General features: G+C 40.1%; 4 protein-coding genes, 2 long non-coding RNA genes and 4 pseudogenes across 6 annotated transcripts; all 10 read left to right on the forward strand.

The window, feature by feature from the left end:
• Positions 1–5926: 5926 nt before the first annotated feature.
• Positions 5927–26384, forward strand: dtx4b (deltex 4, E3 ubiquitin ligase b). Its single transcript, XM_056735699.1, has 9 exons — positions 5927–6211; positions 6415–6632; positions 16039–17074; positions 19784–19845; positions 19958–20119; positions 22241–22302; positions 22801–23121; positions 23702–23791; positions 24194–26384. The coding sequence occupies exons 2-9, from the start codon at positions 6422–6424 to the stop codon at positions 24419–24421; spliced, it is 2172 nt and encodes a 723-aa protein (XP_056591677.1). The 5' UTR covers positions 5927–6211; positions 6415–6421; the 3' UTR covers positions 24422–26384.
• Positions 26385–35532: 9148 nt separating this feature from the next.
• LOC130434864 (uncharacterized) lies at positions 35533–38809 on the forward strand. Its single transcript, XR_008908729.1, has 3 exons — positions 35533–35595; positions 38569–38621; positions 38736–38809. It is a non-coding gene; the product is annotated as an uncharacterized LOC130434864 (long non-coding RNA).
• Positions 38810–39340: 531 nt separating this feature from the next.
• LOC130436535 (mucin-2-like) lies at positions 39341–45757 on the forward strand (the record flags this gene model as incomplete). The annotated part of the gene is made up of 3 exons (XM_056767257.1): positions 39341–41200; positions 42833–43654; positions 44366–45757. Coding segments are annotated over 3 exons (4074 nt in total), but the record flags the coding sequence as incomplete, so codon positions are not given.
• Positions 45758–46739: 982 nt separating this feature from the next.
• Positions 46740–52413, forward strand: LOC130436578 (probable serine/threonine-protein kinase clkA; annotated as a pseudogene).
• Positions 52414–52719: 306 nt separating this feature from the next.
• On the forward strand, positions 52720–53286 carry LOC130436584 (GATA zinc finger domain-containing protein 15-like; annotated as a pseudogene).
• Positions 53287–56113: 2827 nt separating this feature from the next.
• Positions 56114–57790, forward strand: LOC130436591 (mucin-5AC-like; the record flags this gene model as incomplete). The annotated part of the gene is made up of 1 exon (XM_056767383.1): positions 56114–57790. A coding segment is annotated over one exon (1677 nt), but the record flags the coding sequence as incomplete, so codon positions are not given.
• A 278-nt stretch (positions 57791–58068) lies between these two features.
• On the forward strand, positions 58069–59478 carry LOC130434799 (probable serine/threonine-protein kinase clkA; annotated as a pseudogene).
• A 2628-nt stretch (positions 59479–62106) lies between these two features.
• LOC130436599 (GATA zinc finger domain-containing protein 15-like) lies at positions 62107–62673 on the forward strand (annotated as a pseudogene).
• A 286-nt stretch (positions 62674–62959) lies between these two features.
• LOC130436606 (mucin-2-like) lies at positions 62960–115326 on the forward strand (the record flags this gene model as incomplete). Its single annotated transcript, XM_056767406.1, has 62 exons — positions 62960–63744; positions 63856–68432; positions 98602–98862; positions 98975–99038; positions 99317–99471; positions 99587–99684; positions 99773–99834; positions 100012–100112; positions 100274–100337; positions 100616–100770; positions 100886–100983; positions 101072–101133; positions 101311–101411; positions 101573–101636; positions 101914–102068; positions 102184–102281; positions 102370–102431; positions 102609–102709; positions 102871–102934; positions 103212–103366; positions 103482–103579; positions 103668–103729; positions 103907–104007; positions 104169–104232; positions 104511–104665; positions 104781–104878; positions 104967–105028; positions 105206–105306; positions 105468–105531; positions 105809–105963; positions 106079–106176; positions 106265–106326; positions 106504–106604; positions 106766–106829; positions 107108–107262; positions 107378–107475; positions 107564–107625; positions 107803–107903; positions 108065–108128; positions 108233–108384; positions 108485–108585; positions 108661–108719; positions 108876–108998; positions 109092–109267; positions 109416–109537; positions 109656–109720; positions 109855–109965; positions 110081–110253; positions 110341–110462; positions 110630–110697; positions 110991–111094; positions 111287–111350; positions 111428–111603; positions 111752–111873; positions 111992–112056; positions 112191–112301; positions 112416–112588; positions 112679–112800; positions 112962–113023; positions 114358–114461; positions 114554–114678; positions 114819–115326. Coding segments are annotated over 62 exons (11643 nt in total), but the record flags the coding sequence as incomplete, so codon positions are not given.
• Positions 115327–133344: 18018 nt separating this feature from the next.
• Positions 133345–135272, forward strand: LOC130434811 (uncharacterized). Its single transcript, XR_008908721.1, has 3 exons — positions 133345–133486; positions 133578–133672; positions 134225–135272. It is a non-coding gene; the product is annotated as an uncharacterized LOC130434811 (long non-coding RNA).
• The last annotated feature ends 8907 nt before the right edge of the window (positions 135273–144179 follow it).

Genomic DNA, 144179 nt, shown 5'->3' on the forward strand with positions numbered 1-144179 from the left:
TAAAATTCATATTTACAATCCACAATCCTTCTGAGAGCATGTCATTTGGACTGATGAGTAAAAACTGGAGCTTTTTGGCAAGTCACATCAGCTCTATGTTCACAGACGAAAAAAAATCAAGCTTTCAAAGAAGGACTTCTTAAAGAACCATATGCAACTAAAATGACATCAATTAGTTTTGTAATACTGTAGAAAATGTTTCTTTTGTGAATTCTTCATTGACATAATTATTCAACCCCTTAAAGACTACCACTCTGAAGAACAGAGGTTCAATGAAGTGTTTTCAATCAGGTATTGAAAACACCTGTGGATATCAGGGAGCAGCAATAAAGCCTAATAAGCACCAATTAGGCAGCTTTAAAATGACTGTGATACTCAGCTCCTTCTAGACATTTACTGGTGTGGTTACAAACATGGTGAGGTCAAGAGAATGGTCCAGGAAGACAAGAGAACAGGTGATTACTCTTCACAGGAAGGGCAATGGCTATAAGAAGATTGCAAAGATGTTAAACATACCAAGAGACACCATAGGAAGCATCATTCGCAAATTCAAGGCAAAGGGCACTGTTGAAACGCTACCTGGTCGTGGCAGAAAGAAGATCCTGACTTCGAATGCTGTGCGCTACCTGAAGCGTAGAGTCCATGCCAGAACTCCCAGGCGCACCCCCTTGCTGCCCCCAAAGAATAAGAAGAGTCGACTGCAGTATGCCAAAAGTCATGTGGACAAACCACAGAAGTTTTGGGATAGTGTTCTGTGGACTGATGAAACAAAATTAGAACTGTTTGGGCCCATGGATCAACGCTATGTTTGGAGGAGGAAGAACTATGAAGAAAAGAACACCTTGCCTACTGTGAAGCATGGCGGGGGGTCAATCATGCTTTGGGGCTGTTTTGCTTCTGCAGGTACTGGGAAGCTTCAGCGTGTGCAAGGTACCATGAATTCTCTTCAGTACCAGGAGATATTGGATGACAATGTGATGCAGTCCGTCACAAACCTGAGGCTTGGAAGACGTTGGACCTTTCAACAGGACAATGATACCAAGCATACCTCCAAGTCCACTAGAGCATGGTTGCAGATTAAAGGCTGGAACATTTTGAAGTGGCCATCGCAGTCACCAGACTTAGATCCGATTGAGAACCTCTGGTGGGACTTAAAGAAAGCAGTTACAGTGCGCAAGCCTAAGAATGTGACTGAACTGGAGGCTTTTGCCCATGATGAATGGGCGAAGATACCCGTAGATCGCTGCAAGACACTTGTGTCAAACTATGCTTCACGTTTAAAAGCTGTTATAACTGTAAAAGGATGTTGTACTAAGTACTAAGATTGAATGTCACTTGGGGGTTGAATAAAACTGATAATGATGTGAGCTCAGAAAAGACATTTGTGGTTATTTCATTATAAATGTTATGTTATATTTGTCTGACCTACACGTGCCTCTTTGATTTAATTGTAAGCAGGATGACTGAATGATCATAATCAATGTCAAACCGACCAAAACAATCAATTTCAGTGGGGGTTGAATAATTTTGAACACAACTGTATATATATATATATATATATATATATATATATATACACACACACATATATACATATAGCTCAAATTGAGTAAAGCGCGTTTTGGCCAATTGTACGACATCCTCACTCACTTTCTTACAAGCAAGATCCTTTTTATTCCCGTTTCAATAAAAGTAAGATGTATTGTACAGCTCCAGGTATCCACATATTGCAACAATGATTTTGTCCTCCATTGTTGTTTAGGATTTCTACCTCCACTTGCTACGTCATAATCACGTCACTACTAGAGCAAGCTCGTGATTGGTTAACGCTGCGCAAACATCCTCCGGGAACATGCAAGTTGAAACATCTGAACTTTCGTGAAAATTTGGGCCGCATTAACCAATCAGGAGCTTGCTATAGTAGTGAAGTGATTATGACATAGCGTCTAAAGAGCACGACATAGTATAAACAAAAATAGGCTTTTAATAATAAATCCAAGATGGAACAGAGACACACGTAGCATAAACAATACAGGACATAGAACAACGGAACGGGATGAATATAAATACTCCATGGATGATGAGGCTGATGGCTGTCAGGTGCATGAGCATGAGGGATCGTGGGGAGGGAAATCCAAGTAAAAAACACGGGGAGAAACAGAGGAAACCGTGACACAATTTATGCCACAGGTCTTCTTTTTTTTCTTTTACTTGTAGTTGCTGTGATTTTTTTCAAAATGTTCTGTCTATTCTGACACCAGCGACAGTAACAACTCGACATCCATTTACTCCCAACAGCTTTATAAGCCTTTAGGGCATCCATGAGCCCTCAGTGGCTATAGAAATGCTTGATTTTAATTGGACGGTCCATTTCTTCGCTTTGCCAATAGGGAAAGATTTGCCACACTAGACAAAAAAGAAACCGTATGCATATTCGCGGTCTATATGAAAGACTTCATAAGAATCTTTTGTTTTCGTTCTAGAACGTTATCGCGACGAGTATTCGCACCGAATATTCGCGGGCAATCTGAACGGGCCTTCATTCACGCGAATCTCGCCTGCAGGATGTCCTATCACTTCTTTGCATTGACTTAACATGTAAATCATGTTTAATTATGCTTAATGCTTCATTCGTGGTTGGTCGGAACACAACATTAAGGTTGTGCAACAAAATATTAGGTTAGGGGTCCCATCATTTTTGTCCATAACATTATAATTTGTTTTATTATTAACAATATTATGTTGAATAAAAAATCAAAAGCAAGTCTGATTAATATTAAAAATGGAATAACCAATAGTGGATGCCGATTACTTTCTTCAGTATCAAGTTATTTCAGCGAAAATTGTGCATTCTTAGTTTTTTTGTGGAGGTTTACCAACAAATTTGAGCACGTCTTTAGCTTTCTTGATCTGTGTCTCTTCCAGCCAATGTAAAGCTACGACTATAGCAATCAACTCTGTTGTAAGTCAAGTCAAGTCAAAGTTTATTTCTAAAGCACTTTTTAAAAAAACACATGTGTTTAACAAAGTGCTGTACATGCATATGGGAATATAAATATCAATAAGAAACCGGTCAATAGAAAAAACAAATACATCAAGACATACATACAATAAAAAGTTTTAAGACTAGATTTAAAAACATCAAGTGTCTGTGCCTGTCTAATGTAGAGGGGCAAGCTATTCCTGAGCTTCAGGGCCGCCACTGCAAATGCCTGGCCCCCCCTACTCTTTAGCTTAGCCCGAGGGGCAGTCAAAAGTAAATGGTCAGCAGACCCTTAAATGCAAATAATTAATCCTGTGTTCTTTTTGTGATAACTACTTCTTGTTGTGGTATGACTATTGCTATCCCTGTCTTACTAGATTCTGGATCTTTTGAAACATCTGTATAAATTTGAACATTGTAATATCCGTTCAATATCATTATTTACTTCATTTACTGACCCACTTTAGGCTTTTAAATAACCACGGTGGGAGAGCAGACATTGTCACGGTATAACCTATGCTTCCAATTTACTGAATCCATTGTTTGTGCCATTTCTTCAGCTAACCAATGCTTGTTCTCAGCCAATGCTCTGGACCAAAAGTTGGACTAATGGATTCGCTAATCAGAACGATTCAACTTTTAGAACTTTGGCCAACAATATGCATAACAATGTTAGAATGTGAAGTGCATCCAGGTTCATCACAGCAAAATAAGATATATTCAAATATTTGTTCTGTGCAGCCAGCAATGTCTGAACTTCTGTATAAAAATACATCTTTTGACATTTATTAACATTATTTTTCCCTGAAACGATTTTTAACGTGATGATAAAATGCCAATGTTATACAAATACTATATAACCGAGAAAATTGTACCACTATAATTGTGACTACACAAATGATGGGGGCCAGATTTTCATTTGTCATCCATCCATCCATTTTCTACCGCTTATCCGAACTACCTCGGGTCACGGGGAGCCTGCGCCTATCGCAGGAGTCATCGGGCATCAAGGCAGGATACACCCTGGATGGAGTGCCAACCCATCGCAGGGCACACACACTCACTCATTCACTCACGCACTCACACCCTACGGACAATTTTTCCAGAGATGCCAATCAACCTACCATGCATGTCTTTGGACCAGGGGAGGAAACCGGAGTACCCGGAGAAAACCCCCGAGGCACGGGGAGAACATGCAAACTCCACACACACAAGTCGGAAGCGGGAATCGAACCCCCAACCCTGGAGGTGTGAGGCGAACGTGCTAACCACTAAGCCACCGTGCCCTTCATTTGTCATTTTAAATGTAAATTTTTTTAACAACCTCGTCTGTCAAGTAATTTAGCAGAGCTTTTAGAAGCTCAACATATTTTTTAAATCACCATGCAATCAAACAGGAAGTTCTAAGTGTTTTACGCAGTGTTGCAGTGATTATTAAAATTGATTTATACCTTTTTTTTTTAATTTGCACTTGTAATCTTTAATGCTTCTCTCCCCCTTTCAACAACAACTCTTCACCACATGACGCCGGTAACAAAAAAGAGTTAGGACTATACTGACTCTCCAATACAATCCGAAGACTGTGGTGTTTCTATTAAGAAATTCTAGTTCAAGGGAAATCAATATTTAGGATTATTGTAAAATTATTAATATTGGTAATGTTCATATTTTAAATAAAAAGAGCAGGACTAATTATATAAGAAATACCTTATGTACAGCTTTTGTTCCTGCCGCAAAGTTTTTTTGGTCTTCTTTATTGGGTGATATAAACTGGAAGAAAGCTTGGAAAATACAGAATAAGTTCTGTGTTGGTAACAAAATTAAGGAGGTATCCTATAAAATTTTGCATAGAATTTATCTTGTTAAGCACGTTTGAGAATTATTTAAACTGGACATATTTTATATATGTTAAATTTTGTGGGATGGAAAAAGGAATAATTTTACTTTTGTTTTACGATTGAATCTATTCAAGATTATTTTTGAAAGACTTGGAAAATTATATAAAGAGGAAATTGGGAAGTATGGTGGAAATAAGTGTTTTTGATGTTTGTTGTTATTTTTTAAATTATAATATACAAAGCAAAGAACAATATATTATACAGTTATTCATTCTATTGGGGAAATATCATATACATAAAACGAAATGGGCCTCATGTAAACCAAACATTTCACACTTTGTTAATGATTTATAATATATGTTATGACACTGAAACAATTGGATAACAAAAAAGCTCTGAAAACATGTAATAGTTTAAAAGCACTGAACTTTATATAATGACTCATGTGTTGTGGGAATGTTACTTAGGGTATATGTAGACATGTTTTGTTTTATGATCAGTCCAAACAAATGTGCTAAAATTCAACAGATTAATGTGCAAAAGCAAGCTATTATGCAGGTGTTCAATAAGAGCTCAGCTGTGTTCATTTCAGGTTTGTGTGTAACTGTCTTCCCAGCAAACACAGAACGTTCCCCTAACGTTCCCCTATGGTTTCCATTTGTTTGTTTTTGTTGGGAACCATTCGCTAACGTTCCCAGAACGTTCTGGGAACAAAAGATTGTTTGCTGGGATTATTGTATATTGACTGTTTTATGAATAAATTGCCTTATTTTATATAAACGCAAACTCTCGTTTTCTAGAATAAAAATGACACATATTTAAACCCAAACTGTATTAATAATGTGATACAAAGAAAAAAATGAATGTTAAAGGCTTAATGTTGCCACGTTTTATAATTTGTATAAATCCCGTTAAGAATAAAACTTGTTGATTAAACGATATTTCCCTAATTTGGCAAAGGGACATCAAAAGGTATTTTATTCCTAAATGCAGTTTTTGACTAATCCTCCAACTGCTTTTAAATACATAGACTTTCTGTTCATCATTCAAACGACATGAAGACACATGACCAACCCAACAGGTTTTGAGTCTGTTGTGGGGGGGTTGTTGCGTGTTTTCAGTTCGGAGCGATGCGCGAGCGCTTCACTACCAACTCGTTCACATGATGTATTCATGACTTTCGATAAATCATACATCGTTTCGCACCAAACAGTTCAGCAGAAAGGGAAGAAGGACACGTCGAATCTGCAAACGCCGATGTTTATAATAAGGAAGAACAATTTCCGACAGTTTCAACCGTCGAGACAACGGAGTTGTCTGGAGTAATGGGAGTGATACAAAGATTGCCCTGATGCTGGGATTTCTCGCGTTAAATCTCCTTTAAAAACACGTGAGTACACGCATGTGATTTAACGTTATATACTTTGGTCCGGTTTATAAGTATATACACGAGTTAATATCGTGTAACGTTAGTAGTTTGAACGCTTGTAATAATAGTTTATCGCAGCTAGCAGCACAATGGTAACGTTAGTAGTGTTCACTGAAGTCCGATGGCGGTTGTGAAGAGAAGTAACTAATCTTATTTACTTTTAGGGAAGCGATGTTACCGGCCTCTGCCGTGGTCGTTTGGGAATGGCTCAACGAGCACGGTCGTTGGCGGCCCTACAGACCGGCTGTTTCTCACCACATAGAGGAGGTGATAAGAAGCGATCCCCGCGGCGGCGGCGGCGTCGTTTTAGGCCGAGCCGACAACCGCCTGTCCCCGTACATCATCGATCGACAGTCCATGCATCAGTTCAGACAAGATACGGGTAAGATTATATTAAATCAGCTCCTTTAAACACGATAAACCATAAAGTCCATAGTATGTGTGAGGTCCTCTCATAACAGCCTAATAGAAGTATAAAAAACAAATGTTTATTAATTCTGCCGTTCAAGCATGATGACAAACACGTGCAGGTGTGGTGCAGAAGTTTACCAGTGAATGGCAAATGTGTTTTTTCAAGTGCAATAGCAAATGTTTTGTCAATATATTTTAAAAGTGTTTGTTAAAGGGGGGATTCGCAAGAAATACGTGTTTTTCTTTGGTGAGTTATTAGTTGCCCATGCATGTATAAGACATCTAAAATTGCAAAAATTCAAGTGTCGGAACGAAATATGTATTTTATCTAGAAGCGAATGCTCACCCAGACCTGCCTGAAACGCATCGTAACCACACCCAGGCGAATCTACGTCAGTTCGTAACACGATTTGACTAAAACCGCCCAAATCTAAACGCAAGTAAGGTGGGCGGTCTTGTAAATCTTATTGTACCGTCGCCCGCGCAGCCTAATGTTCCGAATATGGTAAGAGGCATTACATTTCCGTGCATTATTCGACTAATCATTGCACACTAGTGAACTGGCCAATCATAGCACACCTCGCTATTCAGAGCGATGAGCTTTGTATATTATCAGCAATTTTCAGAGAGGCGGAGCAAAGAGGAGATACAAACATGCCACCTATGTGGAAAATACAGCGTTTTTTTTACTCTAAATCATGTATACACATTGTATTACATCCAAAGCAAACAATAATATTCATTTTAGCCCCGTCAAATCACCCATTAGCATTTGTGTACCAAAATTCAGTGAGACCCACCGAGGGGGGTGGGGGAGTGGTATTTGGAGTTGGGAGGCTGGTTGGTTTTGTAGGGCAAATAAGTTATCATAAAGTCACAGAGCCACCCTGTGAACACGTTCCTGTTCCCGTCGGTCCAGGATTTTCAAAGGAGAAACAAACTCACTTTTGCACAAACTCATACATTTAACATGATATATACTGGTCAGAATGCGACATTGAATTTCTTTAAACCATCTAGCTGCTGTTTTAATGTATACGACTGGATAACAAAAACATTTAAGATTTCTCTTAATATAGTAAACACAATCCAAGAGTTAAATAGTTTTACATTCAACACCTTGTGCTTTTTTGTAATGTACAAGATATAGTGATTTCCTAAAACAGCGTTTCTCAACGGGGGCGGTACCGCCCCCCCAGTGGACATTCAGAAAGGGGGAGTTGATAGAAGCAAGATTTACACCAAATAGTTTACACCAAATATCCAGGCAAGAAAAGATTAAAATGGCAGTCTGTAGGATTTAGTGATCGACCGATATTGTTTTTTTAAAACAGATACAGATTATTTGCATGTTCATGAGCCCGATACCTGATATGCAGAACATATATTTATTTACTGTTATACTTCTGTTTTTGACACACTGATTACTACACAACTGAACAAACTATTTTATTTAGAACAATCACTCCCTCCTTGCATACAAAGCAAAACATTTGCATCAGTACACCAATAAATAGAGGGGTCTGAAAGACCGAAAATAAAGTGCACTGTTACTAAAGTGTCTTTGTTCAAAAATAAATCATTCTAACCAATAAAAAAAATTAAAAGAGGGGTCTGAATCACAAACGCAAACACTGCACCAAACTCATTGGCCGGGACCGAGGAATCACACACACACGGAGCTCATTGAGTAAGAGATCACACGCGAACATGGGAGAGCAGACGCGCATACGGCCACGCCTCAACTCGCATCAAACAGGTCAGGAAAGAGAGAAGATACTGAAGCGCTGTTTATCTTCTAGTTAATCGATCACAGATACAGTCACTATCACGGATGGATAAAAACATTGCAAAATGTGTTGCCGAATAAGTAAATGCATTGTATGACGGAATAATACATTGTCATGAAAGTAACAAACAAAACGGGATATAAATCATTGCATATCTCGTATGTTACGTTAATAATATTTTTGTCAGTCAATAATATTAATTAAGCAAGTGAGTATACATAACCTGTGCACGCTTTCGTTTCTGTTGCCTCTCCCTTGTCTCGTCCTGCATGTAATTCTCTAAACGGCCACAAGGCTGCGGATCTTATCGGTGTATCCGATATTAGAAAACAGATACCCGAGGATGGAAAATTGATTAAATATCGGCAATATTATCGGTAAAATGATCTATCGGTCGATATCTGTAAGATTGGCCTCTTTTTCGCCATCTCAGTTTGTAAGTGCTACTGCAGGTGATGTGCGGAGGTATTTATATAAGTGAGTTGTTATTTGGCGCTTCTCAACTTTGGATGAGTAGACATCTGCCCAGGTAACCGAAAATTTATGTCACGGGATTAATGCACAATTTGTGAGTGAAGTACAGTAAAATGCTGCTGCATCTGAAAGCCAGAGGGCGCTCTCGTGCAGGAACTCCAAATACGCACTGCAGAAGAAGACCATAATGCAAGTAGTTCTAGGAAATGCCTAAGGACCTGTTTTTATCACTGTTCTTCAAGCCTCCTCAGGTATTTTCATAATAATAAAGTTTATTTATAACGATCATGTTTGACAGGTCTTGCTTTTTTAAATGCACGTCATAAGCGACTCAAACTTGCACTGCTTTTAGATCAAGCAGCATTTCCTTCTAATCCCAGAGTTGTGCTTCACAGACAAGCTATGCATCAATAAAATAATCGAAACTTTGCATTATCACAGCCACCTCGGTTTCAGCAGGATTTAGTGGTAACCCCGGTTAACCGGGCACATGTTTATGGGTGAGTCAGATTTTTTGAGTCGTGTCCTGTGACAGTCCAATGGTGAGAATCTTCACTGTACATCAGTAGCGCATAATAAACACAGATAACATGGGAGATGACATAACACAAAATAAATAAGAACTTAAACAGACTCAAATAGCGCAAGTTGAGGCTGTGTGGAATTGTTTCGATATAATTTCGGGTGCTGGGTCGTTTTGTTAATTGTCATGGAAACTCCCATAACGAGAACAGGACAGAAGGTCCCTGAACGCGGGTCTCAAATGCTGACAGGCACGGTACATAAAACTATATATACTATATGCAAAGCCTTGCCATCATGTCCGGGAAATAAGTCTGTAAAATCACAGGCTTCACTTGTCTGTGCTAATTCACACCACATGAAATACAGATGTGGGAAGGTTATTTCTATATCACATGAGGTCCCCAGGTAATACTAATCCCGTGCGAATAGGTCTTAAATTACATTTATCATAATGAGATAACAAATAGAGAAATGAAACTGTACCAGTCTTTATTAACACAACAAGTGCTCTACGGTTCTGTATTATCTATTGAAATATTGAAATAAAGCGATGTCTGCCTCCGTTTACAACCTTTCTGATCACAGAGTTCACGCCACCTTTGAAATGCCTTGCCAATATTAATTCTTGTTTTCGCACGAGTCGATCACATTCCTTGTTTCTTTGTAAACTGTCACCAGTTCGTTCTTCCTTGTTTTTTACAAATGATGAATCCTCAGATGTCAACTCTGCTTGGCGTTTAAAAGTAAAAGTACTAAACGCCGCCATAAATAATACTAAACGTCGTATGAAATCCTACCCAACATTTGTGAGTACACGCTATGAACTGGCTGTCACTTGCATCCACACGCGGGCTAGCAGCCGGATCCTCCTTATTCTGTGTAATAATAAAATAATCGATGCCTTGCATAAAAGCTGCAAGCTCGATTTCAGTGGGATTTAGTGGTAACCGGCATTAATCGTGCACATGTCTAAATCGACATCACACTTGACTACAAGATACATTAATCTGTTGTGGAAGAACGGGAGAAACGGGCCAATACTAAAAAATTGATTATTGTGCTCAATCCAACAATGCAAACACAACTGTTAAATATAGGTTGCAAAGAAATAATATATCGCCCGGTATGTATAAATTGTGGCTTTGAAATGCACATAATTAAGATTAAACTGACACATTTTTCATTAGGAGTTTACTTGGGCATGCGGATAATGTGCTTCCAGTGTGTGATACTTGTGTTTGTTGACCTGTTGTTTTCTATGGAAAAAGTTATTGGTTGGAAAGGACATTCTGGTAATAATAGAAGTTTTCTGTTTGGGTGAACAAATTCTTTAAGGGAAATTTTTTATTACTAGAACGTTGTGTGTGACTGTGAGGTTAAAGGAATGTTTGTGACCCTAATAGAAAACTCTGTCAAGACTTGCCTTAAGAACCTGCAGAGTAACTTTAACAGAAACATAGAGACTGACGTGCCAATAAGTACTACCCAGGGAATCCAGCACGCTTCCAAGTAAAAGAACGAAAGGGGTAAGGGGAGTGGTTGTGATTGTGATTGTGCAACAGGCTGTATGAAGTTTCATCCATTCTTGCCCCTGGGAGGCTGTCGGTTGCTCTGCTTTCTTTAACACACACAAACAGGTACAGTGCTGGATTGTGTTTCTCCTTATCCAGCGACTCTCACATGGTTAGGGGGAAAAGTATAGGGAATGTTCAGATTTGGTGAACTGCTTCAGGCTGACTGTTCTGTGAATTGTTTCTGTTGGTATCACCCCTCAAGCGTACATACAAACCACTATCTGCTCTGATTTCTGCTCTCATAATTTTCACTTCTGCAATGCACTGTATTAATTGTCTTAAGTCTTATTGTATGCTTCTTTAGACACTTTAATGCTATAAAGATACTTTGTATGTTTTTCTATGGAGTGACGTTTATCAGAATTAACCTTTACAATAGGGATGTGTGTGAGAAATCCAATCAATAATTTAACTTTGCGATGAGACAAATTTCCGCTCAAATCAAATATATTGACCAGTCAATAATAGGGGTGGGAATCGCAGGGTACCTCCCGACACGCGACACAGGGCTCACAATTACGATAATTTCAAAATGCGCAGATTCTACGATAATCGATATATCGCTTGGCAATTCTATAACAATACATCACGACATCTGTAAATGAAGAAGAAAATATTATCTATTAGATGAGCATTGAGTATTAGTGTTGAGACTCTCTGTCTTTTGGTTTGTTTACTTTTGCGCTTGTCTTTGGACCGTGAGTCTCTGGTGACTCCACACTAATCTCTAAAAATGGGGGTTTGCGGCGCGTCACCTCAAAGCGCTCACACTATAAGCATCATCGCACATTTCAACACAAGTTTCGACTCTGCTCACCAAAAGTTGAACTTTATAAATATATATTTTTGTATATTACATAACATTAACGATATAACTGTTCATCATAAATTTCTACCATCATCAAGACATTTCGCTATAACATAATATCCAAATAAGAGATATATAAAGTGAAAAATAATAAACAGAAAAAAAGAAAGAAACGAGGATTATAACCAAACCAACATTGCATTTAAACAGATGTTGTGTTCCTGACAGAGTCAATTATGCAAAGAACTACTTTTCCTGGAAGAGTGCATTCAATATTTTGAGAGTACTCCGCTGTGAATTACAATTTCCGTTCATCTGTCCATCTGTAATCTAGGAGCATCATCACAAGAAATATGTGGGTATTGGCGTTCTGGTAGGCATAGTGTAGGTATGAATTTACATCTTTTGTATTTGAAAAAAAATCAATACTTTGTTCCAGAGTATCGATAACGTCTCGCGGGCTGAAATTTCGCGTCAATTCGCTATATCGATTTTTTCCCACCTCTAGTCAATAACTAGTTTTTGTTTGCACAATATATGTCTGTGTACTGTGCATTAAATAATACAATAAATTTGGTTTTTATAAACACAAACACATACATGGATATATTTAAGAAAAATATGAAATATGAAAGAATTAATGTTTATATATAATATAAATTATATATAAATATTTATTGCTTGTTACAAATAATTTAAATTATTGGTAAATATGCACATGCATGTATTTATTTTTATAATTTGCGATTAATCACCTAAATAAAATATCGGGAGATCTTGGTGTCTATTTTATGATTTTAATAAATTGAAATGATTAAAAAAAATGTTGTTAGTTTAAAATAGAAAAGGATATACGAATATGGGAAGTCAAAATAGGCAAAGAGTCAGCGACAATAGGACAGATGGACAGTCCCTTTACACCTGCTGTTGGGCTTTGTCCTGCTGCAGAGGTCCTGGGAACCTTAACCCTGTGTCAGAGTTTATGATCTTCTGGGGCCGGTTGCACAAGCTGTGCGTAAGTGACAACTTTGCCTAGTTTTGATCTAAACGGGCACTAAGTTACAATTTACGCGCTGCTAAATATTTTTGAGCTGCACCATTCAACTTATATACTAAATATTAACGAAAGCCTTCCATCAGGAGTAAATGTAGGTATAAAATAGCAGACTCACTGAACTACCTGAATAAGCTCTCTTTCCACTTGACATTCTTCATTGATTTACACACATGATAATGCTGACATCAACAGTCACTTACCTTTGAAAATAGAGAACATTTAAGTGATGCCATTTCATTTTTGACGGCTCTAACAAAAACCTTCCTAGCGCGCCTCCGTGTGTGTAACGTTATGTCTGCCTGTCTTTTATTTAATTGGTGGTTGGCAGTAAAATGAAATCAGACATATTGCATGTCATTTATAATTGCGTTAATTAGGCTGTATTGTTTTTTAACCGCAGTTGTTTATAAATCTAATTCTAAACATGTTATTCATGAAAGGAAGTATGCTATTTAATAGAATAATTAGTTGTGAGGCTGAGGTTAAATAAGTTTAAATCAAGAATGTTTTTAGATTCACAAAATTTCAACACAACTTTTTCTCACGAAATTGAAGGCTGCTATTGGACTGTTGAAGGTAAACGTCATTTTACATTTACATTTAGTCATTTGGCAGACGCTTTTATCCAAAGCGACTTACAGTTCACTTATTATAGGGACAATCCCCCTGGAGCAACATGGAGTAAAGTGCCTTGCTCAAGGACACACTGGTGGTGGCTGCTGGGATCGAACCAGCAACCTTTGATTTACCAGTTCAGTGGTTTAACCCACTAGACCACCATCTCACCATCACCATGCTTCTATAAATTACCTTACAGAGAGCTTACAGCTACGTTCTGCCTCAAGACCAAATGGTGCAACCGAATAACATACAGATTTACTCACAAACTACCTAGTAGTTATGAAGCCTCTAGCGTCGACTTTGCGTTCACTTTAAGAAAGAACTTACGAATGGCTGGTGCAACCCTACCCTGAGGCATAAGCTTTTATACCCAAACATACTTGCACAAGTGTGCAAACTGAAATGCAGCCAATAAGACTGGCATGTGAACATGGACATGACAATCTGTTGTAGTGGCTGCAGTGTGGAGAGTAGACACAATTTGGTTATACCTGTAACTCTAGTAGCCACTAAATGAGTACGGAAATTAATATGGTTATAGTAAAGTGACCCATTTTATTTCAAAAGATTTAGGCAATTTTGATTTCCCACTCCATGAGTCTTAACCACATGTTATTGAAGATCTCGAGAATTAACTTCTCTCAAAAGAATGAAAACATGGTGCGTTGTTATCTGTTCTTCATTTACAAAAGAACACAGCCCTGATCGTTATTTAATTCTGATACAAAAGATGGGATTGTGTTTTTTGGCATGGAGCTGGTAAAGTGAGTTCAGAAACAATTGAAGATTGATTTTTGCGTTACTCCACCTTCCTTTTGGAACACCTATGATGAAATAAAGGCTATGAAAGTTTTAGATGTGTGTATTCCATTTACCGCTGCTGTGGCTTTAACTGAGTGAGTGTTGCTTATGTTTCACCCATTTAGTGCTGAAAAATGCTTCCCCAAATCAGATCCTGACCTGGACGCAACCTATTCAGTCCCATGGGAAAAGTTTAAGCTCCATTTCTAGTCTACTGAATAAGTTTCAGTTCAAAGTATAACAATAGGCATTCAGTGACTATAACCGCAAACATTGTGAGTTGAATCTTTTGAGCAAAGGGTGTTATTATTAAACCTGAAATACCAGTAGTCGCTTTGATATCTAGTGTTGTACTGATACTTTCATTTTAAAATTAGAAAGTCGGATTAGGGCTACTCTTTGTCACATAAATGTTTGCTCATACTACAGTATTTTCTGGGGGAGAGAGATACTGAGTCTAAATAATACATTGACAATAGAGTGCATGACTTCTATTCTTATAAGAATTTGTTTGAAATGTCTCTAATAAATCTTATTAACTGATGTATTTCATGTTGGAGCTGTGTTTAGTCTCAAAGCAGCCATTCCATGTGATGCCAATTTCAACCTTTAGTTAGTGTGTAATGTTGCTTTTAGAGCATAAACAATATCTGCAAAATGATAAAGCTCAAAGTTCAATGCCAAGCAAGATATTCTATATAACAGAATTCACTTTTCAAGGACTACAGCCCTTTACTTCCCAGGTAAATGATGTCACTATTCCGAATTGTTTAAAAGCCTACGCCCAAAGGAATACGCCAAGGCCTTCCTTAGAGAAGAGGAAGAGCCGCTGGAGTAGTGTTTGGTTATCAGAGATTGTAACATTTGTCTGATCTGTCTTACAGCTGGTAATAAGAATTAAGCTACACTCATTCTAAGATAACCAATGGTCAAATAACACCTTCCATTACTTTAACATCGGCTTTTAAAGCTGTTCTGTGTAACACACTGATATTGTGTGTGTTTGTGCACATACCTCTAAAACACTTCTATGAAACGTCCTTTGAAGTCCTGCTTTCAAATTTGTCCTAGTCAATCTGCTTGTTTTATTATCTAACTTAGGTCCAATATCAAATGCAAAACTAACGCTTCTGTTGTTAGTGTTTAATAATATAACTGGTCTGACCCAATCTGTCCGTTGTCATTTCTCTCGCCATAGTAGGGGAACAATTGTGATCTCTAACAAAGATTGACGACAAGCAGACATCCGTAACACGTCGATCGATCCGCATGTTTTCAACTGATAAAGTAAAGTTGATGCCATTGTTACTGTTTATTGCTAAAAGCCAAAGCTTATAAATACTCGTGCACTGAGAGGGGGACCGACCAATCACAACAGCCTGAGAAGCGGAAGCTCGCTGATATGGTGTGGGTGGGACATCTTCAGACACACGCTCTATGCAGGGAACCAATCATGACAGATTGGGTCAGCTCTACCAATCAGAGGGTTTCGGAAGGAGGGACTTTATATAAACCCGAAAAAAATCCAGTCGTTATGTGAGAAGAGGGACAGCGGTGAACAATAGAAATATTTGAAATATAAAGCGTTTTTTGAAACCACTTTTAAACATCCCAAAAACATAATCAAAGCTTCAAAAACAGCAAAAGAATGGCTCCTTTTATACTCTTAAATGTATTCATTGTGTGTCCCCATTGCAGTGCAATAATCCTTTTGTTTAACCCCTCAGGTACAATAAGACCAGTCCGGCGGAGTTTCTATGACCCCACCTCAGCACCAGGCAAAGGTTGGATATGGGAGTGGGAAAATGATGCAGGTTCCTGGATAGTGTATGACACAGAGGTGAGCATCGCCTTGCAAGCGGCACATGACCGGCAGCAACCCTCTTTGGACCTGACGTCGTTGGGCTTTTGCTACCTCGTGGACTTCCAGGCCATGACCCAGTTTAACATGCAAACGCAACGGAAGCGCCGCATTCAGAGACGCTCTGACATGGTTTATCCATTTGTCTATGGGCCATTGCCCAAATCTTCAGAGGCTCGTAGTCTAACTGGAAGGACAATGAGAGGAGCTTCATCAGGTGGGGGGTCAACTGGGGCCCTTCTTGGGATAGGTGTTTCTGGTTCAACCCTGATCAGAAAAGGAAGTGTGGTTTACCCTAGCGGGACGCTTTCAGTCTCGTCTCTCACTCCTCTTGGACAACCGTGTGCCTGCAAGCAGTGCATGCTGGTAATGAGGATAAAGACGCATGCCACGGCGTCGCAGACACTAGGACGCAAAACTCACGCAACAAAAGCAAACCATCCTAAATCCAGCTTTGGGACACTTCCAAAAAACTCAAAATCTTTGTCTGTTTTAAACTCTCTCTCCCATACCATACCAGATGGCTTGTCCTTCAGTTGTACGCCTTCTGAAAAACCCAAGAACTCAAGTGATTTTGCTCGTTCGCTATCCCATCTCACTTCGGACACTGGAGCTCTCACAATGTCATCTAGCTGCTCATCGCCTCCACCTTTATACCCTTCAAACAAACCGCATCTTTCATCTGCCCAAAACACATCTTCAGCAACAGTGGTGCAAACCGCAATGCTCGTCAATGTGCTATCAAGTACTACACCGTCCACAACTTTTTCAACTACATTACCCCAACAACGGTCAGCTACCTATGCTGCCCCTCTGCCACCTCGTGCCAGTCTGGCAGGGCTTAGTCGGCCTGCTTTGCAGAGAATCGCAATGGCACAGTCACAAGCACTTGTCGCCTCTGGGTGAGAAGATCTATTTCTTTATACTCTTACTATACTTCAGTCCGCCGCCGTATAGAGTGTCAAAAATCGCTCTGGCTGCCCGGCCAACAACGCTGTATAAAGAGTCTTGGGCGCACTGACATAGATCTAAATCTTATCTTGCACTTAAAGGGGCCACAAAGCAAACAAGCTTATTGATCCTGTGCAGACGGACCACAATAAATTGATCCAATGGAGATATGGTCAATGTAAAGATTTTGCTAGGTCATACATTGATTATTGGATATTATTATTCTTATTGTGAAAAAAATGGCATAACATGAATATTGAATAAAAAAAATAAGATTAATGCCCCAAAGAAAAGTAATGTGGAAATAGTTTGTTAAAAAATCAGATACTTGTCAAAAATACCATCATTTACAGAGACAACCGCTACGTAGTAGTGGAGCAACACTACTTATTATTACAGTTTTATTATTATAATATGAACAGTTTAGAGAATTTAATAAAGAAGAAGTTGAGAAAATACCCTGAAGATATCAACAGATTACATTATAGATTATTAAACATTATTAAAAAGCTATGTTGTACAGTATGCATGGATCAAGTCTATTTAAAAAATGTCAATATGTATAACAAATAAATACGATATAAACATGCAATCAGAGTAAATAGCTGACAACTATTATAAATGTGACAAGTGTTAAGATGGCGATCATGGAGTAAGCATTTCGACTGTCTTTCTATTATTTTATCGAATGCGTCATTTGCACTTTGACTCAACACAACATTACTTTCACCTTACAGACAACTTTTACGCAGAGGCTTAAGTTAAGTTATATGCGAAGATGTGCTTTCATATTGTACTTGCCATGTCATTGTTATTGACATACTGGCGAGAGGGAGAAGCGCATGCACATAACTATGTTTTAACCTATGATGAATAACCTTTCAGTAAATCTGCGGGTCACATGTATTCCGAAACATAGAGCACGATCCGTACGGATCACGGATCAACCACGATCCGTTTCACCACTACTATGTGGTGTGGTAGCTCAAGCAATATCTTAAATGATTTTAACATCTTGACTTTGTGATGACTTGAATGTTTTTGCACTAAACATTTTGAGTCTTCTATTCAAACAATACTTTTTTATAAAAAAAACATAGCAAGAGAAAATGTTGAGAGGTATTTTGAGTATTACCAAAGTTCGGACCTCTCTATAGGATGTGAGAATGTTATTAGCCACACTCATTCCCCTTTTCTCTTTTGCGTGGGAGTGTGTTTCTCACGTTTCTTACACGGCTAAATCACGCCAGACTGCTCTGTTTGACCATCTGGGGCTAGAACGCCCCCCTCTCCCCTCATGTCTATAGACGTTTCTGTGTTTTTCCCTAGGCTCTCAGTGGTAGTTTTGCGTTCACACAGAGTTTCTGCAGCAACCTTTGTTAACTTGACAAGGGGCCGTCTGCATTAGCAACACAATGGTGCCCCTCTGAAGCGATTGCCCTAGTCGAGTATGTGTCTGGTCTGGATGTCTTTTAGAGAGGGGTTGAGATAATGAACAAGTTTTTTTTCAATTTCTGTTGTAATGATTTTGTCCCTGTCTTTCCTAACAGACAAAAGACAATTTTTGTGTAGTTGTGTGTAGTAGTGGTTTGGAGCAGTCTTATATACTGCTTATATACTTTTTAAAAGTGGTTGGTTACCCCTCTTTAAGACTCATGAAACTATGTAAGCTATATAGTATGTATATGCATAACAACATCATGCTACGACCATCATTCTTTTAAAGATAAAGTATCAAGTTGGAGTTTTTATTCACATTTTATATTAAAAATGAAGAAAAATCCATTTTAAATAAGAACCTCTTTTGTGAAGAACCGTTTACAATTTTTATTGCTGTGATGACATATTAAAACCACGTGTTAGTAAATTGATAAATACAATTTTACCTCTCCTAGATTCTGAAACCATTAGCAAATCCGACATTCCAAAACAGTCGAAGTCTATAAAGTGTTGTGACATGCATGTGTGCTTTCAAGTACACAATAGCATATTAAATGGTTTGTCTGGAGCTTTATAATAGAACGTTGGGTCTTTGACTTGAAGCCATCTGGGGACAGAGAGCAACAGTTGCTGGGCATGTGTGTGATAGAAAGCATAAAGGCAAGTGTGTTGTATTTGTGAGCTCAGGGGTCAGTGGAGGTCAAAAGCTTCACCAGCCATCTACCCACCCATATGAAATACCTTTATACACTCTTGACATTTAAATGAAAAGCAGAATAAAACAAGCAGAGGAATAGAAACATGTATAATGATATATGTGATTGCCCAAAATGGATTAGGAACTGCTGTGCTTTCTTTTTAAGCACATCCTTTTTTATTTAAACCTCTCAACCATTTCTGCATATTTTGTTAAGTTTTTAATTTCGTGTAAGAAACATCATCTGAGATAGTTAAGCAAAAAAAGAGAATTCTTTCATCATCTTCAGATTATTCCAGACCTGCAACATGTTTTTCGTTCTGCTGAACACAAGGAAAGATACTTGGAAGAATGTCAGTAACCAAACAGATCTCATCCCCCGTTGTATTTATTTCCCCTATTATGGCAGTAAATGGGGAATGAGATCTGTTTCATGTAAAAATCATGAGAAAATGTCTCTTATTGAACATGATCTCCTGGTAATGTTGAATTATTATATTGTTGTTGATTTTGTTTATTTTAGGATACCGACAGTGCCAGTGAAAAACCTTAATGACTCCAGTACTGTTCTTCCTGCTTTAGCTGGTAGGAAAAAAAGAAGACATTCTATCTGCATTAGTATCTGTCAAATGAATTAGTGATTTATAAAAAAGAAGACAAACTGGAAATTAATTTTGAGCATTTTGATATGTTACAGGTATAACTGGCATTCTGATGAGTGCAGCTGGACTACCTGTGTGCTTGACTCGCCCACCTAAAGTAGTTCTACATCCCCCATCTGTCAGCAAGAGCGACATTAAACCAATTCCTGGCGTTGGACACGGTTGCCGCAAGACCACCAAGAAGCAAGCCCACAAAGGTGAGAATCCTTGAGGACATACATTTGAATGGTTTAGGGGAAGCACATTAAGGCCTGTAGCCTCAAGAATTGAAGATCAGGAGATACAAGAAATGAAAGATAATTTAACGAAAAATTTGCCACAACCAATTCTCTTCCGTGGTTACAATTGCAACATTTTCAAGCCCCAGTCTGGACTCTTTAACCAAGGACAGAGAAAGTCTCATTCCAGAAAAAGCTTCTCCAGAGAGGTAATGTTATTTCCCTCGTTCCCAAAACAGTAGAGATACATGTGAACCTTCATCTTGTTCCGAGGGGGCAAACTGTAAATATTAGCGGTGTAGCGATAAACTCAGCTCACGATTCGATTCATATCTCGATGCTGTGTTCACGATATGATACGCATCTCGATATTTTGAACAAAATTAAAAAATAAAACTGAAATACAAATAACATTTATTTTCAAAATATTAACAATTTAGTAAATGTTGTTGTACATACAATTAAATGAAGAATTTAAACGTTTTAAGGCTGAACTGAAGTTAGAATTAAGATCAGTGTCAATTTTGACAGCTAATTTTGATTTAAGCCATCCCATTTTATCATAGTCTAGTTTGTAGTCATATCTTAGTCTACTTTTAGTCAAATCTACATTACATTGGTCTACTAAAATCTATCTGGATTAACAATTGGTGCAATTAAATGTTCTATACTAAAATGTAACTTTTTCGACATAATTTACTTTACCTTAGAATTAAATAAAACAAGGTCATTACCTTTATTTTCCAGAAATGTTCAGTAACTGCTGTATTTGCATTGTCTCAACACAGAGAATATTAGACCATGAACGACATGTACATTCATTCTCAATTTGACTCAATTGTCTCGTTCGTGATGGGCGTATTAATTCAGCACGTTTAACCAATGAAACGCTCTGATAGAGGTGACATTACAACGCCATTGGCTAATGTCTTTGCACGGTCTTTGCTTGAGACGGTAATGAATGAGAAATATCTAATCTTTCAAAAAGTTTCGGGGTGACTCGCCTGCAGGTACGCTTCAAGTTCGCTGTGTTTGATGGAAAGTAAGACGCTCTTTAAAGCACCTGAAGAGACAGATTGTGTCTTGTGCTTCCACTTCTCGCAGAGGCTTCTCTCTATCTTATATGCGATGTAAGCACACATACGCGCTTGCGCAGAGTAGGTAGCGTCTTGACCACTCAACGAATAGAATTAAAAATCGTTAAATATCGTACAATATCCCCACCTATCCATGATGTGGTTCGTATAATTTTTGTATCGCGAAATATCGAAATACGAAATATCGTTACACCCCTAGTAAATATAGGATTTTGATTCAAAAGGACTAAGTTGGTGCAATACCAACAGAATCCAGTAGACGGCGCTTCCCGCAGAAATAGGAAAGTGACTCAGAATATGGTTTGTTCAATGAGTATGTGAAATACTTCGTGGTACAGTAGCAGACAGAAGTCTGTATGTCTGATTTGCCAAAAAAAAGTCCTGCTGTTTGTAAAGACTACAACTAAGTTTCCTCTTTTATTTTCACACATGTACTTTCAGGGTAACGGTTATCTAATATACAGTTGAGATGATTTGATAAAAATTGTAAAACATGTAAAAATGCATATGAAATGAGAATTGTTTTTTTTCAAAGGTTTTACTCAGACTGTTATAAAATGTTTTTTAATAACTGCATACATCTGTTTTCCCGTTTGTTTGTAAATCTATTTAGATGCTCTAGGGTAGAGATACAGATATCCAGAACACAGTTTTAAGGTCTTTGTGTTTGAAAAATATTGAAGTGTTTATACCAACAGTATACTAGTAAATAAAAGGGATTCATTTGTCTTGTATATACTGAGTAAAAGTGAAACAACCATCGCGGGGCCACCATTGGCGATATTGTGGTTGAATATTTTGCTGATTAAATATATAACTGATCTCTTCTTTGTAAATCAGTGGTTCTCAAGGAGGGGGCCAGCCGATTTGCTTAGGGGCCTTAAGATGACAAATCTTTTAAAATGAGACAAAGTAGAACCAAAAAAATACATGAAACATTTAATAAGAAATATGTTGTTGTTTTTAAGTCTTTGCATAAATAACATAGCTGATGTGTTTTTAGGAAGAACGCCAGAGGAGGTGGTAAAGAAATACTTGCAGAAGGTCAGGAATCCACCCGAAGAAGTAAGACATCCCTAGTATTTTTACATGACGTAGGTAATTGGTTGAACTCTCGCCCTAAAAACTTGCTCGACTGGAACCATAAAACTGATGACGTACTCTAGGGTGCGGGGGCGGGAAAATGTAGTATTGTTGCCTTGAGCGTAGATGTTGTCGATGGCAGGGGTGTTGTGGAAAGTAATTTTGATCTTTAGCATGGGAAATGCGAACCGCGTCAATGAAAGAGATATGTTACACCACGTTTTTCTTAAAAAGAACAAAAACAACACAAATGGTTAGGATTAAGAAAAACTGTGCACATTTGCAGAAAAAACAATATTCATATAATATGGATCAGTAGCGGACGTATTGCATTAAATCATCAAAAACATAGTCATAGTTTCATCAGTACGCCCGTAGGCATGTATAATTTCACATGTTTGCACACCCGTGCATGCCGCATGTGGTTTGCATACCGTGACATTCCATTATTACAATGTAAGCATCTGTATCTCCTTTCAGGATTGCACTATATGCATGGAAGCTCTGGGGGGACCATCGGGATATAAGGGTCCGGACATGACGAGCGTTTCACGTACAGAGTCAATAGGAAGACTGACACAGTGTGGGCATCTGTATCATCTGCAGTGCCTGGTTGCCATGTATAACAATGGCATCAAAGATGGCAGCCTGCAGTGTCCCACGTGCAAGACAATATACGGAGTAAAAACGGGCAACCAGCCACCTGGTAAAATGGAATACCATGTCATCCCTCACTCGCTGCCAGGACACCCAGACTGCAAAACCATTCGCATCATCTACAACATACCGTCCAGCATACAGGTATGACTAATGTAGAGTACTCGGTAATCTAAACCCTTAAATGTAAATCTCAACTGAACTGAAGTATGTGTTGATGTGAGCAGCTTTTTAAATGCATCATAATGCTGTTCTTGCCTTTATGGGTCTCAAGATGATTTTTTTTTTTAAATTAGAAATAGTGTATTTAATCAATAAGTGTTGCAAAAATATAGTAATATTAGAAAAATATTAGAAATATTAGTTAAGTTAAAAATTAAATCTTGCAAATAAAAAGGCACCAGCCTTAGGAATTTCCTCCCCATCAATCATGACATCCATGACATTAGCAACTGCATTAGGTTAGGTGCAGCAAGTCCATTTAGAGCACCACGTTAAACAGTCCCATGTGCACGCAGATTATTTTTCAGGCCTTAAATTTAGGATAATCTTATTTGTTGAAACAAAACGTTGATTAATATCGACCAAGCGCCGCAGTCAGAGAGGCCATCGTCCTAAGGTACGAAAAGAGGCACATCCATCAGCACTTGAATCAGTTTGATGAAATTCGACCATCTTTAGCAATAGTTCATAGTTTATGTATAACTTTTGTCTTCTTTTTTAGGGTCCAGGGCATCCAGAACCAGGGAAGCCTTTCACCGCAAGAGGATTTCCCCGTCATTGCTATCTTCCAGATAATGAAAAAGGGCGCAAGGCAAGTCCAACAAAACTATGCCTATACAATTTATTCATTCACTCCGTTTTTTTAAGCAACTGGACAAAAGTAGAACAGATGTCTTTGAAGTTATCTTAAGTAATTCTGAAAATCCCCTTTATTTATTTAATTATCCTCATCTAAAATGTACACAGTTGCCTTCGGGTCGAATTTGAATTATGAAGAAACGTGACCTCTCAAATTAACTCTCAAAGTCACTTTGTGATAAATTTGTGGAAATGTACAAGGTTTGAAATGGAAACAACTAGGTAGAAGTTATTGTATTAAATCATCTGCAAGTCAGTCATTCTGAAATGAAAACGGATCTAAATTCATGTAAGCCAAAAAAGTATCTGTGGGAAATTGGTTTCTAATAATGTCTACTTCTTTCAATGTGCTCAGGTGTTAAGGATGTTGTTGGTGGCGTGGGATCGAAGACTAATTTTCTCAGTTGGCACCTCTAGCACAACAGGAGAATCAGACACTGTCATCTGGAATGAGATCCATCACAAAACAGAATTTGGCTCCAATCTAACTGGACATGGCTATCCAGACCCTGGGTATCTTGACAACATACTGCAGGAGTTGAAGGCCCAGGGCATCACTGAAGAGGAGGGAAAACAACAGTGAACAAAAAATAAAGACAATGCGATGCTGGATCTTGTGGATGGTAGATGTTGAAATGGGGGTGTTTTCTGCATAGAATTTGTAAATAAGCTAGAAGAAAACTTTGCTTGTGTTTGAGTAACAACTAAGATAATACTGTTTGGTTAAGGATGAACAGGAAATTTTTAAGTGTGAGAGGAAAAAGAAAGGAACTTGTGGGAGAAGCCAGAACGGGAGTTGGAAGAGACTTGAGAGGTGGAAAATGAGGACATGAAGTAATCAAGAAAGTGGTTTGCAAGGGACAGGTTTTATTTGTTCAGTTATGTGGTAGTATGAGATTGTTTGAGTTGAGTGAAACAAATGCAAGCATGGGTATATACACAGTAACCAATAGGAAATCTTTACCTAAAGCATTCCCAAGCTGTCCACTAGAACTGAGAGCTTTGCATACTGAATGTTGTGTTATTGTTAGTAGTATTATGCAACATTTGCCTGTGTATCAAATCTTTGGTATTCAGAACTTATATTTTTGTACGTTTATGGATAAAATTTAGAGTTCTCTGGCAGTAGACGTAGAATAATGATTATCTTGATTTAGTCATTTATGCTTGTTTACACGAAGCATGAGATTGTTTATCTGTTTATTAGGTTTTTGAGCTCTTTACAAGAACCCACAGAGGAAATAATACAAGTAGAAGAATTAGTGATGCTGTTTAAAGTCTAGCATATAATGGTCCAAATATTATTTAGTGCTTTAAGGAATGATGTGCTTCTACGCATAAAGGTTAAGGTACATTTTTAACAATGAAGATGCATTAACGGTGCTTTTGGACGGTCTGTCAATGAAATAGATTGCACAGTTCTTAGTAATACCTCAGCCTTTTTTTTACTTATAGCAAGTCCAGAATGAGTCTAGAAATGGCAAGGCTTTAAAGTTAGAATATTGTTGGAGGTTGCAAAACTTTGTACATTGTACATATTCTCAGCTTTTTGAAAGTAGAAAGTCCTCATGCTAAAGAATTAAAGTGATCGTTAACCCAAGAAAAACAAATTCTGTCATAATTTACTTACCTTCTTGTCATTTCAAAGCTGTATGACTTTCTTTCTCCCGCAGCAAACAAAATATGTTTTGAAGAATGTAACTGGCCCCCATTCACTTGCATTGGTTTTGTGTCTATACAATCGAAATGAATGGGGGCCAATGCTGTTTGGTTACCAGCTTTCTTCAAAATATATTTTTGGGTCATTGAATTTGAGTATATTTGAGTAAATGATGATAGAATTTTGGGGTGAACTATCAATGACAAAAATGGTGGGAAAGCAAGCATTTCATAGATAAATACTAGTTTAATAATCCCCCAAGGGACAGTGTAGCAATATTTTGCCAAAATGAATTCACTGCCAATTCATAAACTTTCAGAAAAGATTTTGCGTACAAAACAAATGGTATGAACAGCTCTCAACTGCAATTATCAACTGTTTGTTTTGTACAGTTTCTGTAAGGTACAATTTACCTGTTTTACAATGATCCACTTCTAGTGAATTCTAGAACATGCCGTTGTTTGTCATGCGTGTATGTTTGTGTACATCTGGGTGCTTTCGTTTGTGAGATGTACGTTTCCATTGGTGCATTGTTGTATTCATTTCTATTCAAGTCGAGAGCCATGGTGTCAGAAGTGTCCTTGTCCACCCTTAAACTACGTCATTGGGTGCTTTCTCCTGCTTCAGTGGAAACGTACAGTCATGCATATGCATGCAGTTGTGCTTTATATAAATATGAGTGTATGCTATGCATCCACCAGCTGTAATTGTGGTACATTTTTTTACTGATCTGCATAATTTTCCTCATTTTTTGTATTTCTTTTATATTGATTTAAAAAAAATATTTTCCTAACTATTTTAGAATGTTTATTATTTAGTATGTCTTAACTGTTTTTAGTTTATTTTTGTTTACCAATATAATAAATGCTATTTTTGTTTACCAATATACTAATTGCTATTTTTGTTTTTATGAATTTTTTTAAATTGCTCAAAGAAGGGCTTTAAGGTTTCTTTTAAAACAGCATACATAAAATGTCCTATAATCTTCTGATACCCAGCAACCTCAAAACTGATCAGGCCATGCTGAGGATATACCAGTTAAAAAAAACCGATAGTGGAAAATATAAATGCCTACATAAATGGTAAAAAAATGAAAAAAAGCATAGTTGTCTTTGTGTCTACTGTCTTTATTTAAAATAGTTTTCATGTTCAATTAATTCATCAAGCATTGCCACCCTGTTAATACAATTTCTTTAACAGGATTCTAATTGAGATAATGTCGCTCTTCATTGACAAGTTAGTGCACACGTAACGTTACCACACGAGCGCGATTTGTGAGCAGTAGTATGATGCACTGTTTGCTGTTGCGAAAGGAAAGGAAGAAAGCACGAACGATCAGATATATGAGATGTCTTAAGAAAACTAACCGGAGGAGCAAGAAACGTAATTTAATACCTAAAATTGCGCATGATTATTTTAAATGAATTCACAAGAACTAATGTGAACTATCTAGCCTACATGAACAGAACCAAATCTGCTGTAATCTGCAGTTAAAGTTTTTCTGTCCACTGTTAAAACTCTATATTCTAATTAAAATAAACTAACTAAAATATATCTTTATATAGAATATATTTTAGTTAGTTTACTCGTTTCATACTGTACACACAAACGAAAAGTGATGTTTTACAATTTATTTATTCGGCTTCCATGCTGCCGGTCCTGCTTAACACATTTAACACATTTAACACATTCCCCCACTGCCGATAATTCACAGCAAGGTTTCATTTGAGCAGCACTTAATTTTTTTATTAATCAACGAATTATCACCGCAGTTATAGGCTGTAATGAAACAAACGGGAATGGTGCGCTGCTTCATATCAGACGTCTTCTTTTTCCTTATTTCGTTATTGCATTTGCATGCAAGTAGTTTCGTAAGGCTTTTTCTTTGTTCTTACTGTAATTTTGCATTTCTTTTATAACTATTATTGCTCTTTAACATTTTTTAACAATCATTTTAGGCCATAAGAATGTCATAGAATAGAATGTGGCCGCGGGAACGCGCATTTTCCAAGTTGAGTTTAAGTGCGCCTGGTCGTAGTTTTAGATGGTGCAACACAGGTGTAAATATTAATCACAAGTCTAAACGTAGTTAAATCCAAGGTTGGGGTTACACCCACTTTCTTATGTCCAGCTGGTGCAACCGGCCCCAAGTCTCTTATTGTCCACCTGCAGGCGCTGTTAACACCGTTCTGAACATGAGGAAGGTTGGTCAAGAACCCAGTCGCCTTGCTTCGACTCTGATCTTTATACCTGTTGGAAGTTCTGATGTTTATTTTGGGCTATTATCAAATTTTGTCTTTGAATGTAATCCTATAAATAATTGCTATAAGACCAGGTTTTCATTCAACAAACTACTTTGTACAATTGTTCAATTCACTTTGATGGTCACATCACAGGATTACAGGGAGAGAAAAATTGTGTGCCTAGGTCCTGGCAGCTATACACAATAATACATATATAGAAAGTAGTACAATATACAGATGTACACAGGGATTAAAAAAGAAAGGACAAAAAGACAAGATGTTTCATAGTGAAGGTGAGTCTATGCGAGTCAGAGGTTATAATATGATGTCAAATTGGATAAAATGCTAAATGTATTGTACTTTAAGCTTTATGTTATCATTCAGTGCTACGATTCTCATCTATGTCATATTTTAATTCACAACAGAACTTTAAAGTTTGCTCGGTGAGAAGTGTAGTTGTGCAGGGCATACATGTATTTATTTTGCATTTTTGCCCAGTGACTCAATTAAGAGCTGTAGATATGTAATTTGGGGTGAGGTGTATGAGTGGATGATGACCTGTTTATTAGAAAGGGCCAAAGGAGAGGAAATGTAGGCTACAACCTACATCACGTTTTCCAGGATTTTGCAGCAACTGAAAGCCATTGTAGGCATCTGCATTTTTTTATTTAGTTTTAAATTGTATTCATTTTATTATTAACAACACATTTAAGGACGATTAAACAATCATTAAAAAATGACCTAATCTAATTCTTTGTTTCAGATTATTATTAAGCAACACCCAACATATCCAAACAGCTGCTCAGACAAATGCAGGAACTATCTAGACAGGTGCACCTTGTAAATGAAATGATATCAAAGTTAACATTCAAGAAATAGGATCACAATGAGATCAGAAATTCTGATATGATTCATGGTTTATGTCAGTAATTCTGCATTTGTTGCTTTATAATAACATTAGATGGTTCCACGAAAGGCCTCAAAACTGTGAGTCAGAGTCTATGGAATGGAAATGGCATATCCACCTTGATAAAAATATATCTGTGAAAATAAATCTGAAAATATGTGAAGCTTTGGAGTAATTCAGGTTTTTTAGGTGTGAAGATTAAAATAAGGATGACACTGTTTATTAAACACTGAACTTTTGCTCTCCTGATTTTAAGTTGTCCAACATCCACTGACCATTATACCAGTGCTCTGTTCAGGTAAATAATTTACAGTTATCCTCACATGTGGTGTCTAAATTATTTTAAAGTCTTTTTAAAGTCTCCTAAAAGCAACACAAAACAAGTTTACCAAAATTGAGTATTAGTGTTGCGAAGGGTAATATTATGAAACGATGAGCTCCATGAGAAGAAACTAGGCAATTCCAGTCAGCCAAATAACTGCAATCTCATGAAAACGAGACAAAGTATGTAGAACAATGATATATGATCCTGTGTGAGTCATGAAAGTGAGTGAAAACAGGTTGAATGAGAAACATTTCTAAGTTGTGTTTAAGAATAACCAATGAGCTCAAGCTTAGATGTAGGTCTTTAGGGATCAGTAGACATTATACAAGTAAAGCGTGAAACACATTTCTAAGACACAATTATACTTGGCTACACTATAGTACACAAGGTACTTTATGCGGTAATAGTCAATGATGACTTCAGAGTGATACAGCAGACAGAAGTTCCAGGCAGCCACATCTTAGTTTTATTTGTACCAGTTTTTGTTATGCCGATTAGTCATGGCAAAATAAGATTGTTGGAAGCAGAATGACAGGCCAAGCAGCTGAAGCTACTTTATAGTTTCAGGAGGTGTGGGAGAAATAAAACAATAATTTAACGAAAATAACAAATTCATTTCAAGAACAAAAGATTGGATTTGAAGTCAATTTTCTATTTGCATTTTAATGTTTACCATTTTATTTCTGTGTGACTGTGCCATCTTAATGCAAAATAAAAATATCAGTAAACCTGCCCCAAACTTTTGTCAGGGGCTTGTCAGCTTCCACCCACCATCTCTCCTGAAGGAAGATTCATGGCACTGGCTGTCCGAATACTGGCCACCAAATTGCAAATTTAAAGGTTGTGGTCTGTATAATATCTCTAGACGACGTGTATCTGTCATAAGCCGTCGTTGTGACTGAAATAAACCGAGCCATTTCAATAGGCTATGAATTATTCAGAAGCAAATCACCGAGGGCTCTTCCGGTTTATTTTATAATAGTCATTGTCCTTTTTAATGGTTTAATCTGAGGGTGCTTTTACATTTGTTTAGGGGTGTAGAACCGGTCAGGCATTAATCTCTGTCCTATTGCATTTCAGATCAAGTTCAGATGAGCAGAAATGGTTCCCACGCAACTATTGGCAAACAAAGTTCACAGTTATGGATAAGCATGTTTTAAGCAAATATGGATAAGCCATCTTTTTAAGCAGATAATTACTGTTTATATACACACTGCTCCTCCAAAAAAAAGTCACACACTCTAATATTTCGTTGGCCCGCCTTTAGCTTTGATTACAGCACGCATTCGCCCTGGCACCGTTTTGATCAATTTCTGCAATGTCACAACATTTAATCCCGTCCAGAGTTCCAATCATTTTTCCCCAAGATCTTGTACGATGGGAGAGTCGGATCGCTGCGCAAAGTCTTATCCAGCATATAAAGATTCTGAAGTGGGTTACGATCTTAACTTTCTTTCTCATGCTCCCTGACCCACTCTTTCACATTTTCAGTCCGATGAATTCTTGCATTGTCATCTTGGAATATGCCCGTTCCATCAGGGAAGAAAGAATCCTATGATGGAATAACCTGGTCATTCATTATATTCGGGTAGTCAGCTGACCTAGTTATTTTGGAACATACCGTTGTTGAATCTAGACCTCACCAACTGCAGCAACCCTAATCATAGCACTGCCCGGGTGGTGACTTTTTTTGGGAGGGGCTGTACCATAAAAGTACGGGTAAACTTAAGCAAATATATGGCAAAGTTTTAGTGAGGCTCCTATGGTTTTACTCATATTTGTGAGAAAACAAGTATATGTTTAGAAGACTGTAATAAAAAAAATGGTATAGGCACGTATGAAAAGTAAACTGAATTTATGATAAGCTACAATTCAATGCAGCCAGATACAATTATTCTTATTTATATTTCGGTGAATTGTTTAACTCACGAAAACTCAAAAGCGGGATTTAACTTCACAAGCAAAAACTGAACTAAGCATTTGAAATAGAAATAAAATAAAATGGTATATTGAAATAGCAGTGGGAAAGGGTAAAATTGTTCATGACGGAATGTCAAGCAGAAGTAATTTTTTTCACGAAACTATCCCTATATGCTTTGTATTCCAAAAAACGGAAGTAGGCCTACAACTTCTTTGCACAGAACCAACGGCAGCACTTGAAGGTCCGTATAAGGTCCCATAAGATGTTGCAATTCAGAAATAACAATCGAAGCTGCTAGATCTCTTTGTGTGAGCCAAGACAATGTTATCACGCCTGTCTATAATTATACACTACGCAGAAGAATATGAATTTACGAGCATTTATTTTTGAGCAATCTCAGCATTGTTACAACAATTTAGGAATGTCCAAACTATGGCCTATAAGCATGATTAATTTTTTTTATAGGTAACCTATAAAATATTACACGATTTAACGTTTAACATCTTAATTAGGCCTATGTGAAAACTATATCCAAAAAACTTTCCCTTAACATTAATGCACTTGGCAGACGCTTATATTCAAAGCGACTTACAGTTGATGTAACTATAGGCTACATTTGATTCAATGTATGTGAAATCCCGGTGCGTAGTCCCATGACTTTGGCGTTGCTAGCGCCGCTCTGACCACTAAGCCACAAGAAAGCCATAACTTTATCCATTTTGTATTTAATTGTTTTAATCTATTGATCAGTTTTATAAGTAGAGGTGGTTGAACTTTAGTAACAACCGTAACTCCTTTGCCTGAAACTTCTGTAACCTTGAAAACTTTCAGTAAGATTGACGTCCGTTGCTACGTCAGGTTTCTGTATGATAGGCCTATGTATAAGGTGCAGCATCCCTCCACCCCACTCCACCCAAAAACATCAGCAACATTTTTGTATGCATTCAAAATCCTCAAGAATGGAATACTATTTTAACATTTTAAAACGTTATGCTGGACCGGTTTCCACGCCTTTCGAAGTTTCAAAACATAATACCAATGGCATTTCAGCCCTTCAATTAACTGAAATTCAACAACGTCAACAATTCACACAGAAGAATCCGATACGTCCTAAGATAACCCTATGTCTCTCAACGTTGGTTGCAGATATTAATTCGTACAAAAATAATAAAAGCACATTTTTCCAATTATAGCGGGTTGTTTCAGAGCAACTGCGTAATTTTAATTCCCATGTCTTGAATTTTTATTTTCAAGCGTACTTCTAGTTAAAAAATACATACTTCAGTTAAGGGCTATGTGTCATGATTGAAAATATTTTACACTTTCGACTATTTTATCTTGCCTTATAATTTATGCATTTGGCATTCGCTTTTATCCATTGCATTTTACTATACATTTGTATCCGAGTATGTGCAATCCCCTAGGATCGAGCCCATGACCTTGGCGTTGCTAGCGCCATGTTCTAACCACTGATCTAGAGGACAGATTGGTATTTTGTTTCTTTCAACGAAAATTATTATCTCATAAAGATTATGAAGAAAAGCGACAATTCCAGTCAAACAAGATAAAAGTGCATTGTTATTGTTGGCCAATCCTCGCTCCTGACTCATCACATATGGCAGCACAAAAAATCGGTTTGTTCAGTCACTTTGAACTGTGATACATGAGTCTGTTCTATCAACAAATCTGTGCAAACGTGTGCTCAAGAAAATGGCTGAAAATTGAGTTATCTTCTTGATTTATAGAAAATTGGCTGTTATTCATTTATTGTATATCTTAAGAATATTTTAAACTTTTTCACTCGGATAAAATGTATATAATTAGATGTAAAATATATCTTCATTGTCAAATGAGTATATAATTAAATAATATACATATTTTTTGTACATTATGCATAATGGTATACCAGCTAGATCAAAAAGTACGCAATTCTGTATACAGGCTTTGTTACTTAACAACTCAATATCATTCCTGCTGTCATTTTCTTTTTATATGCTTCCACCCACTAAGAAATGTTCTTTTGAAGTAACTGACCTCATCTTCTGTACTTACCTTTATAACCATACACTCCCTCCTCTTTCTCACCTGCTCTTTTGGTTGCTCTTTCTCAATTTTGGATCTAACCAATTACGCAAAAAGTTAAAAGTTGAGTTAAAGGCCTAATGTTTTTCCTATGAAGCCCTGAAATCCTTGACAAGTTTGTTATTCAATTAAAAGTGGGTTATGCGACAGATAAGTACCATATCATTCAATCCATTTAGAGTGTATTCTCTTTCTTTTTCTCCAATATTGAGATAGAAACTTAAGTTGTTCTACACTTGAACTGACTCCATTATTTTAGTACCTTGATACAGAACTACACCTTAATGTTCTAGACATTCTTCTGCCTTTTTTACTCCTAACTCTCACCTTTGTTCCTCTCCTTTGTTATTTTAGAACTATAGTAATCAAGTAATATGAGAAACTTGCCTCACAACTTCAGACTGGAAACCCAGAGCCACCAGACATCTGGTCCTGAATCTGGTATCCATAATTGTTGTTTACCACAACATTTAGGCAATTGAAAATACAATTTCATGCCAAGTACTGTTTCTGCCTTAGCATAATCATTGTTAACAATTAAAGACATTGTTTTTATTCATTAGTCCTTTGTGGAAACATCACATTATCACGCAGTTGTCCAAAAGCATTCGAACTCTTAAAAATATAGGTGCTTATAAGGTTCTTCACAGCGATGCCATAGATTAGAAGATCCACAAAGAACTTTTCAGGCAAATGTTCTTTAAATATCCATCTCTTTTTTTCACTTTATATAATCTGAAGAAACTTTTTCCGCCACAAAGAAATGAAGAGTTCTCCAGATGTTCAAAGGTTCTTTATGAAAACAAAAGGTTCTTCTGTGGCATCGAGTGTAGTTTCCACATTCTCGAATATAACAGCCAATTGATTTTTCTTTGGAAACCACTAAAAATTATTATTTAAACCTAATTGATGGTTGTAATAAATAAGTGAAGAAAAGCTGAACATACTGTAACAGTGTGATAATGAAACCACAAATCGATTTTTTATAAAAATCTTATTTTTGCAGGGTTTATAATCGGTAAAGGGTTCTCTAAAAGTTCTCTATAACATGTGTGCATATGTTCTGAAAACAGTTTACATGAGTCTTGTTGACAAACCTATACAAGAGGATACTTTTGTTTGTTGGACATGATTTGTCAATTATGGTATGATGGGAGAAAAAAATGAAATATAGAAGTATATGAAGTTTCTGTGTTTTCTGTAAGACTTTGGATTTAAATATCTCATCCAAAGACAAAAACAACAAATAAATAAAACTATATATATATATATATTGTAGTTGGATACATTTGAAGCCATTTTTATGGGAAAATGTAAATAAAATAAAAAGCATGACATCTAGAAAAATTATGCAATCATAATAACAATTGCAAAACCAATGTTGAATAAACAATATTATATTGTCAGTAGATAACTTTAAAAGGTGTGCTTGTGTAGTATGAATGGGTGTTCAAGGAGTCCTTTCAAGTGTGTTGGACACACCCAATGCCATCAGAACAAAACCTTGACAGCAAAAGAAAAACGAATTGTGTGCACCTTGTTTGAATTTCTATGCCTATATGCGCATGAAAAGTTGTTGTACAGCTCTGTTCACACCCCCAAAATGTTGAAACTAAAAAGTAAATGTTTACTTGTTTGTTCATTTATTTGTTGATAACCATGTTATTCTTACTTTCTATAAGCAAATTTAAATATTGTTTAAAGAATTGTCCTGTTTTATCAATTATTACATTATTGATATTGATCGTCACTTACAATATCAAATATTTCATATTATTTTAATATTTATTTTTAATTTAAAGCTGGTAATTACAAATCCGTTTGGTACGGTAGAAAGTCATCAAAAAATGATATATATGTATATATCCCTAATAATTACATAATTTACATGCATTTCAGTTTCATAATTCCAGTTAACGTTTTTCGTTTAGCCTACATCAAATCACTGACAAATGCAAATCATATCCGTCTTCTTTATTACCCTTGATGGTTTAATTGTGCGCATAAGATAAGAAAAGAAGGGAAAATGTTAAATAGTTATTTTAACACACTGCGTTAGCTACATTATTTTGTTTGAAAAGCAACATATATATAGAGTGAAATTAACATTTTCAGACATCAAACGAAATAAATACACTGACAAATTTGTACACGTTTTATTTGAAAGAAAATTCAAATTTATATACGTATACATCATTTATATAAGCAATATTATTCAAATCCACAGTTCTGTAGTTTGCATAAGATAAAGTTTTGCATAAAGAACCAAATGCCTAGTGTTGTTTTAATTAGGCTGAATATGACAACGAACGGGCACCTGCTGCTTAGGCAACTAAACTGAGTTCACCATTAATCAAGAATGTTTGGACATACACCCTTCATTGTTGTCTCTTCATTGTTGACAGGGAATAAATCAGCACATTGGTCTGTTTCTGTGCGCGCGCTACAGCGATCCGTCACCAATTTGCCACACCTCCCAAACTTCAATGTTTAAAACGTTCTCTACAGTTTTGTCTCACCAGTTTCCTAATTATTCTCCAAGCGGACAAATCGCAAGGAGCTTTGTAAGGACAATTACACTTTGAGGCTTATGGTTATGAATTTGAACACAGATAAAGGGTAAGTTCCTGACCATAGGAAAATTGATTAATTAATTGTTTAAACACTGCTTGGCTATACTACATAAAGTGATATTGTAGATTTTTTATTTATATGTTTACATTTAAGACTGCTGCGTTAAGCGATCATTTAATGCATTTTGGCTTACTTCTGTTCAGTTTGTCCTTTGAAAACTGAACCTTTATCATTTTATTTCAGTCATTTCAATATATGTTTGAGAAGTATTTAATAAAAAGTTGCTAGGAACTGTGATTTTCTCTATATTTAATGATTTAAAATGAACACATAAAATATCACATAAAAAGCACAATCCTATACATTATCTTTCTTTGTATTTCAGTCGCCATACTTCAGTGTTTTATGCGGTATGTTGCTTAATGATTGATTGGATTCCTCAAACTTCGCTCTTATACGAGTCCTTATTCGAGTCCTCATTCCTCGACTGCTAAATGTGGTTTTACTGAACATGATAAATTGAATGAGGTTTGACATTTTACAGACCTGGGACAGTCACTAGCTCTCCGGTGGCCAAGAATGCAAGTGTGGTTATAAAGCAGGGGTGCCCTTTTTGACTTGAGTGCCACATCAGTCTAGCAAGACGTTTGTGTGTTTTTATTGCTCTTAGGGAATGATTTAAACTTTTTTTTGTACACATATGAGCACCAAAAGATTTTTAGATGCCAACTTGAGTGGACAGCAGGCTATGCTTTTTGTTTTTGTAAGAAGATGGCTAGCCACTAATGTGACCTATGTGCGTGAAAGGGACAGTTCCATAGTTTGTGCATGAAATGCACCCCTTACACATTCATAGCCTTCTCCTTTCAATTTTTTGTAAACCGCTGCGCGAGTCGATTTTATCAATAATTAAATTCATGTCAAGGAGGAGGTCCACCTAATATACCATACTAAAAGCTATCTAACGCCATCTATTGGACTTTGTTTGTACTGCAACAAATAATGAAATGATATTAACATTTAAACATTTAGCAGAAGCTTTTATCCAAGCAACGTACAAATAAGGCAATAAAATAAACAATTTGAGCAACATAAGTGCAACAATGCATAAGTGTTATAAAGCTGCACTCTTAAAAAATCTTTAAAAGTGTGGCACAATATACTGTATTAATGTGAAGATATTTTCCGTATTCACTTTTACAGTCGTTTTACCTGTATTTTGCACTGGATTAAATTGCATTTTAGTATAAACTAAAATGTCCGCAAAATAAAGGTAAATGTATTGGTAATTTTCTGCCAGTAGGCTACATCCGTCTTTTTACGGGTTTTTATTGAAGTGCTGTCTCAAAAACCTGAAGCAGATCAAAAAGCTATAAACACAGGTTATTTGTAGAGTGTGATCTGGAAGAAAGAGTGAACACTAAATGAATAAGTGTCAGGTGTTGAGGAAAGAGAATCTGATTATATACATCTAATACATATGCTATAGAGTACTATAGATGTTATGCATCGACGTCACTTTCCATGGTGAAAATGTCGGGACGCCCTGGGATACGCTATCCTGGGTGGCAAAACACCCAGCATATTGGCTGAGGAGAATAGGAGAAGTTAAGAAACTTGTAATTTCAGCAAATAATTGCGTGTTTTAGTCCAAGCAGCGGACTCGTCGGATACGGTCGCTTAAGTTTACGTCTTCACTGCGACTTACAGAGGAAACAGGTGTTCCCTGACACTGAAATGTTGCGTGGAATTGCGTTTCCTTATATTGCAAGCAGTCATTTTGCTGAATGTTTTGCCACCCAGGAGGGCCGACGTGCTCAAGTGGTGTTCACGTGGTAAAGTGACGAGACGTGCATTCCCATTACAGAGAATGTGAAGCTGACGTCACGCCCTATGTTGCGGTGGCGCCGCCATCTTGGGTGGATAATACTGCACTGCTATTATTGTTTTGATATGTAGGCTACCGTTGCTTGTTGAAGAGATCGAAAGTTAATTTACTATGGGCTTTTCCTGAACGACTCTCTGTAATGCAAGCCTATTACAGTTTTTTCAACACAGGAAATATAACTATGGTAGGTCGGTCTTGCTAATCAAACAAGAAAAACAAAACACTACATTGAACGAATTAGCAGCCATCCTCCTCCCAGTGGAGCAACATTCAACGTGGCGTGACGTCGATTAATAAGCTCTACACATGACATACAGACACCACAGTGACCAATTTGGCCCCGTTACTTCTTTAACAAGTCACCATATTGGGAAAGGATTAGAAAAATGAGGCATCTGCAGCTCTTTTAATAAAAAAAAACGTTATAATTTACCAAACGATTTCAATGCATTTTTTGTAGTACATTTAATTCTACACAAAAAACCCAGAAAATTGTGTTTTATAGAATGTTTTACCAAGTATGTAAGAAAAGTATCTGCTGTTTCCTGATGACTGCTGCCACGTTTCGGGTTGACCTATATTGAGGCTGTGCCTTGGAAGTCCTCATCTACATTTCTGCACCCTCAAAAAGAATTGTGACGCAAGTTGGGACTGCACTTAGTCTTTAATACACATTGTTTTAAAAATCACCTGAGCCTTAAATGACATTTAACTAATCATTTTGTGTTCTGAAATATTTAGTGCCTGATGTTTTCGGTGACCTTGGGTGGGCTCAATTAGGCATTAATCAGTTTACTCATGGATGTTTCTGTATGCTCCGCCCAATGGCACAGAAAATCTGAATATTTAGCACAACATATTCAAGAATATTTCAGAAAAGCTGCAGAGAATTACATAATGGTGTCTAAACAAGAACGTGCAAAGACCCATGACATTGGTGCGGTGATCAGAGATGTTACTTGCAAAAAAGTTTGCACAGATAATCAAAAATCTGCACAGCTTTGAATATTTTAAAAGACTGGAACATTTAGGTAATTTAAGTTATGTAGCTTTTGTGGCTACATCCACCTGCCTTGCTCCATTAGAAAATATAGCCCTACTTGAAATTAAATCTTAAAATTTTATTTTAGCAGGTCCTTTATTTCTACATATAATGGCAGAAGGAGAACTTTCCTCACCATATGTAAGTACACCCTTACATTTAATATAATGGAATAGATATTAGAAATATATTCTTAAAATGAAATATTTTATATGTAATTTAAATTGGTTAAAAAATCTATTTTTTGTAACATAGTGTGTATGTGGTGGATTGTTTGTGGAGCACAAACATCCACAACTGAGACTCCAACTACAACAACGGAGGCTCCAACTACCACTACAACAGCTCCAACAACCACAACTGAGGTTCCAACTACCACAACAACAGCTCCAACTACAACAACAACAGCTTCAACTACCACAACAACAGCTCCAACAACCACAACTGAGACTCTAACTACCACAACAACAGCTCCAACAACCTCAACTGAGACTCTAACTACAACAACAACAGCTCCAACAACCTCAACTGAGGCTCTAACTACCACAACAACAGCTCCAACAACCACAACTGAGGCTCCAACTACCACAACAACAGCTCCAACTACAACAACAACAGCTTCAACAACCACAACTGACGCTCCAACTACCACAACAACAGCTCCAACTACAACAACAACAGCTTCAACAACCACAACTGACGCTCCAACTACCACAACAACAGCTCCAACAACCACAACTGAGGTTCCAACTACCACAACAACAGCTCCAACTACAACAACAACAGCTTCAACTACCACAACAACAGCTCCAACAACCACAACTGAGACTCTAACTACAACAACAACAGCTCCAACAACCACAACTGAGGCTCCAACTACCACAACAACAGCTCCAACAACCTCAACTGAGACTCTAACTACAACAACAACAGCTCCAACAACCTCAACTGAGGCTCTAACTACCACAACAACAGCTCCAACAACCACAACTGAGGCTCCAACTACCACAACAACAGCTCCAACTACAACAACAACAGCTTCAACAACCACAACTGACGCTCCAACTACCACAACAACAGCTCCAACTACAACAACAACAGCTCCAACAACCACAACTGACGCTCCAACTACAACAACAACAGCTCCAACTACCACAACCGAGGCTGCAACTACCCCAACAACAGCTCCAACTACCACAACAACAGCTCCAACAACCACAACAACAGCTCCAACTACAACATCAACAGCTCCAACTACCACAACAACAGCTCCAACAACCACAACTGAGGCTCCTACTACCACAACAACAGCTCCGACAAGCACAACCGAGGCTCCAACTACCACAACAACAGCTCCAACAACCACAACAACAGCTCCAACAACCTCGACTGAGGTTCCAACTACAACAACATCAGCTCCAACTACCACAACAACAGCTCCAACTACCACAACAATAGCTCCAACAACAAAAACTGAGTCTCCAACATCAACAACAGCTCCAACTACCACAACAATAGCTCCAACAACTGCAACTGACGCTCCAACTACCACAGCAACAGCTCCAACAACTTCAACTGAGTCTCCAACTACGACAACAACAGCTCCAACAACCACAACTGAGTCTCCAACAACAACAGCTCCAACTTCCACAACAACAGCTCCAACAACCACAACTGACGCTCCAACAACCAGAACTGATGCTCCAACTACCACAACAACAGCTCCAACTACAACAACAACAGCTCCAACTACCACAGCATCAGCTCCAACAACCACAACTGATGATCCAACTACCACAACAACAGCTCCAACAACCACAACTGATGCTCCAACAACCACAACTGATGCTCCAACTACAAAAACAATAGTTCCAACTACCACAACTGACGCTCCAACTACCACAACAACAGCTCCAACTACAACAACAACAGCTTCAACAACCACAACTGACGCTCCAACAACCAGAACTGATGCTCCAACTACCACAACAACAGCTCCAACTACAACAACAACAGCTCCAACTACCACAGCATCAGCTCCAACAACCACAACTGATGATCCAACTACCACAACAACAGCTCCAACAACCACAACTGATGCTCCAACAACCACAACTGATGCTCCAACTACAAAAACAATAGTTCCAACTACCACAACTGACGCTCCAACTACCACAACAACAGCTCCAACTACAACAACAACAGCTTCAACTACCACAACTGACGCTCCAACTACCACAACAACAGCTCCAACAACCTCAACTGAGGCTCCAACTACAACAATAACAACAATAGCTCCAACAAGCACAACTGAGGCTCCAACTTCAACAACAGTTCCAACTACATCAACAACAGCTCCAACTACAACAACAATAGCTCCAACAACCACAACTGAGGCTCCAACTTCAACAACAGCTCCAACTACCACAAAAGCAGCTCCAACAACCACAACTGACGCTCCAACTACCACAACAACAGCTCCAACAACCTCAACTGAGGTTCCAACTACGACGACAACAGCTCCAACAACCACAACTGAGTCTCCAACTACAACAACAACAGCTCCAACTTCCACAACAACAGCTCCAACAACCACAACAACAGCTCCAACAACAACAACAACAGCTCCAACTACCACAACAACAGCTCCAACTACCACAACAACAGCTCCAACAACCACAACTGACGCTCCAACTACCACAACAACAGCTCCAACAACCTCAACTGAGGTTCCAACTACAACAACAACAGCTCCAACAACCTCAACTGAGGCTCTAACTACAACAACAACAGCTCCAACAACCACAACTGTGGCTCCAACTACCACAACAACAGCTCCAACTACCACAACAATAGCTCCAATAACCACAAATGACGCTACAACTTCAACAACAGCTCTAACTACCACAACAGCAGCTCCAACAACTTCAACTGACGCTCCAACTTCAACAACAGCTCTAACTACCACAACAGCAGCTCCAACAACCACAACTGACGCTCCAACTACCACAACAACACCTCCAACAACCACAACTGAGTCTCCAACTACAACAACAACAGCTCCAACAACCACAACTGACGCTCCAACAACCACAACTGACGCTCCAACTACCACAACAACAGCTCCAACTACAACAACAACAGCTCCAACTACAACAACAACAGCTCCAACTACAACAACAACAGCTCCAACTACCACAACAACAGCTCCAACTACCACAACAACAGCTCCAACAACCACAACTGACGCTCCAACTACCACAACAACAGCTCCAACAACCTCAACTGAGGTTCCAACTACAACAACAACAGCTCCAACAACCTCAACTGAGGCTTTAACTACAACAACAACAGCTCCAACAACCACAACAATAGCTCCAACAACCACAACTGAGGCTCCAACTTCAACAACAGCTCCAACTACCACAACAGCAGCTCCAACAACCACAACTGACGCTCCAACTACCACAACAACAGCTCCAACAACTTCAACTGAGTCTCCAACTACGACAACAACAGCTCCAACTGAGTCTCCAACTACAACAACAACAGCTCCAACAACCTCAACTGAGGCTTTAACTACAACAACAACAGCTCCAACAACCACAACTGAGGCTCCAACTACCACAACAACAGCTCCGACTACCACAAAAATAGCTCCAACAACCACAACTGAGGCTCCAACTTCAACAACAGCTCCAACTACCACAACAGCAGCTCCAACAACCACAACTGAGTCTCCAACTACAACAACAACAGCTCCAACTTCCACAACAACAGCTCCAACAACCACAACAACAGCTCCAACAACAACAGCTCCAACTACCACAACAACAGCTCCAACTACCACAACAACAGCTCCAACAACCACAACTGACGCTCCAACTACCACAACAACAGCTCCAACAACCTCAACTGAGGTTCCAACTACAACAACAACAGCTCCAACAACCTCAACTGAGGCTCTAACTACAACAACAACAGCTCCAACAACCACAACTGAGGCTCCAACTACCACAACAACAGCTCCAACTACCACAACAATAGCTCCAATAACCACAAATGACGCTACAACTTCAACAACAGCTCTAACTACCACAACAGCAGCTCCAACAACTTCAACTGACGCTCCAACTTCAACAACAGCTCTAACTACCACAACAGCAGCTCCAACAACCACAACTGACGCTCCAACTACCACAACAACACCTCCAACAACCACAACTGAGTCTCCAACTACAACAACAACAGCTCCAACTACAACAACAACAGCTCCAACAACCACAACTGACGCTCCAACAACCACAACTGACGCTCCAACTACCACAACAACAGCTCCAACTACAACAACAACAGCTCCAACTACCACAACAACAGCTCCAACTACCACAACAACAGCTCCAACAACCACAACTGACGCTCCAACTACCACAACAACAGCTCCAACTACAACAACAACAGCTCCAACTACAACAACAACAGCTCCAACTACCACAACAACAGCTCCAACTACCACAACAACAGCTCCAACTACCACAACAACAGCTCCAACAACCACAACTGACGCTCCAACTACCACAACAACAGCTCCAACAACCTCAACTGAGGTTCCAACTACAACAACAACAACAACAGCTCCAACAACCTCAACTGAGGCTTTAACTACAACAACAACAGCTCCAACAACCACAACAATAGCTCCAACAACCACAACTGAGGCTCCAACTTCAACAACAGCTCCAACTACCACAACAGCAGCTCCAACAACCACAACTGACGCTCCAACTACCACAACAACAGCTCCAACAACTTCAACTGAGTCTCCAACTACGACAACAACAGCTCCAACTGAGTCTCCAACAACAACAGCTCCAACAACCTCAACTGAGGCTTTAACTACAACAACAACAGCTCCAACAACCACAACTGAGGCTCCAACTACCACAACAACAGCTCCGACTACCACAACAATAGCTCCAACAACCACAACTGAGGCTCCAACTTCAACAACAGCTCCAACTACCACAACAACAGCTCCAACAACTTCAACTGAGTCTCCAACTACGACAACAACAGCTCCAACAACCACAACTGAGACTCCAACTACAACAACAACAGCTCCAACTTCCTCAACAACAGCTCCAACAACCACAACTGACGCTCCAACTACCACAACAACAGCTCAAACTACAACAACAACAGCTCCAACTACCACAACAACAGCTCAAACTACAACAAAAACAGCTCCAACTACCACAACAACAGCTCCAACAACCACAACTGACGCTCCAACTACCACAACAACAGCTCCAACTACCACAACAACAGCTCCAACAACCACAACAACAGCTCCAACAACAACAACAACAGCTCCAACAACCACAACTGACGCTCCAACTACCACAACAACAGCTCCAACAACCTCCACTGAGGTTCCAACTACAACAACAACAGCTCCAACAACCTCAACTGAGGCTCTAACTACAACAACAACAGCTCCAACAACCACAACTGAGGCTCCAACTACCACAACAACAGCTCCAACTACCACAACAACAGCTCCAACAACCACAACAACAGCTCCAACAACAACAACAACAGCTCCAACAACCACAACTGACGCTCCAACTACCACAACAACAGCTCCAACAACCTCCACTGAGGTTCCAACTACAACAACAACAGCTCCAACAACCTCAACTGAGGCTCTAACTACAACAACAACAGCTCCAACAACCACAACTGACGCTCCAACTACGACAACAACAGCTCCAACAACCACAACTGAGTCTCCAACTACAACAACAACAGCTCCAACTTCCACAACAACAGCTCTAACAACCACAACAACAGCTCCAACTACCACAACAACAGCTCCAACAACCACAACTGACGCTCCAACTACCACAACAACAGCTCCAACAACCTCAACTGAGGTTCCAACTACAACAACAACAGCTCCAACAACCTCAACTGAGGCTCTAACTACAACAACAACAGCTCCAACAACCACAACTGAGGCTCCAACAACCACAACAACAGCTCCAACTACCACAACAATAGCTCCAACAACCACAACTGACGCTCCAACTTCAACAACAGCTCTAACTACCACAACAGCAGCTCCAACAACCACAACTGACGCTCCAACTACCACAACAACAGCTCCAACAACCACAACTGAGTCTCCAACTACAACAACAACTGCTCCAACTTCCTCAACAACAGCTCCAACAACCACAACTGACGCTCCAACTACCACAACAACAGCTCAAACTACAACAACAACAGCTCCAACTACCACAACAACTGATTCTCCAACAACCACAACTGACGCTCCAACTACCACAACAACAGCTCCAACAACCTCAACTGAGGTCCCAACTACGACAACAACAGCTCCAACAACCTCAACTGAGGCTCTAACTACAACAACAACAGCTCCAACAACCACAACTGAGGCTCCAACTACCACAACAACAGCTCCAACTACCACAACAACAGCTCCAACAACAACAACAATAGCTCCAACAACCACAACTGACGCTCCAACAACCACAACTGACGCTCCAACTACCACAACAACAGCTCCAACAACCACAACTGACGCTCCAACTACCACAACAACAGCTCCAACAACCACAACTGAGTCTCCAACTACAACAACAACTGCTCCAACTTCCTCAACAACAGCTCCAACAACCACAACTGACGCTCCAACTACCACAACAACAGCTCAAACTACAACAAAAACAGCTCCAACTACCACAACAACAGCTCCAACAACCACAACTGACGCTCCAACTACCACAACAACAGCTCCAACAACATCAACTGAGGTCCCAACTACGACAACAACAGCTCCAACAACCTCAACTGAGGCTCTAACTACAACCACAACAGCTCCAACAACCACAACTGAGGCTCCAACTACCACAACAACAGCTCCAACTACCACAACAACAGCTCCAACAACAACAACAATAGCTCCAACAACCACAACTGACGCTCCAACAACCACAACTGACGCTCCAACTACCACAACAACAGCTCCAACAACCTCCACTGAGGTTCCAACTACAACAACAACAGCTCCAACAACCTCAACTGAGGCTCTAACTACAACAACAACAGCTCCAACAACCACAACTGACGCTCCAACTACGACAACAACAGCTCCAACAACCACAACTGAGTCTCCAACTACAACAACAACAGCTCCAACTTCCACAACAACAGCTCTAACAACCACAACAACAGCTCCAACTACCACAACAACAGCTCCAACAACAACAACTGACGCTCCAACTACCACAACAACAGCTCCAACAACCTCAACTGAGGTTCCAACTACAACAACAACAGCTCCAACAACCTCAACCGAGGCTCTAACTACAACAACAACAGCTCCAACAACCACAACAACAGCTCCAAATACCACAACAATAGCTCCAATAACCACAAATGACGCTACAACTTCAACAACAGCTCTAACTACCACAACAGCAGCTCCAACAACCACAATTGACTCTCCAACTACCACAACAACAGCTCCAACAACCACAACTGAGGCTCCAACTACCACAACAACAGCTCCAACTACCACAACAATAGCTCCAACAACCACAACTGACGCTCCAACTTCAACAACAGCTCTAACTACCACAACAGCAGCTCCAACAACCACAACTGACGCTCCAACTACCACAACAACAGCTCCAACAACCACAACTGAGTCTCCAACTACAACAACAACAGCTCCAACTTCCACAACAACAGCTCCAACTACAACAACAACAGCTCCAACAACCACAACTGACGCTCCAACAACCACAACTGAGTCTCCAACTACAACAACAACAGCTCCAACTACCACAACAACAGCTCAAACTACAACAACAACAGCTCCAACTACCACAACAACAGCTCCAACAACCACAACTGACGCTCCAACTACCACAACAACAGCTCCAACAACCTCAACTGAGGCTCTAACTACAACAACAACAGCTCCAACAACCACAACTGAGGCTCCAACTACCACAACAACAGCTCCAACTACCACAACAACAGCTCCAACAACAACAACAACAGCTCCAACAACCACAACTGACGCTCCAACAACCACAACTGACGCTCCAACTACCACAACAACAGCTCCAACAACCTCCACTGAGGTTCCAACTACAACAACAACAGCTCCAACAACCTCAACTGAGGCTCTAACTACAACAACAACAGCTCCAACAACCACAACTGATGCTCCAACTACGACAACAACAGCTCCCACAACCACAACTGAGTCTCCAACTACAACAACAACAGCTCCAACTTCCACAACAACAGCGCCAACAACCACAACAACAGCTCCAACTACCACAACAACAGCTCCAATAACCTCAACTGAGGCTCTAACTACAACAACAACAGCTCCAATAACCACAACTGAGGCTCCAACTACCACAACAACAGCTCCAACTACCACAACAGCAGCTCCAACAACCACAACTGACGCTCCAACTACCACAACAACAGCTCCAACAACCTCAACTGAGGTTCCAACTACGACAACAACAGCTCCAAGAACCACAACTGAGTCTCCAACTACAACAACAACAGCTCCAACTTCCACAACAACAGCTCCAACAACCACAACAACAGCTCCAACTACAACAACAACAGCTCCAACAACCACAACTGACGCTCCAACAACCACAACTGACGCTCCAACTACCACAACAACAGCTCCAACTACCACAACAACAGCTCCAACTACCACAACAACAGCTCCAACAACCACAACTGACGCTCCAACTACCACAACAACAGCTCCAACAACCTCAACTGAGGTTCCGACTACAACAACAACAACTACAACAACAACAGCTCCAACAACCACAACTGAGGCTCCAACTACCACAACAACAGCTCCAACTACCACAACAATAGCTCCAACAACCACAACTGAGGCTCCAACTTCAACAACAGCTCCAACTACCACAACAGCAGCTCCAACAACCACAACTGATGCTCCAACTACCACAACAACAGCTCCAACAACTTCAACTGAGTCTCCAACTACGACAACAACAGCTCCAACAACCACAACTGAGTCTCCAACTACAACAACAACAGCTCCAACTTCCACAACAACAGCTCCAACAACCACAACTGATTCTCCAACTACCACAACAACAGCTCCAACTACAACAACAACAGCTCCAACTACCACAACAACAGCTCCAACTACAACAACAACAGCTCCAACAACCACAACAACAGCTCCAACAACCACAACTGACGCTCCAACTACCACAACAACAGCTCCAACAACCTCAACTGAGGTTCCTACTACAACAACAACAGCTCCAACAACCTCAAATGAGGCTCTAACTACCACAACAACAGCTCCAACAACCACAACTGACGCTCCAACTACCACAACAACAGCTCCAACAACCTCAACTGAGGTTCCAACTACAACAACAACAGCTCCAACAACCTCAAATGAGGCTCTAACTACCACAACAACAGCTCCAACAACCACAACTGACGCTCCAACTACCACAACAACAGCTCCAACTACCACAACAACAGCTCCAACTACCACAACAACAGCTCCAACAACCACAACTGACGCTCCAACTACCACAACAACAGCTCCAACAACCTCAACTGAGGTTCCAACTACAACAACAACAGCTCCAACAACCTCAACTGAGGCTCTAACTACAACAACAACAGCTCCAACAACCACAACTGAGGCTCCAACTACCACAACAACAGCTCCAACTACAACAACAACAGCTCCAACTACAACAACAACAGCTCCAACTACCACAACAACAGCTCCAACTACCACAACAACAGCTCCAACAACCACAACTGACGCTCCAACTACCACAACAACAGCTCCAACAACCTCAACTGAGGTTCCAACTACAACAACAACAGCTCCAACAACCTCAACTGAGGCTCTAACTACAACAACAACAGCTCCAACAACCACAACTGAGGCTCCAACTACCACAACAACAGCTCCGACTACCACAACAATAGCTCCAACAACCACAACTGAGGCTCCAACTTCAACAACAGCTCCAACTACCACAACAGCAGCTCCAACAACCACAACTGACGCTCCAACTACCACAACAACAGCTCCAACAACTTCAACTGAGTCTCCAACTACGACAACAACAGCTCCAACAACCACAACTGAGTCTCCAACTACAACAACAACAGCTCCAACTTCCTCAACAACAGCTCCAACAACCACAACTGACGCTCCAACTACCACAACAACAGCTCAAACTACAACAACAACAGCTCCAACTACCACAACAACAGCTCCAACAACCGTAACTGAGGTCCCAACTACCACAACAACAGCTCCAACAACCGTAACTGAGGTCCCAACTACGACAACAACAGCTCCAACAACCTCAACTGAGGCTCTAACTACAACAACAACAGCTCCAACAACTGAGGCTCCAACTACCACAACAACAGCTCCAACTACCACAACAACAGCTCCAACAACAACAACAACAGCTCCAACAACCACAACTGACGCTCCAACAACCACAACTGACGCTCCAACTACCACAACAACAGCTCCAACAACCTCCACTGAGGTTCCAACTACAACAACAACAGCTCCAACAACCTCAACTGAGGCTCTAACTACAACAACAACTGCTCCAACAACCACAACTGACGCTCCAACTACGACAACAACAGCTCCAACAACCACAACTGAGTCTCCAACTACAACAACAACAGCTCCAACTTCCACAACAACAGCTCCAACAACCACAACAACAGCTCCAACTACAACAACAACAGCTCCAACTACCCCAACAACAGCTCCAACTACCACAACAACAGCTCCAACAACCACAACTGACGCTTCAACTACCACAACAACAGCTCCAACAACCTCAACTGAGGTTCCAACTACAACAACAACAGCTCCAACAACCTCAACTGAGGCTCTAACTACAACAACAACAGCTCCAACAACCACAACTGAGGCTCCAACTACCACAACAACAGCTCCAACTACCACAACATTAGCTCCAACAACCACAACTGACGCTCCAACTTCAACAGCAGCTCCAACTACCACAACAGCAGCTCCAACAACCACAACTGACGCTCCAACTACCACAACAACAGCTCCAACAACCTCAACTGAGGTTCCAACTACGACAACAACAGCTCCAAGAACCACAACTGAGTCTCCAACTACAACAACAACAGCTCCAACTTCCACAACAACAGCTCCAACAACCACAACAACAGCTCCAACTACAACAACAACAGCTCCAACAACCACAACTGACGCTCCAACAACCACAACTGACGCTCCAACTACCACAACAACAGCTCCAACTACCACAACAACAGCTCCAACAACCACAACTGACGCTCCAACTACCACAACAACAGCTCCAACAACCTCAACTGAGGTTCCAACTACAACAACAACAGCTCCAACAACCTCAACTGAGGCTCTAACTACAACAACAACAGCTCCAACAACCACAACTGAGGCTCCAACTACCACAACAACAGCTCCAACTACCACAACAATAGCTCCAACAACCACAACTGAGGCTCCAACTTCAACAACAGCTCCAACTACCACAACAGCAGCTCCAACAACCACAACTGACGCTCCAACTATCACAACAACAGCTCCAACAACTTCAACTGAGTCTCCAACTACCACAACAACAGCTCCAACTACCAGAACAACAGCTCCAACTACCACAACAACAGCTCCAACAACCACAACTGACGCTCCAACTACCACAACAACAGCTCCAACAACCTCATCTGAGGTTCCAACTACAACAACAACAGCTCCAACAACCACAACTGAGGCTCCAACTACCACAACAACAGCTCCAACTACCACAACAATAGCTCCAACAACCACAGCTGAGGCTCCAACTTCAACAACAGCTCCAACTACCACAACAGCAGCTCCAACAACCACAACTGACGCTCCAACTACCACAACAACAGCTCCAACAACTTCAACTGAGTCTCCAACTACGACAACAACAGCTCCAACAACCACAACTGAGTCTCCAACTACAACAACAACAGCTCCAACTTCCACAACAACAGCTCCAACAACCACAACTGATTCTCCAACTACCACAACAACAGCTCCAACTACAACAACAACAGCTCCAACTACCACAACAACAGCTCCAACAACCACAAATGACGCTCCAACTACCACAACAACAGCTCCAACAACCTCAACTGAGGTTCCAACTACAACAACAACAGCTCCAACAACCTCAACTGAGGCTCTAACTACAACAACAACAGCTCCAACAACCACAACTGAGGCTCCAACTACCACAACAACAGCTCCAACTACCACAACAATAGCTCCAACAACCACAACTGAGGCTCCAACATCAACAACAGCTCCAACTACCACAACAGCAGCTCCAACAACCACAACTGACGCTCCAACTACCACAACAACAGCTCCAACAACTTCAACTGAGTCTCCAACTACCACAACAACAGCTCCAACTACCACAACAACAGCTCCAACAACCACAACTGACGCTCCAACTACCACAACAACAGCTCCAACAACCTCAACTGAGGTTCCAACTACAACAACAACAGCTCCAACAACCTCAACTGAGGCTCTAACTACAACAACAACAGCTCCAACAACCACAACTGAGGCTCCAACTACCACAACAACAGCTCCAACTACCATAACAATAGCTCCAACAACCACAACTGAGGCTCCAACTTCAACAACAGCTCCAACTACCACAACAGCAGCTCCAACAACCACAACTGACGCTCCAACTACCACAACAACAGCTCCAACAACTTCAACTGAGTCTCCAACTACGACAACAACAGCTCCAACAACCACAACTGAGTCTCCAACTACAACAACAACAGCTCCAACTTCCACAACAACAGCTCCAACAACCACAACTGATTCTCCAACTACCACAACAACAGCTCCAACTACAACAACAACAGCTCCAACTACCACAACAACAGCTCCAACAACCACAAATGACGCTCCAACTACCACAACAACAGCTCCAACAACCTCAACTGAGGTTCCAACTACGACAACAACAGCTCCAATAACCTCAACTGAGGCTCTAACTACAACAACAACAACTCCAACAACCACAACTGAGGCTCCAACTACCACAACAACAGCTCCAACTACCACAACAACAGCTCCACCTACCACAACAGCAGCTCCAACAACCACAACTGATGCTCCAACTACCACAACAACAGCTCCAACTACAACAACAACAGCTCCAACTACCACAGCATCAGCTCCAACAACCACAACTGATGATCCAACTACCACAACAACAGCTCCAACAACCACAACTGATGCTCCAACAACCACAACTGATGCTCCAACTACCACAACAACAGCTCCATCTACAACAACAACAGCTCCAACTACCACAACAACAGCTCCAACAACCACAAATGACGCTCCAACTACCACAACAACAGCTCCAACAACCTCAACTGAGGTTCCAACTACGACAACAACAGCTCCAATAACCTCAACTGAGGCTCTAACTACAACAACAACAACAACAACAACAACTCCAACAACCACAACTGAGGCTCCAACTACCACAACAACAGCTCCAACTACCACAACAACAGCTCCAACTACCACAACAACAGCTCCAACAACAACAACAACAGCTCCAACAACCACAACTGACGCTCCAACAACCACAACTGACGCTCCAACTACAACAACAGCTCCAACTACCACAACCGAGGCTCCAACTACCACAACAACAGCTCCAACTACCACAACCGAGGCTCCAACTACCACAACCGAGGCTCCAACTACCACAACTGAGGCTCCAACTTCAACATCAGCTCCAACTACCACAACAGCAGCTCCAACAACCACAACTGAGTCTCCAACTACAACAACAACAGCTCCAACTTCCACAACAACAGCTCCAACAACCACAACAACAGCTCCAACTACAACAACAACAGCTCCAACTACCCGAACAACAGCTCCAACTACCACAACAACAGCTCCAGCAACCACAACTGACGCTCCAACTACCACAACAACAGCTCCAACAACCTCAACTGAGGTTCCAACTACAACAACAACAGCTCCAACAACCTCAACTGAGGTTCCAACTACGACAACAACAGCTCCAACAACCACAACTGAGTCTCCAACTACAACAACATCAGCTCCAACTTCCACAAGAACAGCTCCAACTACCACAACAACAGCTCCAACTACCACAACAACAGCTCCAACTACCACAACAACAGCTCCAACAACCACAACTGACGCTCCAACTACCACAACAACAGCTCCAACAACCTCAACTGAGGTTCCAACTACAACAACAACAGATCCAACAACCTCAACTGAGGCTCTAACTACAACAACAACAGCTCCAACAACCACAACTGAGGCTCCAACTACCACAACAACAGCTCCAACTACCACAACTGAGGCTCCAACTTCAACAACAGCTCCAACTACCACAAGAGCAGCTCCAACAACCACAACTGACGCTCCAACTACCACAACAACAGCTCCAACAACTTCAACTGATTCTCCAACTACGACAACAACAGCTCCAACAACCACAACTGAGTCTCCAACTACAACAACAACAGCTCCAACTTCCACAACAACAGCTCCAACAACCACAACTGACGCTCCAACTACCACAACAACCGCTCCAACTACAACAACAACAGCTCCAACTACCACAACAACAGCTCCAACAACCACAACTGACGCTCCAACTACCACAACAACAGCTCCAACAACCTCAACTGAGGATCCAACTACGACAACAACAGCTCCAACAACCACAACTGACGCTCCAACTACCACAACAACAGCTCCAACAACCTCAACTGAGGTTCCAACTACGACAACAACAGCTCCAACAACCTCAACTGAGGCTCTAACTACAACAACCACAGCTCCAACAACCACAACTGAGGCTCCAACTACCACAACAACAGCTCCAACTACCACAACAATAGCTCCAACAACCACAACTGAGGCTCCAACTTCAACAACAGCTCCAACTACCACAACAGCAGCTCCAACAACCACAACTGACGCTCCAACTACAACAACAACAGCTCCAACAACTTCAACTGAGTCTCCAACTACGACAACAACAGCTCCAACAACCACAACTGAGTCTCCAACTACAACAACAACAGCTCCAACTTCCACAACAACAGCTCCAACAACCACAACTGACGCTCCAACTACCACAAAAATAGCTCCAACTACAACAACAACAGCTCCAACTACCACAACAACAGCTCCAACTACCTCAACTGGGGCTCCAACTTCAACTGGGGCTCCAACTACAACAACAGCACCAACAACGACAACTGAGGCTCCAACTACAACAACAACAGCTCCAACTACCACAACAACAGCTCCAACAACCACAACTGACGCTCCAACTACCACAACTAAGGCTCCAACTTCAACAACAGATCCAACAACCTCAAATGACGCCACAACTACCACAACAACAGCTCCAACAACCTCAACTGAGGTTCCAACTACAACAACAACAGCTCCAACTTCCACAACAACAGCTCCAACAACCACAACAACAGCAGCTCCAACTACAACAACAACAACAGCTCCAACTACCACAACAACAGCTCCAACAACCACAAATGATGCTCCAACTACCACAACAACAGCTCCAACTACCACAACAACATTTCCAACAACCACAACTGACGCTCCAACTACCACAACAACAGCTCCAACAACCACAACTGAGGTTACAACTACCACAACAACAGCTCCAACTACCACAACAACAGCTCCAACAACAACAACAATAGCTCCAACAACCACAACTGACGCTCCAACAACCACAACTGACGCTCCAACTACCACAACAACAGCTCCAACAACCACAACTGACGCTCCAACTACCACAACAACAGCTCCAACAACCACAACTGAGTCTCCAACTACAACAACAACTGCTCCAACTTCCTCAACAACAGCTCCAACAACCACAACTGACGCTCCAACTACCACAACAACAGCTCAAACTACAACAAAAACAGCTCCAACTACCACAACAACAGCTCCAACAACCACAACTGACGCTCCAACTACCACAACAACAGCTCCAACAACATCAACTGAGGTCCCAACTACGACAACAACAGCTCCAACAACCTCAACTGAGGCTCTAACTACAACCACAACAGCTCCAACAACCACAACTGAGGCTCCAACTACCACAACAACAGCTCCAACTACCACAACAACAGCTCCAACAACAACAACAATAGCTCCAACAACCACAACTGACGCTCCAACAACCACAACTGACGCTCCAACTACCACAACAACAGCTCCAACAACCTCCACTGAGGTTCCAACTACAACAACAACAGCTCCAACAACCTCAACTGAGGCTCTAACTACAACAACAACAGCTCCAACAACCACAACTGACGCTCCAACTACGACAACAACAGCTCCAACAACCACAACTGAGTCTCCAACTACAACAACAACAGCTCCAACTTCCACAACAACAGCTCTAACAACCACAACAACAGCTCCAACTACCACAACAACAGCTCCAACAACAACAACTGACGCTCCAACTACCACAACAACAGCTCCAACAACCTCAACTGAGGTTCCAACTACAACAACAACAGCTCCAACAACCTCAACCGAGGCTCTAACTACAACAACAACAGCTCCAACAACCACAACAACAGCTCCAAATACCACAACAATAGCTCCAATAACCACAAATGACGCTACAACTTCAACAACAGCTCTAACTACCACAACAGCAGCTCCAACAACCACAATTGACTCTCCAACTACCACAACAACAGCTCCAACAACCACAACTGAGGCTCCAACTACCACAACAACAGCTCCAACTACCACAACAATAGCTCCAACAACCACAACTGACGCTCCAACTTCAACAACAGCTCTAACTACCACAACAGCAGCTCCAACAACCACAACTGACGCTCCAACTACCACAACAACAGCTCCAACAACCACAACTGAGTCTCCAACTACAACAACAACAGCTCCAACTTCCACAACAACAGCTCCAACTACAACAACAACAGCTCCAACAACCACAACTGACGCTCCAACAACCACAACTGAGTCTCCAACTACAACAACAACAGCTCCAACTACCACAACAACAGCTCAAACTACAACAACAACAGCTCCAACTACCACAACAACAGCTCCAACAACCACAACTGACGCTCCAACTACCACAACAACAGCTCCAACAACCTCAACTGAGGCTCTAACTACAACAACAACAGCTCCAACAACCACAACTGAGGCTCCAACTACCACAACAACAGCTCCAACTACCACAACAACAGCTCCAACAACAACAACAACAGCTCCAACAACCACAACTGACGCTCCAACAACCACAACTGACGCTCCAACTACCACAACAACAGCTCCAACAACCTCCACTGAGGTTCCAACTACAACAACAACAGCTCCAACAACCTCAACTGAGGCTCTAACTACAACAACAACAGCTCCAACAACCACAACTGATGCTCCAACTACGACAACAACAGCTCCCACAACCACAACTGAGTCTCCAACTACAACAACAACAGCTCCAACTTCCACAACAACAGCGCCAACAACCACAACAACAGCTCCAACTACCACAACAACAGCTCCAATAACCTCAACTGAGGCTCTAACTACAACAACAACAGCTCCAATAACCACAACTGAGGCTCCAACTACCACAACAACAGCTCCAACTACCACAACAGCAGCTCCAACAACCACAACTGACGCTCCAACTACCACAACAACAGCTCCAACAACCTCAACTGAGGTTCCAACTACGACAACAACAGCTCCAAGAACCACAACTGAGTCTCCAACTACAACAACAACAGCTCCAACTTCCACAACAACAGCTCCAACAACCACAACAACAGCTCCAACTACAACAACAACAGCTCCAACAACCACAACTGACGCTCCAACAACCACAACTGACGCTCCAACTACCACAACAACAGCTCCAACTACCACAACAACAGCTCCAACTACCACAACAACAGCTCCAACAACCACAACTGACGCTCCAACTACCACAACAACAGCTCCAACAACCTCAACTGAGGTTCCGACTACAACAACAACAACTACAACAACAACAGCTCCAACAACCACAACTGAGGCTCCAACTACCACAACAACAGCTCCAACTACCACAACAATAGCTCCAACAACCACAACTGAGGCTCCAACTTCAACAACAGCTCCAACTACCACAACAGCAGCTCCAACAACCACAACTGATGCTCCAACTACCACAACAACAGCTCCAACAACTTCAACTGAGTCTCCAACTACGACAACAACAGCTCCAACAACCACAACTGAGTCTCCAACTACAACAACAACAGCTCCAACTTCCACAACAACAGCTCCAACAACCACAACTGATTCTCCAACTACCACAACAACAGCTCCAACTACAACAACAACAGCTCCAACTACCACAACAACAGCTCCAACTACAACAACAACAGCTCCAACAACCACAACAACAGCTCCAACAACCACAACTGACGCTCCAACTACCACAACAACAGCTCCAACAACCTCAACTGAGGTTCCTACTACAACAACAACAGCTCCAACAACCTCAAATGAGGCTCTAACTACCACAACAACAGCTCCAACAACCACAACTGACGCTCCAACTACCACAACAACAGCTCCAACAACCTCAACTGAGGTTCCAACTACAACAACAACAGCTCCAACAACCTCAAATGAGGCTCTAACTACCACAACAACAGCTCCAACAACCACAACTGACGCTCCAACTACCACAACAACAGCTCCAACTACCACAACAACAGCTCCAACTACCACAACAACAGCTCCAACAACCACAACTGACGCTCCAACTACCACAACAACAGCTCCAACAACCTCAACTGAGGTTCCAACTACAACAACAACAGCTCCAACAACCTCAACTGAGGCTCTAACTACAACAACAACAGCTCCAACAACCACAACTGAGGCTCCAACTACCACAACAACAGCTCCAACTACAACAACAACAGCTCCAACTACAACAACAACAGCTCCAACTACCACAACAACAGCTCCAACTACCACAACAACAGCTCCAACAACCACAACTGACGCTCCAACTACCACAACAACAGCTCCAACAACCTCAACTGAGGTTCCAACTACAACAACAACAGCTCCAACAACCTCAACTGAGGCTCTAACTACAACAACAACAGCTCCAACAACCACAACTGAGGCTCCAACTACCACAACAACAGCTCCGACTACCACAACAATAGCTCCAACAACCACAACTGAGGCTCCAACTTCAACAACAGCTCCAACTACCACAACAGCAGCTCCAACAACCACAACTGACGCTCCAACTACCACAACAACAGCTCCAACAACTTCAACTGAGTCTCCAACTACGACAACAACAGCTCCAACAACCACAACTGAGTCTCCAACTACAACAACAACAGCTCCAACTTCCTCAACAACAGCTCCAACAACCACAACTGACGCTCCAACTACCACAACAACAGCTCAAACTACAACAACAACAGCTCCAACTACCACAACAACAGCTCCAACAACCGTAACTGAGGTCCCAACTACCACAACAACAGCTCCAACAACCGTAACTGAGGTCCCAACTACGACAACAACAGCTCCAACAACCTCAACTGAGGCTCTAACTACAACAACAACAGCTCCAACAACTGAGGCTCCAACTACCACAACAACAGCTCCAACTACCACAACAACAGCTCCAACAACAACAACAACAGCTCCAACAACCACAACTGACGCTCCAACAACCACAACTGACGCTCCAACTACCACAACAACAGCTCCAACAACCTCCACTGAGGTTCCAACTACAACAACAACAGCTCCAACAACCTCAACTGAGGCTCTAACTACAACAACAACTGCTCCAACAACCACAACTGACGCTCCAACTACGACAACAACAGCTCCAACAACCACAACTGAGTCTCCAACTACAACAACAACAGCTCCAACTTCCACAACAACAGCTCCAACAACCACAACAACAGCTCCAACTACAACAACAACAGCTCCAACTACCCCAACAACAGCTCCAACTACCACAACAACAGCTCCAACAACCACAACTGACGCTTCAACTACCACAACAACAGCTCCAACAACCTCAACTGAGGTTCCAACTACAACAACAACAGCTCCAACAACCTCAACTGAGGCTCTAACTACAACAACAACAGCTCCAACAACCACAACTGAGGCTCCAACTACCACAACAACAGCTCCAACTACCACAACATTAGCTCCAACAACCACAACTGACGCTCCAACTTCAACAGCAGCTCCAACTACCACAACAGCAGCTCCAACAACCACAACTGACGCTCCAACTACCACAACAACAGCTCCAACAACCTCAACTGAGGTTCCAACTACGACAACAACAGCTCCAAGAACCACAACTGAGTCTCCAACTACAACAACAACAGCTCCAACTTCCACAACAACAGCTCCAACAACCACAACAACAGCTCCAACTACAACAACAACAGCTCCAACAACCACAACTGACGCTCCAACAACCACAACTGACGCTCCAACTACCACAACAACAGCTCCAACTACCACAACAACAGCTCCAACAACCACAACTGACGCTCCAACTACCACAACAACAGCTCCAACAACCTCAACTGAGGTTCCAACTACAACAACAACAGCTCCAACAACCTCAACTGAGGCTCTAACTACAACAACAACAGCTCCAACAACCACAACTGAGGCTCCAACTACCACAACAACAGCTCCAACTACCACAACAATAGCTCCAACAACCACAACTGAGGCTCCAACTTCAACAACAGCTCCAACTACCACAACAGCAGCTCCAACAACCACAACTGACGCTCCAACTATCACAACAACAGCTCCAACAACTTCAACTGAGTCTCCAACTACCACAACAACAGCTCCAACTACCAGAACAACAGCTCCAACTACCACAACAACAGCTCCAACAACCACAACTGACGCTCCAACTACCACAACAACAGCTCCAACAACCTCATCTGAGGTTCCAACTACAACAACAACAGCTCCAACAACCACAACTGAGGCTCCAACTACCACAACAACAGCTCCAACTACCACAACAATAGCTCCAACAACCACAGCTGAGGCTCCAACTTCAACAACAGCTCCAACTACCACAACAGCAGCTCCAACAACCACAACTGACGCTCCAACTACCACAACAACAGCTCCAACAACTTCAACTGAGTCTCCAACTACGACAACAACAGCTCCAACAACCACAACTGAGTCTCCAACTACAACAACAACAGCTCCAACTTCCACAACAACAGCTCCAACAACCACAACTGATTCTCCAACTACCACAACAACAGCTCCAACTACAACAACAACAGCTCCAACTACCACAACAACAGCTCCAACAACCACAAATGACGCTCCAACTACCACAACAACAGCTCCAACAACCTCAACTGAGGTTCCAACTACAACAACAACAGCTCCAACAACCTCAACTGAGGCTCTAACTACAACAACAACAGCTCCAACAACCACAACTGAGGCTCCAACTACCACAACAACAGCTCCAACTACCACAACAATAGCTCCAACAACCACAACTGAGGCTCCAACATCAACAACAGCTCCAACTACCACAACAGCAGCTCCAACAACCACAACTGACGCTCCAACTACCACAACAACAGCTCCAACAACTTCAACTGAGTCTCCAACTACCACAACAACAGCTCCAACTACCACAACAACAGCTCCAACAACCACAACTGACGCTCCAACTACCACAACAACAGCTCCAACAACCTCAACTGAGGTTCCAACTACAACAACAACAGCTCCAACAACCTCAACTGAGGCTCTAACTACAACAACAACAGCTCCAACAACCACAACTGAGGCTCCAACTACCACAACAACAGCTCCAACTACCATAACAATAGCTCCAACAACCACAACTGAGGCTCCAACTTCAACAACAGCTCCAACTACCACAACAGCAGCTCCAACAACCACAACTGACGCTCCAACTACCACAACAACAGCTCCAACAACTTCAACTGAGTCTCCAACTACGACAACAACAGCTCCAACAACCACAACTGAGTCTCCAACTACAACAACAACAGCTCCAACTTCCACAACAACAGCTCCAACAACCACAACTGATTCTCCAACTACCACAACAACAGCTCCAACTACAACAACAACAGCTCCAACTACCACAACAACAGCTCCAACAACCACAAATGACGCTCCAACTACCACAACAACAGCTCCAACAACCTCAACTGAGGTTCCAACTACGACAACAACAGCTCCAATAACCTCAACTGAGGCTCTAACTACAACAACAACAACTCCAACAACCACAACTGAGGCTCCAACTACCACAACAACAGCTCCAACTACCACAACAACAGCTCCACCTACCACAACAGCAGCTCCAACAACCACAACTGATGCTCCAACTACCACAACAACAGCTCCAACTACAACAACAACAGCTCCAACTACCACAGCATCAGCTCCAACAACCACAACTGATGATCCAACTACCACAACAACAGCTCCAACAACCACAACTGATGCTCCAACAACCACAACTGATGCTCCAACTACCACAACAACAGCTCCATCTACAACAACAACAGCTCCAACTACCACAACAACAGCTCCAACAACCACAAATGACGCTCCAACTACCACAACAACAGCTCCAACAACCTCAACTGAGGTTCCAACTACGACAACAACAGCTCCAATAACCTCAACTGAGGCTCTAACTACAACAACAACAACAACAACAACAACTCCAACAACCACAACTGAGGCTCCAACTACCACAACAACAGCTCCAACTACCACAACAACAGCTCCAACTACCACAACAACAGCTCCAACAACAACAACAACAGCTCCAACAACCACAACTGACGCTCCAACAACCACAACTGACGCTCCAACTACAACAACAGCTCCAACTACCACAACCGAGGCTCCAACTACCACAACAACAGCTCCAACTACCACAACCGAGGCTCCAACTACCACAACCGAGGCTCCAACTACCACAACTGAGGCTCCAACTTCAACATCAGCTCCAACTACCACAACAGCAGCTCCAACAACCACAACTGAGTCTCCAACTACAACAACAACAGCTCCAACTTCCACAACAACAGCTCCAACAACCACAACAACAGCTCCAACTACAACAACAACAGCTCCAACTACCCGAACAACAGCTCCAACTACCACAACAACAGCTCCAGCAACCACAACTGACGCTCCAACTACCACAACAACAGCTCCAACAACCTCAACTGAGGTTCCAACTACAACAACAACAGCTCCAACAACCTCAACTGAGGTTCCAACTACGACAACAACAGCTCCAACAACCACAACTGAGTCTCCAACTACAACAACATCAGCTCCAACTTCCACAAGAACAGCTCCAACTACCACAACAACAGCTCCAACTACCACAACAACAGCTCCAACTACCACAACAACAGCTCCAACAACCACAACTGACGCTCCAACTACCACAACAACAGCTCCAACAACCTCAACTGAGGTTCCAACTACAACAACAACAGATCCAACAACCTCAACTGAGGCTCTAACTACAACAACAACAGCTCCAACAACCACAACTGAGGCTCCAACTACCACAACAACAGCTCCAACTACCACAACTGAGGCTCCAACTTCAACAACAGCTCCAACTACCACAAGAGCAGCTCCAACAACCACAACTGACGCTCCAACTACCACAACAACAGCTCCAACAACTTCAACTGATTCTCCAACTACGACAACAACAGCTCCAACAACCACAACTGAGTCTCCAACTACAACAACAACAGCTCCAACTTCCACAACAACAGCTCCAACAACCACAACTGACGCTCCAACTACCACAACAACCGCTCCAACTACAACAACAACAGCTCCAACTACCACAACAACAGCTCCAACAACCACAACTGACGCTCCAACTACCACAACAACAGCTCCAACAACCTCAACTGAGGATCCAACTACGACAACAACAGCTCCAACAACCACAACTGACGCTCCAACTACCACAACAACAGCTCCAACAACCTCAACTGAGGTTCCAACTACGACAACAACAGCTCCAACAACCTCAACTGAGGCTCTAACTACAACAACCACAGCTCCAACAACCACAACTGAGGCTCCAACTACCACAACAACAGCTCCAACTACCACAACAATAGCTCCAACAACCACAACTGAGGCTCCAACTTCAACAACAGCTCCAACTACCACAACAGCAGCTCCAACAACCACAACTGACGCTCCAACTACAACAACAACAGCTCCAACAACTTCAACTGAGTCTCCAACTACGACAACAACAGCTCCAACAACCACAACTGAGTCTCCAACTACAACAACAACAGCTCCAACTTCCACAACAACAGCTCCAACAACCACAACTGACGCTCCAACTACCACAAAAATAGCTCCAACTACAACAACAACAGCTCCAACTACCACAACAACAGCTCCAACTACCTCAACTGGGGCTCCAACTTCAACTGGGGCTCCAACTACAACAACAGCACCAACAACGACAACTGAGGCTCCAACTACAACAACAACAGCTCCAACTACCACAACAACAGCTCCAACAACCACAACTGACGCTCCAACTACCACAACTAAGGCTCCAACTTCAACAACAGATCCAACAACCTCAAATGACGCCACAACTACCACAACAACAGCTCCAACAACCTCAACTGAGGTTCCAACTACAACAACAACAGCTCCAACTTCCACAACAACAGCTCCAACAACCACAACAACAGCAGCTCCAACTACAACAACAACAACAGCTCCAACTACCACAACAACAGCTCCAACAACCACAAATGATGCTCCAACTACCACAACAACAGCTCCAACTACCACAACAACATTTCCAACAACCACAACTGACGCTCCAACTACCACAACAACAGCTCCAACAACCACAACTGAGGTTACAACTACGACAACAACAGCTCCAACAACCTCAACTGAGGCTCTAACTACAACAACAACAGCTCCAACAACCACAACTGAGGCTCCAACTACCACAACAACAGCTCCAACTACCACAACAACAGCTCCAACAACAACAGCTCCAACAACCACAACTGACGCTCCAACAACCACAACTGACGTACCAACTACAACAACAATAGCTCCAACTACCACAACCGAGGCTGCAACTACCCCAACAACAGCTCCAACAACCTCAACTGAGCCTCCAACTACAACAACAACAACAGCTCCAACAACCACAACTGAGGCTCCTACTACCACAACAACAGCTCCGACAAGCACAACTGAGGCTCCAACTACAACAACAACAGCTCCAACTACCACAACAACAGCTCCAACAATCACAAATGATGTTCTAACTACCACAACAACAGCTCCAACAACCACAACTGACACTCCAACTACCACAACAACAACTCCAACTACCACAACAACATCTCCAACTACCACAACAACAGCTCCAACTACAACAACAATAGCTCCAACTACCACAACAACAACAACTCCAACAACCACAACTGATACTCCAACTACCACAACAACAGCTCCATCTACAACAACAACAGCTCCAACTACCACAACAACAGCTCCAACAACCTCAACTGAGGCTCCAACTGCAGCAATAATAACAGCAGCAGCAGCAGCACCAACAACCACAACTGAGGCTCTAACTACAACAACAACAGCTCCAACTACAACAACAACAGTTCCAACAACCACAACTGATGCTCCAACTACCACAACAACAGCTCCAACAACCTCAACTGAGGCTCCAACTACAACAATTACAACAGCAGCTCCAACAAGCATAACTGAGGCTCCAACTACCACAACAACAGCTCCAACAACCACAACTGATGTTCCAACTACCACAACAACAGCTCCAACAACCACAACTGACACTCCAACTACCACAACAACAGCTCCAACTACCACAAAAACAGCTCCAACTACCACAACAAAAGCTCCAACTACCACAACAAAAGCTCCAACTACCCTTACTGAGGCTCCAACTACCACAACAACAGCTCCAACTACCTCAACTGAGGCTCTAACTACAACAGCAGCTCCAACAAGCACAACTGAGGCTCCAACTACCACAACAACAGCTCCAACAACCACAACTGATGTTCCAACTACCACAACAACAGCTCCAACAACCACAACTGAAACTCCAACTACCACAACAACAGCTCCAACTACCACAAAAACATCTCCAACTACCACAACAAAAGCTCCAACAACCACAACTGATACTCCAACTACCTCAACTGGGGCTCCAACTACCTCAACTGGGGCTCCAACTTCAACAACAGCTTCAACTACATCAACAACAGCTCTAACTACCACAACAACTGCTCCAAAACCAACAACTGATACTCCAACTACCACAACAACAGCTCCAACTACAACAACAAGAGTTCCAACTACCACAACAACAGCTACAACTACCTCAACTGAGGCACCAACTACCACACCAACAGCTCCAACTACCTCAACTGAGGCTACAACTACAACAATAGCACCAACAACGACAACTGAGGCTCCAACTACCACAACCACACCTCCAACAACCACAACAACACCTCCAACAACCACAACTGATGCTCCAACTACAACAACAACAGCACCAACAAGCACAACAGAGGCTCCAACTACCACAACAACAGCTCCAACTACATCAACAACAGCTTCAACTACCACAACTGACACTCCAACTACAATAACAACAGCTCCAACAACCTCAACTGATGCTCCAACTACAACAACAACAGCACCAACAAGCACAACAGAAGCTCCAACTACCACAACAACAGCTCCAACTACATCAACAACAGCTTCAACTGCCACAACTGACACTCCAACTACAATAACAACAGCTCCAGCAACCACAACTGAGGCTCCAACTACAACAACAACAGTTCCAACTACCACAACAACAGCTCCAACAACCACAACTTCAACAACAGCTTCAACTACATCTAAAACAGCTCCAACAACCACAACTGATGTTCCAACTACCACTACAACAGCGCCAGAAACCACAACTGATGTTCCAACTACCACAACAACAGCTCCAACAACCACAACTGGTACTCCAACTACCACAACAACAGCTCCAACTACCACAACAATAGCTCCAACTACAACAACAACAGCTCCAACTACAACAACAACAGCTCCAACTACATCAACAACAGCTTCAACTACCACAACTGACGCTCCAACTACAACAACAACAGCTTCAACAACCTCAACTGAGGCTCCAACTACAACAATAACAACAACAGCATCACCAACAACCACAACTGAGGCTCCAACTATCACAACAACAGCTCCAACTACAACAACAATAGCTCCAACAACCTCAACTGAGGCTCCAACTTCAACAACAGCTTCAACTACATCAACAACAGCTCCAACTACCACAACAACAGCTCCAACAACCACAACTGATGTTCCAACTACCACAACAACAGCTCCAACAACCACAACTGAGACTCCAAATACCACAACAACAGCTCCAACTACTATAACAAGAGCTCCAACTACCACAACAACAGCTCCAACTACCTCAACTGAGGCTCCAACTACCACACCAACAGCTCCAAATACCTCAACTGAGGCTACAACTACAACAATAGCACCAACAACGACAACTGAGGCTTCAACTACCACAACAACACCTCCAACAACAACAACAACACCTCCAACAATCACAACTGAGGCTCCAACTACATCAATAACAACAGCACCACCAACAACCACAACTGACGCTCCAACTACCACAACAACAGCTTCAACAACCTCAAATGAGGCTCCTACTACAACAATAGCAACAGCAGCTGCAACAAGCTCAACTGAGGCTCCATCTACCACAACAACAGCTCCAACTACAACAACAGCTCCAACTACCTCAACAACAACAACTGATGTTTCAACTACCACAACAACAGCTCCAACAACCACAACTGATACTCTAACTACCACAAAAACAGCTCCAACTACAATAAAAACAGGTCCAACTACCACAACAACAGCTCCAACTACCTCAACTGAGGCTCCAACTACCTCAACTGAGGCTCCAACTACAACAACAGCACCGACAACTGAGGCTCCAACTACCACAACAACAGCAACAACAACAGCTCCAACTTCCACAACAACAGCTCCAATAACCACAACTGATGTTCCAACTACCACAACAAAAGCTCCAACAACCACAAATGACGCTCCAACTACCACAACATCTGCTCCAACTACAACAACAACAGCTCCAAGTACATCACCTGAGGCTCCAACTACAACAACAACAACTCCAACTACAACAACAACAGCTCCAACTACCTCAACTGAGGCTCCAACTACCACAACAACAACAACTACAACAACCACAACAACTGCTCCAACAACCAGAACTGATGCTCCAACTACCACAACAACAGCTCCAACTACAACAACTGAAGCTAAAACTACAACAACAGCTCCAACAACAAAAACTGAGACTCAACCAACAACAACAGCAACTCCAACTACAACAACCAGAGCTCCAACAACCACAACTGAGGCTCAACCAACAACAACAGCTCCATATACAACAACAGCTCAAACAACCACAACAACAGCTCCAACAACCACAACTGACACGCCAACTACCACAACAACAGCTCCAACAACAACAGCTCCAACTACAACAACAACAACTCCAACTCCAACTACCACAACAACAGCTCCAACTACCACAACATCAACTCCAATTACCACAACATCAGCTCCAAAAACCACAACTGAGACTCAACCAACAACAACAACAGCAGCTACAACAACAACAACAGCAGCTACAACAACCACAACTGAGGCTCAACTAACAACAACAGCTCCAACAATAAGAACTGACGCTCCAACTACAACAATAACAACAGTAGCACCAACAACAGCTTCAACCACAACAGGAACAACCCCAACTGCCACAACAATAGCTCCAACAACCACAACTGAGGCTCCAACAACTTCAACTGACGCTCCAACTACCACAACAATCGCTCAACCAACTATAACTGAGGCTCCAACAACTACAACTGACGCTCCAACTACCACAACAATCGCTCAACCAACTATTACTGAGGCTCCAACTATCATGACAACATTTCCACCGACAACAACTGAAGTTCTAACTACCACATCAATAGTTCCTATCACCCCAACTGATGTTCCAACTTTAACTACAACAGCTCCAACAACCACAACAACATCTCCAACAACTTCAACTGAGGCTCCAACTACCACAATAATTTCTTCGACTACCAGTAAATTACCTCTTTCAAAAACAACAGAGCCTCCAACAACCGCAACAACAGCTCAAACAACCAAAACTGAGGCTCCAGCTACCAAAACAATAGGTCCAACAACAGCCTCAACCACCACAACCGTTGCTGCAACAACCGAAACTATCGCAACAACTGCATCGACAGTAATAATAAGCATTGCAGCAACAAGCACAACTATATCAACAACTCCATCTACAGCTCCAAGAACAACAGTGTCACCGATGACCACAACTGTTTCTGAGACATCTACAACACCACCATCAACCACAACATCAATTCCAAAAACAGCCCGTCCAACCACCACCACAACTATTTACCAAACAGGTACAACAACAACGTTTCCAAAACTCCAAACCACAAAAACAAATACAGAGTCTTCCATAACAACCACAACACTTTCCACAACCACAAAGTTTTCACAAACACCTTCAACAACACCTTCAAGCACTACAACACTTTCAATTCACCCAACCACAGCTGGAAAAAAAAGCACTCAGTCTGACACACAAACAACATCGCTTCCAACTACAACAACTGTTATTGAGACAACAACAACCCCATCTACAACACTGTCACCGACCACCACAAATGGTATTTTGACAACTACAACACTGTCACCATCAAGCACAACAGCAATTCCAAAACTCCCTACCACATCTGCTAAAACAAGCACAGAGTCTCTGATAACAACCACAAATTTTTCATCTTCTTCAATTAAGACTACCATAACCACAACAGCCCTCCCAATTACTACTACTGTTTCAAAGACAACCACACAAATACCATCAACAACTACTAAACTTCCACATCTCTCATCCACTGCTGAAAAAACTAGAACTGAGTCTCAGATAAAAACAACAACGCTTCCAATTACCACAACTGTTTCTCAGACAACTACATCAAAAGCTTCAACCACTACAACACTTCTAAATCTCCCAACCACAGCTGAAAATATGAGAACTGAGTCTCCCATTAAAACAACAATGCTTCCAATCACCACAACTGTTTCTCAGACAACTACACCAACACCTTCATTCACTACAACTATTCCAAATCTCCCAACCACACCTGAAAAAACACACACCGATTCTCATATAACAACCACAGCACTTCTCACAACCACTATTGCTCCAAAGACAGCTACAACAACACATTCAAGCCCTACAACATTTTCAAATCCCCTAACTGCAGCTGAAAAAACAAGCACTGAGTCTCCCATAAAAACAACAATGCTTCCAATTACCATCGCTCGTTCTGAGAAATCTACAACAACACCTTCAACCACAACAGCACTTTCTAATCTCCCAGCCACAGCAGCACAATCAAGCACTCCCATAACAACCAAAACTGCTTTCACTTCTACAGTTCAGTCTACCATAAGCACAACAGCCCTTCCAATTTCCATAACTGTTTCTGGGACAAACACAACTAAGGCCCAAACTACCACAACAATAGCTGCAACAACCTCAACTGCTGCCCCAACTACCAAAACAACAGCTCCAACAACCACAACTGAGGCCCAAACTACCACACCAATTGCTTCAACGACCACAACTGAGGCCCCAACTACCACAACAAAAGCTCCTACATCCACAACACCCGCTCCATCAACCATAAAAACAGCTCCAACATCCATAACTGACGCCCCAACAACAACAGCTTCCACAACCACAACTAACGCTCCAACTACCACAACAACAGCTCAAACAACTACAACTGAGGCCCCAACTACCACACCAGTAGCTCCAACAACCACAACTGAGGCCCCAACTACCACAACAAAAGCTCATACATCCACAACAACCGCTCCATCAACCACAAAAACAGCACCAACATCCACAACTGAGGTCCCAACCACAACTGACGCTCCAACTACCACAACAACAGCTCAAACAACTACAACTGAGGCCCCAACTACAACAACAATAGCTCCAACAACCGCAACAGATGCCCAAACTACCACACCAATAGCTCCAACAACCACAACTGAGGCCCCAACTACCACAACAACAGTTCCTACATCCACAACAACCGCTCCATCAACCACAAAAACTGCTCCAACATCCACAACTGAGGTCCCAACAACAACAGCTTCCACAACCACAACTGACGCTCCAACTACCACAACAACAGCTCAAACAACTACAACTGAGGCCCCAACTGCAACAACTATAGCTCCAACAACCACAACAGATGCCCCAACTACCACAACAACAGTTCCTACATCCACAACAACCGCTCCATCAAACACAAAAACAGCTCCAACATCCACAACTGAGGCCCCAACAGCAACAGCTTCAACAACCACAGCTGACACTCTAACTACCACAACAATAGCTCCAACAACCACAACAGAGGCCCAAACTACCACACCAATAGCTCCAACAACCACAACTGAGGCCCCAACTACCACAACAACAGCTCCTACATCCACAATAACCGCTCCATCAACCACAAAAACAGCTCCAACATCCACAACTGAGGCCCCAACAACAACAGCTTCCACAACCACAACTGACGCTTCAACTACCACAACAACAGCTCAAACAACTACAACTGAGTCCCCAACTACAGCAACAATAGCTCCAACAACCACAACTGAGGCCCCAACTACCACAACAACAGCTCCTACATCCACAACAACCACTCCATCAACCACAAAAACAGCTCCAAAATCAACAACTGAGGCCCCAACAACACCAGCTTCCACAACCACAACTGACGCTCCAACTACCACAACAACAGCTCAAACAACTACAACTGAGGCCCCAACTACAACAACAATAGCTCCAACAGCCACAACAGATGCCCAAACTACCACACCAATAGCTCCAACAACCACAACTGAGGCCCAAACTACCACAACAACAGCTCCTACATCCACAACAACCGCTCCATCAATTACAAAAACAGCTCCAACATCCACAACTGAGGCCCCAACAACAACAGCTTCCACAACCACAACTGACGCTCCAACTACCACAACAACAGCTCAAACAACTACAACTGAGGCCCCAACTACAGCAACAATAGCTCCAACAACCACAACTGAGGCCCCAACTACCAGAACAACAGCTCCTACATCCACAACAACCACTCCATCAACCACAAAAACAGCTCCAAAATCCACAACTGAGGCCCCAACAACACCAGCTTCCACAACCACAACTGACGCTCCAACTACCACCACAACAGCTCAAACAACTACAACTGAGGCCCCAACTACAACAACAATAGCTCCAACAACCACAACAGATGCCCAAACTACCACGACAACAGTTCCTACATCCACAACAACCACTCCATCAACCACAAAAACAGCTTCAACATCCACAGTTGAGGCCCCAACAACAACAGCTCCAACAACCACAACTGAGACCCCAACTACCACAACAACAGTTCCCACATCCACAACAACCACTCCATCAACCACAAAAACAGCTCCAACATCCACAACTGAGGCCCCAACAACAACAGCTCCAACAACCACAACTGACGCTCCAACTACCACCATAACTCCTCAAACAACTACAACTGAGGCCCCAACTACCACAACAACATCTCCAACAGCCACAACTGCGGCCCCAACTACCACAACAATGGCTCCTACATCCGCAACTGAGGTTCAAACTACCACAACAACAGCTCCAACAACCACAACTGAGGCCCAAACTACCACACCAATAGCTCCAACAACCACAACGGATGCTCAAACTACCACAACTGTAGCTCAAACAACTACAAATGAGGCTCCAACTACCACCACAACAGCACCTACAACCACAACAACGGCTCAAACAACTACAACTGAGATTCTAACTACCACAACAACAGCTCCAACAACCACAACTGAGGTTCCAACTACCACAACAACAACAACAGCTTCAACAACCACAACTGACGTTCCAACTACCACAACACCAGCTCCAACAACCATAACTGAGGTCCCAACAACAACAGCTCAAACAACCACAACTGAGGTTCCAACTACCACAACAACAGCTCCAACAACTAAAGCAACAGCTCAAACAACTACATCTGAGGCCCCAACTACCACAACAACAGATATAAGAACTACAACCGAGGCTCCAACTACCACAACAACAACAATAACAGCTTCAACAACCACAACTGACGTTCCAACTACCACAACACCAGCTCCAACAACCATAACTGAGGCCCCAACAACAACAGCTCAAACAACCACAACTGAGGTTCCAACTACCACAACAACAGCTCCAACAACTAAAGCAACAGCTCAAACAACTACAACTACCACAACAACAGATATAAGAACTACAACTGAGCCTCCAACTACCACAACAACAGCTCAAACAACTAAGGCTCCAACTAAAACGATAACAGCTCCCATAACAACAACTGAGACCCAAACTACAACAACAACAGCACCAACAACCACAAATTACGCTCCCACTACAACAACAATAACTCAAATAACTACAACTGATGCTCCAACTACCACAAGAACAGCAGCTCCGAAATCCACAACTAAGGCCTCAACTACCACAACAACAGCTCCAACCACCACAACTAAGGTTCCAACTTCCACAACAACAGCTCCAACAACTACACCTGAGGCCCCAATACCAACAAAAACAGCTCAAACTATTACAACAGATGCCCAAACTACCACACCAATAGCTCCAACAACCAAAACTGAGGCCCCAACTACCACGACAACAGTTCCTACATCCACAACAACCACTCCATCAACCACAAAAACAGCTTCAACATCCACAACTGAGGCCCCAACAACAACAGCTCCAACAACCACAACTGAGACCCCAACTACCACAACAACAGTTCCCACATCCACAACAACCACTCCATCAACCACAAAAACAGCTCCAACATCCACAACTGAGGCCCCAACAACAACAGCTCCAACAACCACAACTGACGCTCCAACTACCACCATAACTCCTCAAACAACTACAACTGAGGCCCCAACTACCACAACAACATCTCCAACAGCCACAACTGCGGCCCCAACTACCACGACCATGGCTCCTACATCCGCAACTGAGGTTCAAACTACCACAACAACAGCTCCAACAACCACAACTGAGGCCCAAACTACCACACCAATAGCTCCAACAACCACAACGGATGCTCAAACTACCACAACTGTAGCTCAAACAACTACAAATGAGGCTCCAACTACCACCACAACAGCACCAACAACCACAACAACGGCTCAAACAACTACAACTGAGATTCTAACTACCACAACAACAGCTCCAACAACCACAACTGAGGTTCCAACTACCACAACAACAACAACAGCTTCAACAACCACAACTGACGTTCCAACTACCACAACACCAGCTCCAACAACCATAACTGAGGTCCCAACAACAACAGCTCAAACAACCACAACTGAGGTTCCAACTACCACAACAACAGCTCCAACAACTAAAGCAACAGCTCAAACAACTACATCTGAGGCCCCAACTACCACAACAACAGATATAAGAACTACAACCGAGGCTCCAACTACCACAACAACAACAATAACAGCTTCAACAACCACAACTGACGTTCCAACTACCACAACACCAGCTCCAACAACCATAACTGAGGCCCCAACAACAACAGCTCAAACAACCACAACTGAGGTTACAACCACAACTGAGGTTCCAACTACCACAACAACAGCAGCTCCAACAACTAAAGCAACAGCTCAAACAACTACAACTAACACAACAACAGATATAAGAACTACAACTGAGCCTCCAACTACCACAACAACAGCTCAAACAACTAAGGCTCCAACTAAAATGATAACAGCTCCCATAACAACAACTGAGACCCAAACTACAACAACAATAGCACCAACAACCACAAATTACGCTCCCACTACAACAACAATAACTCAAATAACTACAACTGATGCTCCAACTACCACAAGAACAGCAGCTCCGAAATCCACAACTAAGGCCTCAACTACCACAACAACAGCTCCAACCACCACAACTAAGGATCCAACTTCCACAACACCAGCTCCAACAACCATAACTGAGGTCCCAACAACAACAGCTCAAACAACCACAACTGAGGTTCCAACTACCACAACAACAGCTCCAACAACTAAAGCAACAGCTCAAACAACTACATCTGAGGCCCCAACTACCACAACAACAGATATAAGAACTACAACCGAGGCTCCAACTACCACAACAACAACAATAACAGCTTCAACAACCACAACTGACGTTCCAACTACCACAACACCAGCTCCAACAACCATAACTGAGGCCCCAACAACAACAGCTCAAACAACCACAACCGAGGTTACAACCACAACTGAGGTTCCAACTACCACAACAACAGCAGCTCCAACAACTAAAGCAACAGCTCAAACAACTACAACTACCACAACAACAGATATAAGAACTACAACTGAGCCTCCAACTACCACAACAACAGCTCAAACAACTAAGGCTCCAACTAAAACGATAACAGCTCCCATAACAACAACTGAGACCCAAACTACAACAACAACAGCACCAACAACCACAAATTACGCTCCCACTACAACAACAATAACTCAAATAACTACAACTGATGCTCCAACTACCACAAGAACAGCAGCTCCGAAATCCACAACTAAGGCCTCAACTACCACAACAACAGCTCCAACCACCACAACTAAGGTTCCAACTTCCACAACAACAGCTCCAACAACTACACCTGAGGCCCCAATACCAACAAAAACAGCTCAAACTATTACAACTGAGGCTCCAACTGCCAAAACAATAGGTCCAACAACAGCTCCAACCACCACAACTGTTGCTGCAACAACCGAAACTATGGCAACAACTGCATCGACAGTAATAATAAGCATTGCAGCAACAAGCACAACTATATCAACAACTCAATCTACAGCTCCAAGAACAACAGTGTCACCGACGACCACAACTGTTTCTGAGACCGCTACAACACCATCATCAACCACAACATCAATTCCAAAACTACCAACCGCAGTTACAACAACAGCCCGTCCAACCACCACCACAACTATTTACCAAACAGGTACAACAACAACGTTTCCAAAACTCCAAACCACAAAAACAAATACAGAGTCTTCCATAAGAACCACAACACTTTCCACAACCACAAAGTTATCACAAACACCTTCAACAACACCTTCAAGCACTACAACACTTTCAATTCACCCAACTACAGCTGAAAAAACAAGCACTGAGTCTCCCATAAAAAAAACAATGCTTCCAATTACCAAAACTGTTTCTGAGACAACTATATCAAGTCATTCAACCACTACAACAATTCCAAGTCTCCCAACCACAGCTGGAAAAAAAAGCACTCAGTCTGACATACAAAAAACATCGCTTCCAACTACAACAACTGTTATTGAGACAACAACAACCCCATCTACAACACTGTCACCGACCACCACAAATGGTTCTTTGACAACTACAACACAACCATCTACCACAACAACAATTCCAAAACTCCCTACCACATCTGCTAAAACAAGCACAGAGTCTCTGATAACAACCACAGCTGCTTTAACTTCTTCAATTAAGGCTACCATAACCACAACAGCCCTCCCAATTACTACTACTGTTTCAAAGACAACCACACAAAAACCATCAACAACTACAAAACTTCCACATCTCTCATCCACTGCTGGAAAAACTAGAACTGAGTCTCAAATAAAAACAACAATGCTTCCAAATACTACAACTGTTTCTCAGACAACTAGATCAAAAGCTTCAACCACTACAACACTTCTAAATCTTGCAACCACAGCTGAAAATATGAGCACTGAGTCTCCCATAAAATCAACAATGCTCCCACTTACCACAACTGTTTCTCAGACAACTACACCAACACCTTCATTCACTACAAAAATTCCAAATCTCCCAACCACACCTGAAAAATCAAGCCCTGAATCTCCCATTAAGACAACATCGCTTCCAATTACAACGGCCCTAACAACAACAACACTTCCAACTACCATAATTCGTTCTGAGACAACTAAAACAACACCTTTAACAACTACAACACTTTCAAATATCCCAACCACATCTGAAAAAACACACACCGATTCTCATATAACAACCACAGCACTTCTCACAACCAGTATTGCTCCAAAGACAGCTACAACAACACATTCAAGCCCTACAACATTTTCAAATCCCCTAACTGCAGCTGAAAAAACAAGCACTGAGTCTCCCATAAAAACCAAAACTGCTTCCACTTCTACAATTAAGTCTACCATAACCACAACAGCCCTTCCAATTTCCATAACTATTTCTGCGGCAAACACAACAAAACCTTCAACCACCACAACACTTCAAAATTTCCCAACCACAGCTGCAAAACCAAACACTGACTCTTCGAAAACCACAACACTTCCAGCCACAACAACTGTTTCTGAGACCGTTAAACCAACACCGTCAACCACACTTCAAAATCTACCATCCACGGCTGAAATAACAAGCACATTGTCTCCCCTAACAAAATCAACACTTCCTATTACCACAGCTCATTCAGAGAAAACTACAACAACACCTTCAACCACTTCAAGACTTACAAATCTCCCAACCACAGCTGGAAAAACAAGCAGTGAGTCTCACATAACAACCACAACACTTTTCACAACCACTCCTACTCTTCAGACTGCTACAACAGCCGATTCAAGCACTAAAACACTTTTAAATCCCTCTACTACGGCTGTAAAAACAAACACAGAATCTTCCAAAGAGTCAACAACACTTCCAACTACCAAAAGTGTTTCTGAGACAACCAAATCAACTTCTTCAACCACTACAACACTTCCAAATCTCCCAACCACAGATGAAAAAATAAGCACTGAGTCTGCCATACAAACAACAACGCTTCCAAATATCACAGCTGTTTCAGAGACAACAACAACCCCATCTACAACACTGTCACCGACAACCACAAATTCTTCTTTGACAACTACAACACAACCATCAACCACAACAACAATTCCAAAACTCCCTACCAAATCTGCAAAAACAAGCACAGAGTCTCCGATAACAACAACAGGTGCTTCAACTTCTACAATTAAGGCTGCCATACCCACAACATCCCAACCAATTACTACAACTGTTTTAAAGACAACCACACAAACACCATCAACAACTACAATACTTCCATATCTCTCATCCACAGCTGAAAAAACTAGAACTGACTCTCACATAAAATCAACAACGCTTCCAATTGCCACAGATGTTTCTAAGACAAGTACACCAACAGCTTCAAGCACTACAACACTTCCAAATCTCCCAACCACAGCTCAAAGAACTACTACAACAACTGCTCCAACAACAACAACAACAACAACAACAGCTCCAACAACCACAACTAAGGCCCCAACTACCACAACCACAGCTCAAACATTTAGAACTGAGGCTCCAACAACCACAACTGAGGCCCCAACAACCACGACTGAGGTTTCAACTACCACAACAACAGCTCAACCAACTACAACTGAGGCTCCAACTACCACAACAACAGCTCAAACAGCCAAACCTGAGGTTCCAACAGCCACAACAACAGCTCAAACAACTACAACTGAGGCCCCAACCACCACAACTGAGGTTCCAGCTAACACAACAACAGCATCAACAACCACAAAAACTGCTCCAACAACCACAACTGAGGCCCAAACTACCACAACAATAGCTCCAACTACCACCACAACAGCACCAAAAACCACAACAACGGCTCAAACAACTACAACTGAGATTCTAACTACCACAACTACAGCTCCAACAACCACAACTGAGGTTCCAACTACCACAACAACAACAACAGCTTCAACAACCACAACTGACGTTCCAACTACCACAACAGCAGCTCCAACAACCATAACTGAGGCCCCAACAACAACAGCTCAAACAACCACAACTGAGGTTCCAACTACCACAACAACAGCTCCAACAACTAAAGCAACAGCTCAAACAACTACAACTACCACAACAACAGATATAAGAACTACAACCGAGGCTCCAACTACCACAACAACAGCTCCAACAATAACAACTGAGGTTCCAACTACCACAACAACAGCTTCAACAACAACAACTGACGTTCCAACTACCACAACACCAGCTCCAACAACCATAACTGAGGCCCCAACAACAACAGCTCAAACAACCACAACTGAGGTTCCAACTACCACAACAACAGCTCCAACAACTAAAGCAACAGCTCAAACAACTACAACTACCACAACAACAGATATAAGAACTACAACTGAGCCTCCAACTACCACAACAACAGCTCAAACAACTAAGGCTCCAACTACAACGATAACAGCTCCCATAAAAACAACTGAGACCCAAACTACAACAACAACAGCACCAACAACCACAAATTACGCTCCCACTACAACAACAATACCTCAAATAACTACAACTGATGCTCCAACTACCACAAGAACAGCAGCTCCGAAATCCACAACTAAGGCCTCAACTACCACAACAACAGCTCCAACCACCACAACTAAGGTTCCAACTTCCACAACAACAGCTCCAACAACTACACCTGAGGCCCCAATACCAACAAAAACAGCTCAAACTATTACAACTGAGGCTCCAACTGCCAAAACAATAGGTCCAACAACAGCTCCAACCACCACAACTGTTGCTGCAACAACCGAAACTATGGCAACAACTGCATCGACAGTAATAATAAGCATTGCAGCAACAAGCACAACTATATCAACAACTCAATCTACAGCTCCAAGAACAACAGTGTCACCGACGACCACAACTGTTTCTGAGACAGCTACAACACCATCATCAACCACAACATCAATTCCAAAACTACCAACCGCAGTTGCAACAACAGCCCGTCCAACCACCACCACAACTATTTACCAAACAGGTACAACAACAACGTTTCCAAAACTCCAAACCACAAAAACAAATACAGAGTCTTCCATAAGAACCACAACACTTTCCACAACCACAAAGTTATCACAAACACCTTCAACAACACCTTCAAGCACTACAACACTTTCAATTCACCCAACTACAGCTGAAAAAACAAGCACTGAGTCTCCCATAAAAAAAACAATGCTTCCAATTACCAAAACTGTTTCTGAGACAACTATATCAAGTCATTCAACCACTACAACAATTCCAAATCTCCCAACCACAGCTGGAAAAAAAAGCACTCAGTCTGACATACAAACAACATCGCTTCCAACTACAACAACTGTTATTGAGAAAACAACAACCCCATCTACAACACTGTCACCGACAACCACAAATGGTTCTTTGACAACTACAACACAACCATCAACCACAACAACAATTCCAAAACTCCCTACCACATCTGCTAAAACAAGCACAGAGTCTCTGATAACAACCACAGCTGCTTTAACTTCTTCAATTAAGGCTACCATAACCACAACAGCCCCCCCAATTACTACTACTGTTTCAAAGACAACCACACAAAAACCATCAACAACTACAAAACTTCCACATCTCTCATCCACTGCTGGAAAAACTAGAACTGAGTCTCAAATAAAAAAAACAATGCTTCCAATTACTACAACTGTTTCTCAGACAACTACATCAAAAGCTTCAACCACTACAACACTTCTAAATCTCACAACCAAAGCTGAAAATATGAGCACTGAGTCTCCCATAAAATCAACAATGCTCCCACTTACCACAACTGTTTCTCAGACAACTACCCCAACACCTTCATTCACTACAAAAATTCCAAATCTCCCAACCACACCTGAAAAAACAAGCCCTGAATCTCCCATTAAAACAACACCGCTTCCAATTACAACGGCCCTAACAAAAACAACACTTCCAACTACCATAGTTCGTTCTGAGACAACTAAAACAACACCTTTAACAACTACAACACTTTCAAATATCCCAACCACATCTGAAAAAACACACACCGATTCTCATATAACAACCACAGCACTTCTCACAACCAGTATTGCTCCAAAGACAGCTACAACAACACATTCAAGCCCTACAACATTTTCAAATCCCCTAACTGCAGCAGAAAAAACAAGCACTGAGTCTCCCATAAAAACCAAAACTGCTTCCACTTCTACAATTAAGTCTACCATAACCACAACAGCCCTTACAATTTCCATAACTATTTCTGCGGCAAACACAACAAAACCTTCAACCACCACAACACTTCCAAATTTCCCAACCACAGCTGCAAAACCAAACACTGACTCTTCGAAAACCACAACACTTCCAGCCACAACAACTGTTTCTGAGACCGTTAAGCCAACACCGTCAACCACACTTCAAAATCTACCATCCACTGCGGAAAGAACAAGCACATTGTCTCCCCTAACAAAATCAACACTTCCTATTACCACAGCTCATTCAGAGAAAACTACAACAACACCTTCAACCACTTCAAGACTTACAAATCTCCCAACCACTTCAAGACTTACAAATCTCCCAACCACAGCTGGAAAAACAAGCAGTGAGTCTCACATAACAACCACAACACTTTTCACAACCACTCCTACTCTTCAGACTGCTACAACAACCGATTCAAGCACTAAAACACTTTTAAATCCCTCTACTACGGCTGTAAAAACAAACACAGAATCTTCCAAAGAGTCAACAACACTTCCAACTACCAAAAGTGTTTCTGAGACAACCACATCAACTTCTTCAACCACTACAACACTTCCAAATCTCCCAACCACAGATGAAAAAATAAGCACTGAGTCTGCCATACAAACAACAACGCTTCCAACTATCACAACTGTTTCAGAGACAACAACAACCCCATCTACAACACTGTCACCGACAACCACAAACTCTTCTTTGACAACTACAACACAACCATCAACCGCAACAACAATTCCAAAACTCCCTACCACATCTGCAAAAACAAGCACAGAGTCTCCGATAACAACAACAGGTGCTTCAACTTCTACAATTAAGGCTACCATAACCACAACATCCCAACCAATTACTACAACTGTTTTAAAGACAACCACACCAAAACCGTCAACAACTACAATACTTCCATATCTCTCATCCACAGCTGAAAAAACTAGAACTGACTCTCACATAAAATCAACAACGCTTCCAATTGCCACAGCTGTTTCTAAGACAAGTATACCGACAGCTTCAACCACTACAACACTTCCAAATCTCCCAACCACAGCTCAAAGAACTACTACAACAACTGCTCCAACAACAACAACAACAGCTCCAACAACCACGACTGAGGTTTCAACTACCACAACAACAGCTCAACCAACTACAACTGAGGCTCCAACTACCACAACAACAGCTCAAACAACTACAACTGAGGCCCCAACCACCACAACTGAGGTTCCAGCTAACACAACAACAGCATCAATAACCACAACAACTGCTCAAACAACTACAACTGAGATTTTAACTACCATAACAACAGCTCCAACAAACACAACTGAGGTTCCGACTACCACAACAACAGATCCTACAACCACAACTGAGGGACCAACAACAACAGCCTCAAAAACCACAACTGAAGCTCCAACTACCACAACAACAGCTCCAACAACCATAACTGAGGCCCAAACAACAACAACAGCTCCAATAATTAAAACTGAGGCTCCAACTTCCACAAAAACAGCTACAACATCCACAACTCACACTTCAACTACCACAACAAGAGCTCCAACAACCACAACTAAGGCCCAAACTACCACAACAATAGCAGCAACAACCTCAACTGCGGCCCAAACTTCCACAACAACAGCTCCCACGTCCACAACAATCGCTCCATCAACCACAAAAACAGCTCCAACATCCATAACTGAGGCCCCAACAACAACAGCTTCAACAACCACAACTGACGCTCCAACTACCACAACAACAGGTCCTACATCCACAACTGAGGCCCAAACAACAACAGCTTCCACAACCACAACTGACGCTCCACCTACCACAACAACAGCTCAAACAACTACAACTGAGCCCCCAACAGCCACAACAATAGCTCCAACAACCACAACAGAGGCCCAAACTACCACACCAATAGCTCCAACAACCACAACTGCGACCCCAACTACCGCAACAATAGCTCCTACATCCACAACTGAGGTTCCAACTACCACAACAATAGCTCCAACAACCTCAACTGCGGGCCCAACTGCTACAACAACAGCTCCAACAACCAGAACGGAGGTTCCAGCTACCACAAAAATAGCTCCAACAACCAGAGCTGAGGTTCCAACTAACACAACAACAACTCCAACAACCACAACTGAGGCCCAAACTACCATACCAATAGCTCCAACAACCACAACTGAGGCCCCAACGACCACAACTGAGGCCCCAAATACCACAACTGAGGCCCCAACTACCACAACAATAGCTCCAACCACCACAGCAGAGGCCCAAACTACCACAATAATTGCTCCAACAACAACAACTGAGGCCTCGACTACCACAACAACAGCTGTTACACCCACAACTGTGGTTCCAACTACCACAACAACAGCTCCAACCACAACAACTGAGGCCCCAACAATAACAGCTCTAACAACAACAACTGAGGTCCCAACAATAATAGCTCCAACAACCACTACTGAGGGTCCAACAACAACTGAGGCCCCAACTACAACAACAGCAATATCGACAACCACAACTGAAGCTCTGCCTAATCCAACAACAACCGAGGCTCCCACTACCACAACATCAGCTCTAACAACCATAATTGAGGTTCCAACTTTCACAACTACAGCACAAACAATTACTACAATAGCTCAAACAACCAGGATTGAGGCTACAACTACAACAATAAAAGCTCCAACAACTCCAACAACCACATCTGAGGCCCCAACTACCACAACAACAACTCAGACTACCTCAACAACAGCTCTTGGAACCAAAACTGAGGCTAAAACTTCTATTACTACAGCTCCAGCATCAACAAATGAGGCTCCAAGAACCACAATAACAGCACCAACAACCACAACAATTTCTTCAACTACCAGTAAACTACCTCCTTCAAAAACATCAATTCCAAAACTACCAACCACTGTTGCAGAAACAAGCACAGATTCTCCAATAACAACCATAGCTGCATCAAGTCCTACAACAAAGGCTTTCATAAAGACAACAGCCCATCCAACCACCACCACAACTATTTACCAAACAGGTACAACGACAACGTTTCCTAAACTCCAAACCGCAAAAACAAATACAGAGTCTTCCATAACAACCTCAACACTTTCCACAAGCACAAAGTTTTCACAAACACCTTCAACAACACCTTCACGCACTACAACACTTTCAAATCACCCAACTACAGCTGCAAAAATAAGCACTAAGTCTCCCTTAAAAACAACAACCCTTCCAATTACCAAAACTGTTTCTGAGACAACAACAACACTGTCAACGACCACCACTAATGGTTCTGTGACAACTACAGCACCACCATCAATCACAACAACAATTCCAAAACTCCCGACCATATCTGAAAAAACAAGCACAGAGTCTTCGAAAGCAACCAGAGTTGCTCCAACTTCTACAATTAAGGCTACCATAACCACAACAGCCTTACCAATTACTACAACTGTTTCAAAGACAACCACACCAACGCCGTCAACAACTACAAAACTTCCATATCTCTCATCCACAGCTGAAAATACTAGAACAGAGTCTCCCATGACAAAGACAACACTTCCCACAACCACTAGTGCTCCTCGAACATCTACACAAAAAGCTTCAACGAATACAACACTTTTAAATCTCCCAACCACAGCTGAATATATGAGCACTGAGTCTCCCATAAAAACAACAATGCTTCCAATTACCACAACTGTTTCTCAGACAACTACACCAACACCTTTATTCACTACTACACTTCCAAATCTCCCAACCACGGCTGAAAAAACAACCACTCAATCTCTCATAAAAACAACAACACTTCCAATTACAACGGCCCTAACAAAAATAACACTTCCAACTACCACAGCTCGTTCTGAGACAACTACAACAACACCTTTAACAACTACAACACTATCAAATATCCCAACCACATCTGAAAACACACACACCGAGTCTCACATTAAAACAGCAGCACTTCTCACAACCACTGTTGCTCCAAAGACAGCTACAACAACACATTCAAGCACTAAAACACTTTTAAATCCCTCTACTACGGCTGTAAAAACAAACACAGAATCTTCCAAAGCAACAACAATACTTCCAGCCACAACAACTGTTTCTGAGACAGTCACATCTACTCCTTCAATCGGTACAACACTTCCAAATCTCCCAACTACAGCTGAAAGAACAAGCACTGAGTCTCCCATAAAAACAACAATGCTTTCAATTACCAACGCTCGTTCTGAGAGAGCTGCAACAACACCTTCAACCACAATAGCACTTTCAAATCTCCCAGCAACAGCAGCACAAACAAGCACTGAGTCTCCCATAAAAACCAAAACTGCTTCAACTTCTACAATTAAGTCTATTATGACCACAACAGCCCTTCCAATTACTAAAACTATTTCTCCGACAAAACCAACTAAATCTTCAACCAACACAACACTTCCAAATTTCCCAACCACAGCTGAGAAAACAAGCATTGAGTTTGCCATGACAACGATAACACTTCCCGCAACCACTAGTGCTCCTCAGACAGCTGCAAAAACCCCTTCAACCACTTCAACCCTTTCAAATCCCCCAACCAGTGCTGCAAAACCAAACATTGACTCTTCGAAATCCACAACACTTCCATCCACAACAACTGTTTCTGAGACCGTTAAACCAACACCATCAACCACACTTCAAAATCAACCATCCACGGCTAAAAGAACAAGCACATTGTCTCCCCTGACAAAATCAACACTTCCAATTACCACAGCTCATTCTGAGACAACTACAACCACACCTTCAACCACTTCAAGACTTGCAAATCTCCCAACAACAGCTGAAAAAACAAGCAGTGAGTCTCACATAACAACCACAACACTTGTCACAACCACTCCTGCTCTTCAGACAGCTTCAACAGCCGATTCAAGCACTAAAACACTTTTAAATCCCTCTACTACGGCTGTAAAAACAAACACAGAATCTTCCAAAGAGACAACAACACTTCCAACTACCAAAAGTGTTTCTGAGACAACCACATCAACTCCTTTAACCAATACAACACTTCCAAATCTCCCAACCACAGCTGAAAGAATAAGCACTGAGTCTGCCATACAAACAACAACGCTTTCAACTACCACAACTGTTTCAGAAACAACCCCATCTAAACCACTGTCACCAACCACCACAGATGTTTCTGTGACAACTACAACACAACCATCAACCACAACAACCATTCCAAAACTCCCAACGACATCTGAAAAAACTATCTTAGAGTCTCTGATAACAACCACAGGTTTTTCAACTTCCACTATTAAGGCTACCATAACCGAAACAGCCCTACCAATTACTTCAATCGTTTCAAAGACAACCACATCAACACCGTCAACAAATAAAAAACTTCCATATCTCTCATCCACAGGTGAAAAAACTAGAACTGAGTCTAACATAAAAACAACAACACTTCCAATTACCACAACGGTTTCAACCACTACAACACTTCCAAATCTCCCAAGCACTGCTGAAAAAATAAGCACTAAGTCTTACATAAAAACAACAACACTTCCAATTACCACAACTGTTTCTCAGACAACTACACCAACATCTTCATCCACTACAAGATTTTCAAATCTCCCAACCACAGCTGACAAAACAAGCACTGAATCTCCCTTAAAAACAACAACGCTTACAATTACAACGGCCCTATCAAAAACAATCGTTCCAACTAGAACAGCTAGTTCTGGGACAACTACAACAACTCCTTCAACCACTACAGCACTTTCAAATCTCCCAGCCAAAGATGTACAAACAAGTACTGAGTCACCAATTACAACCAAAACTGCTTCAACTTCTACCATTAAGTCTACTATGATCTCAACGGCCCTTCCAATTACCAAAACTATTTCTGCGACAAACACAAAAAAACCTTCAACCTACACAACACTTCCAAATTTCCCAACCACAGCTGAGAAAACAAGCATTGAGTTTGCCATGACAACGATAACACTTCCCGCAACCACTAGTGCTCCTCAGACAGCTGCAAAAACCCCTTCAACCACTTCAACCCTTTCAAATCCCCCAACAAGTGCTGCAAAACCAAACATTGACTCTTCGAAATCCACAACACTTCCATCCACAACAACTGTTTCTGAGACCGTTAAACCAACACTGTCAACCACACTTCAAAATGTACAATCCACAGCTGAAAGAACAAGCACATTGTCTCCCCTAACAAAATCAACACTTCCAATTACCACGTCTCATTCTGAGACAACAACAACAACATCTTCAACCACTTCAAGACTTACTAATCTCCAAACCAGAGCTGGAAAAACAAGCAGTGAGTCTTACATAACAACTACAACATCTTTTACAACCAATCCTGCTCTTCAGACAGCTACAACAGCCGATTCAAGGACTACAACACTTTTAATTCCCTCAACTACGGCTGTAAAAACAAACACAGAACCTTCCAAAGAGACAACAACACTTCCAACTACCAAAAGTGTCTCTGAGTCAGTCACATCAACACCTTCAACCAGTACAACACTTCCAAATCTCCCAACTACAGCTGAAAAAACAAGCACTGAGTCTCCCATAAAAACAACAACGCTTCCATTTACAACTGCTCATTCTGTGACAACTACGACAACACCTTCAACCACAACAACACTTTCAAATCTCCCAGCCACAGCTGAAAAAACAAGCACTCAATCTCAACAAACAACAAAACGTACAATTACAAGGGCCCTAAAAAATATAACACTTCCAACTACCACAGGTCGTTCCGAGACAACTACAACAACACCTTTAACAACTAAAACACTATCAAATATCCTAACCACATCTGAAAAAACACACACCGTGACTCAAATAACGACAACAGAACTTCTCACAACCACCATTGCTCCAAAGACAGCTAAAACAACACATTCAAGCATAATAACACTTTCAGATCCCCTAACAGCAGCTGTAAAAACAAACACAGAATCTTCCAAAGCCACAACAACACTTCCAGCCACAACAACTGTTTCTGAGTCAGTCACATCAACACCTTCAACCAATACAACACTTTCAAATCTCCCAGCCACAGCTGAAAAAACAAGCACTCAATCTCAACAAACAACAAAACTTACAATTACAACGGCCCTAAAAAATATAACACTTCCAACAACCACAGCTCGTTCCGAGACAACTACAACAACACCTTTAACAACTACAACACTATCAAATATCCCAACCATATCTGAAAAAACACACACCGTGTCTCACATAAAGACCACAGAACTTCTTACAACCACCATTGCTCCAAAGACAGCTAAAACAACACATTCAAGCATTATAACACTTCCAGATCCCCTAACAGCAGCTGTAAAAACAAACACAGAATCTTCCAAAGCCACAACAACACTTCCAGCCACAACAACTGTTTCTGAGTCAGTCACATCAACACCTTCAACCAGTACAACACTTCCAAATCTCCCAACTACAGCTGAAAAAACAAGCACTGAGTCTCCCATAAAAACAACAACGCTTCCATTTACAACAACTCATTCTGAGACAACTACGACAACACCTTCAACCACAACAAAACTTTCAAATCTCCCAGCTGCACAAACAAGTTCTGAGTCACCCATTACAACCAAAACTGCTTCAACTTCTACAATTAGGTCTAATATGACATCAACAGCCCTTCCAATTACCACAACTATTTCTGCGACAAACACAACAACACCTTCAACAATAATTCCAAATCTCCCAACGAGATCAGAAAATTCAAGCACTGAATCAATGACAAAAATTCCCACAACCACTAGTACTCCTCACACATTTAAGACAACACTTTCAATCACTTCAACCCTTCCAAATCCCCCAACCACAGCTGCAAAACCAAACCCTGACACTTCAAAAACCGCAACACTTCCAGCCACAACAACTGTTTCTGAGACCGTTACACAAAGCCCATCAACCACACTTCAAAATCTACCATTCACGGCTGAAAGAACAAGCACATTGTCTCCCCTAACAAAATCAACACTTCCAATTACCACAGCTCATTCTGAGACAACTACAAAAACACCTCCAACAACTTCAAGATTTCCAAATCTCCCAACCACAGCTGTAAAAACAAGCAGTGAGTCTCACATAACAACCAAAACACTTTTTACAACCACTCCTGCTCTTCAGACAGCTACAACAGCCGAACCAAGCACTAGAACACTTTTAAAACCCTTAACTACGGTTGTAAAAACAAACACAAAATCTTACAAAGAGACAACAACACTTCCAACTACCAAAAGTGTTTCTGAGACAACCACATCAACTCCTTCAACCACTACAACACTTCCAAATCTCCCAACCACAGCTGGAAATACAAGCAGTGAGTCTCACATAACAACTACAACACTTGTCAAAACCACTCCTGGTCTTCAGACAGCTACAACAGCCGAATCAAGCACTAGAACACTTTTAAATCTCTCAACCGCTGCTGACAATACAAGCACTGAGTCTCCGATAAAAGCAACAATGCTTCCAATTACCACAACTGTTTCTCAGACGACCACACCCACACAACCATCAACCACAACAACACTTTCAAATCTCCCAACCACATCTGCAAAAACAAGCAAAGAGTCTCAGATAACAACCACAGGTGCTTTAACTTCTACAATTAAGGCAACAATAACCACAACATCCCTACCAATTACTACAACTGTTTCAAAGACAACCACACCAACACCGTCAACAACAAAACTTCCATACCTCTCACCCACTGCTGAAAAAACTAGTACAGAGTCACACATTAAATCAACAACGCTTGCAATTACCACAACGGTTTCTAAGACAACTACACCAATACCTTTATCCACTACAACACTTTCAAATCTTCCAACCACAGCTGAAAAAACAAGCACTCAATCTCAACAAACAACAAAAATTACAATTACAACTGCCCTAAAAAAAATAACACTTCCAACTACCACAGCTCGTTCCGAGACAACTACAACAACACCTTTAACAACTACAACACTATCAAATATCCCAAACACATCTGAAAAAACACACACCCTGTCTCACATAACGACCACAGAACTTCTTACAACCACCATTGCTCCAAAGACAGCTAAAACAACACATTCAAGCATTATAACACTTTCAGATCCCCTAACAGCAGCTGTAGAAACAAACACAGAATCTTCCAAAGCCACAACAACACTCCAAGCCACAACAACTGTTTCTGAGACAGTCACATCTACACCTTCAATCGGTACAATACTTCCAAATCTCCCAACTACAGCTGAAAAAACAAGCACCGAGTCTCCCATAAAATCACCAACGCTTCCATTAACAACAACTTATTCTGAGACAACTACGACAACACCTTCAACCACAACAACGCTTTCAAGTCTCCCAGCCACAGCTGCACAAACAAGTTCTGAGTCACCCATTACAACCAAAACTGCTTCAACTTCTACAATTAAGTCTAATATGACATCACCAGCCCTTCCAATTACCACAACTATTTCTGCGACAAACACAACAACACCTTCAACAATAATTCCAAATCTCCTAACGAGATCTGAAAATTCAAGGTCTGAGTCTCCCATGACAATGACAAAAATTCCCACAACCACTAGTACTCCTCACACATTTAAGACAACACTTTCAACCACTTCAACCCTTCCAAATCCCCCAACCACAGCTGCAAAACCAAACACTGACTCTTCAAAAACCGCAACACTTCCAGCCACAACAACTGTTTCTGAGACCGTTACACAAAGCCCATCAACCACACTTCAAAATCTACCATCCACGGCTGAAAGAACAAGCACATTGTCTCCCCTAACAAAATCAACACTTCCAATTACCACAGGTCATTCTGAGACAACTACAAAAACACCTTCAACAACATCAAGAGTTCCAAATCTCCCAATCACAGCTGGAAAAACAAGCAGTGAGTCTCATATAACAACCAAAACACTTTTTACAACCACTCCTGCTCTTCAGACAGCTACAACGGCCGATTCAAGCACAAGAACACTTTTAAATCCCTTAACTACGGTTGTAAAAACAAACACAAAATCTTTCAAAGAGACAACAACACTTCCAACTACCAAAAGTGTTTCTGAGACAACCACATCAACTCCTTCAACCACTACAACACTTCCAAATCTCCCAATCACAGCTGAAAGAATAAGCACTGAGTCTGCCATACAAACAACAACGCTTCCAACTACCACAACTGTCTCAGAAACAACCACAACCCCATCTACAACACTGTCACTGACCACCACAGATGTTTTTGTGAAAACTACAACACAACCAATAACCACAACAATTCCAAAACTCCCAACCACACGGGCAAAATCAACCACAGAGTCTCAGATATCAACCACAGGTGCTTCAACTTCTACAATTAAGGCTGCCATAACAAAAACAGCCCTACCAATTACTACAACCGTTTCAAAGACAACCACACCAACACCAACACCGTCAACAAATACAAAACTTCCATATCTCTCATCCACAGCTGAAAAAACAAGCACTGAATCTCCCATAAAATCAACAATGCTCCCACTTACAACGTCCCTAACAAAAACAATGGTTCCAACTACCACAGCTAGTTCTGAGACAACTACAACAACTCCTTCAACCACTACAGCACTTCCAAATCTACCAACCACAGCTGAAAAAATAAGGACTGAGTCTGCCATACAAACAACAACGCTTCCAACTACCACAATTGTTTCAGAGACAAATACAACCCCATCTACAACACTGTCACCGACCACCACAAATGCTTCTTTGACAACTACAACACAACCATCAACCACAACAACAATTCCAAAACTCCCTACCACATTTGGAAAATCAAGCACAGAGTCTCCGATAACAACCACAGATACTTCAACTTCTACAATTAAGGCTACCAAAACCACAACATCCCTACAAATTACTACAACTGTTTCAAAGACATCTACACCAATATCTTTATCCGCTACAACACTTTCAAATCTTCCAACCACAGCTGAAAAAACAAGCAGTGAGTCTCACATAACAACTACAACACTTGTCCAAACCACTCCTGGTCTTCAGACAGCTACAACAGCCGATTCAAGCACTAGAACACTTTTAAGTCTCCCAACCACAGCTAAAAATACAAGCACTGAGTCTCCCATAAAAACAACAATGCTTCCAATTACCACAACTGTTTCTCAGACAACTACACCAACACAACCATCAACCACAACAACACTTTCAAATCTCCCAACCACATCTGCAAAAACAAGCAAAGAGTCTCAGATAACAACCACAGGAGCTTTAACTTCTACAATTAAGGCTATCATGACCACAACATCCCTACCAATTATTACAACTATTTCAAAGACAACCACACCAACACCGTCAACAACAAAACTTCCATACCTCTCACCCACTGCTGAAAAAACTAGAACCGAGTCTCCCATAAAATCATCAATGCTTCCAATTACCACAAATGTTTCTCAGACAACTAAACCTACTCCTTCAACCACTACAACACTTCCAAATCTCCAAACCACAGCTGAAAATACGAGCACTGAGTCTCCCATAAAATCAACAATGCTTCCACTTACCAAAACTGTTTCTCAGACAACTACACCAGCATCTTCATCCACTATAACACTTTCCAATCTCCCAACCACAGCTGACAAAACAAGGACTGAGTCTGCCATACAAACAACAACGCTTCCAACTACCACAATTGTTTCAGAGACAAATACAACCCCATCTACAACACTGTCACCGACCACCACAGATGTTTTTGTGAAAACTACAACACAACCAATAACCACAACAATTCCAAAACTCCCAACCACACGGGCAAAATCAACCACAGAGTCTCAGATATCAACCACAGGTGCTTCAACTTCTACAATTAAGGCTGCCATAACAAAAACAGCCCTACCAATTACTACAACCGTTTCAAAGACAACCACACCAACACCGTCAACAAATACAAAACTTCCATATCTCTCATCCACAGCTGAAAAAACAAGCACTGAATCTCCCATAAAATCAACAATGCTCCCACTTACCACAATTGTTTCTAAGACAACTACACCAACATCTTCATCCACTACAACACTTTCAAATCTCCCAACCACATCTGACAAAACAAGCACTGAATATCCCATAAAAACAAAAATGCTTCCAATTACAACGTCCCTAACAAAAACAATGGTTCCAACTACCACAGCTAGTTCTGAGACAACTACAACAACTCCTTCAACCACTACAGCACTTCCAAATCTACCAACCACAGCTGAAAAAATAAGGACTGAGTCTGCCATACAAACAACAACGCTTCCAACTACCACAATTGTTTCAGAGACAAATACAACCCCATCTACAACACTGTCACCGACCACCACAAATGCTTCTTTGACAACTACAACACAACCATCAACCACAACAACAATTCCAAAACTCCCTACCACATTTGGAAAATCAAGCACAGAGTCTCCGATAACAACCACAGATACTTCAACTTCTACAATTAAGGCTACCAAAACCACAACATCCCTACCAATTACTACAACTGTTTCAAAGACATCTACACCAATATCTTTATCCGCTACAACACTTTCAAATCTTCCAACCACAGCTGAAAAAACAAGCACTCAATCTCAACAAACAACAAAACTTACAATTACAACTGCCCTAAAAAAAATAACACTTCCAACTACCACAGCTCGTTCCGAGACAACTACAACAACACCTTTAACAACTACAACACTATCAAATATCCCAACCACATCTGAAAAAACACACACCCTGTCTCACATAACGACCACAGAACTTCTTACAACCACCATTGCTCCAAAGACAGCTAAAACAACATATTCAAGCATTATAACCCTTTCAGATCCCCTAACAGCAGCTGTAAAAACAAACACAGAATCTTCCAAAGCCACAACAACACTTCCAGCCACAACAACTGTTTCTGAGACAGTCACATCTACACCTTCAATCGGAACACAACCAAATCTCCCAACTACAGCTGAAAAAACAAGCACCGAGTCTCCCATAAAATCACCAACGCTTCCATTTACAACAACTCATTCTGAGACAACTACGACAACACCATTAACCACAACAACACTTTCAAATCTCCCAGCCACAGCTGCACAAACAAGTTCTGAGTCACCCATTACAACCAAAAGTGCATCAACTTCTACAATTAAGTCTAATATGACATCAACAGCCCTTCCAATTACCACAACTATTTCTGCGACAAACACAACAACACCTTCAACAATAATTCCAAATCTCCTAACGAGATCTGAAAATTCAAGCACTGAGTCTCCCATGACAATGACAAAAATTCCCACAACCACTAGTACTCCTCACACATTTAAGACAACACTTTCAACCACTTCAACCCTTCCAAATCCCCCAACCACAGCTGCAAAACCAAACACTGACTCTTCAAAAACCGCAACACTTCCAGCCACAACAACTGTTTCTGAGACCGTTACACAAAGCCCATCAACCACACTTCAAAATCTACCATCCACGGCTGAAAGAACAAGCACATTGTCTCCCCTAACAAAATCAACACTTCCAATTACCACAGGTCATTCTGAGACAACTACAAAAACACCTCCAACAACTTCAAGACTTCCAAATCTCCCAACCACAGCTGGAAAATCAAGCAGTGAGTCTCACATAACAACCAAAACACTTTTTACAACCACTCCTGCTCTTCAGACAGCTACAACAGCCGAATCAAGCACTAGAACACTTTTAAAACCCTTAACTACGGTTGTAAAAACAAACACAAAATCTTACAAAGAGACAACAACACTTCCAACTACCAAAAGTGTTTCTGAGACAACCACATCAACTTCTTCAACCACTACAACACTTCCAAATCTCCCAACCACAGCTGAAAAAACAAGCAGTGAGTCTCACATAACAACTACAACACTTGTCAAAACCACTCCTGGTCTTCAGACAGCTACAACAGCCGATTCAAGCACTAGAACACTTTTAAATCTCCCAACCACAGCTAAAAATACAAGCACTGAGTCTCCCATAAAAACAACAATGCTTCCAAGTACCACAACTGTTTCTCAGACAACTACACCAACACAACCATCAACCACAACAACACTTTCAAATCTCCCAACCACATCTGCAAAAACAAGCAAAGAGTCTCAGATAACAACCACAGGAGCTTTAACTTCTACAATTAAGGCTATCATGACCACAACATCCCTACCAATTATTACAACTATTTCAAAGACAACCACACCAACACCGTCAACAACAAAACTTCCATACCTCTCACCCACTGCTGAAAAAACTAGAACCGACTCTCCCATAAAATCATCAATGCTTCCAATTACCACAAATGTTTCTCAGACGACTAAACCAACTCCTTCAACCACTACAACACTTCCAAATCTCCAAACCACAGCTGAAAATACGAGCACTGAGTCTCCCATAAAATCAACAATGCTTCCACTTACCAAAACTGTTTCTCAGACAACTACACCAGCATCTTCATCCACTATAACACTTTCAAATCTCCCAACCACAGCTGAAAAAACAAGCACTGAATCTCCCATAAAAACAACAACGCTTCCAATTACAACGGCCCTAACAAAAACAATGGTTCCAACTACCATAGCTAGTTCTGAGACAACTACAACAACTCCTTTAGCCGCTACAACACTTCCAAATCTTCCAACCACAGCTGAAAAAATAAGCACTGAGTCTGCCATACAAAAAACAACGCTTCCAACTACAATAACTGTTTCGGAAACAATAACAACCCCATCTACAACACTGTCACCGACCACCACAAATGTTTCTGTGACAACTACAACACAACCATCAACCACAACAACAATTCCAAAACTCCCAACCACATCTGCGAAGACAAGCAAAGAGTCTCAGATAACAACCACAGGAGCTTTAACTTCTACAATTAAGGCTATCATGACCACAACATCCCTACCAATTATTACAACTATTTTAAAGACAACCACACCAACACCGTCAACAACAAAACTTCCATACCTCTCACCCACTGCTGAAAAAACTAGAACCGAGTCTCCCATAAAATCATCAATGCTTCCAATTACCACAAATGTTTCTCAGACAACTAAACCAACTCCTTCAACCACTACAACACTTCCAAATCTCCAAACCACAGCTGAAAATACGAGCACTGAGTCTCCCATAAAATCAACAATGCTTCCACTTACCAAAACTGTTTCTCAGACAACTACACCAGCATCTTCATCCACTATAACACTTTCAAATCTCCCAACCACAGCTGAAAAAACAAGCACTGAATCTCCCATAAAAACAACAACGCTTCCAATTACAACGGCCCTAACAAAAACAATGGTTCCAACTACCATAGCTAGTTCTGAGACAACTACAACAACTCCTTTAGCCTCTACAACACTTCCAAATCTTCCAACCACAGCTGAAAAAATAAGCACTGAGTCTGCCATACAAAAAACAACGCTTCCAACTACAATAACTGTTTCGGAAACAATAACAACCCCATCTACAACACTGTCACCGACCACCACAAATGTTTCTGTGACAACTACAACACAACCATCAACCACAACAACAATTCCAAAACTCCCAACCACATCTGCGAAGACAAGCAAAGGGTCTCCGATAACAACCACAGGTGCTTTAACTTCTACAATTAAGGCAACCATAACCAGAACAGCCCTACCAATTACTAAAACTATTTCAAAGACAAACACCCCAACACTGTCAAAAACTACAAAACTTCCATATATCTCATCCACAGCGGAAAAAATTAGAACTAAGTCTCACATAAAAACAACAACTTTTCCATTTACCACAACTGTTACCACAACTGTTTCTCAGACAACTAAACAAACAGCTTCAACCACTACAACACTTTTAAATTTCCCAGCCACAGCCGAAAAAACAAGCACTGATTCTCCCATGACAATGACAACACTTCCTACAACCACTAGTGCTCCTCAGACAGCTACAACAACACCTTCAACCCTTCCAAATCCCTCAACCACAGCTGCAAAACCAAACACTGACTCTTCCAAAACCACAACACTTTCAGCCACAGCGACTGTTTCTGAAACCGTTACACCAACACCGTCAACCACACTTCAAAATCTACTATCCACTGCTGAAAGAACAAGCACATTGTCTCCCCTAACAAAATCAACACTTCCAATTACCACAGCTCATTTTGAGACAACTGCAACAACAACTTCAACCACTTCAAGACTTCCAAATCTCACAACCACAGCAGGCAAAACATGCACCAAGTCTCACATAACAACACTTGTCACAACCACGTTTGCTCTTCAGACAGCTACAACAGCTGATTCTAGCACTAGAAAACTTTTAAATCCCTCAACCACGGCTGTAAAAAATCTCCCAACTACAGCTGAAAAAATAAGCACTGAGTCTGCCATACAAACAACCCCATCTACAACACTGTCTCCAATCAACACAAATGTTTATGTGACAATTACAACACCACCATCAACCACAACAACAACTCCAATACTCCCAACCACATCTGCGAAGACAAGCACAGGGTCTCCGATAACATCCACAGGTGCTTCAACTTCTACAATTAAGGCAACCATAACCACAACAGCCCTACCAATTACTACAAATGTTGCAAAGACAACCACGCTAACACTGTCAACAACTACAAAGCTTCCACATCTCTTATCCACAGCTAGAACTGAGTCTCCCATAAAAACAACAATGCTTCCAATTACCACAACTGTTTCTCAGACAATCACACCAACTCCTTCATCCACTAAAACACTTTCAAATCTCCCAGCCACAGCTAGAAAAACAAGCTCTGAATCTCACCTAAAATCAACAATGCTTCCAATTACAACGGTCCTAACAAAAAAAATGCTTTCAACTAGCACAGCAAGTTTTGAGACAACTACAACACTTTCAAATCTCCCAAGCACAGCGAGAAAAACAAGCAGTGAGTCTCACATAACAACCACAACACATCTCACACCCACTGCTGCCTTACAGACAGCTACAACAACTGATTCAATTAGTGGAACACTTTCAAATTATTCAACTACTGCTGTAAAAACAAACACAGAATCTTTCAAGTCCACAACAACACTTCCAATAACCACTGCTTCTCCTAAGACAACTACAACACTACCATCAACCATAAGAACTATTCCAAAACTCCCAACCACAGCTGATAAAACAAGCGCAGAATCTCCAATAACAACAACAGCTGCTTCAACGTCTAGAATTACGGCTACCATAACCACAACAGTCTTTCCAAGCACCACAGCTAATTATGAGACAACCACATTAACATCTTCGACCAAAACAACACTTCCAAATCTCCCAACCACAGCTGAAAAAACAAGCACAGAGTCTCACCTAAAAACAACAACGCTTGCAATTACAATGGCCTTTTCAACCACCACAACTGTTTTGCAGACAGGTAAAACAACACTTTCAACCACTAAAATACTTCAAAAACTCCGGAAAACATCAGCACAACCAAGCACTGTTTTTCCTATAACAACCACAACTGCATCAACTTCTACCATTAAATCTACCACTACCACAACAGCCCTTCCATTTACCATAAATCTTTCTGAGACAACAATACCAACACATTCAGCCACTTAAATACTTTTAAATCTACCTACCATAGCTGAAAAAACAAGCACTCAGTCTCCCATGAAAACGACAACAACAACACTTCGAGCCGCAACATCTGTTTCTGAAACAGTTATACAAACACCTTCTACCACCACAACACTTCCAAATCTTCCTTTCAGCAGATGTAAAAACAAGAACTGAATGTTCCATACCAACCACAACTGCACTCATCGCATTGATTCACTATAAGTTCATGTTGTTCACAGTATTCACGTACACACCGATTGGCAAAAAAACACAGACATATGATTTAGTTTGACATACCGCGCGTGTGGTTCATGTATGTCACTTTTTTTTTGACAAGTGGACCAAGTTAAGTTTGAGAACCCAGCACGTTTAACAGTGTAAAGAAGTCGTAATGTCTCATTTTGCCTCCGGTTTAAACTATTTTACTCTGCTCGTGGTAGATTGCGTTGGTCATTATGGAAAACAGACATTAAACCTGGGTTTTAAATGTGCGCCCAAATCACCTGAAGAAATTTCCACTCCTATCAGCGCTTTTTTGAAATAGTGCTCTCTCACTATTTGGACCTGTTTAGTAAATCTGGCACCTGAACTCCAATAACCACAACAACTGTATTGATATATTGCCATTAAGGCTCCTGTTATCACAACAGCATTTACAATAACCACAACTGTTTTTCTTACAGGTACAAAAACATCTCCAACCACTACAACTCTTCCAAGAACTCTAAGTACAGCTTCAAGAACAGACACTGAGGGTGTGATAAGCACTAGAGTACCTCCAACCACTACAACTGTTCCTCAGACAGCACTTTTCACCCCCACAAGACTTCCACAGCTTCTAACCACAGATGCAAAAACAGAGACTGAGTCTCCAGCTGCTCAAGCTTCACTGACAACAAACAATACAACAACCTTAATTATTACTGCAATCACAACCACAAAAGGTGTCCCTCACACATATATGGTGTTCACAAGCACAATTATCTAAATGTATTCTATCTAAATGTCTAAATATTATCTAAATCTATTCTATCTCACTTCCATCTGAATTTGTAGGACTGACCACTACAACAGTGCCTCCACTGGCAAGTATCTTCCCTGTGACATCTGTACCGCAAAGGTAAGTGCAGATTTTTTCGTACCTGTTATAAAACAGCATATGCTCCTTATGTATGTATTGAAACATGGTAGCTGGTCATGAACTGGTTTAAGCTGGTCCTGAGCAGGAGCTAGTTGCTTAGGACCAGCTTAGAACTAGCACATGACCAGATCTAACCAGCTACCATGCTTCAAAACATACCTAACCAGCATATGCTGTTTCCTCAACAGGGTTTTCTGTAATCATTATTTCAATGGCAAACTATAAAACGTATTTAATAAACATGTTTCCCTTTGCAGATCTGGTTCAGCAGTGGTCACAAGCAGACTAGTGTTCAACTCCTCATCTCCTGTCCCCAGTGAAGATCTGGTGCTCATTGCTGTCACCACTCTGAGAAAAAACAGAGAGTCACAACTCAATGAAACAGTGAAAGTGGGGAATGTCACCTTTGAAAGTAAGTGTCATCATTTTCAAATAAAAAGCATATTTCTACATCATGATACAAATGTTAGGAACAGTGAAGAATATTAAGCTGTGGCACAATCTAAAATAAATATATTTCTACACAGAAATCTCGGACACCTCATATGCTCTCATCATCACATTTTCTCTGAGTAACATCAGCATTCCACAAAACCAAGAACTGCAAAATACAATCAACAATGCGGTAAATATTCTTAATTCATCCAATCAAAGAGTTTTCTCCAAAGCAAATGCTCCCTGGTATTGATAAATGGCTTGATTCTCACTAACAGCTGAACACTCTTCTGAATGAGCCTACAAGTCCGGTTCTTCAACCCAAGACCTCAGACTTCACGTAAGATGACATTTGACTTCTGCCTCGAAATGACATTTGTTCATTAGAGAAATGCAAGAAAACATTTTAGGATACTGAAGCAACCAAACTGAAAACATATATTCAACTAAGTGTTAACAAAACTGTTTCATGTTAATCGAAACTTTTTAGAAAAATCTTGTCTGTTTTTTCTTACAGGAGCTCATTGGACCAAATAAATGGCAATATAAATTACACCTTCAAAGAAGGAGATGATATAAAACCAGTCAGCTACTTAAAACTTCTTCAGTCACTTATGGGTATGTCCATTGTAATCTCCAAATGCCTAAATATCTTTAATAAAAAGAAACTTGTGTATCATCAAAAACATTTCAATGTTATTGTTTCCTTCTGAATTTAACCGCAGGATTAGTTTTGATCAAAATGTGTTCAATCTAATCGCTTTTGTCTGAATTTGTAGGACTGACCACTACAACAGTGCCTCCACTGGCAAGTATCTTCCCTGTGACATCTGTACCGCAAAGGTAAGTGCAGATTTTTTCGTACCTGTTATAAAACAGCATATGCTCCTTATGTATGTATTGAAACATGGTAGCTGGTCATGAACTGGTTTAAGCTGGTCCTGAGCAGGAGCTAGTTGCTTAGGAGCAGCTTAGAACTAGCACATGACCAGATCTAACCAGCTACCATGCTTCAAAACATACCTAACCAGCATATGCTGTTTCCTCAACAGGGTTTTCTGTAATCATTATTTCAATGGCAAACTATAAAACGTATTTAATAAACATGTTTCCCTTTGCAGATCTGGTTCAGCAGTGGTCACAAGCAGACTAGTGTTCAACTCCTCATCTCCTGTCCCCAGTGAAGATCTGGTGCTCATTGCTGTCACCACTCTGAGAAAAAACAGAGAGTCACAACTCAATGAAACAGTGAAAGTGGGGAATGTCACCTTTGAAAGTAAGTGTCATCATTTTCAAATAAAAAGCATATTTCTACATCATGATACAAATGTTAGGAACAGTGAAGAATATCAAGCTGTGGCACAATCTAAAATAAATATATTTCTACACAGAAATCTCGGACACCTCATATGCTCTCATCATCACATTTTCTCTGAGTAACATCAGCATTCCACAAAACCAAGAACTGCAAAATACAATCAACAATGCGGTAAATATTCTTAATTCATCCAATCAAAGAGTTTTCTCCAAAGCAAATGCTCCCTGGTATTGATAAATGGCTTGATTCTCACTAACAGCTGAACACTCTTCTGAATGAGCCTACAAGTCCGGTTCTTCAACCCAAGACCTCAGACTTCACGTAAGATGACATTTGACTTCTGCCTCGAAATGACATTTGTTCATTAGAGAAATGCAAGAAAACATTTTAGGATACTGAAGCAACCAAACTGAAAACATATATTCAACTAAGTGTTAACAAAACTGTTTCATGTTAATCGAAACTTTTTAGAAAAATCTTGTCTGTTTTTTCTTACAGGAGCTCATTGGACCAAATAAATGGCAATATAAATTACACCTTCAAAGAAGGAGATGATATAAAACCAGTCAGCTACTTAAAACTTCTTCAGTCACTTATGGGTATGTCCATTGTAATCTCCAAATGCCTAAATATCTTTAATAAAAAGAAACTTGTGTATCATCAAAAACATTTCAATGTTATTGTTTCCTTCTGAATTTAACCGCAGGATTAGTTTTGATCAAAATGTGTTCAATCTAATCGCTTTTGTCTGAATTTGTAGGACTGACCACTACAACAGTGCCTCCACTGGCAAGTATCTTCCCTGTGACATCTGTACCGCAAAGGTAAGTGCAGATTTTTTCGTACCTGTTATAAAACAGCATATGCTCCTTATGTATGTATTGAAACATGGTAGCTGGTCATGAACTGGTTTAAGCTGGTCCTGAGCAGGAGCTAGTTGCTTAGGAGCAGCTTAGAACTAGCACATGACCAGATCTAACCAGCTACCATGCTTCAAAACATACCTAACCAGCATATGCTGTTTCCTCAACAGGGTTTTCTGTAATCATTATTTCAATGGCAACTATAAAACGTATTTAATAAACATGTTTCCCTTTGCAGATCTGGTTCAGCAGTGGTCACAAGCAGACTAGTGTTCAACTCCTCATCTCCTGTCCCCAGTGAAGATCTGGTGCTCATTGCTGTCACCACTCTGAGAAAAAACAGAGAGTCACAACTCAATGAAACAGTGAAAGTGGGGAATGTCACCTTTGAAAGTAAGTGTCATCATTTTCAAATAAAAAGCATATTTCTACATCATGATACAAATGTTTGGAACCGTGAAGAATATCAAGCTGTGGCACAATCTAAAATAAATATATTTCTACACAGAAATCTCGGACACCTCATATGCTCTCATCATCACATTTTCTCTGAGTAACATCAGCATTCCACAAAACCAAGAACTGCAAAATACAATCAACAATGCGGTAAATATTCTTAATTCATCCAATCAAAGAGTTTTCTCCAAAGCAAATGCTCCATGGTATTGATAAATGGCTTGATTCTCACTAACAGCTGAACACTCTTCTGAATGAGCCTACAAGTCCGGTTCTTCAACCCAAGACCTCAGACTTCACGTAAGATGACATTTGACTTCTGCCTCGAAATTACATTTGTTCATTAGAGAAATGCAAGAAAACATTTTAGGATACTGAAGCAACCAAACTGAAAACATACATTCAACTAAGTGTTAACAAAACTGTTTCATGTTAATCGAAACTTTTTAGAAAAATCTTGTCTGTTTTTTCTTACAGGAGCTCATTGGACCAAATAAATGGCAATATAAATTACACCTTCAAAGAAGGAGATGATATAAAACCAGTCAGCTACTTAAAACTTCTTCAGTCACTTATGGGTATGTCCATTGTAATCTCCAAATGCCTAAATATCTTTGTTAAAAAGAAACTTGTGTATCATCAAAAACATTTCAATGTTATTGTTTCCTTCTGAATTTAACCGCAGGATTAGTTTTGATCGAAATGTGTTCAATCTAATCGCTTTTGTCTGAATTTGTAGGACTGACCACTACAACAGTGCCTCCACTGGCAAGTATCTTCCCTGTGACATCTGTACCGCAAAGGTAAGTGCAGATTTTTTCGTACCTGTTATAAAACAGCATATGCTCCTTATGTATGTATTGAAACATGGTAGCTGGTCATGAACTGGTTTAAGCTGGTCCTGAGCAGGAGCTAGTTGCTTAGGAGCAGCTTAGAACTAGCACATGACCAGATCTAACCAGCTACCATGCTTCAAAACATACCTAACCAGCATATGCTGTTTCCTCAACAGGGTTTTCTGTAATCATTATTTCAATGGCAACTATAAAACGTATTTAATAAACATGTTTCCCTTTGCAGATCTGGTTCAGCAGTGGTCACAAGCAGACTAGTGTTCAACTCCTCATCTCCTGTCCCCAGTGAAGATCTGGTGCTCATTGCTGTCACCACTCTGAGAAAAAACAGAGAGTCACAACTCAATGAAACAGTGAAAGTGGGGAATGTCACCTTTGAAAGTAAGTGTCATCATTTTCAAATAAAAAGCATATTTCTACATCATGATACAAATGTTTGGAACCGTGAAGAATATCAAGCTGTGGCACAATCTAAAATAAATATATTTCTACACAGAAATCTCGGACACCTCATATGCTCTCATCATCACATTTTCTCTGAGTAACATCAGCATTCCACAAAACCAAGAACTGCAAAATACAATCAACAATGCGGTAAATATTCTTAATTCATCCAATCAAAGAGTTTTCTCCAAAGCAAATGCTCCCTGGTATTGATAAATGGCTTGATTCTCACTAACAGCTGAACACTCTTCTGAATGAGCCTACAAGTCCGGTTCTTCAACCCAAGACCTCAGACTTCACGTAAGATGACATTTGACTTCTGCCTCGAAATTACATTTGTTCGTTAGAGAAATGCAAGAAAACATTTTAGGATACTGAAGCAACCAAACTGAAAACATACATTCAACTAAGTGTTAACAAAACTGTTTCATGTTAATCGAAACTTTTTAGAAAAATCTTGTCTGTTTTTTCTTACAGGAGCTCATTGGACCAAATAAATGGCAATATAAATTACACCTTCAAAGAAGGAGATGATATAAAACCAGTCAGCTACTTAAAACTTCTTCAGTCACTTATTGGTATGTCCATTGTAATCTCCAAATGCCTAAATATCTTTAATAAAAAGAAACTTGTGTATCATCAAAAACATTTCAATGTTATTGTTTCCTTCTGAATTTAACCGCAGGATTAGTTTTGATCGAAATGTGTTCAATCTAATCGCTTTTGTCTGAATTTGTAGGACTGACCACTACAACAGTGCCTCCACTGGCAAGTATCTTCCCTGTGACATCGGTACCGCAAAGGTAAGTGTAGATTTTTTCGTACCTGTTATAAAACAGCATATGCTCCTTATGTATGTATTGAAACATGGTAGCTGGTCATGAACTGGTTTAAGCTGGTCCTGAGCAGGAGCTAGTTGCTTAGGACCAGCTTAGAACTAGCACATGACCAGATCTAACCAGCTACCATGCTTCAAAACATACCTAACCAGCATATGCTGTTTCCTCAACAGGGTTTTCTGTAATCATTATTTCAATGGCAAACTATAAAACGTATTTAATAAACATGTTTCCCTTTGCAGATCTGGTTCAGCAGTGGTCACAAGCAGACTAGTGTTCAACTCCTCATCTCCTGTCCCCAGTGAAGATCTGGTGCTCATTGCTGTCACCACTCTGAGAAAAAACAGAGAGTCACAACTCAATGAAACAGTGAAAGTGGGGAATGTCACCTTTGAAAGTAAGTGTCATCATTTTCAAATAAAAAGCATATTTCTACATCATGATACAAATGTTAGGAACAGTGAAGAATATCAAGCTGTGGCACAATCTAAAATAAATATATTTCTACACAGAAATCTCGGACACCTCATATGCTCTCATCATCACATTTTCTCTGAGTAACATCAGCATTCCACAAAACCAAGAACTGCAAAATACAATCAACAATGCGGTAAATATTCTTAATTCATCCAATCAAAGAGTTTTCTCCAAAGCAAATGCTCCCTGGTATTGATAAATGGCTTGATTCTCACTAACAGCTGAACACTCTTCTGAATGAGCCTACAAGTCCGGTTCTTCAACCCAAGACCTCAGACTTCACGTAAGATGACATTTGACTTCTGCCTCGAAATGACATTTGTTCATTAGAGAAATGCAAGAAAACATTTTAGGATACTGAAGCAACCAAACTGAAAACATATATTCAACTAAGTGTTAACAAAACTGTTTCATGTTAATCGAAACTTTTTAGAAAAATCTTGTCTGTTTTTTCTTACAGGAGCTCATTGGACCAAATAAATGGCAATATAAATTACACCTTCAAAGAAGGAGATGATATAAAACCAGTCAGCTACTTAAAACTTCTTCAGTCACTTATGGGTATGTCCATTGTAATCTCCAAATGCCTAAATATCTTTAATAAAAAGAAACTTGTGTATCATCAAAAACATTTCAATGTTATTGTTTCCTTCTGAATTTAACCGCAGGATTAGTTTTGATCAAAATGTGTTCAATCTAATCGCTTTTGTCTGAATTTGTAGGACTGACCACTACAACAGTGCCTCCACTGGCAAGTATCTTCCCTGTGACATCTGTACCGCAAAGGTAAGTGCAGATTTTTTCGTACCTGTTATAAAACAGCATATGCTCCTTATGTATGTATTGAAACATGGTAGCTGGTCATGAACTGGTTTAAGCTGGTCCTGAGCAGGAGCTAGTTGCTTAGGAGCAGCTTAGAACTAGCACATGACCAGATCTAACCAGCTACCATGCTTCAAAACATACCTAACCAGCATATGCTGTTTCCTCAACAGGGTTTTCTGTAATCATTATTTCAATGGCAACTATAAAACGTATTTAATAAACATGTTTCCCTTTGCAGATCTGGTTCAGCAGTGGTCACAAGCAGACTAGTGTTCAACTCCTCATCTCCTGTCCCCAGTGAAGATCTGGTGCTCATTGCTGTCACCACTCTGAGAAAAAACAGAGAGTCACAACTCAATGAAACAGTGAAAGTGGGGAATGTCACCTTTGAAAGTAAGTGTCATCATTTTCAAATAAAAAGCATATTTCTACATCATGATACAAATGTTTGGAACCGTGAAGAATATCAAGCTGTGGCACAATCTAAAATAAATATATTTCTACACAGAAATCTCGGACACCTCATATGCTCTCATCATCACATTTTCTCTGAGTAACATCAGCATTCCACAAAACCAAGAACTGCAAAATACAATCAACAATGCGGTAAATATTCTTAATTCATCCAATCAAAGAGTTTTCTCCAAAGCAAATGCTCCATGGTATTGATAAATGGCTTGATTCTCACTAACAGCTGAACACTCTTCTGAATGAGCCTACAAGTCCGGTTCTTCAACCCAAGACCTCAGACTTCACGTAAGATGACATTTGACTTCTGCCTCGAAATTACATTTGTTCATTAGAGAAATGCAAGAAAACATTTTAGGATACTGAAGCAACCAAACTGAAAACATATATTCAACTAAGTGTTAACAAAACTGTTTCATGTTAATCGAAACTTTTTAGAAAAATCTTGTCTGTTTTTTCTTACAGGAGCTCATTGGACCAAATAAATGGCAATATAAATTACACCTTCAAAGAAGGAGATGATATAAAACCAGTCAGCTACTTAAAACTTCTTCAGTCACTTATGGGTATGTCCATTGTAATCTCCAAATGCCTAAATATCTTTAATAAAAAGAAACTTGTGTATCATCAAAAACATTTCAATGTTATTGTTTCCTTCTGAATTTAACCGCAGGATTAGTTTTGATCGAAATGTGTTCAATCTAATCGCTTTTGTCTGAATTTGTAGGACTGACCACTACAACAGTGCCTCCACTGGCAAGTATCTTCCCTGTGACATCTGTACCGCAAAGGTAAGTGCAGATTTTTTCGTACCTGTTATAAAACAGCATATGCTCCTTATGTATGTATTGAAACATGGTAGCTGGTCATGAACTGGTTTAAGCTGGTCCTGAGCAGGAGCTAGTTGCTTAGGACGAGCTTAGAACTGTCACATGACCAGATCTAACCAGCTACCATGCTTCAAAACATACCTAACCAGCATATGCTGTTTCCTCAACAGGGTTTTCTGTAATCATTATTTCAATGGCAAACTATAAAACGTATTTAATAAACATGTTTCCCTTTGCAGATCTGGTTCAGCAGTGGTCACAAGCAGACTAGTGTTCAACTCCTCATCTCCTGTCCCCAGTGAAGATCTGGTGCTCATTGCTGTCACCACTCTGAGAAAAAACAGAGAGTCACAACTCAATGAAACAGTGAAAGTGGGGAATGTCACCTTTGAAAGTAAGTGTCATCATTTTCAAATAAAAAGCATATTTCTACATCATGATACAAATGTTAGGAACAGTGAAGAATATCAAGCTGTGGCACAATCTAAAATAAATATATTTCTACACAGAAATCTCGGACACCTCATATGCTCTCATCATCACATTTTCTCTGAGTAACATCAGCATTCCACAAAACCAAGAACTGCAAAATACAATCAACAATGCGGTAAATATTCTTAATTCATCCAATCAAAGAGTTTTCTCCAAAGCAAATGCTCCCTGGTATTGATAAATGGCTTGATTCTCACTAACAGCTGAACACTCTTCTGAATGAGCCTACAAGTCCGGTTCTTCAACCCAAGACCTCAGACTTCACGTAAGATGACATTTGACTTCTGCCTCGAAATTACATTTGTTCATTAGAGAAATGCAAGAAAACATTTTAGGATACTGAAGCAACCAAACTGAAAACATACATTCAACTAAGTGTTAACAAAACTGTTTCATGTTAATCGAAACTTTTTAGAAAATTCTTGTCTGTTTTTTTTTACAGGAGCTTATTGGACCAAATAAATGGCAATATAAATTACACCTTCAAAGAAGGAGATGATATAAAACCAGTCAGCTACTTAAAACTTCTTCAGTCACTTATGGGTATGTCCATTGTAATCTCCAAATGCCTAAATATGTTTAATAAAAAGAAACTTGTGTATCATCAAAAACATTTCAATGTTATTGTTTCCTTCTGAATTTAACTGCAGGATTTGTTTTGATCAAAATGTGTTCAATCTAATCGCTTTTGTCTGAATTTGTAGGACTGACCACTACAACAGTGCCTCCACTGGCAAGCATCTTCCCTGTGACATCTGTACCGGAATCGTAAGTATTGATTTTTTATTTTGCAGAACTGACTGTCAGTCAAGAAGTGATTATGTTAATCCAAACTCATAACGTGTATTAAACAAACATGTTGTCCTTTGCAGATCTGGTTTAGCAGAGGTGACAAGCAGACTAGTGTTTGACTCATCTCCAGTCCCCAGTAAAGAACTGGTGCTCAGTGCTGTCAACAGTCTCAGAAACTCTAGAGAGTCAAAACTTGATAAATCAGTGGAGCTAAAGAACGTGAGCTATGAAAGTAAGTATTAGGGTTTTACTTTCAAAGATTTTCATACTATGTAATTACACTTTAAATTTTCATTAATGACAAAATGCAAATGAACAATTCTGTGCTTCAGAAATCTCAGACACCTCCTATGCGGTCATCTTTAAATTTAGTCTGACTAACGTCAGCATGTCTGACCCTGTCAAGGAAGTGCTGAATATAACCAACTCGGCGGTAAGCATTTATAACAAGTCCAAAGAAATGAAATAACAATAGATTTGGTGAATAATTTGATTGTTTTGCCTACAGCTCAACACTCTACTGAATGAGCCTGAAATACCCTTCGATGCCCCACTCATCAATTTCACGTAAGTTTCAAACTTTTAAATCTAATCATCATTATTCTCATTATGTTCATAATACATGGTATACATGTTTTTACATTTACAATAAGCAGACGCTTTTATCCTTTTTCATGTGTCTATGCCAAACAAGTCAAGGTTTCAACATCTTTTTTTTATTAGTAGGAAAAACGGGAAGCAGATTGAGGTTCATATGGACCGTGTCTTCAATGATGCATATAAAATAAAACCTGTCAGTTTCTTAAAAGAACTTGAGTCACAAAAGCTATCTCAGAACAAACTTATGTGAGAGCAAAAATAAATAATTTATATTCTTTTATACTAAATTATATTTTGATTCTCTTTCTACATTACTTATATGTTACTTGCTTTTTTCAGAGAAGGGAAGGCGGTCATTCACATTCGCATTCTGGTTGAACCGCTGGGCCCCATACCCAGTGAAAACGCTATTCGGGAGGTGATTTCTTCGCTGGATTCACGTTTTACAACTAATCAGAAAGGGAAATCGGAAAAGCTTGGTGAACCTGTCAGCTTTCAGAACGTGACCTTTCAGAGTAGGTCTTTCTCTTATCTTAGAAGTTTATTTTGTTCTAAATATATAATTTAATTTACAAACAAGGTACTTTCCAAAAGTATTTTTGCATGTGGCACCACCTCTGTATAACTTGTCTAACCAATATTGTTACATGTTTTCATATTAAGAAATTTCTGATAAGTCATATGCCCTCGACTTTGGATTTGAGATCAACAACGTCTCAATGGCAGAGAACAAAGGAAACAGGAATAGCACCTACAAATTTATACAAGACGCTATAAATAAATTGGTGGGTTTAAAGTAGTTTAATTTTAGAGCATTTTGTGATATGATTTCTACTTAAATACCTTTGTCATAAGTAAAGTAATACATCAACTAATCTCTTTATCTATTTCTTAACTCTTCAGCTAAATGAGATGCTCCATGAAAACCCATCAGCTGATAAGATCAATTTTGATGATGCCAATTTCACGTTAGTAAATTTCGATTTTTCTTTTTGATTTTGTAAATGGATTTTTTTGTAATGTTACGGTTTGGAGAAAACAGGCTCAGATCATGCCTCACCAGTTCTCTTATACATCATTGTGTATTTTAATCTTACCCCAGGAATGGCATAGCTGAGGTCAGGGCAGATGTGGTTTATAACGTCTCAAAAAGCAAAATCAAGGCTCCCAGTAAATTTCTCCGCGAGCTTTTTAAAGACACAACTCCTAACAGGTAAGTGCAATAGGTTTAATATAGGCAATGATATTTATAGGAAAATATGATACATAATGGAAAGTTTCTGATTATGTTCTCTCTGAATAATCTTTTGGTTTGCCCCCTTTTTCAGACTTGGAACAGCAATTATTGTCATTCGCCTTGTGTTTATAACGCAAGGCCCCTTACCAACCAAGAATGCTGTTCTACAGGCAGCCAACAAACTGCTAGACTCAGGCATCAGAACCAAAAGAGAAGTGCCAACACTCAATGACCCTGTGAGCAATGTGAATGTCACCTATACAGGTACGTTTGCTTCTCCAGGAAACAATAACTCCACAATGAATTGAAAAGATGTATCCATTCACTGACAAATATGTGCTTTTTTTCAAGAACTCTCTAACAACTCGTATGCCCTCGATTTTGGATTTGAAATCAGCGATGTTAATATGTCTGAGAAAATTGTACTCAGGGACAGCACACATAACCTCGTCCAGGATTCTATTAATAAACTGGTGAGTCCTTGACTATTCAAAACTGTTGTAGTGTATGCAATGCTGTGAAATTGTAATTTCAATAAGAAACTGCCTTGCTAGAATTAAATGAAACTCAACATGCAAAATATTACTTGCATTATATTTATTATAAATAATTAACTGTATTTTTCTGCCAATTTCTTCAGCTGAACCGAATCTTAAACAACCAAACAACCCCTCTTCCTACATTTATTTTACCAAAGACCAATTTCACGTAAGTTTTGATTAACTACTTTTTTACTTTTAAGTCACTTGTGTAGACTACGTGATATGCAGGCTTACGCCGTATACCCACAAGAAAAGTCAAGAATTTGCATTTTCCTGAAAGGAAAAAAACACTGTTTATTCATCCAAAAAACAAAACTACACCACTGCTTTAAGTACAGCAGAAATATGTTGTTCAAGGCCAGGAGATTGGTTAAGTGAGATGTGACTCTATCATGTAATACTTTAATATTCACTTTAAAGATTTCCAATGTTCATTGTGCATTTTTAATTCCACCCCAGGGGCAATGACACTGTGATTAGGGCAGATGTTGTGTATATTTTCAAAGATGATGACATCACGTCTCCCAGTCTTTTCCTCAAAGAAATTCTCAATGTTAATAATGGTATGTTGTTCTCTTTTAAATTTCAATTTAAATAGCTCTTTAGTTTTTCCTTTCTTAACATTGTTTCCCTTTTTTCCTAATACATTTGTTTAAAGACAAAACCACCGCTGATTTTTTTTTAAAGTGCAACAGAACCACAGTTTGTTTTGGTCAAAATGTATTCAATCGTATTGCTTCTGTCTGACTCTGTAGGATTGACCATTACAACGGTGCCTCCACAGGCAACCAGGTTCCCTGTGACATCTGTACCAGAAATGTAAGTGCATATAATTTATATTATTTTAGATTTTGATTCTCTTTCTACATTACTTATCTGTTACTTGCTTTCTTCAGAAAGGGGAAGGCGGTCATTCGCATTCGCATTCTGGTTGAAACGCTGGGCCCCATACCCAGTGAAAACGCTATTCAGGAGGTGATTTCTTCGCTGGATTCACGTTTTACAACTAATCAGAAAGGGAAATCGGAAAAGCTTGGTGAACCTGTCAGCTTTCAGAACGTGACCTTTCAGAGTAGGTCTTTCTCTTATCTTAGAAGTTTATTTTGTTCTAAATATATAATTTAATTTACAAACAAGGTACTTTCCAAAAGTATTTTTGCATGTGGAACCACCTCTGTAAAACTTGTCTAACCAATATTGTTACATGTTTTCATATTAAGAAATTTCTGATAAGTCATATGCCCTCGACTTTGGATTTGAGATCAACAACGTCTCAATGGCAGAGAACAAAGGAAACAGGAAAAGCACCTACAAATTTATACAAGACGCCATAAATAAATTGGTGGGTTTAAAGTAGTTTAATTTTAGAGCATTTTGTGATATGATTTCTAGTTTAATAACTTTATCATAAGTAAAGTAATACATCAACAAATCTCTTTATCTATTTCTTAACTCTTCAGCTAAATGAGATGCTCCATGAAAACCCATCAGCTGATAAGATCAATTTTGATGATGCCAATTTCACGTTAGTAAATTCCGAATTTTCTTTTTGATTTTGTAAATGGAATTTTTTGTAATGTTACGGTTTGGAGAAAACAGGCTCAGATCATGCCTCACCAGTTCTCTTATACATCATTGTGTATTTTAATCTTACCCTAGGAATGGCATAGCTGAGGTCACGGCAGATGTGGTTTATAGCGTTTCAAAAAGCAACATCACGGCTCCCACTAAATTTCTCCTCAAACTTTTTGAAGGGACAACTCCGAGCAGGTAAGTGCAAAAGTTTAATATAGGCAATGAACTTTAGGGGAAAATATGATGCTTAAAAGACAGATTCTGATAATTTTCTCTCTGAATAATCTTTTGGTTTGCCCCCTTTTTCAGACTTGGAACAGTAATCATTGTCATTAAGCTTGTGTTTAAAACGCGAGGCCCCGTACCAACCGAGAGTGCTGTTCTAAAGATAGCCAACTCTCTGCTAGACTCACGCCTCAGAACCAAAAGAGAAGTGACAAAACTCAATGACCCTGTGAGCAATGTGAATGTCACCTATACAAGTACGTTTGCTTCTCCAGGAAACCATAACTCCACAATGAATTGAAAAGATGTATCCATTCACTAATGACCAATATGTGTTTTTTTTCAAGAACTTTCTAACAACTCATATGCCATCAATTTTGGATTTGAAATCATCAATGTTAATATGTCTGAGAGACTTGTACTCAGGAACAGCACATATGATTTAATCCAGGCCTCTATTAATAAACTGGTGAGTCTGTGGTAAATCAACAATGTTGTAGTATATACAATGCTGTGAAATTATAATTTCAATAAGAAACTGCCTTGCTAAAATTAAATGATACGTAACACGCAAAATATAACTTGCATTATATGTATTTCATAACTGTATTTTTCTGCCAATTTGTTCAGCTGAACCAGATCTTAAACGACCCAAACGCCACACCATTTGTGTTCGATAGGGCCAAATTCAGGTAAGTTGTTTTTTACTTCTTTTTACTTTAAGTCCATGGTGTAGTCTACGTGATAGGCAGGTTTACGCCGTATACCCACAAGAAGAGGTCAAGAATTTCCATATACCCACAAAACAAAAGCATGAGGATACGTTCTTTTTTGTCTGAAAGTGAAATGCACTGACTTTTGGGCCTCTGGTGGAGCTAGGAGATATGAATCAAAATGAGATAATGAAAGGCAGGCATTTAAACTACACTATTTCAGTGTTTTTCGTAAGCCTGCCCCTGAAGCTACTGACACTTCAGAGTATGTCACAGCAGGTGTTACAGAAAATTAGCCTGACGAGGCTCATGCTAGGCTAAACGCTGGGTGCCCCTCTGTCATGATGGTGTTCTAGGGTCACGATAGCGTTTCTCTGTTCGCAGGTCTATTGTACTTTTTTCTTTTGCTCATCTCCTGCCCCACTTTTAAAACCCCTGCATATCCTTGAATAAAATGAGCCTATTCATTTTCATTAACGTAACGAGGGGATTGTTGGCATATTAAATTGTATCATATTAAACTTCACCTACTTTTGTTTGTGTGGTGAATCAATACATGAAGGAGGAAGGGAGAGAAATCTGTGTGCGTATATACTACAATGTTCATAATTGTTTTATGCGAATAATTTTCCTGTGGCTCAGTGGTTAGAGCATGACACTAGCAATACCAAGGTAATGGGTTTGGTTCCAGTGGATTGCACATAGTCAGAAACAAATATATTATACAATGCAATGTAAGTCGCTTTGGATAAAAGTGTCTGCCAAATCCATAAATGTAAATGTTTTAATTATGAACGATGAGAACGACTGGCCATCCAGACAGTCAGGCTAGAAACACTGCCAGCAGTCAAAACACTCGGAGCTTGATAAAACGGCACAAATGTATTGTTAATTATCAGTATCAATAATAGACTGGGTCACGCTTTTGAGTGCAAGTTGCGGCTGTTAAAACTAGACTAAAATCTAGTTATTAGTGCCAAGAATCAGAGTTTGATTTTAACCGTTTATTTCAATATGATTTACATCAGGTCTTTTGACATGATATTAAACAAAATCAAACTAATTCAAGATATTAAGATTAATACTATTACCATCACAGGAAATTCTTTACATCAACTTTGTTTCCCTGCTGAAAAAAACACTCTACACATGTACATGGGAATCAATACAGCATTATACTGTTATAATAATAATGCCCAATGTTTTGTAATAGAAAAACGAACGGTTCATAATGTTGTTTGAATGGAATCCACTACAATTCATATGAAAATTCACTTTCCAATGCTCATTGTGCATTTTTATTTCCACCCCAGGGGCAATACCAGTGTGATTTTAGCAGATGTTGAGTATGTTTTCTCAGAAAATGATTTCAAGTTTCCCAGTCCTTTCCTCTTCGAACTTACCTATGTTAATTCGGGTATGTTGTTCTCTTTTAAATTTCAATTTATTAGCTCTTAAGTTTTCCTTTTCTTAACATTGTTTCCCTTTTCCTAAAACATTTGTTAATAGGTACTACCACCGCTGCACCTACAACCACGATCTTTCCCAGCACCACTAGTCCGACTTGGATCGTGGCTATAATCGTACCCTGTGCCATTGCCATCATGCTTATACCTTGCTGGATTCTACTTTGCGTAAGTATTATGATGACTGAATTTAAAATATGTATTGAAATGTTTGGAGATGATTCTTATTTTTTAGGGGGCTTAAAACTGTTTTTACTGTTCACGAGAATGAAAATGATTGTTCAATGCTCTCTCTCCCTCTCACACAGTGTTTGCTGTGTGGTTGCTGTGCACGATTAAGACAACGCTGGCACAGAAGACGGTCATACAACGTGCAGTACACCACTCGAAACAGCATCTTCTAATGAACTTTAATGACAAAAAAAAAACAGCAACCCAAGCAACTCTAAAGCACAACTTCAGCACACTCAGAAAAATGATTTCTCTGTTTCTAATTAAAAATGTATCAATGATTAATTTATGGTAATATTGTACTTGGTAATGATTATGGTAACTTAGAGCTTTTATAATACTATTTATTTTCTTCCTGTATTGCTGGACAGACAGGAGCTGCACAAAATTGTAATGAAAGTGATTTATTTTTCTCAACTGTATTATGTAATGAAAATATTATTTATTTATACCTGTGCAATGTTTACAATAATGCTGATTTTTTTCCTCCAATTATTAATTTATTCAATGTTACACATTTCAGTATAATGGGCAAATGGGACAAAATTACATTTATTTATCAAATTAAACTTATAATGCACTTTATATCTGTGACCCAAAATTCTTGTGTGATACAAAACCAAAAATACAAAACAGTGTTTAGTGATTACAAAAAAAACTGTACAGAAAGTGTACAAAACTTCTCCATATTAGATGTGAGATGGAGTTATGACTGTCAAAGGATCCAGTGAAGTTACTAGGTTTATTGACATGGTTTTAGAATAAATTTAATTGATATTTGCAATACCCACCGACAGACATGAAGGACACTTTAAAAATGGTGGTTCAGGATGCCACAATTTTTTTTACTGGTTCCACAAAGAACCTTTCACATCTAAAGTAACCTTCGTTTTCACAAAAGGTCTCTTGTTGTGAAAAGAGTTTGTTAAGATGATAAAAACAAAAACTTATTACGTTACTATAGAAACATATTTGAGTAAATGGTTAAGGAACAAAAAGTAGTGCATATGGCATCGCTGTCAAATGATTTAGTTTAATGTGCTATGAAAAGAATTGAGCATGTATATGTTTCTGCCCAACACAGACAGGCAACGGACACAGCATTTCAAATACAATCGGTTTCCTTACTTTAAGACTTTAATGGAAATGTTTTTTAATTATTTAGTATTTTATACATAGTCAGTACAGACGTTGGCAAAAACGTTGCTACCCTTGGTAAATATTATCAACAAAGGCTGTGAAAATATATCTGCAACGTTTCTACTTTTGATCTTTTATTAAAAAGTCTAATACCCCTAGAAATTCTTATGAGTAAAATATCTCTCAAGTATATTCTCATTGATATTGACAATTTCTTAGCACACCAAGGTGACTAGAAACACAATGTTGTCCAGTCATGACTTCTTATTGCACAAGAGAATACATTTTCAACAACACAATTTTCCCAAATACCCTTGATTATTCATCACATGGGTGAACCAAACAATATTGCTCTGATGTTCAACAAAAGATTGTTGAGATACACAAAATAGAAATTAGCTTTAAGGAAATAGTTAAAACCAGAAAAATTCCCATTTCCAACATCAGGGCAATTGTCAAGAAATTTTTATTGATGGAAGTAGCCTGAAATCTGTCTGAAACAGGATGTGTGAGTGTCTATATTGTCCTAAACCACAGCAAGGAGAATAATTTGATAGGTCAAAGACTTTTCAAGGAATATAGATGAGGAATTGTAGAATTAAGTTGTATTGTGGGGTCAAAAAAATAAATAAAGGAAAACCTCTGGGTTATGTATGTACCCTCTTTTCCCTGATGGAGGGATTGACACTTTGTTTTGAACTGACGTTTGACTTGAGAACCTATAATATTCTGTGTAGTGACTGGATCAGTGTGAGAAAAGCCATTCAACCTCTCACTCCCTTTTGTCTTGGTTTCAAGATAACATCTTCAAAGACCACAGCAAACCTGGGTCCAAGGGGTCTGGTTTTACATTTTGAACTATCACCGAGAAGTGTGAAAACCATTTGGTTCCTCTGTAGGATATTTAGCACTCCTTAGCTTCAAAGCATTGTTGAAAGGTCTCTGCCTCATCTCTTACTCAACATCTGAGGCTAACCAGAGAAACTTCTCTGACAATCGGAACTTATGTGCTTAAAATGTCCTTTCATATAAATGTAACTAAATGTCTGGTTATATGTTGGTGCTCATGCTATCTTAAATAGTCTGTAACTCTTAGATATACATGTTTAATTCAGGCGTGGTTTGTATTCATACATCCTAAAGAATCATAACTTGATAAACTTCAAACCTGTCCATTTTTGATATCCAAATGTTTCTCTTTACTATTCCTCATTGTTGATAAATATTGTGTGACCATAGAACACATTACCATCATTATGTTATAATTTGGACTGGTATCTTGTAAAGTTACTTACAGGTCATAAGATGGAAATTAGCTGTGAGTGAACAAAGAATCTCTTCCCCCACTCAACTTTGATTGGCCGACTCAAACTCTGAGGGCATGCCCTTCATGAAGTTAAATGTCGACCAGGACACAGTTCTCCCACTTCTCTTTTGCCCTCTTCCTGAATCAGTCGCATCGTTGGACCTTTCCTCTCAACTCCCCCTTTCGGGGAGGAGGTGAGGTAATTCTTCCCTAACTGGAGAAGGAACAATGGACTCACACCTCGACGAGCCATGCGGCCAGTCATGAGGGCCGAGGCCCGCGAGTTTTAACAAGGCACGCAACTTCCAGCAGGACCGCATTCTGAAATCATCTGAACATTTCCATCACTCCAAGCGCATATGAGTACATCCAGCACAGAGCTTTGCAAGTATTCCGTTTCTATAGAATAGCTGTTTTAAGTCATGTGCCTCTGTGTTAAAGATGATTTTAATGATGTTCAGAAATCGTTACCATGCCCTCTGCCTCTCTCTCTCATTCTCTCTCATTCTCACTCTCTCTCTCTGCGCTACCTAGCGCATGTGCGTTTTTGTTTGATGTATTTGTTTGTCGTCATTATGTTTACCATGTAGAGAAGAGTTTAATAAAAACCCATAAAGGCATTTGTGATTGGTTCTCTGTGTTCACGCTCACAAACTTGGTCAATTAAACTGTGTTTCGATCCATGCTACCTCTTTTCTTAATTCTGTTTGGTAAAGTCACGTTACTTACGGTCATGAGATGACGTTAGTGTATAAATCATTGATGCATTTGCTGGACGAATAAATATAGAATTTTTATCACTATACTGCTAATCAGAATTGTAACATATGTATGTGTAATGACGATTATTATACGTAATTTCCTTTGAGCTAAACTAATTCCTTGACTGAAATTGTTGTTTTAAATAACTAATTTCATGGCTGTGATCTTGATAGATCTGGTGGAGAATCATTTGGTGAGTTAAACTCATCCTTATTATAACATGCAGCTAAAATCGCTACATCTGTCTAGTTTTGAAAAGGCCAATGAAATTGATGAATGAAATTTGCATGCCAGACTCCGTCCTGATATCCGAGTAAAAGAGAAACAGCGTTCTGCATTCATTCACCTTTTGTGGTGAAGAGCCTGAGAGCTTCTCTTGACTGCTGTAGCAGGCTGCAAGCGCTGTGTTATGAAGGACACAATGTCAAGTTCCCTCCATCAGAGAACAGAGGTTACATACGTAATCGAGACGTTTCCTTTATGTCAGTCTCTCAATTTTGTGTTGAGCCGACAGATGGGGATTCCTACTGAAAACGTTACAGGATTTGGTTCCCCACTTAACGCCCTTGTGTTTGCTGACCTGTGGTGGTTTGTTTTGTATTATCCTCTTGTCGTGTTACTCCCAGAAAGTCTAGTTTTGTCAAGATTCCTGTTTTACTTTATCTCCTGTTCAATTAAGTTATCTGTTATTTTTTTCTTTTTAGTTCTGCCCCCTCGTGGAAAGTTTTTGGTTTGGATTTTGAAAAAGTATTTAGGTGTTTTGTTTGTATACTTAAATACGTTTTTGTTTTGCAACCATTTATTTTTATCTGGGTTCAACACACAACCCTGTGAGTATAAAAAGCACTTTCACAACATATTTTCTTGGACGTCTGTTTAAAGCTGCTAAAGCTGGATGGAGCTTTTTTCGACACCTGTCTGCACTATTTATCGAGTCAGTCATCGAGATAGTTGAGGATATGCATGTCCTGCTCGCTCAGGGGAGCGAGAGCAGCCTCCACGACCTTGGTAAAGGCATGGGTAGACAGGGCCAGACCCAAGGGCAGGACCTTGTACTGGTAGGGTGGCGACCTCCGGCCAAAGAATGGGAGCATGCTGGGCTCGCACTGAGGTGAACAGAATGCCCTGAAATTTCGGCGGGTGCCTGGCAAACTGGAGCGCGATGCCGAGACGGATCGCCCTCACTAGCCACTGCACCGCTAGCGGATTCAGCTTCACACTAGAGTTCGACGCAGGGGCAGCAGGCCATGGACGGGGCAGAGGATTAAAAGACGAAGAGCTAAAGATAGGACTGTGCCACCAGCGGAGCCGTGTTTGCGCTTCTGAGGTGGCTTGTGGCGATGTGGGCCAGCATGGCGCTAGTCAATTTTGCCCATATGACTGAACGGAATATGCGGGAATCATGTTTCGTTTCGCACAGCAAAATATTTATGACTAGAAATGTGACTACAATAACCGTTGAGGTAAGGTTTCAAAAGTTTACAATAACCATTACAAGTTTATTTTGTGAATCTTGCATAATTTTAAGATTCTAAAGTTGAGTGAATCGTGATCAATTCTAAATTCTCCTTGTCATAATGACCCGACAGCATTTTTATTAAGTTGGATGGCTTTGTGTTGTTTCCAGGGTCCATTAAAGAACGCAACACGAATGCCACCCAGAATCCTTGTTAAATTCAACCACTTTAAGTTAGCTGAAGTGTTTCCAAGAAAATTTGGCCAAAAGTGACAGATATTTAACCAACGATTCTTGGGCATGTCGTCTGATACTGAGACTAGGTAAAATGTCATTCTTGTGTAGGTGGTACTGTTATGGTTCTGGTATCCTTCTTTGTCTCCCTCTACTGGTTTCACTCTTCTCAGCTGTTTCTAGTTTGCTATCAGCATTTGTTAATTTTCTCACACCTGTTCTCCTTTCCCTCTGATTGTGTTTGCTACTTCTAGCTTCCCATTTTCCTGCTTCGTTGCCGGATTATTTCCAAGAGTCATCTATGCAGAGGCTTTCTCGTCGGTCTATGTTCCTGTCTAGTCGGAGTTCTGTCTGGATCCGGTTTGTATTATTTTTTACCCTGTGTTGCTGATCATCGGGTTGTTTGTACTCTGTCCAGTTAACCTGCTGATGTCTGCCAGCCTGAGTTATCCACCTGCCAGCCGTGTGTTGTCTCTCCCCGGAGAGACTGAGGCTTCACGTCGCCAGACCTTTTCCGTTTGCTGAGTTTTTGTTTTTTGTCATGTGGATATTTTTATAAGCCTTATTGCGTTGACGGCTGTTGCTGGAATTTATCTCCGAAGAGGATTTCTGATTTTTTTGGACTGTGCTTACCTTTATTAAAGTCTTCTTTCTGGCATTTCGCTTTTGGGTCCTTCTCACAGTCCTAACAGGTACCTGGGCTTTGCAGACGGAATGCAACTAGCGTGTACATAGTGCCTAAAGGCAGAAGTATGGTCCGTCCATCCGTTGTCCGCCTGAGGCAATTTTGTCATTAGAAGGGGCCACGGTCGTCCGCACACCCCGTCCATGTGCAGCACAATTTTTGACGCGTACAACAGCGCATGAGCGAAAGAGTGCACTAGTCCACTAAGGGTCAATACATACAGAAAGTGTGCCGCTCAAACATGATCAAACAAGAAAAGTAAGATAAGAAACATATCCTTCTCCATACTGTTTTTCCTTTGTGGCCATGCTGTTTGCTCTGATTGTTTTCAATGGCGAATGACTTCCTAGTTCATTAATTTGCAGTTGGTCTGTGAATGACGAGACTCAGCACTGCCCTCTGAGTGTCTGGTAGAGCACACATACTCATATGTACTGTGCATGTGTCGACCTCGGACGTCCATGCTGAATCTGTGAAGAGTATGCTGTGCGGATTCGTTTGTGATGCGGACAGTCAAGTTGACCCACTCTTTAACTGTATGCGGGAGCATACGTTCTCAAGTATGAAACCCTTATCAAGTGGTTTATAAGTGTTCTTCTTTTGCTAGCTGTTCTACAGGGGTCCCCTCAAGGGTCTATTTAAGGGCCCATTTTATTTATATTTATGATCTCCCTCAAGTATGTCCAGGTGTAAATGTACTAATGTATGCAGATGGTACTGTGCTTTTTGTTCATGCAAGAACCAAATGTTGTGATGTATATGTAATGCAGTATGTTATGTTATTTGTTTACCTGCCCGGGGAATGCAGATGTAAGTTAGCTATTAGCTAACTCTTGTGCAATTACTTTTAATTGTGCATTGTCCCTGTAAAAATAAACAATAAACAAGTATCGGCCTCAGTAGGTGAGGGAGAATGCTGAAACAATGTATGGTTCATGGATGTGCCAAATCTTGTGTCTATTGGCTATAGAAATGTTTTGATTGCAAACAGAAGGATGGAGAGTCATTATATGAGTTTTCACATGCTCTTCCGGGCTCTTATGGAGAGGGTGGAGCAGTGTAAACCAGGTGCTACACCTAATACGGTCGTGAGATCATTTTGCGAAAATGTGCGTGATTATATGCTTCGGAGAGAGCTGAAAAGACTGGTTCTAGGCAATGTAAACATGTCACTATCAGGTGGGTGGAGGACAACCTGGTAGAAAAAAGCAGAAACATCTCCCCCCACATACTTGTGAGACTCATGTTATATCCGGGGGCGAGGCACTTCATGTTCAGCCTTCTTCAGAGTTAATGGAGCTTAAGCAAATAGTTCTTAAACAACAAGTGCAGTTGGAATTGTTGGTGAAGTACTTGGTTCCTGATACTAATAAACCTTCAGCTCTGAATAATCAGTTTAAACGTACACCCTGTAGTAGACCAATCTGCATTAGGTGCTATCAGCCGGGATATATCGCACGGTATTGTCAGACTGTTCTGGATACTCAGTCTCCTTAAGGGGCAGTTTCTAGAGAACCCTTTGGGTTGTCGGGAAACAATCTAGCGTGTAGAGCCATACGTTGGGAGGGAAGGAGGGCTGCTGTGTAGACTCTTCTGTTTACAACCATTTAGTAGTACCGTGTGCTGCTTTAACTGTTAAAATGGGTAATGTTTTTAATATTCAAAGATTAGTTTATTATGGAGTCAAGTTATTTGATTGTTTTTGTTATTACTGCAGTCACACCCTGATTTCTAATTTGAGCATATTTAAACTAAATTCATAAGGAAAGAGCTTAGTGCTGTTTCTGACCACATAAAGCTAAATGCAGTAACTTGTATTATGCTGTCCCCGTCGGTTGTTAGATTTAGCTCTCCAATTATTAAACGGAACTGATACACCAAAAAAAGACGTATTTAACTGTTCACATCAGTTCAAATTCATCACCAGCCTCAACTGGTACCCACATGATAAACTGGCCTACCTGTTTCATGAACATATAGTAAGCTTACACCAAATTCCACAAGTTCTGCTAACCTGACATCTCATAGTTTAAAGTTACCTCCTACTCATCGATGTTTACTGTACTGTATGTAAACGTTTACGAAATGTAGCAATGGGTTTAATTTGGATAAAAAGAGAAAACATTATGTAATATTATTAAAGTTAAACCATGAATTTAACAATTGTATGTGATAAAACTGTAGTTACACAAATAATCTGCCAAAAACAAAATTTTACTATAATAAAATCGTTTACTAACCATACCGAGATTAAGCATTAAAAGTTTACACATTAACGCAATGCACACATCGCCTAAAGCTACATTTACTTAAATGTGTAAACGTTCAACAAAAGAGTTTCAAAGTATTATATGTAAAATATGTGTAGTACATATTTAGTTGTACACTGATGAGTGTGAGCTTGTTTAAGAATTTAAATAAAATAATCTTTCAAGATTCTTTTTATATGTGTGCTGCAACCAGATTTTTAATCTTTTAGGATTTTAAAACTCCTGTAGTCTGAGCCAGGTTTTGTTGTCCAGGGTCAAATTTGTGGAATGATCTGCCTGCTTCTACAATGTTGTACAATGTATATATAAACCTGCTTACTTAAACTTAGATAAACAAAACTTAACCTGGATAAAAGCATCTGCTAAATGAATAATTGTAAATGTAAGAGTGATGTGGTGATGAGGAACGGGTGAGAGGGAAAGCCTGACTGGGAGACACCAGGTCGGGTCGAATGACGCAGACATGGCGAGCTGTCAAAACAATGAGCCATGCGCTCGACAAGACAAACACACACACGTCAGACCACAAGCCCCAAAGTGACCGGAGCACTCCAGAGAGGCGTCACATCCAAGACGATTGCAGTTAGATTAGCGCGGATCTATTTTATGCAAAACGGCAAGAAACTGTAAAAGAAATTGACGAAACGCCGTGAGGTCGGGGGTGGGATATTCCAACTCGACTTTGTATATATATTAATGAAGAAAGTATGTGCTCAAAATGAGTGTAACCCCAACATCTAATTAGGGATGAGGAGTACTCAACAAAGCACAAACCACAATCTGTTTCTCTGCACAAATGTATTTATTCAACAATAATAAAAATAACTCAAGGATAAATGTAATGGGCAAAGAAACTGAGTTAAACAAAAAGACACTTTTGAACACCTACAGAGCATGGGGCCCACCAGTTATATCACATAGAGAATACTCCACCAATAAGTGCACACTCACACTACATCACAAGAGAAAGCAAAGGTTCACTTCAAATTCCAGACAACGGTAATCACCCAAAATCAAAATCACAACACCTATATACCTTCACCTTGGCGGAGTAATTCACATGGCATACACAAGCGAGAACCCCACAGTTCGTGGGTCCACAATGGATAGAAAACAAACAAACAAACAAAGTAAGAAAGTAAAGATACAAAAATAACTCAAATCACGTTGCCATAAAGGACCCGGTTTAACATTTGGATCATACCAAGATACCCATTAAGCCATCATAATTTCTGGTAAAGAAAACAAGAAAAGTAAAGTAAACGGCAATCATGCATTCTCTGCAAAAGAAGAAACACAATGTATAATTGCCATATAAAAAGTTACTATAATTAAAAGCATTCACAATCAAGTATAAAACAAATTAAACTATCAAACGTTTAAACTTAATCCACGAATTTAGTACGGATTAATACCTGCATTTACATGCTTAAATCTCTGAGGCACCCAAAGTATGCTGATACAAACAGGCACTAAAACAAGAGGCAGATATAAATATTAAAACCAAGCAAACTCGCAATAGCAAAAAGGATTGGACTAAAATTACCATTGATGCTCTAAAATAGGTCTGCTTTATTCTTTGAAGCAACAAACAACATTTTCTGATGGGGCACTCACCAATTCAGTTCTGTTAATCAATGATTTTATCATCAGCTCTTACACAGCCTTAAGTACCCACACCACATGGTGCTTCAAAGAGGAAGTCCCTAAAATTGGACTTCCTTTTATAATAATCTGACCTGTGGGATTTGTAGTTCATCTCATTTGTAGTCCCTATATCTTTTACCCCATTACATGAGCTTTAAAATGCAAATAAAAAGCTTAATGTAAATGACCATTTAAAAAGAACAAAGAAAGTTATTTAAAAGTTTGAATTAATGGTTGTGCCTTGATCCCCGATGACTCCTGAGATAGGCGCAGGCTCCCCGTGACCCGAGGTAGTTCGGATAAGCGGTAGAAAATGGAATGGAATTAATGGTTGTAATGACTGTATACAGAGAATGGTAAAGATGGTAACTATAGTGATATTTGTCAGTTGTTTTGTGTTAATGTCACAGAAAGTTCTGGCATAAACCTCTAGATGGCGCAGTACTACAGTCTAAACTAGGGGTTCTCAAGGCTTATATCAAATGTCCGAATCTGAATTCCTGTCAACGTTAAAGGTCCGGTAAAATTATTATTACAAAACGTGTTTTTAATAAATATTTAAAACAACTTTAAATACATTCATAAAAACCAATCAACTCTATATGAAGACATTTTTTGGAAAAACCGATCACTCAAATTAAAAAAATTAAATCATGTTTAATTGTGTTAGTTATCTGTATTTTATATTATCACCTAATCAAAAGAACCCAACTGCGGTTTCAGTGATATGAATTTGAATACACAATAAAAACATTGTTTTTGAACCTGTTGTGTACAAGTTGTTTTTTGCGAATCAACCCTTCATATGGTAATCATCATATGGTACTTGCGTTTACTGTCTACTGTTACATACAGTGCTGCATTTTTATACAACCAAATGCAAAGAGCCGTTCTCATTAACATATTTTCTGCTTATGAAATATTACTTCAATGTATCTTTACTGAATCGTGCAGCACAAATGTCGGTCTGGGCAACAAATAATGCAAATATTTACAGACAATTTCATATTCCCAGGTAGTCTGTAATAGTGACAGAGATTTGGAAACGCGTTTTGTTCGGTCGGTTGAATGTCCTTCTGTTTCCTGCCGGTGTTGTACCCCTCGCGTGCACGCGCATTACACACAGTTGATAGGCGGAGTTAAGAGTTCACATTTTATCTACGCACTTTACCTGAGAAGCCAGAAAACACTACTAAAGACGCGCGGCGCGCATAAGCATCGCGCAAAAGGCTCTCTGCCAACTGAAACTATTAAAAACAGGCGCGTCTAACAGCAATAAACGCTTTATACGTGATCGGTCCCCTACACTAGTTTGTGTGCGTGACGCGCCTGTGTGTGTCTACAATAGTGTTTCCCAACCCAGTCCTACGTGGCACCCCTGACAGAATGTTTTAGATGTCCCAATATAAAACACCTGATTTAAATCATCAGCTTCCCTCGGAATGTTTGAAATGTCTCTCTAATGAACACAGGCTGATGAGTTAAATCAGGTGTTTCATATTGGGAGAGATCGTTAACATTCTGTCAGGGGTGCCAGGTAGGATTGGGTTGGGAAAGACGTGTCTACAAAATAAGATAGGATTTATTTGATCTCAATATACCAGCAGGTGGAGTAAAGACAAGAGACAATAACAAAAAGGGAATTTGGAGAATCTTCAGTGTAGCCAATACAAGTTTTGTAAAACAAATCCCAATGAAACATATTTGGGGCAGCCAAGCTTATTCATCTTAACCTTTGACTTCACACTACGCATCATATATTATAGAAGTAATAACGGTTAACGGTCTCTATTTTAACCACTGTAAAATCTGCATTTCTAGATGTATTTTAGCCATTCAGTGTCTGTTGAATTTCAACAAAATCAAACTTTGGGAGTAGCAAAGTAATCCAACAGCAATTTGAAAGCCTTACAGAATGACAAGACAATTGAAAACTGTAAAAAAAGTTGAGGTTATCAGATAAAATGCATGTATAGATGTACTGTTGTACGCAAACGTTTATATGAACTTGTTTTCTTTGCAGAATTTGAGTTCTCGAACAATATGGAGCATGTTTTCTGTTGCTTGGACGTGTTTCCCCGGTTTTGATTTCCTGCAAGTAAATGAAAGAAGAAACTAGATTTTTTTTATTGGCTGACCCATTATAATCACTATACCTAAATGCATGCATATAAACATAAAATCAAAACTGATTTAGAAATGTTTTTTTGGGGGGGCTGTATAGATGTCTCTTGTTCATTAAACCTTAATGTATTTAGAAAAAGGAAATGAGGTTTTTTAATATGAATGCCAATGCTAATTATTGTTAAAGGAGTCATCGGATGAAAAAAATGTGTTTAAGCTATAATAAATTTGTGTTTAAGTCTATAAATCCAGCAACCCAGAAAATGTTAAAAACAAGATCCCAGTAAGTTTTTTTGGAAGCCTTTCCCTGCAAGTATGTGAGAAATCGAGTCGTTCAGATTTCACTCTTGTTGTGAAGTAAAAGCAGGATCTTATAATAATATTACTGCCCCTTAATCTACACAATTCCACCCACGGCACTGCCACCATTGTTGTTTTCACAAGCGACAGCGGTGTACGATACGCCATGGCTAAAGTTTGTATGAAAAACATACAATGTAGTCGCTAAACAGAGTCCAAACCTCTGAAGAGACAGGAATAGATTTATTTTATTTTTAATGGAAATCCCTCAGAAACCTAAATAAAAATAAAAAATAAAAACCTCCTTGTTTGCGCGAATCACTTCAAGCCGGTGTACTTTATCAGCCTGGGACTGTACAAGCCGGGTAAGATTCGAAGTTTGATCCTCAAGAGGGATCTAGACCAACTGAATGAGACAAAGCTGCCGATGTCAGTAATATTTATTTACAGTCTGAATTGACATACATGTAATGTATATATGTAGGAGGATAACATTAGCATATGATAGCAAAGGGAGCTAAGTCCATCACGGCCTAAATAGAACATTCAAAGCCAGTGTTTAACTTACTCTATATTTATGTTATTTGGCCAATGGGCACTTGGAGGTGAGCTGTAAGTATGTCATACATTATGTGCGTTAATATGCTTAGCTGTAGCAAGCTGTTTGCTTTGCTAAATAACAGGGGTGAACACTGAGTATAGTTTTGTTCTAAACGTCTCAAATCATTCGTCCTTAGGCTGAAAAATCTCACACATTGTGTGTGTAACGCCATAACTTGTCAACTACAAGCGCTAAAATCCATGTAGTTCTGCTGAGCAGGTGCGCAGTTTGCTGTGACGGATTTTTTGTCTCTGGACAAATTATTTGAGACATTTAAAACAAAACTAACCACAGAGGAGTTCAGGGAACATAATTGAGCTGAACCATTGCCATGCCGAGTCCTTTAATTGTATTCAATTGTTGGCTTTGGTATTTATGCATTTGAAAGTGCCTATATGATGAGTCCTTTAAATTGTATTCAATTGTTGGCTTTGGTCTTTACGCATTTGTAAATGATTCATCAAATACGTGCTTACAACATAAATGCATATTCATGGACAACTGGTAATCGGGATGGGTTTTCAAAAGGCTCTGCCACGCCCCCAGAATATGACATGTTTCGGACTATTTTTAGCATTCAGTTTGTGAATTTAATTTCCTTGCAAAGGTGCAGTTTTTACAATAGGAGGCTGTGTCAGTGTCTTTCATTGGGGTGTGTTCGTTCAGGTTGATTCAATTGGAGATTACAAAAGAAATGAAATACAATTAAAGGTACTTATAGCATTGTGCTATATTTATTTTATTATAATTGATTAGTATTATTAAAGTTTTGTATAACATATGTCTATTGAAAATATGTTGACATTTACCCATTTTACTTTGGATGACATCATTGAGCTTTCATCAGGTTCACAGGTCATTGGTTTGTGATCAGGAACAACAGGTGATTAAGAGGACATCCTCTGACCTCTGTGAAGTTTGTACCCCATATTAATAAATTGTCACCAAAACTGTACCGTTCATGCTGATTTGTGCCGCAAAAATGAACGTTTGTGCTGGTTTGGCATTCAAGATATTAAACATTCTTTTTTTTGGCCGTGTGACGTCACTCTCTTGGGAAACAGTCGCAGAAAAACAGGAGCGCTTCTCTTTTACATTTTGCCTAAAAAATCTGTCATGTTTCTCATGGTGTTGCTCTTCCCAAGTACCACACTGGAAAGGATATGGAACATACACATTTTTCATTAGGGGTATGCAGTTAAAGTTCATGAATATCTATATATATATATATATATATATATATATATATATATATATTTAAGTATTATATCAATTGAGCAGTTGCAAATGCTTATTAAAAGAAAATTGTTATTTTTACATTCACTTCAAAGTGACATTATTTTCACAGGAGTATTGAATGTCATTATACTCAAATGAGATATCCACCATTGTTGGAACATTATAAAACAAAACATGTAAATGTTTTAAAAAGCTCTAAACATTTAAGTATGTGATTTGTAAATATTTATATAACTACAAAGGTCAAGGTTGTCATACACTGTCATGTTCAATTATAATTTTATATTATGTGTTTTAATGTGCATTTTACATTTTATAATGTGCGTGTCAGATGCTTCCATTAAGACGTTTTCCAAATAGAACAGCCTACTCTATGTGTCTCTCAACAAGCCTTCATCGTTGTTTCCTATTTGTACGTCAGAGAAAATTATATTTTACTCATGGTAGCATTCTTGATAATGTTCAAGTTGTATAGACAATGACGAGGAGCAATACAATAAAGATGCACATTATGGAAAAAGGAGAGCGGTTGTGGCACGTCATTGTTTGTGTCCGGTGTGGACTTGTTTTGACAGAGACAAGAACATTCTTTCTTCGGGCAGTGTCATTATGATTACATATTTTTGTCATATAATCAAAATGAAGGTGTGGTACCGCTGCAGCAGGAGTTCTCCTTATGACTAATTAGAGTGGCCTGTGATCGTGCTTCACAGTGACATTTCAACTATTAATTCAAACGTCTTTAATAAATCAGTTCCAACTACATCTGACAGAGGGTTGATACCATTTTATAATAAACCAAACGCGAGTTAAACAAAGATGCCAAGCAGGCAATAAAATGTGTAAAGGTACCACATATTTATCCTTTACTGCAATTTTCTAGTCAAATAAAATATCAGAGTTTCTTCCCATAGGACTATTGATGCAATGAAGAGTTGAAATTGTAAATCTTTTACCGTTTATCATATTTCAAGCTGTGTTAAGGCCTGGACCACAAGGAAAGCTTTGATGTTGACCGAACAATGAAAAACTTCATTCACATTTCATGTACATTAACCCTTTCATACATGTAGTGTGACAACCTCAGCCCAGATGTCTTTCCATTGTGTTTTTTTTATAGCTCCTAAAGCATTTACACAAGATTTCAACCTTTTTACAGAGATTCTTTTGTGCATCTGAAAAGTCAATATGGTATGTGGGATTTTGATCCAATGTCTTCTGTGAAGTGCTTGATCTGCCATCAAAATGCCATCTTGATCTGCATACGCAAGAAATTGCTTTTTCAGTGCTGTGCACTGGTGATCTCTAGGCCTGAAGGAGTTCAATTGTATTAAATAAGAGATTTCTCCTATTTATACACAGTTTTGTGAGTTAATAATAAGTGGTGCATCTTGATCGGTTAGTTTTTCAGGTAAAATTTTGGACCATAGTCATGTAATAATGTCATCATATCCAGAAAGCTGGAAATTGTCATTTCTTAACAATTAATTATATTATTGTCTTTATGCGATTATTGTGTAATGTGTATACTGTTCAAATGGCTTTGTTAAAAAATACTTGTATGACATTCAATATGTCTGTGCAATATATTGGTTACCGCTTGTGTGACTAACTGAGAGATTTACAAAATTATTATGGGTGTAGTCAGTAGTCAGGGCACTGATTAGGGACTTATTTTATTCGAACATAAGCATAAACACACATCGCTAGACAGGTTGGGAACACAGATGGCGATAGGATCCTCTAGTGGATGTATGTATTCATAATGTACTTTAGAAACGGTCAAAAATACTGTAATGGCCCTTTCTGTTGTTAATCATAAGTAGCACAGTTTCATTTTAGCAATACATACATTGTTTACACGATACATTGTATGGGTCAAAATAATTTATTTTTCTTTTATGCCAAAAATCATTGGTATATTACATAATAACACTTTGTAGTTTTTCGACCTTAAAATAATAGCTTTCAATACTTCAGTGGTAGAACAACTCACCAGTATTTGAAAATCTGGAATTTGAAGGATACAAATAGTTGTCTCTTGGACAAATATCGTCCTTAACAGATTCACTTAATAGGTCTAGATGTTATAATCCTACTATTTCAGCAAAGTTTAATTCCCCAATAGGACATTTCCCATGCCTTTATCATGACGGGGAGCAGTCAAGAATTTGAATAGAGGAAAGGAAGTCCGAGGTTTCAGTGGGTTCCTTGGGTGGGCATACTCCGTGTTTGGGTAATATATGATTATAGAATTACAGCGAGACAACTCATGAGTTCTGTGTCCGATCCCACTTTCATAACATCCATTATCCTTTTTGGTGCGGTCCTGCTGATAATGCCTTTGTATGGTTCCCAAGAATGCGACACATCATCAGTTTTGCACATTACCCTCATAGGATGTTTCAGGCCTTTATCACCAGACACCCTCAGCCATGGGAGCTGATCAGGTTGATCAGACCTGGGTGTGTGTTACACTCTTACAAGGTCATTTGGCAGCTCATTTGGCAGCCCATACTGTGTCCATTAGCCTCAACCACAGCCATTGGCTTCTTCTTTCCACAACACTGGTCAGTTCTTGATTATCCTGCACTGGATCTGTTTTCTGAACACCCTTCCAGTGTCGATTAGCTCATCCAGATTAGTGGCTGCAGCCTCTACAACACTTGCTTTATTGGTAGCTTGGTGGCATCACACCTCAACGCAACCATATGCGGCAACTCTTATCGATACTGCTTATCAGTCCGGTAATTAATGGTATTTAATGGTATTCTTATCAGTACTTTTAATATTAAAATAAAATAAATTAGGAACAAAATTAACATTACTTTACTTGAATCAACATAATGAACAATAAATAAATCATTCAAATTAATAAAATAAACAATTTACAACTAAATAAATAATATTTTTCATAAAACCTTCTTTAATCCTTATCCTTATCAACTCTTTGTCCTATTTTTTTAAGGGTAATTTAATTTGACTCTAAATAGTTATGTATTTGTGAATGTTTATTTTTTCTGTATACTGCACTGAATTATTTCAGTTTTCAGTCTAATCATAAATTATTACACATACTGGCTGATTTAGTATTAAGTAGTTAACTCATGGAAAATGGATTAAATGTTTAATTTCCATTCCCCATGTGGAATTAGGATAGTTTTAACGTGTGTTATGTAAACCAGTTAGATCGAATTTACAGTTGTTTTAAAAAGGTTGAATGGCATAAGCGTATATTATAGAAGGTATGTCAGAGTTCAAGTAACGTGTGTGAGCATGCAACATACAGTACATACCTGACGTAAATGTGACATTAAGAGATTAACTAGATCGAGCTAAGCAGTCAAAAACAGTGCATCTCTCCATCTGTACATGATGATATTTTGACAGGTGCTTTGTGTTTCCAACCTTACAATCAAAGGTTTTGTTGCACTTGTGGCAACAATCATTGTCACTGTCAACATCAACTTTGAAGTGTAACCACACTTTTGAACGTATAGTTCTCTCCGACATCGTCGTGAATTATGAGCTATGTCTTTCTTCTGTGTGGCTGTTCGTGTGTGTGCCCGTGTGTAGACCAAAACTGCATGAGAGACACTTGATGCGCGTCTCACGCGCTGGGAAGAACGAATATGCATGAGCCAAAGACTTGATTCTTGTTGTCAAGAAACTTAGAAAAAATTTGCCAGGAGCAAATTTGATGAAATACTGGCCTCAACCAAACCAACAAGTTTTATGGAGGCCTTTGCAGAGAGTTAGACTGGTACCTTCTGCCTCTTCTTCAAATAGGCTACAAGCATTAAGAATCTGACTTGATTTAACATTGCCAACAGTAATGGTATAAAATGTTGGAGGGTTAAACATGACATGGCCTGTTACTGTTGCATGTGCTACACTACACACATCCTCAGAAAAGAGACTTCTTTATATTGTCAAGCTCAATGTTTTGAAGTGTTTGTAAAAAGGAGAATTAAAAGTTAATTTAACAGTTATATAGTATCTTACATAACATTTTACATTTGACATTTTATGCATTTGGCAGACGCTTTTATCCAAAGCGACTTACATTGCTGTATCCTATACATTTTACATATTTGCAATCCTCTGGGATCAAACCCACAACCTTCCTCTTACCACTGAGTTACAGGAGAGCTAAGTGTTTTACTGCTTGTAAAATGGAACAAATATCTAGACATTTTAAAATAAACATTTAGGAAGAGATCTCTGTTTGTGCAATTCCTGACTATTAAAAAAGATTATAGTAATATAATCTTCATGCAGGGGTGAAAAATATGGACGTACAGTCTTTGGATCTAACAACCAGCCAATAGCAGCATTGCTATTTGAATAACCAAATTGTCGCCGGGCCTGTTTTTTGGGGATAGGTACTTGAGTAAGTGTTCTGTTAATTTTTTCGCTGATAGAAAAGCTGTATTTTACATGATGGTACCGTAATAAAGACCACTTACTCTACTGTTAGCTACATACTGTGGTTTTTACTATAAAAGTCATTAAACGTATTCCTGTTTATTGTGAAACTCCTTCTCCAAAACCTTGTTGCAACACAGTTTCGAATTTAGTGGTTGATGATGTGTGGGCGAGTGTGCGATGTCACAGATTTATGAGGAAAAATGATGAAGCTCATCGCCTACAGGTTTCTCAGAATAGTTGTTTTGTTTTGCTGCGGTTGCAGAGACTTTACAGCAAATGTTTCCAAACCTGTCCTGGAGGACCACTAGTACTACACATTTTATGTACCTCCCTTATCTGACACACCCAGTTCAGATTTTGCAATCTAATGAGCTGGTAAGTTGAATCAGGTGTGTCAGATGAGGGCAACATAAAAAATCTGCAGAACAAGGGGTCCAGGACACCTGTGAACATCTGCAATTCAGACTGCTCAATATGAAACCATGGGCTTTAAGACAGTGCATTTTTATGCACCAGCTTACTACAGATCTGGCACCGGCCTAGGACACAGGTACATTTTTATTATTGTTCGCACTTACTGTTAGAGATACAGCTGTTAATGACAAATGTCAGATAATTGTTAGTTCGATTTTATATTCCAGAGAATTGCTCCAGAGGCTATAAATGACATGACAGTGTGTTAACATGCACCAAAGAGTGTCAAAACGGGTGTGAAGAACACACACAGCATATGGTGGTGAGTCGGAATGAGATTAAACACTTTTCATGCATGAATTTATGCAAACCCCAAGACTTGTGTTTGTGTTTAGGGAATGGAAAAACAAGAGTTAAACTTTTGTCCACATTCTTCAAAGGGATTTTCGGATCACCTACCAGTATGCGTTCATTTGTTTTGAAGAACCACATATTGAAAGGCTTTATTCCTTTGTAATTGACTTGATTGGTATTTAATTGTGGAGGCCTTCGGTTGATACTTTTTTGCAAGTTACCATAAATTCTTAAAGGAATAGTTCACTGCAAAAAACGATTTAATTAAAAACCATAATTTACTCACCATCGTGCGATCCTAGGTGTACATGTACTTCTCTCTTAAGATTTCTTAAGTAATAATATTTCAAATGCTGGCTCTTCCTAGCATTGTAATAGCATTGAGACCTTTTGGGTTTGGGGCATAGTAACAAACACTTATAAAGTACATGTACAGGTTGGTAGTAAGTGTGCTATAATGTGAAAGATCAAGTTATATAATAATAAAATGATTAAACTTGAGATCTGTCTTTTATGACAGGGCCTCTTTCAGATCCTCACGTCATGGCCTGTGGAGAGAAACTGAAAGACATACTTTATGCCCTCAACCAGGGATATGCTAATTGCTGCACGGGCTTGAGGGCCTTAGTTTGGTGGACTCTAAAATTTGGTCCTGATCCTTTTGGGTCTGTGCTGTCTTACCAGTGTCCTCCTGAAATTAGTAGAGACATTTTTAAGCACACCGGTGCACCCAAGTTTCCTCTATTTAAATATCCAATGGATTTTGTGCCCACCCACAAGCAACAGTGCCACTTGGAAAGCCTGAAGATTTCATGGGAGATCTCCACTGCCATTGAGGCAGAAACCCGACTGCAGACCACATGCCAGCTGTGGACCCTTGTGCGCAAACCCCGGGCATACAGCAAGCAAATTCCACATGATATGCCATTTTCATGGTGAATCCTCTGCCAAAGCCCTGGCAGCCTGCATTCTGAGAGGAACTCCTCAGACAGAGGCTATGAAAAGAGGCTTAGATCTGGAACCTGAGATATAAGGTATTATGCTGATTTTTATCATGTGTCTGTGACACAGTGTGGGGTCATCTTCCACCCTGATGCACCTCACCTTGAAGCCAGCCCTGACGCTAAAGTTTTTGACCCAAATGAAACTTCACCATTTGGATTAGCGGAGGTAAAGAGTTGTGACAAGTTAAACAACTGATCAATGTTAAAGGCCTGGCCTGTCTTAAGAACAACCACAAATATTATGATCAGGTTTAAGGCCAACTGGCTTTAAGTGGGCTTCAGTGGTGTGATTCCATAGCAGACACAGAAACGGATTTCACTGTTCATAGAATTTCTAGGGATGAGGAAATGATTTGGTCAATGCCACCAAAGATTAATAATTTCTACTATAACATCTACATGAATAACTTGTTAAATTGTCAATCTTGGAATTTAACATGTTAGGTCTCTAGCACATGGGAAAGGCCAACTTTTTTTTCTTGCACTTGCACAAAATGGACAATTGTTAATTGTGATAATTGTATGACTTTTTGTAGTTATTTATTACATTACTAAATGTGTGAATAAAAAACAATACAGACTTTTAAATCATTCTTATTCTTTTAATGTATATATACAAATTGTGTCGTTGATAAAATGTCAACACATAGAAAACAAGTACACCAATAAATAGTTAAAATAGTTGCCTTGTAAGTTACATAATTACATTTAGCTTATTACTAAAAAAAGTATGGTGACTACATTTTCATTATTCATTTACATTCAAATATAACATACTTTATCAACCTTTTTCATATAAAATCACAATACATACTAGTCAACATATCAATAACACTATTTATTTACAGTAACTTCTGACTGGTTTGTCCTCTTTTGTATCAAGATAGTTAGACAACAGGCAAAAAATTACCCACCAACCATAGACAGTGGAAAAAACCCATCCCAAACATGACATTCCTTCACTCGGCGTAAATTTAAATCACTCTCTGCTTAAAGCCTCAGACGTGCAATAACGTGGGTCTTCTGGGTGTCCTCCATGCTGAGTTGCAATATACGACACGTGACAGGAAGATATGGCTACATTTGCTGTAGAGCATTTATTTCAAGCAATGAAGAGACAGCTCCAAATTTTCATTTCAAATCAGAATTTCAGAATTTCCAGTGTTTGTTGGATTTCAACAACGTCAAACCTCATGAGTGACAAAGTCATCCAACAGCAATGTGAAAGACTGACAGCATGACAAGACACATAAAACCTGTCATTAAATTCCAGGTTATCACATAAAAAACAATGTGAACTTTTTCTAAATACATGTACAAACTGTTGTGTGGCATAAAAGTGATATCAACGCTTTTATCCAAAGCGACTTACATTGCATTATCTTTTACATTTATACTTTGGTATCTGCAATCCCCTGGGATCGAACACACAACCTTGCGTTGTTAGCAATTCTCTCATCACTGAGCTACAGGAAAGCTTCTTGATTTTTAAAGTTGATTTGCAAATAATTAATAATGATTAATTCATTTTTCTAAATGCGCTATTTAGCTCTAATGCAGCCTCCTTGCCACTCTCTGGCCAAGGGCATTGCCCGCTCCCGCTAATCTGAGTCAGGCCAATCAACACATCATTGACGGAATAGGTATTTGCACATTATTTTAAATCATGCCAATTTACAAATACAAACCATTTTAAAGCATCAAGTACTGGCATGCTCTCAAAAGACGATCTTGATGTAGTGGACTCAGGCAATGCATACGCACAAGGGACACAGCCGTCTCTTCGATTTAGTATGCATAAATTTCAGATACACACGTTGTAAAGCCTGTCTTGGGGAGAACACATTGATCGGTTGTGCGTGTTTTGCTACCCAGGAGGGGTATTTCACATTTCCAACCCTATGTGAAAAAGTAGTTGCCCCTCTTGGTAAATCATGAATTAACTGTGATGAATTGAATTACTGAGTTAATTTCACTAGCCACACTCAAGCCTCATTACTGCCAGATCTGTTGAATTAAGAAATCACTTAAGTAGAACCTGTCTGACAACTGAATTAGTCTAAAAGATCCCAAATAGCAACACATCATGCCGCGATCTATAGAAAGTCAAGACCAGATGTGAAACAAAGTTATTGAAATGTATCCGTCTAGATAGGGTTACAAAGCCATTTCTAAGGCATTGGGACTCCAGCGAACCACAATGAGAGCCATTATCCACAAATGGAGAAAGCATGGAACAGTGCTAAACCCTCCCAGGAGTGGCAGGCCTACCAAAATGACTCCAATAGCATAATGATGACTCATCCAGAATGACATAATAGATCCCAGAACAACATCTAAAGAACTGCATGCCTCTCTTGCTTCGTATAAGGTCAGTGTTCATGATTATACAATAAGAAAGCTGACCAAAAAGCACACAAAAACTTGTTGCACATATGCTAAAAAAACATCTTGATGATCCCCAAAACTTTTGGTAAAATATTCTGTGGACTGATGAGACAAAGGTTGAACTTTATGGAAGGTGTGCGTCCCATTACATCTGGCGTAAAACACAGCTTTCATAAAAAGATCATAATACCAACAGTCAAACATGGTGGAGGTAGTATGATGGTCTGGGGCATTATATTTCTCAGAAGGGGAAAGGATGTCTTAACCGTATTCTGAATACAAGGCTCAAATGACAGCAAAGCATCAAAAGTGACTTCAAGATTTTTTAGTTTGCTTTGAAACTCCAAGGCAGCACCATAGATAAAGTTATAGAGCCTGCTTTTCGCAGCTGATGGGGAGAGCCAATAAGCAAACTTCAGGTTTGGATCTATTTAGAGACAGAAAATTATCAGACATCCAGTTCTTGATCACATCGACAGAGATACTGTGGTTCCGCAATGTTGACCTGGTCTTGAATGAATATAAATCTGTGTGTCATCAGCATAAAAATGAATATAAAGGTTAATAGATCTTGGTAGTTCACCTAGTGTATATATATCTATATATATGCTGAAGAGTAAGGGACCCAATACCCAAGGGGTCAGTTGTGGTCTAGTGGTTAGAGAGTAACTAATCAGAAGTTCGCTGGTTCAATTCTCAATGCCACCAGGAAATGACTGAAGTGCCCTTGAAGTGCACCTTACCCCTGTTTGCTCTGCAGTGAAAGCTGGATAAAAGCGTCTGCCAAATGATTCAATGTAAATGTAAATGCAATACAGACCCCTGTGGGACACCAGAATGTATAAGATAAGATCTAAAGCCACCCATACACACAAATTGCCAGCGGTAAGTAAGATAAGACCAGTCAAGAACTGTCTCTGACAAGCCAAATGCAGATTCAAGACAGTTAAGTAGCAAAGCATGGTAAATGGTATCATAGGCTGAGCTAAGAGAATGAGAAGCCATGAGAGAGCCAGAATCAGGAGCTGTAATTAGGTCATTAGTGACTTTAGTCCAACGCAGTCTTTGTGCGGTGCAGTTTCTCAAATAGGTTATTTTCAATTAGATGGTTATTCAATTGAGCCGCAACTACACCCTCTAAGAGTTTTGCCAGAAATTTGAGATTGGGCGATAGTTAGAAATAATGTTCATTTCAGTGCTTTGCTTTTTTAAATAAGAATGACAGCAGCAGTTTTAAGTGCTGCAGGCACAACACCAATTGACAAAGAGTCATTAATTATATCAAGCACTGCGGGACATAAATAGTCAAAGCATAATTTAAAACAATTACATTGCCTAGGGTCAAGCATGCAAGTGGAGACTTTCATACGAGAAACCTGCCTGCGGCAGAATGGGGTACCGGAGAAGTCATCATAATAGGGGTAGACCATACAAATGAGACGTGACGTGATTTTAGTGGAGTAAAAACACCTAAATTGGATGTGAGATTTTATCCTTGAGTGAAGCAGAGGACATTTATTTTAAGGTAGAGAGAATTGAATTTGCAAAAACAGCATGATCAATTGATTGCCATTTACAGAATGTACCAATACATGCTGGCTCTCGAGGAGTATGAGCAATATTAATGTCAAAGAAGATCACTGAAAGACCTACATCCACAATGGAAAATATCAACACCAGAATGAGAAGATAAATTGCCAAATAGCAAAAGGCCACAGCCACACTTCCACTCCTGGGCAGAAGAAAGGGATGGTTTCATCAGCGCCAGGGTGCTTTGAGTCAAATGGTAGTTCCTCCACGTTTCCCTCGACTTCTCCGGCGCTTTCTACTGATTGAAGAGGCTACCGGCACAGATTATCTGGGACATCCCAGACAGGGATTGTTGGATACAACTGCAAATCTCGCACCGAGTGTGTAGAGTCCGAAAAGTGAGTTTCCATAAGATATTTCTTAATATCCAGAAGCGTCTGGTGAGCATAAACCAGGATAGATTAACAGTTCAAAGCCAATAGAGACATGAAAAATGCGGAAAGCACTGTGAGCGATAGACAGCACACTGGCGCCAACTTTTATCTCGTTTCGTAGAACCACAATACCAAAATGTTGCAGCATCATCATAATGTGCTTGCACTTAAGCAGTTAACATTTTAAGGTTTGTTTATCTAAAAGTTTGCCTGCCTTGCTTAAATTTTTATCTGATTACCTTAACCCAGATAGCAAACATGGAAAACATGGCTGTTGTAATTCATTACCCTGATAGCACACATACATCTGGTTTACGTCTCTTTGACATATGTATTTACATCTGCAAGATATCTGCAATACATAGTTTGCTCATCTGCAATACGTATCAGAGACGTCTGAATGTCTGTAATACGTCTGCTAAAGATCTGGAGATCTGCTGTGTAAAAACATGTGCTAAACATCTTAGAAAGAGCAGATTCACATCCATTCTGAATCATAAATCTATCTTCTAGATGTCTATATGATGTCTGAAAGCATACATCTCCGAGACGTATTGCAGATGAGCAAACTATGTATTGTAGATGTCTTGCAGATGTAAATGCAGACGTCAAATAGTCTTAAACCAGATGTATGTGTGCTATCAGGGTAATAAACTACAACAGCCATGTTTTCTCCTGTCAATTTAATATCCCAAATACATCCCAAATACTTCACTTCTTATGTATAAAAAATGAAATCTACATACTTTACTCTTAATTTAAAATATTTTCTCAATTCAGCCACAGAACTAAATAAAATAGCTTCAGTTTGCCCTAAAAGTAAAAACAGCTTATTATGACTAAACCATTTTTGATAATTCCTCCACCTCTCTACTCAACTCACTTTCAACTTTTTCTTTCATCTCTTCAATAACAATTATTGCCGCATCATCAGCATATAACATAAGGTGAACAGTGCAGAGCATTTTTAAATCATTAATGTACATAAAAATAGTAATGGCCCCTACATGGTACTTGACATGAGATGGTCAAACTACCTGCAAGGAACCATTTAATTCCACCATTTGACACCTATTTGAAAAATAGGACTTTATCCATTTACATGTCTTGATAAAGAAATGCATTCAAATGGGGTTATTTGAAACTCAAGCAAGAAATGTGTTGGAGTGCATTTACTCTAGTTATCTGTGCATCAGATCAAATGCAAATTAACTTTATGAACAGCAGCTACGCTAATCATCTACAACTGCATTTCTGTCTATAACTCTGAATGCCCTACCCGAGGTAGTCTCATCGCCCAAGGAACATTGGCTGAACGTCTGATTCATAAGGCACACATTTCTAGAAACACTTAAGCACGTTCAAAGTCGTCATCTGATTGGTTGAATTTTACAGGATTTTCAGGAGACATGCATGTTGTTTTCTTTAACAGTCTGCTTCAAAACAGCACAAAAATGTCTCTTTGAAGTAGTAAGCTGACGTGTTTTCATCCGATGAAATAAGAATTAATCAGGATCGACTAAATGCTAAATTCTTAAAAGTATGCAAGGACCACGGCCTAAGCTTATCATTGTTGTGCAGTTAACTTTTGACACTTTCATGCTGTACACCGGTCTGTTACTGTGGGGACTTGTCCACACCCACCAACATGACGTGGCACAAAATAAAATGTGATTGGTTGCTTTACATGTCAGTCATATGGTTTCTTGGGCGGGCCCTGGCCAAAGAAAGTGGCCAAAGTTCCACGACCTTCCATACGCTGTAGGGAATTCAATGAGGAACAGTATTATTTAAACACTTTTCTTCATCAAATATGTAAGAATTATCATGAGCTTTCATCAGCATATTCTCCACCACCCTTTGTAAGGGAAACAAATATCAACCCAAATTGGGATGATTTTAATTAATAATGATCAATTATAATTATCTTGATCAAATTCATGATTTGGGGAAATCAATTTGCATTACCAGCAGGAAGCAAGAATTGGCATGTTTCTGGACTCCGGATTATGAGCATGAACTACAAACAACATCACGTGTGAAATAAAACAGGAGTTTATTACCTAGACTAGACACATACTAATCATACATACACACACATACAGTTAAGCATTGCAAGAAGGTTGAAGTTGAAGCAGAGAGAAGAACAGAGCATGGATTTTGGCAGTATATGATATTCAGAAGATCAATAAACTGAACAAAACATCAGTTTCTTCTTGTAAAGCACCTCTGTTAAAAGGATTAATGATGCCCTATGCATCCATTAATGAGACTAAGTTTGATACTTGCACGTCTTGCCCATCAAAAGAAAGAAAGTGTCCTGATCCAGTTTGTTAAGGCTCCAGGTGATCTTGGCTGAAAGTGATCAGAGAGAACCAGTTTTATGCAGAGGATCTGTATCTGGAAAGACGAGGCCGCAGCCTGGCACAAATTTATGGGTTAAAGGTGAAGTCTTCTTCTAGTCCATCCTTTGGAGATGCAGAGCGCAAGGAGAGAAAGAACAACCCCCACAAACTGCAAACCTCAAGAACAATTCCTAACCCCCCCCTGAAAAGAGACTCTTCTCGTGGTCTCTTTTAAACTGTAAGGATGTCACATCCTAAAGACGTGACTGATACAATCAGGAGATGTCAACTTGGGAGGGAAAGTTAATTGTCTTTGTCTCTCATATGGTGTTTTGCATGTGAAAGCGGATTGGATGTTCACTAAGAAGACTTCTTAGAGTTTGATAAAACTATAAAAATATCCTCTTGGTTAAATGAGTTACTACAAATCTAATAATTCCAGTAGTTTAACACACATTCATGGATACTTTGGATTAATGTTTAAAACAGACATAACAACAAGAACATTAATACATGGAAATGTTATGAATGAATATATGTACATTTCCATATAAATGCATTTAGGATTGTATGTCTGTCCCCAAAGTGAGTAAAGAGAGTTCAGCTCCCTACATTCCATTCCGTCGTAAAATACTCTTATCTTGATGGTTTGGTGTGAGTTGCTATGGTCACCAGAGATCTTGTCCTGCCCTTGGTGAAAGTTGCAGATTGGGGGTAGACCCCCAAGCAACTAGCTTGCTGGTAGGTTGAGGGGTGTTGTTGTAATATTTAAGAAATGTAATTAGTTATGGGTATCTGATCGGTCTCAGGTACTACAACACTAAACTAGTCCCAAGCTTATGCCGATATACTTCAGATTGGATCCAACAAGGACCTCACATGACCCGACACCTGTGATGATGCAAACCCATGCATCAATTGACTTCAGATGTTGTCAATTAACATGCAAGACTTTTATATATGTCGTAAAAGCTCAATTGTGAAAAGTGTTAAACTGTACAAATAAATTAAAACTGAATGATGGAATAATTTAAATGGTTTCCTTTGGTTACATGAACAATAATGGCAATATGCTTTTACTTATGTTTGTTGTATCTTGTGCTACAGGACTAGAACCATTAATCAACCCCCATAACAACCATTGATCAACCCACAGACTTCGGTTCAGTGGCAAATTACAAATGGATTAAAAACTGGCTCACCGTCTGACACTTTGCTGTAGCTCATGGCAGAATCTAGTAGAGTTTGACCTACATTTGACTAGGCATGTGCCAAATACCGGTTTTAAGGTATACCAAGGTTTGAAAGAGTCAAGGTTTCAAAACCACAAAAAATCTGTGATATCGTTTCTAAGGTATGAGCTGTGTTTACACAAAAATACATAATTAACTAAAGTAATGCAATGTTTGATGCCTAGGCCTACTATATGTGCTATGACGAAAAATTAAGCCTTTAAAAAAGAGTATTATTATTTTAAGGCTTTATTTTTACCTGACATATATGTTCTATGAATGTTCTTTAAAAAATAAAATGTATTTGTGCCTAGTTGAAAAGTTGTTGTTTGTTGAAACAAACATTTTACTGTTGTAATTGACAAACCGTGAAACTTGCTAAAGGTCAAAATCTCATACCGGCCCATGCCTACACTTGACTGTAAAACTGAAAGAACTTAAGTGCAGCATCTCAGTAAGAATAAAAAAGTCTTGAATAGTAAAGTATGTGCTTATATCTGCGTATATCAGCTGCGCCTTCCCTTGTTAATAGGCGAGAACCTGTAGTTGTTTTCTGGGAGAACGTGCGCAGGTATATTTACAGAACCAAAGCGAGTTACTAGAAGTTTTGCTGTTTCTCAGAATTAAATCAAGTAGTGGATATATATAAACCTTTTAAAGTAAAAAAAATATTTGGGTAATGTGGTGGTTCCTCATATTTTGACATCTGTAATTAGCAGACGGTTTAAATTCCTTTCTTTGGAGCTCAGAATAAGCGTTGTCATTTACAACCAGCCAGTAAACCATTCTGTAACAACCCTGGGAATCCAGTGTTAAACCATGATGATCCACATCAATCCTGGTCCTTCACAACATATGCATCATCAGTTTCTATTGTGTATTCAATGAAGGGCAAAGCATAAATCCTGACTTGAATGTTCTCATTTATTAGGCATAAATAAATACAATTACTCTTCGAAAAAATAGATCTTTGTGACCTTTCTGTTAAAGAGTCTCAACCTCTCCTCAGTCATACTGTTAGATGGAACTGTAATTTTCATATCAATCAATCAAATTAATAACATAATACAGTACACTGGTTTATTAATCAAATAAATTGAATTTACTTTTTTCTGTAAACGCAAATATTAGCAAAGACATTACATGGCAGATGACATAGAGATATGTAGACATTGACTAGACATTACATAAAGCAAATGTAGAACAAAATGTTTATTGCACATGTTGTGCCGTGAATGTCTTGTTTGTAAGATGCCATGTCAACTTGTAAAAGTTGACTTGCCATTGTATTTTTAAGTTGCTTGAAAGTTGGATGAATGCATAAATGCAAATGTTTTAAAAATGCTTATTTTTCTAAGTAGACCAACAATCAAACTGGAAGACACTTAAACTTAATATTTTTCCAAGAGGTGAGTTGCTACTTATTAAAACTATTTAAAATAACTTGAACTTTGAACTTTTGACGTGGAATTATTTTCAACCCAGCGTTGGGTAAAAAGGGATGAACTCAACCACTGGGTTGTAACTGAACCTTTGCTAGGT

This window comes from Triplophysa dalaica, chromosome 2 (assembly GCF_015846415.1).
Source record: "Triplophysa dalaica isolate WHDGS20190420 chromosome 2, ASM1584641v1, whole genome shotgun sequence".
In the NCBI taxonomy this organism is placed as follows: Eukaryota; Metazoa; Chordata; class Actinopteri; order Cypriniformes; family Nemacheilidae; genus Triplophysa; species Triplophysa dalaica.

What these genes read in the sequence shown, in the direction of transcription:
- dtx4b (XM_056735699.1), top strand. Translation starts at nt 6,422, where the DNA reads ATGTTACCGGCCTCTGCCGTGGTCGTTTGGGAATGGCTCAACGAGCAC. An exon ending in CAAGAAGCAAGCCCACAAAG is followed by an intron (nt 20,120 to 22,240) that starts GTGAGAATCCTT and finishes ATGTGTTTTTAG; the next exon opens with GAAGAACGCCAGAGGAGGTG. An exon ending in ACATACCGTCCAGCATACAG is followed by an intron (nt 23,122 to 23,701) that starts GTATGACTAATG and finishes CTTCTTTTTTAG; the next exon opens with GGTCCAGGGCATCCAGAACC.